The sequence below is a fragment of the Lygodium microphyllum genome, chromosome 7 (genome assembly GCF_053477565.2).
Source record: "Lygodium microphyllum isolate KBCC chromosome 7, Lygodium_microphyllum_v1.1.10, whole genome shotgun sequence".
NCBI classification, from domain to species: Eukaryota; Viridiplantae; Streptophyta; class Polypodiopsida; order Schizaeales; family Lygodiaceae; genus Lygodium; species Lygodium microphyllum.
The window spans coordinates 86,683,072-86,827,250 of record NC_141141.1 but is presented as its reverse complement, the minus strand read 5'-3'; the positions used below and the strand labels follow the sequence as shown (position 1 = coordinate 86,827,250).

Below are 144,179 nucleotides of genomic sequence, written 5' to 3'. Positions count from 1 at the left end.
TGTGTGTGTGTGTGTGTGTGTGTGTGTGTGTGTGTGTGTGTGTGTGTGTGTGTGTGTGTGTGTGTGTGTGTGTGTGTGTGTGTGTGCGTGCGTGTGCACGAGATGAACTTCATGATTACAAAATCCTGGGAATTTTCCCTCTTTTGATTTCTTGGAATTGTCTTAAAAGGATTTTTCAATTAATTTTTTATAATTTGATTATGATTGCCTTTAAATATGATAAAGTCCTACTAATTATGTCCATAGCTTGAGCAAATGGATGGGAATGAGGTATATTGCCATCCCCAAGGCCCCGCCTCAGTTACTCTTCTCCTAGAATATTATATATTGCATCTAATGCGACTAACAACCAATAGGTACATCTTCCATATAGGGAGGTTCACCCTTATGGTGGGTGAGAACCAGCAGGCTTTGGTTTGACTTTGTAATCTATGTGTCATAGGGTTGGAAACCTATATGAGCCCAACTTGGTTTGGCATTGGAAGGCCTGAGATAAACAAAACAAGGGTGGTAACCTAGTTTTGGGTTGGTTGGCTCTTGAAACAATTGTATATATGAGAATAAAAATCAAGAACATTTGTTTTCAAATGGATTGCTTAGTATTTGTAAATTAAGGGTGTGACAAGGCACCAAGTGCAAATATTAATTAGGGAAGTTGTTTTTATATGCTATAATAGTGTGGTAGCATACCTTATTGCACTTCTCAACCTTGCACTCCATGGATTATAACTACCCCACCACCTTCTTTATGATGTTGAGGTCCAAACATGTCCCCAATATCTTGATTTCTTTAACGATTGTTTGCTACAATTTTCTTTCCATAACCATCATCATCATTACTCTTATAAGCATCCATCTCAACTATAGCTTTTGATCTACCAGGACTTGTATTTACTAGACCTTACATCCTTACTTATGTAGACCTCTCTAGTGACAAGGTCATAGCATTTCTAACCTTTTTCCTCATCTCAGTAGCCAAGCAAAATGCATTTGATAGCCTTTGGTTCTATCTTTTTCCTCAAATCAATAGGGACATCAACATAGCATACACAACCAAACACCCTAAGATATGAAATTCTAGGTGTTCTTTCGTACATCTTTTCATACAAAAACATGTGATGAGTCAAACTTTTAGGTGTGCTATTCATAATACAATCCGACCAAGCCTTTTACGTGAATTGCGGTCCTGGTGAAGGTATCTTCACACAACATAAGATGAAAGTTAGAGCTTTGAGCTCTATCACTTAAGTAATCACACAAACAAATCCCTTTGCATAAGTAGGGCATGCACTTTGACAATATGTCTATGTGCTTCCTTCTCGCACAAGCAAGCCCCTGCTATCCCTCGGCTTCCAGCAATCGATACACGAGCCGATCTAAAACTAAAACCAATCAAGACCTTGCTATCATACATCCATCAACCTTCCATGGCTTCCAAAATGCATTCAGAGCGAGCTCAATAGCTTCGAAATTCGAGCCATAATAGCCCTTGCATTCATATACCTGCTTTCAATTAGATTAGATGAGGATTTGTACCTAATTTAATGGCAGAAAGCAAGCTTTCAATTTTATGTAAACCTCGATTTGTCGTGATCCTTGATCCCCGATGTTTTACTCATGCACTCCTGCTGCTCTAATATAAACTGAAAAGAATCAATATGGATGTGCAACAAAAGGGAGATGGCACAAGATATGGAAGCTCAACATAAGGAATATGGCACAGGATATGGAGGCTCAAGCAATCTTCTTCTTCTTCTTTATTTATCTCTTTCTTCCATTTAACAATCTACACACAAATATCTCATTGAAGTGATAGATACCTTTTAACTCTAAAGTCACTTTGCACACAGTCTCTCTTTTATTCATATATACATAGGATATAGACTTAACTTATGTCTTATTTCTCAATAAGCATCACTCTTTGATGTAGGCTTATCAGAGTGTAAGCAACCTTTGCTAGACCAATTCTCTTGCCCTAGATTTTTAGCATTAAACACCATCCCTCCTCTATTTCAACTTCTCATTGATCGTCCTAGCATTCCTTGATTGTGAGAGCAAGCTACCTTTGGCATGAGTGACATGGGATTAGCATTCACCTAGGAGAGGAACATAATATTATTTGCAAATAGGAAAGGCCCATAATCTTTTGGAAAAAAGATTTTTATATAAATAAGTTGGACATTTCATTGGGAGTCGAGCTCCCTCTCATGCAAATTATATCAAATTAAGCAATACCATGCAGTCATGATATATTTTGATTAATTTTTTTAAATTAGAGCTAAGGTCTAGGTGCATGCAATAGGAGAGAAGTCCAATCATAAAAAAAGGGTTGGATGCCCAAGGGGAATTAGAAGACCCTAATGTTGTATAAACTTTGCTTCCTAGTTATCTTGCTACTCTATTGTCTATGAGTGAGAGTAAAAGAGAGGGAGTACGAGTGTGTCTAGAATTAGGGACATATTGATGAGAAGCTCCATGTATTCTTTCCCCTTCTTCTCCATCCCATCCTATTGGTGAGTGGGAATGCATGAAAGAGTGTGTGAATTTGAAAGTGTGAGAGAGTGAAAGATGTGATACATAAAACTCTCATATTCTCTTTATCTCCTTAAGCTTGTTGTTAGCAACTCTTCTCATACATAGACAACAATGGAAGAGCAAGGTCATGAGTGAATGATGCGCATGTGGATTGTGGAGCATGGCTTGTTGATTCAATGACTACAACATGGTGAGTATTGGTAAGTGTGTTCTCTATTCATGTTGAGTCATTAGAATTGTATCAAGATGTTAGATAAATTTAAGCATGCCAGTAGGCTAGTTGAGGGATAGCTACATGCTTCATAATTTGAAATTGTTAAAACAATAAGATGTGTTGAATGGTCTTTATGTTGAGCTCATAGAGGATAACACTCCAATTTCAATGTTCTAACCTAAAATACATGAACACAAATTGGGAAACAAAAACTTGTACTATGATGCTACTATCAATTCATATGGAACAGTCTTAGGGGATTCATTATATGCAAATCCTCTATATCACATGCATTCAAGGCCTATTTATAAAAATACCATTGTTTTTGAATTTCTTAGAAACAAAGCATGCGCCTTTCTATTAAATTTGTCAATGACCCCTTTGTATGGCACAAATAGTATTTAAAAATCCCTTGTTTTGAACTAATGTGATAGACTTACATATTTGTGAGTGACACCCTTGAGGGGGCAATCCCATAGTCTCAATTAGAAAATGCAAAATTGTTGTTAATTGAGATTCAAACCCATGTGGGAGAGTCCAATGGTCTCAAACTAAAAAAATGTAAAATTATTGTCAATTGAGATTGAAAGCATCCCTCTTATGTTCTATGTGCTTCTAAACTATGAGATATAGGAATAGAAATTCTACGTAGAAGAACTTTCAAGTGTGAGGCTAAGTCTAATCTTTGATATGCAATGACTACACCTTATCTTTAATGTCAAAATCATAGTTTCTTTTAGCAAAGGAACAATGGCCTATCTAGCCTATCCTCAAAAGAGAGGTAGGACAGCTATATTATTGGGGTCAAGCACAAGCTCTAGTAATAAGAGTAAAAAAGTCCTAAAGTACTAATAGATCTACTTGAATCTTCAAAGGAAAAAGAGAAACCACTTACCAAGCTCTCCCTTAAAAAATGAAAGAAAATACCAAGTGGGTACCTAAGGTTATCAACAAGATCACATCTATCCTAAAATCCAATATCAAGAAACATCAAATAACCCCACCTTAGAAATCAAGAAAAGGAAGGACCTTCTGTTTTAGCTATTGATAGAGTTAGTTTGATGTTGCAATGGGTCCCCAAAGTCCTATTATATACCTAAGGTTATTGCTTTGGCAATTGAAGGATCTCATTGCCTAGACTATACAAACTGACTTCTCCTACTAGAGCCTATTATACTTCCAACTTTAATATAAGCTTTTACTTGACAAAAGAGTAGAAGAAAGTGATATATACACCGATTGATGCCACCAACAAAGCCTAAAGTGGAGACAAAAATGACTACAAAAAGGTTTGTGAATTTTTCTAGGAAAAAGGCATTGAGACCTTCTAAAGTAGAGCTGAAACTCCCATGGCCATCTGTAAAAATTACACAATGCAACAAATAGAATTTGAGTAAGGAGTAAAGAATACACAACAAATATGAGAAGAAAAAAAAATTATTTAATTCCAAAAAAACTAATACAAAGATGGCTCTTTCCACTCGTGCACTTCCACTATGAAGCTTGGATTGCAATCTAGACACATGATAGGTGAAAAGCTTAAGGTTATTTGGAAGAGCTTTGAGGTGAAAGATAGATTGATTATAGCTTGGGTCTTTTATAGTTAGAGAAGGTAGTCCATTCGATCTATGCAACCATAAGATGAATCTTTCCTAGTCAATAGGGGAATATTCCCTTTACCTTCAAATCAAGGGCTACCCCCAAACCTCGTCATGGGGGCTAGTGGCCCCCCTAAGACCCTCCATTCAAGGGATGCTTTAGTGGCCCCTACACCCCAAAATAGGTGTCCCTAATAACTCCCACACTTCACAAATTGATGCATTGTGCCTCAAGTTGCTACCAACATAACTACTCTATCTAACCCAAAGGCTAGATCCACAAAGGTCGTCTCTTTACCATTCAATCGCATAAATCTCAGAATCCAACCAATGTCATGGCTCTTAGATATGGCTTCTCCTCACCATTGGGCCTTACAACTTAGAGCACCATGGCTTATTGATGTCATTTTACAAGGGTGGAGTACTGACTTCTTAGAATCACTATCACTTGCCCAATTTGAGTCATAGTTCTCAACATAAGAACTTTTGAAACTATATGCGATACCGTAGTCAAGAGTTCCCTTTAAGAATTTGAGCACTTGCATCCTAACTTTTCACTGACTTTTTTTTAGTTTGCTTGAGAATCTTCTCAAACAACCAACAACAAAATTGATGTTTGGCCTAGTGTTGCATAAATAGATGAGACTTTTGACCAACCTCCTATACGTTCCAATGTTTGCTAGTGCTGATATATCCTTAATGGGGATAACTTTCCATTGACCCCCATAGATGTAGCTATCTCCTTGTCCTTGATCATGCCAAATGCTTTCAAGAACTCCCATGTGTACTTCTTTTGAGAGATGAAGATTTTTCTTAGACTTCAATCCCCAAAGAATAGTGCAAGAAGCCCAAGTTTTTTCATTTCAAACTCAAATCCCAAAGCCTTTCGAATCTAATGGATCATATCTTCATAGTTACCTATAATAAGAAGGTCGTCCACATTTAGGACAATCATTATAGACTTTTTACTATCCTTGTAAACATGTGAATTAGCATTTGAGGCACATATATTGAAGTTTAAGCCTTTGAAAAATTCATCTATCTACTGCCAATACCATGCTCTAGGGGCTTGCTTTAGACCATACAATGCTTTCATTAGTTTACAAACTTTCTTATTAGAATGGGGCGGCTCAAACCCTAATGGCTGAGCCACATACATCTCCTCCTTGTGATCACCATTCAAAAAGATTCATTTAACATCCATTTGGTAAGCTGGCTACTTTTTATGATTGGCCACTATAAGTACTATGCGACCAGTGATCATTCTAGACAAATGATTCTTAAAAATTAAATCCTACAACATCTGAAAATCCTTGTGCAACTAATTTGGCTTTGTACTTTTTTAAGTAGCAATTATCCTTGTACTTTACCTTCCAAATCCATTTGGTACCAATAATCTTTCTCATTTCTAGCTGATGCACTAGCTCCCAAGTGGCATTCTTCATTGTGCTATCATGCTCAACTTGCATAATGACTCTCCATGTTGGATTTTCAAGTCCTTTTTCCAAGTCTACTAGCTTATTTACTTCTTCCACTATCTTCATTATCAAGGCCATATTGACTATGTGAGCAAAAGCCTTTCTTTGTTCCTCTATTATTTGAGACCTTGTTGGCCCATTTGCCTTTTTTTCAACAATTGTAAGCACAGGATTATTGCGATCATAGAGTTGCTTCATCCATCGTAGCAATGGCTTTTATGGCACCATGATTATTGGTTAGTGAACTTTCTCCTTATCATCTAAAGATGATGCTTTCTCCTCCTTGCGGATAGGGATAGCTCTTGGGATAGGTTCATAGTGGACTACTTCTTTGCTAGATGATAAAGTGGATGAACTTGCATTCTCCTCCTTCATTCTATGTGGCTTCTCCTTGAACACTATGTCATAGCTCACCTATGATCTTCTTTGCCTCTTGGTCATACAATTTGTAAGCTTTTTTCTCATTATAACACAGGAATACACATTTGATGCTTTTTGGTTTTAATTTGTTCCTCTTATCCTTTGGAACATGTGCATGATAATCATATCCAAAAGTCATAAAGTGCGAGATAAATGGTTTTTTAAAACTAGTATAGACCTTTGAGGAGTTTTTACCTTAAAAGCCTTCATTAACTTTGATTGAGAATATAGACTATAGTATTAAAACTTCTACCCAAAATTGGTTAGGCAATCCCTTGGTCTTAAGCATGCATCTTATCATTTTCACAATGGTGTGATTTTGATGTTCAATAGTGTTATTTTGCTGAGGTGTATGAGGTGTTGTCAATTGACGTGTAGTCCCTTTGCTATTACAAAAGTCTTCAAATCCCTTTGAGTTGAACTTAGTACCTCGCCATTTGTCAATTGACGTGTAGTCCCTTTGCTATTACAAAAGTCTTCAAATCCCTTTGAGTTGAACTTAGTACCTCGCCATTTATTCTAAACTCCTTTACACTTTTTCCTATTTTATTCTCAATAAGTTTTAGACATTCTTTAAGCTTACCAAAAGCTTGAGCCTTGTCATAAATACATCCACATCTTCCTACTATAAACATTAACAATTAATATAAAATAAGAAGATCCCTCCAAGGCTTTGTAGGTATTTTACCACACAAGTTAGCATGCACCAACTCTAGAGGTACCTTTACTTTGTTTTTACTTTCATGTGGAAATTCTTTTCTCTATTGCTTGCCCATCATACAAGCTTCACATGGTTTCTTCATTTCAGTTATTGCAAGTAGGTGAGCAAACATACCCTTCTAATGCATCTCCTTTAACACTATGATTCCAATGTCCAAATCTTTTGTGCCAAAGTTTACTTGTGCCTACACTAGCAGTGACTATAAGAGCACTTAGCTCATATAAGTTGTTCTTTCTTTCTCCTTTGCTGATAACTTTTTCAGCACTCTCAAGAATTTCTACACCTATGTTAATGAACCTCAGTTTATGACTAAGATTAGCTATGGAAGCAACTAATAATAGATATATCTTAATCTCTGGAACATGGAACACATTTGAGAGCTTTTTGAGTTCACCATTTACAAAGGAAATAGTAGATCTATCCTCAATAGGGCATTTTGGATCAATCCCAACTGTCGTAGTGATGGATTCCTATAGAGACAACATGAAATAGGATAGATCTTTCTTGTTGGTCATGTGCCAGGAGGCACCACTATCCAAAACTCATGAGTAAGTGATAGGGACTTCTTCCATCAAGGAATATACTTCCTCAATGGTCATTACGAATAACTTCAACTTTGCTTCAATCATATTAGTTGTCTCGATTCCTTTAGTTTTGATTTAGTTTTGAGGATCCCATTCTTTCATGTGTTTTCTCACCATGACAATCTACAATTACATGTCCTTTCTTCTAGTAGTAGAAGTACTCTCCTTGAAACTTTTTCTTACCACTCTTCTTCTTTTTGTCACTGTTGGTAGAGAAACCACCTTTGCTAGTAGAGAAGGTAGCATCTCCACTACTACTATCTTCTCGGGCTTTAAGCCACAACTCCTCCTCCATTAGTAGTGTACAAATTTTCTCCGAAGTCAAAGCTTGGGATCTCATATGAGTGTTTAGGAAAGTTTCCAATCCATTAAACTTTGGTGGACAACTCCAAAGACACCTTTGAGCTAACTCCTCACTAGCCTTTTGTATCCTAGCACCAACCAACTGATCATGCAAATTTTTTATCCGAGTGATGAATACTTCATCAGTCTCTCCTTCAATAAAATTCTCTACTATTTATTTGATTCTCTAGGTTTTGAATCCTTGTCTAGTTTCATGTTCCTTACTAAATCCTTACTATATTTCAAGCCTTTGATACCTTGACATTCCTTTGCTTCCAAGCCCATAGAAGATCTACATTTGGAGGAATCATAAGGCTTAGATTTGATGGATCATAGGTGGGTTGTGATTCTAGGTCAATCCCTAGTACCATCTCCATAAGCTCATAAGAATCAAGAATAGTTGTAATTTTAAACTTTCACAAAGTGTAGTTTATACCATCTAACTTGCCTTCACGGAAGGTTGATGGAAAAATCCTCAATGTTTGAATTGTCGATACAGTAGTATTGCTACCTGATGTGCTAGTTGACAATTCTTCTCTTCGCTTCTTAGAGTCCCTTGGGCTTTGATACCATGTAAAAGATACACATGACACAATGAACAGGATTTAAACAAGGAGTAGAGAATATACAACAAATATGAGAAGAATAGAAGCTTATTTAATTCCAAACAAACTAATATAGAGATGGCTCTATTCACTTGTGTACTTACACTGTGAAGCTTTCATGGCGATCTCAACAAATGATAGAGGTAAAGAGCTTAAGACTAGTTGGAAGAACTCTTTGTAGGCGAAAGATAGAGGAGTTATAGCTTGGGAGGGGACTTTTGTTTATAGTTGGAGAAGTAAACTAGTCTTGGTCTCTGTTTTCCCATATTATGAACCTTACCTAGTTGGCCAAGAAATATTCCAAGGAATATTTACCTTATCATCCAAGTTAGGGGCACTACCCTTGGACCCTCATCAAGGGGCTCATTGAACCCCTTAAGAATCTCTAACTAGGGATCCCTTCTATGGCCCCCAAGCCCCAAAATAGGTGTCCTTGATAACTCCAATATCTTGCAACTTGATGCAGTGTGCCTTGAGTTACTACTAACATAACTATTCTATCTAACCTAAAGGCTAGATCCATCAAGTCACCTTTTGCTTCCTAGTCACATAGGTCTCATCTCACATATAAGTTAGAACCCAATCAATGTGGCTTCTCATCATAATGGGGACCTTACAACTTAGAGCACCATGGATCATTATTGGCACCTTACAAGGGTAGGGCATTCATTATATCTAACACCATCAATAGCAAATAACTAGAAAGGGTGTTAGAAAAAGAGAAACCACTTGAGAAGTAGAAAATAGAATGGTAACAACCATATTTCTACTCAATTTGATAAGTTCGATCCTAAAGTGGCACCAAGTGAAATCATGTTAGTCTCAAACAGATCTTGACTCTACTAAATAACTTACCTAGAAGCCCAGGGGGTCCAGTAGGGTTTGCTGTATGGTACCACGTGAGTACGTGAGTGTAAGGGAGGGGGTTTATTTAAGGGAAGGAAGGTACATTTTATAAGGTAAGGTCCCATAAATAGGGGGTAGATATTTTCATATATTTCTTGCATGCAGGTGACGTCTCCTTATTACTACTAGTGAATCCCCCTGTGCCTAGAAGTGTATTACTAATCAAGACTCCATGTCAACCACCATCACGGAACTACTAGTGCCTTAAATTCCACTGAACTTATACTTATTATTTCTTATGCAAGAGTGAAATCCAAATAGTCAAGCCTTGACTATGACCAAGTTTTCCCACTCAACCAAGAAGTAAGCTATTTACTCTTTAATGAAACTAGATGCACAACCCAAGTCAAAAAGCACAACCAACATTTCAATCTAAAATTTTATGACATGTGCTATTCTTGGATTATCATCATTAATAGGCTTAAAACCTAAGTTGACCAAGGGATCCCTTATGTAAATGGAAGAAGAGATAGCTCAAAAACATAGCCTTCCTCTAATTCCTCACAAAACTTGAGGGCACAATAATCAGCCTTGCTTATGATATTGAACAAGTTGATAGTGGTTACTACAATAAAAACAATAACTCTTCACAATAGCAATGGTGACATGGGAAGAATATGAACATATCCACAACATCCCCCATTGATTGTTGATAAACTCCATTGATTCATGTCAAAGGGCATTTTTGAAGCCATTTATTGTTGATAAACTCTAATGGCTCATCTTAGAAGGGATTATTGAGATGATGAGGTTCATTGTATCCTTCAACACAAAACTTTGCTAAAAGAGCTTGGAGGAGGTGCAAGAACTAGAGTGAAAAATAGAGGGATAAAGGCCACTAGAACAAGAATGTTATACCACTTATTCTTCAATCCACCAACTCAAAAGTTGCCTAATAAACAAGCTGATGACTAATGCTAAACAAAGGTGCATCATGAAAACCTTCAAGTCCAATGCCAAATATGTGACTTCCACCTTTCCTTAGAGTGTTGGAAATGGCGTGGAACTTTTCCTTGAATGAAAAACTCCAATAGCACCCCCTAGTTTATGAAGCATTAATATAGAGGAGCTACATATCAGTAGTCTATTGGGACCATGTGACATGATTTTAGACATACTTGTCTAAATCTCACCCTAATGTACACTAGACACATACTAGACATGTACGCTCCTCTCCATTATAACCTATATGTCTATGGATTTCTTCCATAGCTAAGCATGTTTATATCATCATGACCCCATTCTCTATGTATACAAATGAAAACCCATCATTTTACCTATACATAAATAAACTTCAAAGTTAGAAGAGTTTTGCACATTAGAAAACACATGGCTAAAACCTATAGTACCCCGCAATGCTACAAATTGTTTGCTTTGAATCTTCTATCTCCATGTCTTGTGTGTGTGGACTACTTTTTCCATGCTTAATAATGTGATTTTACCATGATTCAAGTTAACTAGATAGGGAGACTTTCATATTGCTTGATGGAAAATCAAACATCATTATATGAAATATGCTATGTAGGTAACCAACAATGAGAGTTAATTGAAAATCTCACATGAGTTAGTAAATGAAGAAACATAGCCATGTGATTTTCTTACCATACATTGAGTGAAGTGATAATTACCATAGGCTTTTGTCATTGCCTTTTTCAAAAGCTCTAAGTGGTCTTTGAACTCTTTGAGATCACCATTTGCCATATAGTTTATTGTAGTAAAAAGATATTTTGTGCTAATGTTTCCCAAACTTTAGTTGGTATGTTCTAAGTCAATCCATTATCAACATGCTCTTTAACTGTATTATGTTGAGATTTCCATTGCTTGTACTTATAGTAGTCATGCCACTTTTTTTAGAGTTTATCTTATCAAGTTTTCCATGAAAGCCTAAAAATCTCCTAGTCTTTACCCCGCTAGTAAATGGTTTTTTGGAGGCACAACTTATATCCTTAGATTTTTTAAGGGTCTGGTTCAATGAAAATATTGCCTCCATGTAAATCGATTGAAGATAAAACTTGCTCAATCCTGGTTATAGACCCTTTCTAGGTGAAAAGGGTTCAAACTTCCTAGATTAAAGAACAAGGCACAAGTTTTTTTTTTTTTTTAAACATTGGGAAAAGAGCATGATAAAATTGACTAACAAGAAGAAGTAGAACTAATTGAAATAGTGAAGAAATATAGAAAAGAGCTAGAAGCTGCCCAAGTCTACAGATCAAAAGAGAAGGGGGAGCAAAGAGCAAATGAGACTCCATGTAGCAAGCTTTCAAACAAAGGCTACAAAAGGCATAGGAGCAAGTGATAACATACACAAAAGGGAAAACAAAAAAATACTTGAGGGAATGCCATCCTCCAGGTCATAACATGCCTTATGAGATCTATTTTGACTTTCATGCAATAATGGGACTTTGGACAAATTCTTATTGTTTCAAGAGCTTCCTTAAATTGTGAAATGAGGCTATCTCTCACATAGTTGACTTGTTCTCTAGCTCCAATACATTTTTGCCTCCCTCTCTATTAATCCCATGAAAATGAGAAGATAAAGAGAACTGAAAGTTTGTACTAGGCTCACCTAGACTAACCCTTCTCATTGTGGTCCATAATTGAAGGAGAGCTTGATGGCCTCATGTTACAAATTTGCTTCTCTTACTCTCCAACCTTTGATTCATAGTAGCCGATCTACTCCTCCCCATGCAACCAAGAATAAGAGAATTGAAGGAGAGCTTGATGATCTCATGTTACTAATTTACTTCTCTTACTCTTCAACCTTTGATTCATAGTAGTCGATCTACTCCTCCCCATGCAACCAAGAAGAAGAGAAATGGAGGAAGAGAAGCATCTCTCTCTTGGTCCCTCAGTCTCTAACTCACTCCTTCATTGTCTTTTTCACTCTCAACTAGGCTACAGACTAAAGCACACCACATGGTATGCAAGAAGAGAAAACAATAAGAGAAAGAAGAGAATACAAGTAAGTAGAGTTTCCCTTGCTTGGTGCCTCACTTCCTTTCACTCTCACTCTCTCACACAAACAATAACCATGGTGGAAGCAACAAGGTAGAGAACATAGCTTTAGCTCAAAATTGCACATACAAGAATGTAGTTGGGATAAAAGCCAGTGGACAAAGGCTACATGAGTAACACTTGTACAACCATATATAAGTGAAGAGAATGAAGAATAAAGATAGTCATCTCTCTCTCTCTCTCTCTCTCTCTCTCTCTCTCTCTATATATATATATATATATATATATATATATATATATATATGTATATATATATATATATATGTATATATATATATATATATATATATGTATATATATATATATATATTCATTTCATTCGCTCTACATCCCACCATCTCTCCCTCTCAACCAATATCAATGTGGCATCCATGGAAGCTTATGGTTGGAGTGAGCAATATGAGAAGTCAAGCTTTTTCATGAGGTTGATTATTTGAGCTTCATTATGACATTTTTTTCTTTCTATTCAATTTGAAAGAGGTCCAAATCTCACTATGAGCTCTCTATTTAAGTTAAATAGGTGTTCTAATTAAGGAAGCGGTTTTGGTACATGTATTTGATGGATTCAAGCATGGGGGATGCTTAAGTTGCACCCCAAGGGGGGGTGTGGGGGGGGGAGCTTATTTTCAAGAAGCAAGGGGTTACCTTGTGCTGCTTATAAGTAGGGGGGCTACTTAAGCTTAGGATCTACTTGTCGAAAGTAGGAGGTTTGAGTTTTTAAGATAGAAGGGAAAGAAGAGATTAAAATTGGATTGCTTTGGCTTAGTATATATCATGTGGAGCCTAACAATTCAACAATGGAGTAATTGAGCATGTTCTTTATCAAATGGATTGCTATGGGTGCATGCTAGTGTCTTGCACATTTTCTTGCAACCTATTGATAAGCATCATCCCAAAAATCATAAACATAAAGGCTATATAGCCTCAACCTTATTCCTAAATCTTAACATCCCTTTACAATTTTTTTTCACACTAAGAAAGGGGTTGAACTAGTTCAACATCAGAATTGATTTCACACTAGAAAATTGTGTGAATTGGGTTTTTTGAAGGCTACTTTCACACACTTCAAGTACATAAACATGTTGGTTTTTGAATCATGTGGCAAAAAGACTATATTTGCAGTACAAAGGATTGGAACTAATTATGATTTGAACTAGTTGTATTGAAATTGTTTTTACACTATTTGGAGATCCAGATAGGTTATTTTACCAAATGGTTTAGTTGTATTGTATTGTTATTGCAATCTTCAAACTTGTTGTATTGGCGGAGGCATAAAGGGCTATTCGTATGCTATTGTTTTGGGGGCTATTTTATGCATTAAAAGTTGTCAAAGTCTTTCAAAAGATTTACAAAGATTTTGTATGCATTAGGGAGTGCATCATTTAGATTTGGGCTATTTTTTATGTTGCAATAGTTGCAATGGAACTGGGTTACAAACATTTTTGTCTTCTTAGACTTGTAGTTGACAATATATTGCTCATGATTATGCATTCTTTTTCTATTTCAAAGAATGTATTTTTAACATTGAGAAATTAGATGAGATAAATTTCTCGTATTGGAAAGAGCACATTTACAATGTATTGGTTAGTGATTTTTTTTCAAATACCTCTCTCAAAAAATAGCCATGATTTGGTAATAAATCCACAACTTAAGAGGTACTTTATTGCATGTCACTATATATATTTATATAGATGCCTATAGATACACATACTTTTCCTCTCTAAAAATAACAATTTTAGGCTATTAAAACTCAAAATTTTAACCAAAATTTATAATATAAGGTAATCATTATCATTTTGAAGGTTAAAAATGACCTAAACTTTAAGCATTTTTAGGACCTATATTTTTAGACTAAAAAGTGAAAATTCATCTAAAAGACAAATCATGATTTTGGTACAAAAGAAGTAGATTAAGTTAATCAAATTGGCTCATGGAAAGCTTGAGGACATGGAAATGTATATGTAGGATGATATGGATGAGGTTGCATGCTCTACCATTATGCTTACTCTCTTTAGGCTCTTAAAGTAAGAGGCTCAAGGTAAATATGTGTAATGTACTCTCCTTGTGTATTAGCTCTTAAGAACAATTCAAGGCCATCTAGCCTCAGACACTCTTCCAGGAAAATGTTCTAAGATTGAAAGACTAGGTCCACTAAGCTTAGGTGTCCAAGTGATGTGGATGGTTACTTACTGTTTGGCTGAAGTTATTCTTAGGGTAGAAGGCCCAAGGTGATGGGATAAAGGTTGATTTTGAAAAGAAAGAGGTCTCGTGGCAAGCACAAGACATGGAAGGAGTGCTGAAATCTACAAAGGATTATACATGAGATGTGAAAGATGTATCTATCAAGGTCTTGTTAAAATTGTAGAAGCTTTAGTACAAAGAGCTATGAATATACAACGAGTGTATTCACAATCATTCCTGCATTAAGGGTGTTATACAACTGACCTTGAGGTATTATCCTTCAAGGCAATCTTTTGCATGCAAGGGGTTTTGAGCATAACCATGTTCAAGCTAATGCCACTTAGCAAGCCTAAACAAGGACTAAGGTAGGGATGTGTAAGATGTATCCTTCAAATCTCATGTACCAAGCAATGAATCATATGGCTTGAAAGAATTAGATGGTCAGCTTAAGATAAATAACATGAGCACAACCACTTCCTTATGTGAAGAGGCTCATCCCATGTATGCGAAGGGAAAACAAGAATGTACATGTCGATGTGTGTCATAATGTCCAAATCTCACCTCATAGTTTATGTGCAGGAACAACTAGTCACGCGATGTGAAGGAATGACTGATAGGAGGTAGACTTTTGGTTTTTGATCTTATAAATTTCAACAAGCTCTTCTATGATTTTGTTGAGGAAGTGGGTACCTTGATCATTGACAAGCTCCAAGGGACTACCAAGGCTAATAATGTTCTCGTAAATGAATAGAGCCTTATTATTTTGTCATCTCTCTTTAGGGATTTGGATTCATACCACTTCATCACATAATCAATACAAACCATGATGTATTGGTTTTGCTTCATTTTGGTTGGAGGGTTGATGGGCCTGATGAAGTCAATGCCCCATTTCTAAAAAGATTTTAGGGAAAGGATGGGTTGTACTGGCATGGCACTAGTCTTGGTTCACATTCCCATCTGTTGGCATGCACAACAATGCTTGTTGTAATTGTAGACATCTTTATGTAGCATAGGCCATCATCTATAAGCAAAGCCTCCCTACTTGTCGCTTCTCCTACAAAATGTCCACCACATGGATTGTCATGATATGCTTTTAGAACAATCCTGATCTCATCTCTTGCGACACATCTCCACAGCAATTCATCTTAACCCTTCTTATACAACCCACTACCTAGAAGAGTATAGGGGGCTGATTCTAGTAGGAACTTTTTCTTTTCTTGGTTGGAGATTCCTAAATGATATTGCTATGTAGCCAAGAGATTGGTGACAGATGCATACCATGGGGTAACTATTTTGACTAAGAAGAGGGAAGTATCATAAAGGTTTAGATCATAATCACTGACAATGCCTTTAAATTAGAACTACCCCAACATTGAAAAATCCACGATACTTTTCATATATGTTTGCTACAACCTTTCAAAGGCCAATTACTTATCCACCGTGTCTATGAAAATCCTCCTTTGTTAGAAGAAGAAACTGAAATCCTTGAACCCAAAACCATTTTAGACACTGATTATATGACAACTACAATTGGCCATAGATATTCTACATATTTTGTGAAATTTAAAAATCTTTATGTTGAAGAAGCCCAATGGATACATGCTCGTGACCTAAGTGCTTACCCCTCACTGTTGGCCTTTAACACTTAAACCAAATGAACCCTATATGCAAAATGCAATGAATAAATCAAATTTAAAACCACGATCATCACTCATAAATCCCTCTCTCTCCCTATCGTTTAATGTTATGTTGCGATGGTAGGTGTAAAGAGTGTTTTCATGCGATTTTCTTATCCAAAAAACAATAAATCACGCACTATAACATGAAAATGGAGCTAAGCCGAGGTTAGATCTCATGCCTTAGACCCACCATACATCCATAGACACATTTGTAATTTTTCGTAATTTTTTGGTACATAAAATATATTTTTTCATTTTTTCTCTATTTATTTATTAATAATTACCATTTTTTCTAATTTCTATGTTGTAGATGTACCATTGGACTTGCATCGTTACACAAATGAAGATTACTCATGTAGCATTTTAAATAGGAGGTCCACTCGTGGGTTTATGTTTTCTTTAGGAGTGGTGATGGTACTTGGAGAAACAAGAAGTAGCCTAAGTTGCACTATTTAGTACTTATACATAGTACATGGGTGCTGTAATTATAACATGTGAGGTAGCTTGGTTATATAAGCTACTTGGTAATTTGGGACTATAGCTAGATATGGATGTTATCATCTACTGTGATAATCTTAGTAGCATTTAGCTAGCCAAGAATCCAATCATACATAGACTAAACACATAGAGATCCATTGCCATTTTATGTGAGGGTGGGTTCTAGCAAGCGATATGGACTTGGTTTATGTTAGTAAACATGATCATGTTGTAGATATTTTCACTAAGGCCTTGGGAGTTGAGAAGCTCTACTGCTTCAGGACTATGCTTAGAGTACATGAGCCCATGCTTAGCTCGAGGGGGAGTATTAAGATGTTGAACTCCACATGAACGGGCATCCACTACACGCCTTGGCAATGTGGCAAGACTTTGCTCACTTGCACATTAGGTGACTAACATGGAGGATACACTAGTGATTCTATAGCTAGACTACACCCATGTCACCCACTCTTGTTTATGGCACATTCATTGTATCACTTCATCTATCCTTAGTGGGTTCAATAGCCACATGTACATATGTTCTAGTGCTCTATCATGTAAACCAAGTTATTTTTTGTGAAAGAAGAAGATTTCAACCCTACTTCTCTGTATGCTCAAGTCTCCATTATGTGTGTGCACTCTTTGTTGTTTCCCCTCTTCCTCCTCTTATTTGTTTATACAAATGTGGTGAGGCTACTTCTAGATTCCTTGTGTTTGGGCGGATCTCAATACATGTGAGAAATGCCATACTCATTCCATCTTTAGTTAGCCTTATTTTCAAAGCAAGGTTACCAAATCTTTCAATAGTTGTTCAAGTTGACTACAAATCCAATACTCAAATCTTTCTCATGGTTGGCTCATGGTCCCTTTGTCATGTCCTAACTATGAATCAACCAACAGTCCATGAGGACTACATTATCCTCTTTGTCATACGTACTGTATGGACTCGTATACTCTTCAAATGGTTCTTGGATGAGGTGTATAGGGGTGTCACTAATAGGGTATGTTATGATTTGCCATGAGGTTCTTGATATGCTGAAAGAATTAATATTTGATCTTGAAGCCATTGATCCTTAGTTAGGTGGGGCTACGAAAGCCAATTGTGGGTTACTAGGGTACGAGGGTCTCTATTTGGTTGATGGGATCCAGCATCCACATGTGGAATAGGGTACAAGAGCCTTCTAGGAGTAGTAGGCAACCTCATGGCCAACATGATTGCAAGTCCTATACATTCAACTAAGCCTAAGATGCTCAATTGGTAGGTGGTCCCCACCGTAGTGTATGTAACAATGGTTTGGTTAATAAGTCCTTGGTTGTGTACTAACTTGCACGAGTTTGGTGAGCTCTTGGTACTCATAAAGCAATAAGAAGATCTTGTATTATACTAAGCTCTCTACTACTTTGACAAATTTGGGGTCCTTGGATTCCCATTCCCTTTTTATCTATGTTCCTCTCTTTGTTATTTTGATTGCCTCATTCAACATGTCATTGATATTGGATTGATCTATGGTTTAAGTTTTTTACCATAGACTATTTGGTCCTCTCATCTCATATGCCTTTATTGAAGGATTTGGATTTTATCACTAGACTCTTTGGTCCTCTCATCTCATATACCTTTATTGAAGGATTTTGATTTGATCACTACCTTCGTATTAGGTATTTTTATAAGTGGAATTCTTTTGCACAAGCTCCACACCTTGGCCATGTAATACTTCATATTCTCTTCTTTTTGTTGCCGTACATTCATTAGCCTACAATGATCTTGTCCCCATATTCAACTTCAATATGAAGAGGTCTTTAAGCATTGAGAATTGCAATTTTTCTACAAAATCCAAGCCTATAAATGATGTTTACCCTTTCTTGCCTAAGCATAATCTAAAGACTTGAGCTTTTTTTGAGTTTGATGTAATGTATACACCTACTTAAACTACTCTATGAAGTTATAAGCTCATCTCCCACTTTATACTTCTCTACTTGTTTGGCAATAAGAGGAATTTTGGTCAACTCTTTAGTGTTTTACCCTAGTCTTGTCATCAAGGTATTGGCTATGCATGTTCCTACTCGGAGAATGCTAGAGTTCCCAAGAAGGCAACATTGCACTACATTCGATAGGGAATCATTGAATGATCCCATTGATCCCAAGTTTAGAAATAACCTCTTGATACCCTTAATTTCCATTTGCATTTTAGATTGTTCTTTTTGTGTGGTTATGTTTAGTTCTGGCAACTAATTGAGGGTATATTTGCCTAGGGTTTAAAGAGTTTGTATCTTCTCAAGCACAAGTTCTTTTGTTGCTTAGGTAATGCCAAACTCCATGGCACTTTAGACATTTTGGATGAACACTTATAGATCTTGCATGACATCATTTCTAAATCTTTCTATCACCATCCTTTGGTTTGATTCTAGATTTGCTAGCTTTGTTATCCTATGAATGAGTTGCAAGATGGGGATATCCTTGATTCTCAATCAATCTTCTAACTAAGAGACCTCAAAGTTGGGACATATTGTCTATTCCTTAAGCACATCAACTAATGTGTTATGCTCTAACCAACTAAATAAGTTGCTTTTATTCTTCCTACAAGGTTAGGTTTACAATGCACTCTAGGGTCATGTTTGCTCTGGTAATGGTCTTGTGGTTCTTGAGAGCTTAATTTTGTTTGTGTTTTTCAACGTTTGTAAATTAATCTAACCTCTGTTCCATTTTTAGGTTTTGGAAGTACACTATGGCCTTTGATTCACATTTCAAGTTCATATGGATGCTTTTTCCTAAGCTCTTTATCACTTTATGAAGCTCCCTTTTTTGTTCTTTTTAAATGACTATTTGTTTAACTTTGCCGACTTTAAATTGAAATAACCATACATAAAATAATAATTTGCATTGATGTAAGTGTTTGTGCAAGTGCCTTTGTATATTATCAATTTTTTTGCTTTTTTCAAACAAGTGTTTCAATGCTTAAATAGGCTCTTCATGCATGTCATTAATGCATTAAATATTATGGAAGTCCATAATCCTTAACAAAAACATTATGGTTTCTATGAGTTGTCCTCATTACATCTAGTTGGGTTGCTTGAAAGTATGCAACTCAAATCGACAACTAAGTTTGGGATTGGTCCTTGGTTGTAAGTCACATCTAGCCATCCTCAAGCAATTTTGATGGACTTGTGAGTCAAGCATAAAGTGGTTTTGATTGTGAGTGTAAGTGGGTGAGCTTAGCCTCAACTAGGAAAGTAGCACTTGGCTTCCATAAAGGTTTTTAAACACTAAATTTGAGAAATCATGAATGTTTTTATGCTCACTTGGACATGAGTTATTACTTGCACGATGGGTTGTTGTTTGCTTTTCTATCCTCTACACTTGGCATATGAATATGATCCATCTTTGTCTTCTTTAACTTCTTCATGTATTTTCCATCTTCCTCATCTTTTTTGTGTATGCACAACTCCTACTCAATGCCTTATTCTCTCCTCCTAATTTCTTTTTTCCCCTTATTTTTCTCTCTCGTGTGTGTCAGTTCCTTCTTGATCTCTTTTCCACACTCTCCCTATCTTGGTTGGGCTAGGCCTTGTTTTGGATGCAATGGGTGGGAGACAATCTAAAAATTATGGGGGAGTAGATGGAGGACTCATGGAGGTGTGGAGAGAACCAAGCCATCAATGGTAAGAGGTGGGAGAAGGACTAAGAAAAAGGAGTGGGAGAGACAAAGAGGAGAAGTAGATAAGGATGGGGAGGGATAGTTGTGGTGGTGGAGGGCTTGCATGGAGGGAAGCAATGCTAGAGCATGGAGGAGGAGAAGATGATGGTTAAAGAGGGCATGTTAGTGGCAAGAAGGTGATAAAGATGGTGCCACAAGGGGTGCTAAAGATGATGAGGGTGTGAAGGGTAGCATTGCAAGCTATGATGGCAAGCATAATGCTATTGGAGGAGGAGAGTGAGGATTAGGAGGGTGCAGCTTGAAATAGTAATGTTCTCTTACCTTTTAGTTAAATGTTACATTGATGTTTTTTGTACCTTTACTTGTCCTCATGTTTATGCCAATTGGGAACAATTGTGATTATGTGGACCGGTGAAATTGTGAGGCTCATATGCCACAATGTCTTCATGAGCATGTAACTTCCTTTAGGCGATCGTTGAATGTTTGCTAGTCTGCATGATTGTTAGGCTGATCGCATGCACATCATTGCAATTACTAGTCATACATTGGTGAACTTGATAATTGAGTCAATGATACATTGGCTCATTCTTTGTGAGTTGGTGATTACCTAGTCATTAATCACATGGGGGAGTGAGTCAATTACATCACATGAGTTGCAAGTTACAATATTTTCATTCGGTTTCAAGGGATGTACTACATTGCATTACTGGCTAGTTGCATGTGCTATACCACTTAGATCAGCTCATTTAGTAGGCTTTGATTTAGCAAACGATGTCATAGTTATAACCCCCATGAGGATACTCTAGAGGGACTAAATATGGGCCCCATCCCTTCCTAGGTACTTGCAATATGTATAGTCAACCTTATCATATTTAGGCACAACTACTACATTGTTCTTCTTACATTCCTCCATGCACATAGCTCCTATGAAAGATGTCCATCTCGAGTCCCCCTATCACAATTATAGCCCGCTCTAATGTCACCTACATATGATCAGTTACCTTGGTCACAAGTGCTAAATGAGAAGAAGGCAAAGAAGAAACTAATTATTCCAATGTTTATAGTGTACAGCCATCACCTCATGATCACATGAAAGATCATGCTAGAATGGTGTCTGCTCGCATTTTCATGGATGTTTGGTTGTACAATGGTTGCTCACAACCATATCCTAATTGGTATAGTTGATCCAACCCAATAATCTTGTTATTTGTTTCAATAGATTGTTCGAGAAATATATCGTCCAAAATAGCCACATGCCATCAGACCCAAAAACCCTTACAACTGGTCTATTAATTTTTGGCCTCAAAACCAATGCAATGCCTTGAAGGTCAATTTGACATAATATTTTATCAGTGAATTCATTAACCATGATTGACACAACATTTCACTTAATGAATTAATTTACCAGATATCACATGTTGGGATCTTATTGCATTTATAATCATGCTCCATGGTCATATCCTAAGGTGGCTACTCGTACTTGAACAATGGTGTTGTAGCTTGAACCTTAGCATAATCACCATCAACTAACTTACTTATCTAGGTTGTGGTTGTTGCCTAATGCCTATAAACTGTAGTTTTCAATTGCAATGTGCATGATTTAGACTTTGGAGCTGCCTAACTACGATTTTGGGGGCAAGTATATGTTAACTTTTTATTATTGAAAGTGGCATTTAGAGTTAAAACTCATGTTAGAGTAGTCACAAACTCGCTACTCACTAGAGTCTAGAGCCTTTACTTTTTGCCTCATCCCTTCATTTTAATTTGCCAAAGGTTGAACTCTTCTCCCTAGATGCATCAAAGGAGGCATCTCTCATCAAGTTGGTGGCAAATGCTTGGGGTCATGCTAGCTAATGACCATTAGACAAGAGAATAGAGTACTACAATCTCAAGCAACGTAAGCAATGGTAGTGCATAGAGGTATCTTTTCTTTGAACTTGTAAATCTTCATTATAATGCACTTACTGGACAATTCAACTAGGTAGCATTGCAAAAAAAACTATCTCACAAATCGTTGTGCTATTGAGCTCTATCCAACTAGGTCCTATAGCTAATGATCTATCCAAGTATACAGATGTTGCATAATCACATCATGTGCATTGTATAGGGCCCTCATGATTACACAAAATCTTGAAATAGAGGAGGTTTGTGAGGATTGTGGTTGAAGGGAGTAGCTAGGGTAGTGAGGAGGTAAGGATAGTACAATGATAAGAAGGGTATGGATGGTGGGGTGAAAGGAGAGTAATCAAAGGGGTTGTACCGATAGGTGAGGATAGTGGGCACACTACATGGATTGTGTGGTGATATGAGATTGTACATATCACGATGGTGTGAGGCATGAGATTGGATGAGGGAAGTCACTCACAAGGATTATGTGATGTGGTGGCGAGAAGGAAGGTGCCCTCGAGTGCATGGTGAGCAACACCATCCATATGTGATGTGATAGGCCACATTCTAGTCGTACCTCTGCTATACTATGTCATCTAGAAATACCATGCTAGTTTGTCAACTTTCATATGCTCTCAAGTGCCTCAAATCCATGAAGCTCAAGTAGTCTTGTGTAAGCAAGTGATATATCAATGAGCCTTCAAGCACACATTGCTCCCCATGAGTTTGATAAAGTAATGTTTTTTTTTTTGGGAGTTTTTTTTTTCTTATTTGTTTTGCATATTGTACCATTGCCTCTCTCTACTCCACCCTAATCCTTCTCTCATCTACCTTCTATTACAAATTGGTTATTCATCAATTGGCTTCCTAGCTAGCTTCATGTGTTTTGAAGTAAGCAAGATGCACAAATAGAATATCAATTCCTCACCTTTCCATCGCACTCGTGCTTTCAAGTCTTCTCTTCCACCATGTGGTGAGAATGTGAGTACCATGAGCATATCAATTGTGTCCTTGTCTAGGATGTGGAATGAAAATGTTAAACTCTATGAGAACTCGATATTGGGACATTGGACATAGATTCTTACTATTTCAAAATCTCAATGCACTTGCAGCTCAACTATCTCTCACTTAGTTCCAACTCCAAACTTCATGTGATCTTATCCTCTTTGTACACTCCTAATGTAAGCAAGAAAACCAAATAACTCAAGAGGGTGTACAAGAATCACCTACTTACCTTTGCCACATTGTAGTTTAAATGACATCAAAGGCTCAATAGTGGCCTTATGATCCATGTGGTGCCCTCCAATCTACTTTCTCCACTCCTTCACATCTAATAAGATCCATAATGGCTCCAATGATGAGAGGAAAAAATAGACAACTACAACATCAAATGTGTGAAAAATAGATTCTCTTAGCGGTTCTTTGCTTTCTCTCTCTCTCAAACTCCCACTCTATCTCTCACACCCTCCAAGCTATACAAGCTAAGGTTAGAAGAGAAGGAAAGCAAGAAGAGAAAAAGAGCTTATCTCTCCAAGTCCCTCACTCAAGCTCTTACTCTCACTCTCACACACACCCATATGCATGCACACACACAATCTCTCTCTCTCTCTCTCTCTCTCTCTCTCTCTCTCTCTCTCTCTCTCTCTCTCTCTCTCTCTCTCTCTCTCTCTCTCTCTCTCTCTCTCTCTCTCTCTCTCTCTCTCTCTCTCTCTCTCTCTCTCTCTCTCCAACAATGGTGCACAAAGGTTAGACTAGAAGTAAGAAGACTGGCTACCCTCAAAAGTTACACACACAAGAATGAGAGCTCTTTCTTCATATGTTCACCTTTTATGCACAGAATTTGACTTTAGGGTTTTTCACTTAAACTTGACACTCTCTACCCTTTTCCACTTATGTTGTTATTGGTCTTTTCTCTTTTTGCACGTGGTTGACTTTCTATGGATGGTCTAGGAAAAATGAAAGATTGTTTGTAACAATTCTCATCCATTGCAAGTCTTCTAAGTGTAACTTTGGATGGTATTACCATCTACATGCTAGCGAGCCTAGTTCTCACTAAATATTACAAAAATATAATAGATAGGATTAATTTACAACTACACTTTATGGATGAGTGATGCCCAAATTGACACTATGAAATGCAAAACTATAGTCTCTTCCCAATATAATTTCTAGAACTTGGACTTCATATCCTTCATTACTCCTTGAGGTCAATAATGAATCCCTACGTGCAAAGTGTATTGGATGGTAACCTCCCAATGGATACCATGTTGGCTCCTCACAAAACCACGATGGCTAGCCTAAATGGAAGCTCCAACTTAGACTTGATGGAATACCTTGGGACACTTGGACAACAATACTTTGAAGCCACAAATACAGCAGTAGTCACTATTAAAAATGCCATCCAAAAATCAAGAGAGTTAAATGGAATAATTAGAAACTAATTACCAATGTTAGAATACCTAGAATTTTAGAATGACTCCATCACAACCTCATCCAAAGCTATTGAATAGTGATTATTTGGAAAAGTATAGATAGAAGCAATTTGAACAACTCTTCAAGGTATACAACCTCATCACAAAAGATCAATAAGTGTAAGCCTTTGGTCTATATCGAGGCAAAAAGTTTAGAACTCAATTGATTGATTTGAATGTAATTGAGAAAGGTTATCAACACTTGTTCTCTAATATTGGCTATGGAAAAGATCTCATAATTATTTTGATAAATGCAAATCAATTAGGCAATGAATCAAGACATGGCTATGTCTCAAGGATTCAAGGTTGGTTTAAGTGAATACCTTCTAAAGAGTAATCTATGGAGGTACAAAGGCTCAATGTTAAGCACTTTATGCACCACTTGTTCTTTTAGGGGTTCTCCATACTCAAAGGCTCACCTATCTCTCTTTCTCCATCTTCATCTTTTTCTATCTCTTTTCTTCTACTTCACTCCTACTCTAAGAATGAAAGAAATAAATAAAAAGAAAGCTTGAAAGCACGATGCAATCAACCTCTACCATTATTGTTTAAATGGTGGGGAGAGAATCTCAAATGGACTCTCCATTCCATAGAGCAAGCTCTATTATCTCCCTCTCATGCAACCTCACTATATGGAAGATAAAGAAGAGAAGGAGGTAGGGAAGAGAAGAAGATATAGAAGATAGAAATAGGAGTTCCACATAAGATCAAAACATTCATTATGTGATTTTTGAAATTTTTATACAAGATTGGACTAGAGTTTCCACCTTTGTGCTTAGCCCTTTGGCCTATCTCTTATGTTTAAAATACCCCAGTTTTGGTGTTACTCTTTGAAAATTCTCATCAAACTATACCATTCATAGAATTTTCTCATGAGACTTTAATTCATAGAAAATTCTCATGAGACTTTACAATTTGCACGAGAGAGAACATGATGCTTGAAGATAGTGAACATTCATGACATTTTCACTATTAAAAAATAAGGAGGTATAATAGTCAAAATAATGGCAATATTTGTGTTTTTTGTTTCATGCATTGGAAAATGCGCTTCTTCATCAACTTGATTTACATGTCTAGCTTTTCTTTCACCTTTTCAATTCTTTTCTTCAAGCAACTTCACTTGACTAGCTTCTCTTGCCTTTCTATTTTTCACCTTACATTAAAGATTTGTAGCATTACCCCTTTCAAGAATGTGTCATTTCCTTGACACTACGTAATGTGTGAAAGGGGTCTTTGAGGATTATTAATAATATTGTGGCAACAAGGATATGGGTGATAATGGATGGTTTGACTATTGTACAAGTTTTTAGGTTAAGTGCATTCTTTATAAGGGGTGCTCCATGTTTCAATGGTTGGCACTCATGCTTATTTTCTAGCTTGGTTACATGTCCAACTTCTCTACCATGTTTTGACAATCCTTATTAACATCTCTTTGGGGTGATAAAGGCATTGCTTTGTGTGACCAGCCAAAGACCAAGCCATTTTTAACCATGTCGTCAAGCCAACTCTTAGGAGTTGTTGCACTAAATAGGCGATATTGATAACTAATTTCTATGATTTATCTTAGCCTTCCTCAATAGTTATGACACTCGTTTGTAGTAGTCCAACTAATTTAATATCGAAAACTCAGTAAGTTTGCTTAATCTTGCTCTTCATCTCTATTTCTATACTAGACACTTAAATACTAACCCTAGGATTTTAATCCCTTCGGGAATTAACTTCAAAGCATAAACCCTATACTTTGTTCTAATTCCTTTTATTATCAAATCAACTAACATTCCTCAATCCCATAAACTCTAATTTTATTTATTTTTATTATTTTTCCAATGTTGGTATAACTTAATACCTCATCAAAACTTTTAATTTACATAAAGTTAGACACACCATATTTTATATTAATAATATTCAAACAAATAACATCAATTTTTTTTCTCTAACCCTAAAAACTTTTCATAAAACAGTCAAAACTATATTCTTAGGTTTTTTATAGAAGATCCTAATTTTTGGTTGAATGAAAAACATGCTTTTTATAAAAAATAATGTAATGTTCATCCAAAATAACTATTTTTTAATTTTTAAAATATAGTAAAAAAATTCCAAAAATTTTGGAAAAATTTCAAAATACTTCTAATATACATAATTTATCACAAAAAAAAATCACATTCTATAATTTTTTAACCAAATATTTTATAAAAAATTATCTATATCATTTTTAAGCCATTTTAAAGCATTTTTAACATTTTTTGTTTTTTTAAAATAAAAATAAAACCTACATAAATTCTAAAAACTATCTAGAGTTGAAATTGAGGTTTAAATTTTTTTAATAAAAATTCTAAATAAATAAATATTTATGTAAAAATATTATTTTTATGTTAAACAAGTTAAGGCACTTACATGAAGTACGAGATTCATAATTGTGTCTTTGGGAGCCATGTCCTTTGTAGTCCAGCCAAGGAGAGTCTATCCAATCGTTCCCAACAGTGAGCTCATCATTTTCCCTCTCCCAAGAGATCAATTGGCCAATTGCATTGTTGCCATGGAAATAGCCACTTGTAACTCTTTTAAGACTTAATCTTGATTTAGTCCAAGCTTACGAGCTTAGCTTCCATGGTTTTATGTAGATGACTAAGAGAGAAGAGAAGAGAAAAGCTCCAAAATGGAAGTAGAAGGAGAAGACATGGTAATGGCTATGGGATAGGCATGGGCTTCAATTCTCTCTTCTTGCTCTCTCCAACTTCAATTGTTTCTTCAAATCCTCTTGTTTGGATGGCTTGAATTGATGGCACTTTTTTCAGGATGATAGTGTCCCCTTCTTGATGATAGCGCCCTCCTTCTTTAGTTTGCTCTCTCTCCCTCTTTATAGGATGGTACCCCCTCCTCTCTTTCTCATGACTCTTTAACTTCCACTAACTCCTCCCCTTCCTCTTCTCCAATTGGCTTTTGGACTTCCTCCCCCTTTCTTCTTCCTCTTCCACTTAGTATTTTCCCCTTCTCCCTCTCTTCATCTCCCACTATGATGTGCCCCCTAGGATGAGGGTGCCCTCTCCTTGGTCATAACCTCTTCAAATCCACATGCAACATTTTTTCTTTTAGTTATGGTTTTTTTGAAAAGTCATTTCCTAACCTTTAGAACCATAACACATAGAAGAACACCGTCCCTTCTCTTTCAACTAGCATCCTCTCTTTACAGAATATTTTTTTGTTAAGCTAAAATGTTAGCTACTTTTCCACCTTCGTTATATGACTACCCTCTCTTGCATTTTTTCCTATGAGGTTGCCATTATCAAAATGTTTCCCCTCCTTTGCTCATATTAACTCAAATACTCATGGTTCCACTAATCTAAAATAATCCCTTCTGATTAGATAAAACTATCAAATTCTACTCCGTATTTTCCTAAGTCCACCCTCTAGCACAAAACTCCTTCGAACTAGGATTTTCGACTTGTCGGACTACAGAGACACATCCTCCAAAGACGAAATTACGATTGCATCTGCATTAAATTAATGTGAAAAGTTGGTAACAATGTGCCAATTGTATACAATGTTGCTAAAAAGTTTTGCAATGTTAGGCATTGTTTCTAGGTGTTGTCATTGTGCTAAACAAAGTATGTTGAGACATTGTTGTAGAGATTTAGTCATGAGGGCTACAAGACTATTGTTGCTTCTATGGATGCAAATTTAAAGTCGAGCCTTCACAATGCTAGAGACTATTTTGATACAATTCTTTGTGGATGCTTGATTTACGTAATGCATTAAGAGACTTGAGATTCAATTTCTAGTCTCATAAATGAGTAGGTTTATGCAGAGCCATGTATCCTGCATTGGTATGCATTGAAGCATAACTTTTGTTATTTGACTACTACTTGGCATGTTGGCCTATTTTATTCCAAGGGGGGATCATTCCCACTAAATTTACATGCTTTTTCACATTCTAACTATTACTATACTTGTGTATCCACAAGTGGTTGTTGCTTCATGCTTGGCAACTCATGTATACCGTGGTTGATTAAGAAGTAAACCACTATGGTCACAACTAATTGTGAAGCCAGATATGGACTAGCTTTTATAGATATGTTGAGGGCATTTAACTTATAGACACCTTTTGGTTGATTTGGGTGTTAAATAGCCATTTGTTGTCACCATCTTTGCTAACAGTTAGAGTACATTGGTAGTTGCATGGAACATAGAGTTCCATGCTCACATTGAGCATATTGAGGTGCATTATAATTATGTCATGGAGAGGCTCTTTATAAGAGAGATTTGTTGTGAAGTGGGTCATATGGCAAATCTAGCATTTGAAATCTTAGATATAGACAACTTTATTAAACATAAAAGAATTTGAATAAGCTAACAATTCACAAAGAATAAGAGAAAAATGCAAAATAGGGCCTAACCTTGCCATGATAAAAGCCATGATTTGCCATTTTGAATTATGTAATACTAATTTACATAGTTATTTATATTTATATCATTATTTTATTACAAATAAAATACAAATATTAATCAAGTACAAAATTTTGTGTTAAGAGGTTTCTTGTGAGTTGCTTAAGAAAGTTCTATGTGCCAAAATAATGATTGCCTGAGATCACCATTATGTCACACACATGCTAAAACCCCCAAAACGACTCCAAAAGCTTTGAATTTTGACTTCCAATAGGGAAGAAGCAACAAAAGTACATTTTTAGTTCTCCTATTTTACTCGTGATCCTATTGCTTTTATAAAAAAAATTTAGAAAAGCATTTTGAAAATGGATCATGGAAAGAAAACAATCAAGCATTTAATTAAGAAAGCTTAGTTTGATAAAACTATATCTTAAATCTAATACTTTACTACTATTTATATTTTAAATATTAAATTGAATAAATTAATAATGCTAAAGATCAATGATTTAGTTAAAATTACCACTAAAGAAGCTTACACTTATAATTCACAAATAGAATAATTGTACCATACACAGGGGGGAGAGAGAGAGAGAGAGAGAGAGAGAGAGAGAGAGAGAGAGAGAGAGAGAGAGAGAGAGAGAGAGAGAGAGAGAGAGAGAGAGAGAGAGAGAGAGAGAGGGAGGGAGGGAGGGAGGGAGGGAGGGAGGGAGAGATAAAGTTTTCAACAAAGCTGATGTACTGATGATGAGAGAATCAATAACCCATGCTCATGCAAGAGTCGACTATACACGGGGGAGGGAGAGAGAGAGAGAGAGAGAGTGTGTGTGTGTGTGTGTGTACCTTGCAACCGAAATGGATCATACTAGGCGTTGATGACAGTGATGATGGCTCATGTGTCGCACACAGCACACAAGAAACATGAATAGATCATCAACGAGTGGGAGTAGGAGATCGATCTCGACTTGCATATGAAGAGAGGGGAAAATGGTCAGTGTAATGAGAAAACGGTGTCGAGCTTACCTATGAACGGAGCAGGGCGGGGGAGCTCCCCCACACCGTTCAAGGCCGAAATAGGGTGAGGAAGGCATTGAATGCTCCCCAAGGCAAGGCTGCTTGGGCGCACGAAGTGTGTAAAGGGTAGGTGTCCCTTTTTTGGTATCCTGGCCTATGATTGGCCTGTGTTGCACACATTGGGCGTCCAGGGCCTGGTGTGTAACAAGCCTAAGTTTTAGCAATCTCGAGGAGATTTACCATTGTTATTCACACTAGCAGTGGAAGTGCATGGAAATATATTTTGTATTCTTTAATAACAATTAATCAAAAAAAATTATGCAAACTTTTATTGAATTAAAATTTGCCATGCGTAAAATCAAACATCTTTCACCATCCAATCTTTCTTCTAAGTATATGAGATTGGTAGAAGTTGTGGTGAAACCACCATTTTTCTTTCAAATGAAAAGTACACACATTGGATGACACCCTTTCCTTTCTTTCTTCCACCACTAACTATGAACCCACCTAAGTTAGAGTCATGTCTAATGATTAGGGGGTGGAAAAAATTAGCCCATCCCTAGGATCATTCTCCTGGACTTGGACCTCTAAAAGGCCCTTCAATATAGACCTTATCAAAGTGTATGAGGTCGGTAGAAGTTGTGGTGGGTCTAGAAGAAAACCACCTTTTTTCTTTCAAATGAAAAGTATAGATGTTGGATGACACCCCTTCCTTTCTTGATTCCACCACTAACTATGAACCCACCTAAGTTAGAGTTACGTCTAATGATTTGGGGGTGTATCATGGACTTGGCCCTCTAAAGGGCCTTCATTATAGACCTTATTTTATTCCTAACAAAATGATGTCATTGAGGATAAGATAAGAAGATGTTATTTCTTGTTAATTTTAAAAATATTGTTTAGATTAATAAAGTGGAAGAGCTTAGGAAGGCATTCTAGGCCATCTTTTCAAAATTTCCCATTAGTCTATGATGGAGATGATGAACTCGCTTGAAGCTTCTTACTTCTAATTATTGTCCATATTCTTCTTTTGTTTATCAAATTAAGAGTCACAATGATGCACACACAACTTGGAGAGGAAGAAACTTGAGAGGCCAAAGCACACAACACAAGTGTATTGCACCAATTTACAAGATATATATTTTTTAACACCCAAGAATGAATGGGCATATATACAAAGACACATGACGAAAATCTCCTAGTGAAGAAAAAAGTGTCTCAACTATCCTAACTTATTTACACACATCACTACCAAAATATGATAGCAAAATTTCCCCTAAGAGTGATGCAATGAACAAGAGCTAGCACTCGTGTATGGGGAAATGCCAAGCCTAGTGGACTATGATCAATCCACAATGGAGAGTGAGCCCAGGCTTTATGAAAAGCTTCAAACTTCTTGCGAGGTGATCTTTTGTGAAAAGATTTGCAAGATTGTCCTATCTTCACACAGAGAATGAGTTTATCTTATTTTATATTTATTTGTGTGCATTTTCATTGTCTATTTACTATATAATCATGACTTTTAATTCGTAAGTGCTACATGTGACATTGTTTGCATTGTGCTTAGTACATAGATGGTAGGGGACTAAAGGGTTTTGTGTTATGATGAGCTAACTATTAAATGAAATCAGACAAATTAATATTTTCTAAAAAATTATTGAGTATAAATAATGTTTGGGCAAATCTATATAATAGGCATAATGTATAATAGTAGGTGTTTACATGATATTGTGTATTATTTAAACTCTCCCCCCCTACATGAGCTCCTTCCCCTTCCCTCAAGCAATGGTCTCTCCCGTGCATGGACTCGTTTGAGGGTTCCATGATCAAGCCAGTGATGTATAAAGGCCATTTTATCCGATTGGAGATTTGGTCTCCCCCCTTGCATGAACTGGTTGGCTTTGATTGGAGGTTGGAGATTGATCAAGGATTGGATTTTGATCATTCTAATCATTGATCACACGGATTGGAGTTTGATCGTTCTAATCATTCTAATCCAAGCTTTGATCATGGAACTAGTTGATCAGTCTAATCATTGATTAAGGATTGGAGATTGATCATCATTCTAATCATTGATTAGCGATTGGAGATTGATCATTCAATTTGAGATTGGTTGGCTGTAATAGCAATTTGAACGATTTTTTTTTGCCAAATCAAGTCATATTAATGGGTGGCCCTCATGCAACGCTAACATATGATTATGCATGCATCATTTCCCTTTCTATTGGTCTCTTTGAATTGCTGTTCATATCATAAATTGAATGGTTGTGTTGATCACAATTTTTTGACGATATCACGAGGAATATAGGGCCATTTCTATCATTAGGCTAAAAGGACAATCACATGAAAGGAAGGAAGATCAATTAGTAGGTGCTCTCTCTCTCTCTCTCTCTCTCTCTCTCTCTCTCTCTCTCTCTCTCTCTCTCTCTCTCTCTCTCTCTTCTCTCTCTCTCTCTCTCGGGGTATGTCTATGAGTCTTGCATTATGTTTTAAATTACTACATGCTTTATGGTTCGTGCTTTGTGTTTAGTGCTTTGAGTAAGCTTTATGTCAAATTCAAGAAATGATTCGATAAGAAATTTTTTGGGTCTCATACATGTGATTATAAATCGTTGTGTATGCATTGCATCATCATGATATCTATCATGTATGGATGCAAAAATCTTTTATATTCTCGGCTCTTTTACATAAGAGTTCATAGGTCATAAGAATCATGTATTTGCAATTATGTTTTGCATATGAAAGTTTATGGTCTTCTATGGTTTGGGCTTGTGTATCATTTATGCATTTGCATTGTCATTATAAGAATCATCTATCCATGCAAACTCATCATCATAAGTTTGTGCTTTATGATTCATGCTTTGTGTTTAGTGCTTTAAGCTTTATGTCAGATTCAAGAAATGATTCGATAAGAAATTTTTAAATCTTTTATATTCTAGGCTCTTTTACATGAGAGTTCATAGGTCATAAGAATCGTGTATTTGCAATTATAAGTCATTGTGTATGCATTGTGTCATCATGATAACTACCATGTATGGATGCAAAAATCATTTGTATTATCGGCTCTTTTACATGAAAGTTCATAGGTCATAAGAATCGTGTATTTGCAATTATGTTTTGCCTATGAAAGTTTATGGTCTTCTATGGTTTGGGTTCGTGTATCATTTATGCATTTGCATTGTCATTATTGCCAACTACCCTTTTTAGGTATCTAGGCTTGTGATTGGCCCGTGTTGCACATACTTGGCATTTAGGGCCTGGTGTGTAATGGGCCTAAGAATCATCTATCCATGCAAACTCATCATCATAAGTTTGTAATTCATTCATGGTCTTGTACGATATGGGGTTGAAATCATTTATGCATTGCATGATCATCCCAAGTATCATATATTGATGCAAGATCATCATCATAAGTTCATAAATAATTTATGATCTTGTATGATATATGCTTCTGTGATGTATTCATGCAAAATCATCAATATAAGTATCATGTATTCATGCAAAATCATTATCAGAAGTTCTTAAGTCATTGTGGTCTTGCAAGGTTTGGCCCTGTGATATTGGTCATGTAAAACAATAAAGTTATGCATAAAATGTAAAGAACAACAATGGATCAATTATGTAAAGAACAATAAACATGTCGGTCCATTCACATATTGTAAATAATGGATCAATTTTCACACGTAAGGTGGAGTACCATCATGGAGGAGTTTCAATAGTTTGTGTTTCAAATGAGCCAAGATGCAATATGGATTAATGACTTTATGTTCTTTTTTCGAGCCAAAGTGTGGGTGTTCCAAGCCACATTCCAAGCCATAGTGTGGTTGGTGGTATTCCTGTAAATATGTTTCCAAATCGCGCTCCTTTGGAGAATCCTCGTCCTCCTCAAATTGCACCATTCCAATGACCAAGATAATTAGGTATAGATGGATCCATAACAATACACAATAATGTAGTTCTTTGTCCAATTTCACATAGTCCTCAACATGGCCCCTTAGCACCGCCACAACAAGAATCCCAAGCAATAAGTTATTGTGATGCAATCCAAGACACATGTGATGAGGTTGACATGGTTCAGACCCAAGTACCAATGGTGCCACATTCCAAGAATGCTAACAAGCAGCATCCACCACAACAAACTTCATTGGAGTTTGACGCACCAAAAACCTCCTAAACCAAAGAGGGCACGGAAAGGAAAGAATCAAGATGATGTACTCGAGACACAAGATCATTCAACAAACACAAAAAAACCATTTGCTCAGTGGAAGGATGCATGGACAATATAGCTCATTCACATTTGAGGATCCATGAGTGTGGAGTTCTCAAAGCCACCGAAGAAGCAAGGAGTGGATATATGGTCCAAGGTAGCCACACAACTAGCATCGCTATTTTCGGAGTTCGACAAAGATGGTGAGGCATGCAGAAAACGTTGGGGACGTGTCTATGAGTCATATAGAAAGGATAAGGCCCACAATGCCATATTAGGTAATGATCGTAAGATCACTTGTCAATGATATGATCTTGTGGATGAATATATGTGGAATTGGGCCAATGTTGTCAGCGATGCATATGCCTCGTCTGTTGGTGGGTTGTCCTCTCCAAAAGACAACACTGCATCAATCTCCAATGATCCAGGTGAGCACACCAAGGAAGACATTAAGGCCCACAATGCCATATTAGGCAATGATCGCAAGATCACTTGTCAATGATATGATCTTGTGAATTAACATATGTGGGATTGGGTCAATGTTGTTAGCGATGCATATGCCTTGTTTGTTGGTGGGTTGTCCTCTCCAGAAGACAACACTGCATCAATCTCCAATGATCTAGGTGAGCACACCTAGGAAGACATTAGCTCCAATGAGCCTTCGAAGATTGGGCAAGATCAAATGACCAGCCAAGGAGTATGCAATAAGAAGGGTAGAAAGATAGAGGAGTCTCTCACTAACATGGTTAGCACCATCCGATCAATGTTAGCCAACCAAAAAGTAAACTTAGAGAAAAAGAAAACATTTGAAGAGCGCAAGCTCGTTATCATGGATACACTTGCCTCCTCAGTATCTAATATGTTAGATGTAATTGAAAGTCTTAAAAAGGAATGATGGTTTCAACAATAGATGAATCTGGAACTTAAAAAAAAAATGTTTTTAAGTGTACTTATATAACTCTCTTCAATTGTCTCATAAAGTTTCATCAAATCTTTTGACAGGCGAATGGACGATGAAAGTCTTCTGATAATGTGTGTCATCGATATTGTAGTTGCTATCATGGCAATGTTTCAGCTATTGCTAATCTATTGGAAGACGGGGACAATGACAGTATGCAATTGCATACTTTGATGGAGTACATGGCTCGAGGTTATGTTGCACGTCAAGCTAGAATAGGTCAACGAAGGCACGATCAACGGTCATGTTGGGCCTATCCAAGACCACAAACTTTTATGGAGTAGGGGCTTCTGGGGAGTTATTCAAACCGAATGTGCAAAAGCACGTTACGAGTTAGCAAGTGTATATTTGAATATCTTGTCACGTGAAGTAAGCACCACAAATGCAACGCAAGAACATGAACTATAGGAGAGCAATACCTATCGAGAAGCGGGTTTGTGTGGCCCTGCATTGCTTGGTGAGCAGCTCAAATTTGGGACTTATAGCTCATTTGTATGGTATTTCGACTTTGTTAACATAGTTGGTTGTTTTGGACTTTTGCAATGCACTAGCCACATTTGGATTGCATGGTATGTACATAAAGTGGCCAACATCACAATAAATGTGAAAATATGCAGATAAATTTCAGGCCCTTCGAGGTATATCGTATCTTGTTGGTGTAGTAGATGGTAGTCATATACCCATAATTGCCCTAAGAGAGAACTAGGAAAATTATTTTAATAGAAAGGGCTTCCACTCAGTTATGCTACAAATTAGTGTCGCAATCAATTGTGTTGTTTAGGACTATGATGTTGGCTGCACAGGTTCTATGCACGATTAGAATATTTTTCAATGTTCAAATCTAGGAAAATGATGTACAAACAAAGCTCCGTGAGAATACTATCTACTAGGCGATTGTGCTTATCTTGCACACTTTTGGATGCTTCCTTCTTTCAAGGGTAGTAAGGATGGACTATCTCCGAAACATTATTTTTGGAATTACATGTAATCAAGTACTCGAATGCCGTTTGAAAGAGCATTTGACATCCTTAAAGTGCGATTTCATATATTGTTGAAGAGATGTGACATGCTTTTACAAAATGTCCCGAAGATAGTGGCAGCATGCCTTATTCTACATAATATATGCATTGTGCATGGAGATAGTTTTGATGATGCATGGATATGTGAAGCAACCGCAGAACTTGAGAGAGAAAGTAATGCACCTCGTCAAGACATGGACCAACAAAATAGTTTGAGGAATGGATTAGCAGAGATTGCTATGCTAACAAACACAAGTACCACACAAGCAATACAAAGAGCTCAATTACCAGACCCAACATTGGGGGCAAGTCATATTGGGGGAGCATCTTGAAGAGACCATGTTGCTCGAGCCATGTTTCGAGAGAGGGAGAACGCATATGTGAGAACAGTCTTTGGTAATTCTAACTTTGTAGAGAAGATCACGATGAAGACAATGGTGAGTAAACTTCTGTTGCATTTGCATTATAGGTGGAAAGGTGGAAGGATGAGTGGTGTGCTTATAAATTTTCCCTTTTTCCACCTTTCCGCAAAGAGCTTGGTAGAGCCATGCCTCAACAACATGGTGAAGGGGTTCAACTCCCTTGCTTTCTTTTTCATTACTAATTTTATTAATCGGGTTTTTAAAGTGTTATAATGCTTTTAGTTTTATTAGTCGTTTAAAAGTGTTTAATCATGTATTCAAATAATAATTATTATGTGAATAATGATCAACATCTGTAGCATCCCTTCATTCACATACAATTCAGGAAGTGTTTGATGGATAGGTGGTGGCCAGTATGTGGACACTTATTGGCAAAACGAAGAGCATCCGCCGCCCCATGTGTAAGCAAGTGGTGGACTATGCCCACCAACTGGGCGCACATTGGGCGTGCAATGGCGGTGTGTAACAAGCCTTATGCTGACGCTGAACTGGCCTAAAATATGATGATAATCCGGGCCCATTCGATGTAGTGAAATATAAACGGAATAAAATCGGAAGGTGAGTTTCTGCGCGGGGGAGCGTGTGCGGGCCGGAGGCGGGGGTTCGATGTGGAGACTGCAGCACCACCACCATCATCGGTAGAAGAAGAGGAAGAAGAAGAAGAAGAGGAGCTACTGGGAAGAAGGCGGTGTGGAGGGAGACAATGGGGCGGGCTCACGACGTGCCCGTCTCATTCGACAACGTGAGGGACAAGAATCTGATGCTGCTGAAGAAGCTCAACGTGGCCATCTTCCCTGTCAAGTACGAGGACCGATACTACAACGATGCCCTCTCCTCCGGAGATTTCACGAAACTAGGTATCCTTCTCTCTTTCCTTGATTGTTTTTCCTTGTCATGCTTCAATGCAAAGGCCCTGTTGATGCTGTGGCTTTCTATTGCTTTGTACGACAACCTTATATACCTCAACTTTAGTTCTGAGACATACTTCCAAATTCGAGAATTTCGTCTTGTTTGGCCTAGCAAGAGTTGGTAGCCATCGCATTCGTTTGTCTCTTGTGCCAATAATTCAATTCGTAACTGCCAGGAATGATGGCACGTATATTCCGGGGCAAAATTATACCTTGTTGCTCTATACTTAATGCGTTTGTGTTAGAGCACGGATCAAATGAGTGACACTGCATGTGTTAGCTAAATGTGAGTGAACGAGGTGCAAATTTTATGGTAGACCTTTTGGGCCACAAATCAGATGCAACTTTGCATTCGTGTGACCTTCTCTCCTCTAAATCAATGATGTATGTCACTGTCTGCAATATTTGTTGGAATGCTATCTTCTCTGTAACTGGAGTTTCTAGTGTAGTATTCACGCCCAGACTATGTAAAAGCCAACTGTGAGCTGCATATCAGCATGGCACTCTTTGAACATTCTTGACATTGATCAGCAAGACACAACCTGCAATACTTGAGCAACATTCCTTAGAGGAAAGGAAACTGTTTTTAATACTCTGTTTTAAAACAATCAATACCCTACTGTAGAATGTGTGCTGAAGGCTGACAGCCACAAACTGTGTTTCAGGCAGTGCGTTATAGGAATTCAATGTTTGTTTAAAATTCTGAGAATCCAGGGAGGCTTCTTTAGGGACATCTTGCCAGTCATTCAAACTGGTTGACTTGGCCCTGCTGGGCCACCAACCTGCTGCAGCAAGTTGTCAGTTGCATTTTTTGTCAAGCTGATTGCAGCTATCAACTGTTACATTCAAAAGGTTTGGATAAAGATCCCTTTTACCATGTGAAAGGGCTAGTGCAAATCAATCCACATCAAGGAAAAAAGTGCTGTTACTGTATCTGTCAGAATAGTAGTGGAAGAAGCAGCATGTAAATAGAAGACAAGAACACTGAAGAGCAATGATGAAGACGATATAGAACTTAAGACTGATGATGAAGAAGGATGATATAGGAAAGCCCTTGTATGCACGATAGTGTGTTGCTTTAGTGAGGGCAGTGGGGGTGAGAAGCTGGGAGATGGAAGAAATGTATGGAGAAAAGGAGAAGTTGCACAACTGATAGGCAATAGGTGCACACAACAAGCAGACACAAAATGTGTCCTAGGCCCAAAGACATGGGTGTTCTTGAGCCACCAAAAGTAAGAATGGATTAAATTTTTTTTTTCATCCATTAATGCCTGATTTTACTCCATTAAAACAGCTCTTAAAAGAGTCATTTATGGAAAAAGGCATTATTTATTTATCAATAGCACAAATGCCCAAAAATCACCTATAAAAGGACACATTATGGGCATCCAGTCTTTATCCCTTGAGTGTCCATCATCCATGGATACTGGTAATCAACCATTGCCCTTTTCTTTGTTGTCCATACCCCATCCAAGAGCAATTGCTCAGCTTGAGGATGTGCCACGCCGCTGTCCAGCCTGCACTCTACTGTCCGCCTGGAGGACATTGCCAGCACCTAGAGACCTGAGTTTTACTTCTGCCTAGCTTGTTGCCATCATCTGGAGGCTGCCACCTGCTGTTTGCCATTAATGCCACCTGGTGCAGCCTGCATTTTGTTAGAAAAGTGTGTAGCAATGGAAGCAAAGAGACACTGCTCATATAGACTGCAATGAACACACAGAACACTGCAGAATAGAAGAACTCAAAGAGAATAGACTCGGGAAATGGAACATGTATGAAGGATTAACTTTTGAGAACTATACAATGGCATGGGTAGCGAGTCACTCGTAGTGTGCACTAGTCTCCTTGTCTCCACTTGGAAGCGATTGTGTTGTAGGATGTGTATCTCATACTGATAGTGGGAGGGGGGCATCCTATAAACAGGCTGAAATAATTCTACAAAATGACCAATTAGCCAGCTCCAAATTGGCACTGAGAATCAGCCAGCAGTAAAGCTTTGGCATAAAAAACGAAATGCACAGATTCAAGACACGTATGAGATGTACTCTGCTAACACCCTCTCGATCATGGATGATCAATATACTATGAAATGATAATGAGTCATCATAGTACATACAACAATTTCTCATTATAGTACATACAACAATGACCATTAGATAGGACCATGGATACTTAAGCAGTGGGTGATCAAGCCATCACCTAAGTGCATTGGAAAGATATTGACGTCAATGTCAACCACACCAATTCTTGAGCACAAAAAGCAGAAATAGGTAAATCTCGATACCCATCATGAACTAGCACATCATGACCATGGTTCTCTGCCTTTGGCCAAACTGCCAAAGGATCCCCTCATGTGAGCTTAGAATAGGAGCAAAGATTGCTTTGCCTTTGCTTTGTCACAAAAACAATCCATCATTAACCTAGAAGCCAATCCTACTCTAGGATTTCAAAACCCTCATTATTGTGTGTGGGGAAGTTGCAATCTAGGTCCACTTTACTTGCATGTAGATGAGGCTTGGGTGCTACACCACTACCACCACCTTCTCACACTTCCTTTGTAGAATTGGAGAGTTGTGGGGGACACCATGCCTTGGTACACTATGCAAGAAGTTGGAAGTGGGACAGACATCCCCTTGAAGTCCTTGCAATCACCCTCGATTGCATTGCAATGTGTCAAAAGCATCCGTTGCCATTATTGGAAATACATGCCTACATCATATTCAAACGTGTGTAATTGTTTAACCATGTTCATGTCCTTTGCATGGCCGAAATTTCAATCACTTGAACTAGTTACAATCCACACATATGAATCATAAGCACTGTGAGAATCATAAGGGATACATCCATATGTCAAAACACAACATCGTTTGGATCACTAAGGCATTGTAATGCATAGACTAAGCATAAACAACACCTCATAGAAATGTACCACATGATAGTTATGCAAAGCATACATCAACTGCAAACCATATGTAACTTATGCAATTGTACTTCTATTGCATCACGTGCAAATGTACATTGCATGTCATTCATGTATCCCGTACATGCCTTGCAAATGTACATCACATCCAAATGTACATTCCATGTATTCCATACATGCTAGCAATCTTGCAAATGTATAGTTTCAGAGCCTAGGTGCAAACCATATACATTAGCATACCGACTCATAGTGACTAGTACATTGAATAGTGATCCCAATGGCAGAAATATTGTTAGCACATAGTACTTTGGATGCAAACCAAGTACATTCGAGATCCACTATGTAATTGAGCCATCCATCGCTAGGGGAGTGAAGGTGCAACCTCCCCCTTGAGCACAAGCAATGCGACCTTCTATGCTTTGCTAACGCTGAAAGAGCCCAATTCAAAGTTGGCTCTAACTGAAACACATTAAGGTAACGTGCAACACTAAGGACAATCGGCAAGGTCATCCTCCTCCATCCATTTGAATCCATCATAGGTGAAATTGTTAGTGTGCCTATGTTAGTTATGTTAGTATGTCATTTCTTGGTTGTGAGCTCTTGTTAGAGTTTGATGGAGACATAGGAGCTTTGGTAGTTTAGGTGCATTTTTTTAATTTGTCGACTTCCTATGTGCATTTCTATGCCATTTTCTACTTTTCATAGTCTACCTACATTTTTGGATATTGTCATTGTCATTGAAGATTTTTTCGGGGTCTTCCCTATTTTTTGGCATTTTTCTCTTTAGTGACCAGCATTTATTGCTTGTCTGCCAGCATTTATGGCCCCTATAGGAGCTTGTTGACCAATTTTTTGGTGTTTTGGCTATTTATAGTTGCACCCTCCACTTGGTAGACACACACACTCTTCAGTCTTCAATCTTCCGTTTGCAAGTGCACACTCCAACACTTCAACTCTTAATGCTTGGTGTTGCCATCGTCATCAGTCTGATTTGGTGCCCTCACTGATGCTTTGGGCTGCGTGCAAGGAGTGATCAATCCATCTCCAGTGTATTAGTATTCTTTTTCAGTCATTGTGTTGGAAATGCAATCCATACTTGCTAGAGAAAACTAGCTCACTATTGGTGCAACGGTGATGTGTTAAGACTAGGTTTGAATCCTAGGCCAAATGGAGGAAGATTTCCATAATTGGATAGACCGGAGGTGCGAATGCAAGAAGGTGGAGCCACCAGAAGGGTGGAGGATGATGCCAGATAGGGTGGATGTTGAGATGCCAAGAGAGTGTGGACTCCAAATGCAAGGTGTAGGAGCACAGAAGATGCTATTGCCAACAATGGAGGATGGATGCTAGCTGAAGAGGAGCATACTGCCACCATAAACGCAGCCAACTAGAGATGAAAGGCTAGCGCTAGGAGAGTGTGGAGATGGTGGTAGGAGAGGAGAGAGAGAGATGATGGAAGAGAGAGATGATGAAAGAGAGAGTGTTCGAAGATTGACGAAGAGAGAGTGGGAGTGACGGACTGAAGAATCAGCCGTAAGGAATAAATGAGACTGGCCTATAAATAGGCACAGTTTGTCTAGGGTGGCATCTCTTTTTGGGGCTACAAACCCTAAATGCAAAATGCATAAACGCAAAAACGCAAATTGTGGGTGAAGGGTTTATCAACATTGTTCCTGTGTAACATGGAGCAAAAAGGACTGAATGGTGTCATTCAGCTCAAACTTCATTTGCTGAAGCTGTACATAAAGGGTCACAGCATGCATGGGGAAAGGTGCCTCGTACAGTGTCTAAATCTTCGGTCATATTTTTGGTGATACCTTGTAAGAGATAACTGCTGGTAAAACTTCTTTAGAAATGCACCAAAACAGTCATAGCAGCCAGAAACGTTTAGAAACAAAACGTTAGAAACGTGTTTCACAAGTTTCTTTCAAGAGGTGGTAAAATAAGAAATGCGGGTTTTTTAATATAGGGATTTTTAATAGTTTTGACGAGGAAAAGAGGTTCTAAACCTCTATGGAACTCTCTCTTAAACAAAGAATGGCCAATTGAGCCCGAGTGATAATAGAATGAATTGAGAGTAATATGTTATATATCCATGATTCATTATTGGCTTGTCACTTATGTCAAAGTTATTCTTTAAATGAGCTATACTATGGTTTAGAACTCAAACATTACGATTCATATATATCATATAAAGAAAATTGAAATAAACATGTAAATACCCTATCTACAATATGGACTGAGTCAAGTTGCAACATCATGATTCTCATTTCAAAATAAACAGACAAAATGTCAAAATCAAGAATGAATCATAATATATCATAAATAACTCATAAATGAGACTAAAGTGGTATAATAATCAGCTCTAAAGACAAGAATAGATACTAGATTGACAAAGTCCAGTAACTAAACAAAATCACAAAAAAATTAGTCTCTCATTCAAAATCTTGAGCCCTCACGAGTCATTACACATCATTATCATCACGTTTAACATTGCCCAACTATTTTTGTCAAAAAAACCATGTTTTGGGTTCCAACTCACAAAAAAAAAACCCCATGTTTTTTAGTCTTAGAAACGTTTTGTAAGTTTCAAACTAAAAGAATCGCATTTCTTAGCTGCTATGGAAGCAGTGCAGAATACGCACGTGCATTGTCCAAATCCCATGTAAACATAGCTTCCTCATGGTTTTCCTCATCAAAATCTTCGAGAAGAGGAAAAGAACGTCGAGGCCAAGAAATAGCTCCACTAACAATGTACCAAATCCGCTTCTGCACAAACCAAGCTTTCATCACATCACAACATGTAAGATAGAGGATAGAAAGTATACTGAGAAGAAATATAGCCAACCAACAGCAAAGACTTCACAAAATGAGAGTTGACATGCAGTATAACAAAAATTCCAATCAGAAACGAAGGCCGATTGCTGCAAAATAAAGAAAAACCAATAAAAAACTGCTAGAAATGGCAAAAACGGCATGTACAAACAATCATCCAGCCACAGCTAGGGGTAGAAAACCAAAAACGCAAGCTGGTTGAGCATTGAATGCAGCAAATGGACGATTGCAAGCTAGAATCTAGGCACAAGTTGAAAATACAGGTTCTTGGTTTGAAAAACACGGGCCTAATTAGTAGGGAAAAGAAAGACTTGTAATCAACAGAAAAATTGTAGTAGGAACCTAGATCTTGCTATCTAATACCATGTCAAAAGTGGTACAGCAATGGAATCATAGACAAGTGCTAAAATAAACTGCTGAACACATGACAGAAGAGAGAGAAAAAGAACATTGCAAAGGAAGAGAACTCAGAGATGTGCTTAGGAAATGGAATCCATATACCAAACACAAGAATGCCATGTACAACAATGAGTCACTAGCTACGTGGGCACTGACACCGGCTCCTCTCTCCAACAGAAAGACCACCTAAAGAATGATGATAATTGAATGCAAGGAGGAGGAGCCACAGAATAAATAGGCCCAAAATATACCAAATATGGCAGCTGGTCGACCAATATTTAATGCTAGCCGACTAGCATAAAATGCCACACAAAAATCACTAATATAATGCCTAAAATACGAACTAAAATGCCCAACTCATCTAGCATGCATAGACTCACACAAGAGTTGATAATCCTGCTAACACCCAAGATTTGCCATGTCAAACTCCTGTTGCAAAATCTCCCGAGTACAATCAACCTCTTGAGTAGAGCTTCCTATAATGATAAGGTCATCCACATACAAGATGAGCAAAACACGCCTGTCACCCTCAACCTTGAAGTATAGGTTGGGGTCATGAGCGATCAATGGAAGCCACTTTGTAGAAAGAATCGATCAATCCTTTGGTACCAAGCACCAAGAGCCTGCTTCAAGCCATAGAGGGCCTTCCACAATTTGTAGGCATGGTCCTCCTTCCCTTGCATAAGAAAACCCGAAGGCTGTGAAACATAAATCTCCTCCTCAAGGACACCATTCAAGAAGGCAAACTTGCGTCCATTTGATAAACAGGCCAGCAATGGTGGATTGCAAGAGCCAAGATAACCCGAATAGTAGACATCTGGATCATAGGTGTAGCCTAGTCTTCTGGAGAAGTCACTTGGCTGCTAGGAAGGTCAAACAAGCAATGGATCACCTGTACGGGCTGTAAACGCAGTAAACACATATTGAAAATCTATGTTTAATAAATCTAGGCTGCTCCTCTGCAATGAAAACCTGCTCTTCTACAAGACATCTCTAAATTGTGTCCTCACTTAGGCAATGATACCATGTGAGGGTGCACAACGGAAGAGAAGCACCCCTCGCCCTTCGATGACAGTCTCCTTACTCTAGGCGAAACCTCCTCATCCATGTGTTTGCAGATTTAGAGGCTTCTCAACCTTCGATGACAATCTCCTTGCTCCAGGCGACACCTCCTAATCTTGCGTTTGGAGACTCAGAGGCTTCTTCGGAGGTCTTCTTGCACTCCAGGGCTTCCTTTGTGCTACGACACCCTTGTATCAGATTCACTTCATCAGCATGATTCATCTTTCATCATCTTCTGTGTTTCTTTTCTCTCTTAGTGTTTGCTGTACACTGTGTTTTCCCTCGCAAGTCCTACTGTCTCTTTGGTCACTTAGTCATTTTGACATGGTATAAGAGCCGGAGGTGCTCATAGAACCGCAAAGATCCTTCTCATCAGAGAAGACAAAGACCGGTGGCGGATTTGGCATCAACATTTGATTTCTCTATCATTTCTGCTGCGCATTGGGAGATATCTTATTTCTCCCTCCCACCCTCCCTTCTCCAGTTTGACACCCTGGTACCATGGCGTCTCCATCAACAGATTGCCCTTCTACTGGGTGCTACTACTATGGCACGAACAGTCATCCCATCGAAGACTGTCGACTTCGACCTTTGCTCCCCAGCCCCCCGGAGTATATGCGTTTTCCACCAGGAACTCGTGCCACCTCTCCTTTCTAGGCCACAGAGATCGTTTTGCATTGGTTATCAAAGTATTATGCTCAAGGAAATAAGCGGCAACCGACGTGCACTAAGTCCTTTCGAGCACAGGGAGGCTCTAAGACCTTACGAGGCGATAAGCTCTCCTTGAGACCACCCCATTGTGCGGAGGTTTCCCCTTCCCCACCTTCGGGTATAGTGGCTTCCACGGCCCACATCTCCTCCATAGTCCACTCTCTTGAGAGCCCGTGTAACTGTTCCCCACCCTCTTCCACTCAGGTTTGAGAGGCGACTTTGGGTGCTTTCCGGCTTCTTCTTTCGAGCCCTAGATATCTTCTTCGGCACGACCGGTGGCACTTTCTTTGCTATCAGATGCTTTGTAGTCTGTAAGCCATGAGTGGTTGGATTCCCTTTCTCTCTTAGACTGGGATTCAGGGGGGGATTTTCTTACTTCACCCTCAGAGGGGGCTTCTAGTTCTTCTTTGGCTTCAAAGGGGGCTCCTACTTCTACTCCTTCCGATTCAGAGAGGGACCCTATGTGCCATGAAGTTCTTCACACACCATCACCTTTCACTTTTGAGGAGTGGCTCTCCTTTGAGGAGTCATTCCCTCTACTTATACCTAGGATCTAGAGGATCTACCTAGATCGGTGGGCCCTTGGGGTCTTTACCAGCAACTTGGTGGCTAGGCCTTCATATTCTTTCCAGCACGGAGTCACGGAGCTAGTGGCTTCTCTCCCGAGGTTGCGTTTCGGGTTCTATAGCTTATCCAGTCTTGTGACTATCTTCAAAGGTCTCCTTTCAAGTGATATTCTCAGCTTACAGGGTGGATCTTCTTCGTCCCTTGGTCAATATGGAGCCACCTTCCGAGATTGAGTACGGGCATATCCTTATGGTTCTTGGTACCACACAAAGTTCGATATTCCTCCTATGCATTGCATGTTTTCATCATCTTTGTACTAGGGCTCTTGGGCAAGTGAACAATTTTCCCATGAGGTACACTGTCCAAGCGGCACCTGTTGCATGAGCATTCTTTAGCATGTAGCATTGCATCTCCACCTCACTCTTCTCATTTCCCTTTTTCGGCCTGAGAGGGGGTGTTGAGAAACCCTTCACCCTTTACTCATAGTTTGCGTTTTGTGTTTTGCGTTTAGGGTTTGCAACCCCAAAAAGGAGTGCCACCCTAGACTGACTGTGCCTATTTATAGGCCACTCTCTCATTCATTCCTTACGGCTGATTCTTCAGTCTCTCTCCCACTCTCTCTTCGTTAGTCTTCTGACACTCTTCCGTCATCTCTTTCTCCTCTTCTACCACCATCTCCACACTCTCTTGACGCCAGCCTTTCATCTCTAGTTGGCTGTGTTTATGGTGGCAGTGTGCTACTCTTTAGCTGGCGTCCATCCTTCATTGTTGGCGATAGCATCTTCTGTGCTTCTATACCTTGCTTTTGGAGTCCACACTCTCTTGGCGTTAGCATCCATCCTATCTCGTGTCATCCTCCACCCTTTTGGCGGCTCCACCTTCTTGTGGTCGGTTGCCGGGGAGGTTCCTCACCATCTGGCGTCTCTCTCTAGCAAGCATCACCTTTCATCAGAGGCAATTGCACCTTGCATTTGGTTCCTGACTGCTTTCCACCCTTTTGATGTCACTCGAGCTGGTATCACCTCATTAGGCTTGCGTTTGCAGACGGAGGCTTCATCGGTTCTCCCTGCTCGTAGGTACCACTCTTTATCCCTGCGTCTGTAGATTCTGGGGCTCCTCACTCTTCGACGGTAGTCTCTTTGCTCTCGGCGACACCTCCTCATCTTGTGTTTGCAGATTCAGAGGCTTCTTCATCAGTCTTCTTGCACTCCAGGACTTCCTTTGTGCTATGACACCCTTGTATTAGATTCACTTCATTAGCATGATTAATCTTTCATCATCTTTTGTGTTTCTTTTCTCTCTCAGTGTTTGCTGTACACATCGTGTTTTCCCTCGCAAACCCTACTGTCTCTTTGGTCACTTAGCCATTTTAACAAACAGGACCTGCTTTGACACATTCAATTTGCCCTTCTTGGGGCACATCTAGTGGGAACAGTACTCTACAAGCTCCCCCCAAAGTTTGATGGAGTGGCGAATGCTTTGAGAGCGTAGACATCCTCTACACTTGTGAGCTTTACACATGTCCTCGATGCTCCTTGAGCATGAGGCACCTTTGCATTTATAGGAGGGGCTTTCGTCTCATTATGGAGGTTCCAATGAGGCCTTTACAGCTTTAGAGAGGGGTGTCAGGAAGAAGTTGAAAACCCAGTGTTATCATTGTGGTAAAAAGGGCCACTTAAGGAAGGATTGCAAGGAGTTAGTAGCCTCACGGAAGAAGAAGGAGAAGCAGAAGAAGCGGGATGTGGACTCCTCCAACGAGTCATCCTCTTGCTTAGACTCCCAACTCTAATCTTTCAGCTCAAGCAAAGTCCAAGGCTTGGTAGGGATCTACTTCTTTAGACCAAGAAAAGGGCTTGACTGTGCCTTTCTTTGTTGCTTTCTAGTCCAAGTGATGCAGTCATTCCTCATGACTCTCTAGTACTAGAGAGAGAGTATGAGAGGGTGGTGAGATAGGGTACCCGAGCCTCAGCTATACAGGTATATAGATGCACAGATTCCAAAGAGGAACGTTCTTGACGTATCAATTGAAATTTAGCAAGTCTAAATCTTGGAGCTGGGATTGACATCCAAGTTCATGATGGGCTGTTTCTTTGACAGAGAGTGGGATTGGCTCTTGTACGGAGCTCACATGAAGGGACACTTTGGCGGTCTTGGCCAAAGGTGGGGAATCCATGGTCACATATGTTCAAAGGCATTTTTGATAAGAAGGTCTTGTGTGCTACTATGAGACATTGTTGATGGGCATAGAGATCTGTTATGACTCGTCTATTTTTAGGAACTTGTATGATCATCTTCGACATTAGGTTCTCTTCGAGGCACCTTGGTGATGGCTTGATCATCCACTACTTGGGTATCCATGGTTCTACTCCAGTGGTTCTATGTTGTATGGCCTTTGATGGTTAGCAGGATTGTTAGCTCATGTGTGAGTCTGTGCATGCCAGATGGGCTAGGTATTGTAGTTTGTATTTTAGGCATTATTTTAGTGATTTTTGTGTGGCATTTGTGGCATTTTATGCGAGTCGACCAGCATTTGCCGACCAGCTGTCATATTTTGGGCCTATTTATTTTGTGGCTTCTCCTTTTCCCATTCAATTATCATCATTTTTTAGGTGGTCTTCTTGTTGGAGAGAGAAGCCGGTGCCAATGCCCACGTAGCTAGTGACTCATTGTTGTACGCGTCATTCTTGTGTTTGGTATTTGGATTTCATTTCGCGAACACATCTCTTAGTTCTCTCCCTTTGTAGTGTTTTTTAGTTTTTCTTTCTCTTTTGTCTTGTGTTTAACAGTTTGCCTTGGAGAGAATCTAATGTTGAACTCACACATGAACTGTGTGAACTGCTAATAGCCTATCTTAGATCATAGGTGATTTGATACAATACAAGGATACAATGATAATAATACATTGTAGTCCATACAACAAAGAACCATAAGATCGGACCATAGATACAGAAGCAGTGGGTGATCAAGCCACCACCAAGGTGCCTTGGAGAGAATCTAATGTTGATGTCGATTGTACCGGTGCTTGAAAAATAGAGAGGAGTTATAACAGATCTCTGTGTTTGTCAACAATGTCTCACATGAGCATACAAGGCCATCCTATAAAAAATACCTCTGAACATACATGACCATGGATTCCCTGCCTTTGGCCAAGGCTGCTATAGTGTTCCCTCATGTGAGCTTAAATTAGGAGCTAAGCCCACTCTTTGTCAACTAACAGCCCATCATGAACGTGGATATCAAGCCCAGCTCTAGGATTTCAAAACATGCCAAACTTCAATTGATGTGCCAAGCGAGTTCCTCTTTGGAACCTGCATACTTGTATAGATGGGGTGTGTTTGCCCCATCTCACCACCCTCTCACACTCCCTGTGTGGCATTGGAGAGACATGAGGGATGACCGCATCACCTATACTAGAAAGTAGCAAAGGAAGGGGCAACCAAGCCCTTCCCTTGGTCTGAAGAAGAGGATCCTTGGCCTTGGCCTTGGGTGGAGGATTGGAGTTAGAGTTTGAGGAAGAGGATGACTTAGCGGAGCCAGATCCAGTGTCTTCTTCTTCGCCTTCTTCTTCCTCGAAGTTGCTAACTCTTTGCAATCCTTGCACAAATGTCCCTTCTTACCACAGTGATAATACTAAGCCTTGGACTTTTACTTCCTATCGTCTCTCTCTAAAGCTATAATGGCCTCACTAGAACCATTGGTTTGCGATGGAAGCCTCCCTTGTAACCGCAAAGATGTCTCATGCTCAAGCAACATTTTATAGAAAATTGATGGGTGTCGATGATGTTTGAGCCCACAAAGCATTGGTCACTCATCAAACTTCGGAGGGAGCTTGTAGAACACAATCCCCACAAGATGGGCCTTTGGAAGGTGGATTGCATGTATTGAAGTTGGTCTTGTGTTTGTGTGACACAAAGTAAGAAAGACTAAATAGTATCCTTCGGCTCGAACTTCATTTGTTGGAGTTGTCCATAAAGAGCGACGGCACACAAAGATGAAGGAGTCTCATACAACATCTGAAGCTTTACTCAAATTGTGGGAGAAGTGTTGTAGGCAATGAATGTTGGAAGAACTTCTTTGGAGATGCAACGAAGAAGGGTAGAATATGTATGGGCATTATCAGTGTTCCATGTGAGCATAGCCTCTTCATAGTTTTCCTCAAAATCAGCTAGAAGAGGATTAGGACGCTCACAAGCTCTAGATACAACGTACTGTAACTACTTCTACACAAACCAAACTTTCATAACAGCACTCCATGTGAGATAATCAGGGCCATGTAATTTGTCATCAATGGAACAACAGGGGGAACCATCTGGAGGAGATAGGAATAGAAAATAAAGGAAAGAAGAGGAGGAGAGAGAGAGTACAACCAACCAACAGCAGAGATTACACAAAACAGAGTTCGCATGTAGTATTAAATCACAAAATTTGCAAGAAAACGAGAAGAATCATCTAGAAGAAGACAAACAGGTGAAGATGCTGTTGCCCAGCTTGTAGGAGCCCAAGAGGCAAAATATGTAGGAGTTGTAGGTCAAAACGTAAGTAGAAGAGGCATTAAATGCAGCGCCAGCTGTTAAATGAGTCAGCAAATAAAAAATGCAGGCAATAGAGCATTAAATGTAGTTAACATAGCTTGTAGGAGGAGCGCAACAGCAAAACATAGATGTCTGATGGTTGAATTTGCCTGGAAGCTAGTCGCCCAATAGTAATAGACAATTGCTTGATCAGGAGATGGAATTTTCAGATTTGTAATGAGCAGAAAGCAGCACGCAAAACAGAGATCTTGAAATTTGGTAACATGTCAAAAGTGGATGCAGCGATGGAAGCATAAACAAATGCTGTAATAAACTGCTGAACACAAGGACATAAGAGAAAAATACAAAATAACATTGCAAAGAAGAGAACTGAGAAGAATGCTCAAGAAATGGAATTCATATACCAAACACCAGAATGATGTGTACAACAATGAGTCATTGGCTCATAGGCACTGGCACCAGCTCCCTCTCTCCATAGAACTTGTAGGTGATGATGTGAGAGTGTGGAGGGAGCGGTAGAATAAATAGGACAAAAATATGACATAAATGGTAGCAAGTCGGTCACCATTTAATATTGGTCGGCCAGCATAAAATGTCCAAACAAACACCATAATGACCATAAGAAAATGCCTACAACATCTCCATTGTTGAAGCATTATCAACCACTGCTTGGAAAACTGAACCACTACCAAAGTATCCCGGTTGATGCCTTGTCGCCCAAAAAGCATTGGATTGGTACTTCCAAGTTGGCCTTGCATGTTCATCAATTGCCCGACTGGCACATCATTTTCTTATGCTCATTGCCCACATTTGGAACATCATGATGTTGCATTAGCTCTTCCTTTGGTGCATCTACTATCCCAAAGCTCTTGAAGGTGATATCCTCTTATTGCCTTTACTGCCCTCTTTTAAGAGGTTCAAAAATTGCATAAATTGAGGATCTTTTGCCAATCGCACAAACATTTCAACTGCTATCCTTAGCTGATCTTTATGTTGGTCATCAAATTCCTCTCCCTCTTGCCGATCATCAGCTTCTAAAGGCCTAGAAGGACTCACATTTTGGTCTAAACCAACATTATTAGCTTGTTGCCCAAGTTGCGTGCCTTTTGCAAGATTAGGCATTGCATTTTCCCCTTCATCATGTGAATTTTCAGATTGAGAGGCATCATCATTGCCCGATCCCATCTCACTATTTGAAGACACTCTTGCTGTAATGCTCAGTTGATTACAATTTTAGCACTAGAGCAAAGCTTTTGACTTTCAATTAGGTGATTGGGGCTCACCAAGTCAAGGGATTTGGTGGTATCCTTGCAATGGAACCATGAAACCGGCCTTCCTTCTTCAAAAGAGTTGTAATAACCTGAATAATTAACAATTACAGCAAGCATAAAATTCACATAAACTGAAAATGCAAATGTCACCACTTGATCTTGGATAGTAAACACTGGATTGCCCCCAAAGCTGGCACCCCTTGTAGTATTTCTTTAACTTGTATTGCTAAAGGTTTAAGGACACTGAGATCTAGCATGTTCTTCTTTAATCTTCAATACATCTTGCTGTCCATAGCAACCAACAGGCCTTCAAACCAATTTGCCCCTTGGTTTGTTTGGGGATTGACCTTCAATTTTGCTTCTTGGATAACAAATCCTAGCCCAAACTTAATGTTCCTTGGTTGGCCTCTTGGAAGGCTTTGAAATCTCCATATTTTAGTTGCTGATTTTCAAGTACAAGGCCTTGAATTTTGAGCACTCTTCCCAAGGTGGCTTGTAAACCTTAATTTCTGTTGTAAATTAGTAGCAAAAACTCTTCAATTGCACAACTCTTGGGACTGAATTTGGCTGAGATCTCTTGAGGGAAGCCATGAATATGTTGAGAGAATGGAGGGGAAACTAGAGAGAGACAAATTTCAGAGTTTCATCGTCAAAATTGGCTGAAATTTGATGCTGCCCTATTGTGAATTTACTGCAGCCCACCATCCGTAGGGGTCCACATGTAGTCATCTCCTCTTGTGGGCCCCAAACTTGCCGTCATGCATCTAATGGCCTCTTGACCAATTAGGGGCAGCTCTTTGACACTCTCCAATGGTTGAGCTGATCACCAATGACTGGAAAATTATAGTAGCAACCCTTTCTTTTCCTCTCCCAATCCCCACCATGCTAGAATGAGGCTCCAACAACCGCATATAGCCTTTCCCACACTTGCATGAGAATGTTTTGCTAAGTGGCAGTCTTGTAATTGTATTTCTTAGCAATTTTTAGTCTAGTTAAATTAGTTTTTAGAAGATCAATTCTAAAAAATTAATTTAATTATTAAATTTTTCCTCAAAAAAGTAACTATACCAATCAAGAATTAAATTGGCTATCCAATTTGTCATCAAAGTATTCTTGAGCATTTATTAGCCCCTAAACTTGCATTAATTAATTAATTAATGCCTAGTTTCTAATGTTATGTTCCAAGCCAAGGTTTGACTCTAGGACCACCCAGTACTTGACTAATGTAACTTATTATAACTTTTGCCTTTGATATCTATCAACATCTTGAGGTCCTTGGCTTATCATTGTGAAAATAGTGGCATAACAGAGATGTGGAGACTCATTCCTTGATGCATTATTTGTTAAATGCATCATGAGATTGTACATTTGCTTGTATAAGAGAGCTAGACTTAGGATATCCTTCCATGCTTGTGTCAAGGAAGAAATGGACTCATATTGCTTGTGTAAGGAATAAGAGTGTGAACATGTGGATGAAGGTGACTCTATGGATAGTTTTATAATAAATATAAAAGATATTAAGAAGTAGTTGATTGTTGAATATGAGATTTTGCTAGATAGTTTACTTGTGCAAATTGTTTTTAATGGTCTTTCTAATTCTTATGAGAGTGTTTTGTAGAGATCGAGAGGCACGAAGATCAAAACAGTCAGTGTTCGTTACGCGCAGCGAGACAAAGAGTGAGAGAGAGCAAAGTAGAGAGTGTGCACGATTAGTGGGTATAGTGACGAGTGTACCTCTTTAGGTTTTTTAGATAGATATATATGTGTAAGTACAAGTGCTAAGGGTGTGTTCACACTTGAGTACATTAAAGGCCCAACAACCTCCCGCTTAAAGGAAATGTGCCTTAAGAGGAGAAAGGAAGCAGCTAGGTCTAGATATGTACAAAGCTGAAATACATATATCAATCCAACTTCCATTAATTGTCGGCAATGAGCAAACCGCTTTGTTGGAAGACCTTTCGTGAGAAGGTGTGCAGGATTATCATCTGTATGCACTTTGACAAGCTCAATGCTCTTGCTGTCAAGTACATCTCTAATGAAGTGGTACTTCACCTGTATTTGCTTCGTCTTCGTATGAAAGACAAGATTCCGTGCTAGCATGATAGCACTCTGATTGTCACAATGGGGAACATGTAACTCTGTAATGCCAAGCTCTCCCACCAGACGTGAAAGCCATAAAGCCTCCTTGCATGCCTCAGTGGCAGCCACATACTCTGCCTCTATAGTAGACAATGCAACACACTTTTGTAGCCTGGAGATCCAAGAGATTGCTCCTCTTGTGAAAGTAAACACATACCCAAAAGTGGACTTTCTGCAATCAGCATGACTAGCATAGTCAGCATCCGTAAAGCCAACAACAGATGCCTTCTGCTTTCCAAAGCAGATGCAAAACTCCTTTGTGCCTTTGAGGTATCTCATAATACCTTTCATTGCTTCCCAATGCTTTTTGCTAGGGTTTGCCATGTAAACACATACCCAAAAGTGGACTTTCTGCAATCCCCATGACTAGCATAGTCAGCATCCGTAAAGCCAACAACAGATGCCTTCTGCTTTCCAAAGCAGATGCACGACTCCTTTGTTCCTTTGAGGTATCTCATAATATCTTTCATTGCTTCCCAATGCTTTTTGCTAGGGTTTGCCATGTATGTGCTAACCACTCCCATTGCAAAGGCAATGTTAGGACGTGTAGCAACCATAGTAATAAGTATACATCAAACTGCTAATAGCTGAAGCATATGTTATCTTGGCCATTTTAGCCTTCTCATCATCAGATGTAGGGCTGTTCTCTGCATTGAGTTTCACATATGGAGGCAATGGAACCCCAATTGTTTTCCCCCCCTCCATATTGAAACACTGCAAAACCTTGGAGATATACTCTTGTTGAGATAAATAGAGCAATCCTTTTGACCTATCTCTGAGTATTCGCATGCCAAGAATGTGATTTGCATCACCAAGATCCTTCATGTCAAAGCTACCATGAAGACTTTGTTTCAGTGAGTCCAAGGCATGAGTATCCCTGCCAGCAATCAGCATGCCATCAACATACAGAACCAAGATAATCAGGCTGCCATTTGCTGCCTTCTTAGTGTACAAGCAGTGATCCACTTGACTTCTATGGAATGCATAAATGTATCAAATTTATGATACCATTCTCTTGGTGCTTGTTTCAGCCCATACAAACTCCTTTTGAGTTTACATACCATCTTTTCTTTCCCTTTTTCAACAAACCCTTCAGGCTGCTGCATATATATGTCTTCATGGAGATCACCATGTAAGAATGCAGTCTTTATATCCATCTGTATGAGCTCCATATCTTCAGCTGCAACCCAGCCTAAAATGGTTCTCAAGGTAGTTATCTTGATTACAAGAGAGAAGATCTCATCAAAGTCAATTCCATGTTCTTGCTTGTATCCCTTCGCAACCAATCTTGCTTTGTACTTTGGTGAGGAACCAGAAGTGACCTTCATCTTGTAAACCCATTTGCATGGAAGTGTTTTCTGCCCTTTAGGCAATTGCACAAGTCCCAAGTGTCATTTTTCTCAAGAGATTCCATCTCTGACAACATGGCTTTATACCATTTCTTACTGTCCTGTCAGTCCATTGCTTCCTTGAAGCAAGATGATTCACCACAGTCTGTCAATATGACATAATCAGCCACATTGTTTGCACCAGGAACAAATCTATCAGGTTGTCTAGTAGCCCTAGACGATCTCTCCTAACCCAATGATCATTGTTTGCTGGTTTGTTCCTGCAAGTTTCCATTTTCAGCATGCTGTCCTAGCATTTCAGCCTGCAAATCAACATTAACAGCTTGCTGTCCTGGCTGTTCTTGCACATGTAGTGGCTCATTATTGTGGGCAATAGCTGGCTGATCATTTCTAGCATTATCTTCTGCATTTACAGGTTCATTTATAGCAGGTATTTGCTGTTGTACAGCGGGCACATTTTGCTGTCCAAAAGGTATTTCTTTCCGGAATACAACCCTATGGACCTCCTCAGTTGTTTCGGGCTGTTTATGCATGCGATCTTCCCGGAAGATAACATCATTGATGCGTACTACTTTCCTTTTCTTGGGATCCCACAATCTATACCCCATTTCACCCTCGTCATCATATCCTAGGAAAATGCATTTACAGGACTTTGGGTCAAGTTGGCTGCATTTTTCTTTATGAATCTGTAGAAAAGCCTCGCAGCCAAACACTTTTAGGTGAGTATATAAGGGTGGCTTGCCTGACCACGCTTCTTGGAAACTCCCCCTTCCTCCCCAAAGACTTGTTTGGTGACCGATTAATTAAGTATATGGCTGTCATAACAGCCTCTGCCCAAAAAGCATGGGGTAATGTAGCATGAGACAGCATCGTACGAACGTTATCCTATATGGTCCAATTCATATGGTTTGCAACTCCATTTTGGGGTGGATTATGCGGAGCAGTGAGCTCCCTCTTTATCCCTTTGTTGTCACAAAATGCCTGAAAGACCTTGGACACATATTCCCCACCATTGTTAGAGCGAAGACACTTAAGTATCTTATCAGTCTGATTTTCAGTCAATGCCAAGAAATTTTTTAAACTTGTCAAGCACTTCATTCTTGCTACGAATAGGATAAACCCATACCTTTCGTGTAGTATCATCGATAAATGTGACAAAATATTTATTTTCCCCTAAAGATACTCCTGGCATCTGACATACATTAGAATGTACTAACTCTATAGGAGATGATTTCAGCGAAAGAGACTTTTTATGAGACGTCTGTACATGTTTACCATAAACACAATGATCACAATGCTCAAAATTAGCATAACGAAGACAAGGCAAGTAACCCAAACGAGAAAGCACTTTCATTCCTGTTTGACTCATGTGTCCCAACCGGCCATGCCATAAAGAAACACTTGGCTACTCGGTCATGGCAACAACATGATCACTCACACTAGATACATGGAGAAGATACAAAGTATCACTTTTACAACCTTTGGCAATCGCTCTAGATCCCTTACATTCTTCCATTTTCCAACACCAAAGGTGGTATGAAAACCATCATCATCTAGTTGCCCTGTGCGAATCAAGCTCTTCTTGAGCTGAGATACATGCCGTACATGCCGAAGTGTGAAGACAGAGCCATGCTAAAACTGCAATTGCACATTGCTAATACCTGCAATGTCACATGCATAATTGTCCCCAAGATGGACAACACCATGTCGACCCCGTGTATAGGCAGAGAATCACTCACGATGAGGGGTGACATGAAAGGAAGCACCTGAATCGAGAATCCGGGTATGCATGTCATCATCTGTATCTGCAAGTAAAGCATGTGCACCAAAGTGTGAAGAGACCAAAAGGATGTCGTTTCCACTGTCACTGTCATAAGTGACTACATCCACCTCTTCAATTTTGACATTGCTCTTCTTGGGTTGATTCTCTTTCTTCTCTTCCTTACTATCATCTGTCTTCTTGTTCTTTCCTTTCTGTTTCTTCCATTTGTAGTAGTCACGTTTAAAGTGACCCTTCTTGCCACAATGATGACATTCAATATCTTTGCCACATGATTTACTGCGTCCCTTGCTATCAGATTTGCCTTTCCTGCCCCTAGTATGCAAAGCACTAGAAGACTTACTGGATGCATTGTTCTGCCGATTCATTTCTTCCATGACTAGAGCACTCTCTACATCAGCATATAAAAGAATGGCATTGGAATTGCTCATAGTAGTCCTGAATGTATCCCAACTCTCTGGAAGAGTGCAAAGCAAGAACGTAGCCTTAAATTCTTCATCAATCAAGAACTTTAAGGCAACGAATTGGGGGAAAATGGAGTTAACTCACTCAAGTGAGTAGACATTGCTGTACCCTCTTTCATACGCAAATCCATAAGCGTTTTCAGCCAATACACTTTGCTTGCAGCACTCTTCTGTGCATACAGTTCTTCCATTCGAGTCCAAATAGCATATGCAGAATCCAAACCTTCAATGTTAAACAACAAGGCATCAGAAATCGATAGCTTGATGGTTGAGCGTGCAAGCTCATTTAACTCATGCCAATCATCCTGTTCCATGTTTGCGGGCTTTGCCCCTTTGGTTTTGATCGGCTTTGCGTGTATCGGACAAGTTGCATGCCTCGAAGAGATTGTGAAGAGGTGTCGTGTGGAGGGCAAACCCACCTACGTCGCCTTCATAAATTTCAAAAAGGCATACGACACTGTGCCGCACCAAGCCTTGTTTTGTAAGCTGCGAGCTTGCGGGGTAGAAGGGCGTTGCATACGGTTCATAGAGGGGCTGTACCAAGCTTCAAAGATAAGGGTGAGGGTAGGAAACCTTTTGTTCGAAGCCATTTCGGTGAAGCGAGGAGTACGCCAAGGATGCCCCGGGTCCCCCACCCTCTTTAATATATTTATTAACGATATCATAAACGAGGATGACGAATTCAGAGTTAGTGTTCCCGGTCTTCGTGAGAGAATTTAGGGGCTACTTTTTGCAGATAATTTGATTCTTCTTGTAGAGTCCGTCGAGGAGCTGCAAGAAGCATTAAACCGGTTGAATGAGTGGGCTACCAAGTGGGGAATGAGTTTTGGCCTTTCAAAGCGTAACACCATGGTTTTCTTTGGCGACTTGCAAGCTCTGAGGGATCGACCACTCCACTCGGGGACCGAACGGATCGAAGTCTGTGAAAGATACATCTATCTAGGCATCGTATTGGATAGTGAGTTCTCTATTGAAACAGTAATTCGGGAGAGGATTGAGAAGGGCCGTAAGACTCTTCATGTATACTAGGCATGCCTCTCTTTCCACTCGACCCCCATGTGGACAAGGCTCAATGCCTTCAAGGCGTGCGTGCTTCCGGTCCTTACGTACGGAGCCGAAATTATGGGAGGACATCGTCAGACACTCCTTCAGCCGCTGGAGACAATGGCTATCACGGGGATAAAGTGGATCCTGGGTAAAGGGGCTTAGTCGACAGCGGTCGGCGCAAGCACCCTGCATAAGGAATTCAATGTCCCCCCCATTCCAGCATTTTGCGGTGGGTGGGCAACGTGCATGTGCCTTCCAAAAGTACCCAAGGTTTAGGACGTGGATTCGAGAGCTCTCAAAACCCTCGTCATGTACTAAGAAAGTCCACAAGTGGACTTGGGCTTCCAGGACCATGCGTTGGCTGGAGAAGTACGTCCCTGAAGAACCTCTACTCGCTGTAAGGTATCATGTCTGGAAGAAATGGGAACGGCAACACGAGAGTGTGAGACTCGCCTCTTATAATGAGAACAAGTTCGAATGCTCAAGGAATTACCTCTTTTGCACCAACCTATCGGAGAATGTCAAGGGTTCAGAGGAAAGGTTTCTGTGCTTAGCACGAGTTGGCGGGGTGAAGATGGCAGATAGCTATCGACATTCCCGGCGACAAACTTGCCCTCTGTGCAGCTCTCGCGAAGTAGGAATCTCTTATGCACACATCCTGCTTTCTTGTCCTACGTTGACCGATGAATGCGACAGGCACATCTCGGGTATTATAAGTGAAACTCATGACCTTTTGTCCCGAGGGTGTACCTTAGAGGATGAAGCTATGCTACTCCTTGGTGGGGAGATCTGCGGGGTGTGTTTACCCAATTGGGTGAGCACTCGTCCGCACTCGAGGAATGTGGTCTCGGGGCACCGCCTTGTGGCAGCATTCCTCGGCGAGGCGATGCCGAGGTACCTGGGAGCATTATATGCGTGATCCCTGCTCTTCACGGGTAGGGAGATGACGATATCCTCCCTTTGCGATCTTGTGCGCAACCTCGTACTCGTACCAATGATGGCACCGCCTCGCTCAAGCAAGTGAATGCTGTCGGGAGGCAGTGTTTGCTTGAGTGCGACGGGACACTATCTTCGAGCCGATGCCTGACCTTGGGGTATGGCATCCCTTTGAGGGAACCCGCTGGGATCTGCAGTTTTAGCTGGTGAGAGTCCAGCACTACGTGGACCCTTGAACCGGGGTGCTAGGTGCCTACCCATGCTCCGTCCATTGGGAGGAGTCTTCCAAGGACCTTGGTTCTGAAGGAAGTAGCGAAATCATAAACTAGTGGCACAAGGTTCCGCCTTTCAGTCCGATTAGGCACCCGGCTCAAAAAACAAAAACAAAAACAACAGGATATTGTAGCACTATTTTTGCCAAACTGCAAAGTTATGTACTCCTTCAAGCTTCTTTATGTGCATGAGATTATTGCTGTCACTGCTGCCAACCATGATTTTCAGGCCAAATGTGACAAAAAATTTCAGCAAAATGCAGGCCTGTCACACAAGTGACCAAGGTACAAACAAGTACCAACCAGCAATAAATGACCACGTAGAAGCAGAGATTTCAGATCTGTAATTAAATTTTCAGAAGCACCAAACCATGTGCTATAGCATTTCACAATTGATTACAGCTGTTCCAAGGGCATATACATCACATTACATGAGAAATCCCAAATTTTAGCTGCAATTTCTTTTGTACATGTACCCACGGGCATAAAATTTGACACACATGGTCAAAAGCCCCAAAATTTTTGTGCTCAAAGCATCAACCACACATCTGCATTTTCTCTGTCATGCATAAAACAAGCCAATTTTGCCAAAATAGAGCAAATTCAGCAAAACCTCCAAATTCTTCCAAGTGTTGGATGTCCAAATTGCATGGAATTGAACTTGCATGTACATAAAATGACCAAATGGCGCACAAATTTTACCCAAACTGCAAAAGCCCCAAATTGCACGAGGTCCAATGTGCATCCATGTCGAGAAATTGGGTAAATTTCAGCCCAATTTTGCATGTACATGAAGAGCCCCAAATGTTGGAGACAAAATGTCACAAATTCTTGCAATTTTTGAGACAAATTATCTTGTCCTGCATCACAATCCCCAAATCCGGGAAAAGTCCCAAATTTTTGAGCCAAGATTGCATAGATTTTAGTGAAATTGACTCATCCAAGAAAAAGTTTCACTTGCATTTAAGAATCCCTAAAAAAATTTATGAGGCCTGTACATTCAATGTTTGCAATTTTTGGTCCAAAGAACACTGCAATGTGTGTCAGGCACCAAATTTGGGAAAACCCCCAAATTTCAAGACACATATTTGCACTCTGTGCTTGTAGGTGTGAACACTCGGTAAAGGGAAGGGAGCAAAGGAGTTTCAAGAAAAAAAAATTGATTAAAGAAAAAGTGTCGGGGTCCATTGACTCGCTCGACCGTGATGTGCTTGTCTTTAGTGCCGTGCAGCTCGCCTCCAGTCTTGTCAGTCGTCCGTGCAGCCCGACATCAGTTGTAGTCGCCGTCCGTCAGCAAAGCCTGCTCGTCCACTGGTCGCCCGTCAGCTGCTACACCAGTCGACTGCCTCATGCTTGTTGTCGTCGTGGTCCATGCTGGATCCCTGACCAGTCGCCTGCCCTGTCACCTGTCATAGAGACCGTTTGGCGTCGCGTTCAGGTCGCCTCGTCACTTGTCACTCAACGCAACCTCGTCAACCGTCATGCAGCGCGACCTCGTCACTTGTCACGCAGCTCGTCTGTTCGTCTACTCGCCTCGAGTCACCTGCACCTCAACAGTCCACAAGACTATTACATGAGACTATTATGCCTGTTGGTCTACCCCTCAACAGCTTGCGTGAGCCATTTGCTCTGATACCAGTTTGTAGAGATCTGGAGGCACGAAGATCGAGACAGTCAGTGTTCGTTATGCGCAGCGAGATAGAGAGTGAGAGAGAGCAGAGTAGAGAGTGTGCACGATTAGTGGGTACAATGACGAGTGTACCTCTTTAGGTTTTTTAGATAGATATATATGTGTAAGTACAAGTGCTAAGGGTGTGTTCACACCTGAGCACATTAAAAGGCACGAGGGTCTTTATTCCCAACAGTTTTTATCCCCTCTCCGTTTGATAATGAAAGGCAATCCCAATGCTTTGTCATTTGATGAGTTGGTTGACAATCTTGACAAAACAAGTCCTTTATGTGTACCTGTAAATTAAGCTTTTGTGGCTAGTAAAAAAAAGCTTCCTTTTTTGCTAGTAAATAAAAATCTATAAATGTTGTTCAAACAACCAAGGATAATAAGGATGAGAAGAAAAATGATTGTAAAAGCTATTGCCGGTATTGTAAGGCAAGAGATAATCTCACTCAGGATTGTTTTGAACTGGCTATAAAAGAGGCTAAGAAGAAAGAGACTAGCATGGCTATTGTAGATGCCTCTCCTTCTAATTCAAAATTTACAAATGATGTGCAAGATAAAGAGTAGGCATTTAGTATGCAATGTAGCTATGACCCTTTACTACATCCTTTTAACATGTTTGCCGTGGATTCAGATGTGTAGTACTTTTGTTCCACTAAGCATATTACTTTATAACACAGTTTGTTCACTTCTCTTGAGTGCGTCCTTAAGGATAATATTGTCACCTATACCAATAACACCTCTTATCTTGTTAAAAGAGTTGGCAAAATTATGTTGACTATTGCTAATGGCAATACTTTTACACTTTTAGATGCTTTGTATGTGCTAGAGAGAAAAAAATTTGATGTCAATTTTTGCATTTGCTAGGATTGGTTGATTATGAAATTTGTAGATAACAACAAAGGTTAATAAGGATGAGAAGAAAAATGATAGTAAAAGGTATTGCATGTATTGTAAGTTAAGAGGTCATCTTATTCACGAGCGTTCTAAATTGGCTATGAAAGAGGCTAAGAAGAAAGAAACTAGTATGATTGTTGTAACTGCTTCTCTATCTAATTCGGAATTTGCAATTGTTGTGCTGGATAAAGAGTAAACATTTAGTGCGCAATGCAATTATGATCCTTTACTATATGATTCTTGTATCTTTGTTGTGGATTCAAATGTGTGATACTTTAATAGTGGTGCCCCAAAGCATATTACTTTGTAACATAGTTTGTTCATTTCTTTTAAGTTTGCCTTTAAGTGTAGTATTTGCAAATGTGTCTATAACACCTCTTATCTTAGGAGTTGGCAAAAGTATGTCAATTATTGCTAATGGCAATACTTTCACACTTTTAGATACTTTCTATGGACCAGAGAATTTTTTTTGCTATAGCTTCTGCACTTGCTAGGATTGGCTTATTGTAAAATTTGTCGAGGATAGATATACTGTTTATGATCTCTTATGTGGTGATACGATAATTATATCTGATTCACTTTGTGTGGGATGTACAAGCTTAATAATTATGGTTAATATGTGAAAGATATAGTATATGCAATCTCAAATTCATGGGCTGTTTCTTATGCAAAACTTTGGCATGCACGATTTGGTTATTTGAATTTTGCTACTTTGTTGTATTTGGAGAAATTTGACATGGTCTCTTCATTGCCGACACTTGAGGTACTTGTAAAACACATTTGTGAGGGTTGCATATTGGGTAGAATGCAATGTGCTCTCTCTCCCAAAGATGATGTAGTGATAGCTATTTGCAAATTGTAGCTTGGTGATGTTTGTGGTCCAATGTAAACATTGTCTTTTGGCAATTACCTATTATTGATAATTACTTCTTGACTTTTATTAATGGGTTACATAGTGATGTTTGTGGTCCAATGCAAATACTGTCTTTTGGCAATTACTTCTTAACTTTTATTGAGGATGTATCCTTTGATAACTATATTTAAAGAGTATTTGTGCTTTAGAGAGTTCGTAGCTATAGCTGGAAATTTGTTAGGATTTAAAGTAGGTACTTTTCGTTCTAATCGAGGGAGTAGTATAGACACTTTTCGCTCTGATCGAGGGAGTAGTATATATTTGAAGAGTTTAATGGATTTTTGGTAGAATGTGGGATAAAAGACTGATGTTCAGTATTGTATATATCACAACAAAATCGTATAGTTGAGAGAAAAATAAATCTCTCATCGAGATGGCACAAATTATGATGAAAAGTCAAGGTTTGCCACATGATTTCTGGCTTGGAGTTGTTATGTGCGCAATATATGTACTAAGTATGTGTCCCATGAAAAGCATCGTAGTCTCTCACTCCATATGAGGCTTGGTATAGCAAAAAACCATTTGTTACTCACTTGCATGTTTTTGGTTGCGTGGGTTATGTATTAGTACTTGTGCAATAACACGAAACATTGAATGATAAGATTGAAATGTATCTTTGCTGGTTACAAGCTTGAAAGCAAAGGTTAGAGGTATTTCGCTTAGTTATGATGTTATCTTTGTGAAAGATGTTGTGTAGCCTTTACTTTGATATACAAAAGAGACAAATGTACGTGTGCAGGATATATATGATACTTCGTTGTCTCTTTTCATTAGTGGGCAGTCAAGTGTAGCACCAAATGAGGTAGTCGTTCTGTCTATACAAGTTTCTAATGTATCCACAAATCAGTCTATTTTTAATGTAAACGTGAATGACACTTCTTGATGAGAGAGCAAAGATTGAGTAGTCTAGGACTATGCCAAAATGGCTAGTGCAAACATTACATGACAATAAATTGGATACACCTTTGTCTAGTCGTACTCGTTCTGGCTCTTGTAGTGCCTCTCATATATTAGATTGTTATGCATTGATTGTTTCATATATGTGTGATGAAGACGAGTCTATTTCCTTCAAAGATGTACAAAATTTAGAAAATTGGATGGTAGCTATGCAATATGAGTATGAAGTTACTGTCAAAAACTGCACTTGGTGCTTGTGTGACTTGTCTCATGGCAAAAAGGCCATTGATACTAAGTGGGTTTACAAGTTGAAACTTAAGCAAGATGGTAGTGCTGACTAATAGCCTTGCAGTTTTGATGGGAAGGGGTAGGAAAACAAAGTGCAAATTGAGAAAGACATTGTATGGTTTGAAATAAGCACCTTGGGCGTGGTACGAGGAAAATGCATGCATACTTACTTGAATGTGGTTTTTAGAATAGTCCAATTGAGAGCACTTTAAATATTAGACGTAAGGGTAATGTGCCTCTAATCATTGTGGTTTATGTCGATGATATATTGCTCACTACTCATAATGAGATATATATTGTTGATTTTAAGAGTCAAATTTTGATATTTCACAAGTCAGATTTTGGCCTATTGCATCAATATTTGGGCATGCAATTCAAACAATGTGATGGGCATATTGCCTTGTGCTAGAGAAAGTATATTGAGATACTATTGCAGGGATTTGATCTCAGGGATTGCAAGCATATTGCTACTCCTACGAAGACATGTTTGAAGTTAAGCCTTCATGATAGGGGAGACTGCTTTTTGATGTCTTTCTCTGTCAGTAGGCTGTTGGATGCTTGATTTATGTACGCATAATGAGGCTCGACATTTAATTGCAGTTTCACAATGAGCAAGTTTATGCATAGCCCAAGTACCAAGCATTGACAGGTAGTGAAGTGTAGCTTTTGCTATTTGAGTGGTGCTCAGAACCTTGGGCTGTTTTATCCCAAAGGGGGATAATTATCGCCAGCTTTATGTGCTTGTTTGGATTTTGACTAGGTTGTTTGTTATAACACTTGTGTATCCACAACTGGTTTTCACTTCGTGCTTGACAAGTCATGCAGATAATGGTTGAGCAAAAAGCAGTCCAGTACAGCTACTTCTAGTTGTGAAGTTGAGTACATGGCAGCTTTTATAGCTATGGTTGAGTGTGTGTGGCTCAGGTGCCTTCTGAATGATTTGGATATTGGACAATCATTTGTTGTTACCATTTTCACTGACAATTAGAGTGCATTGGCAGTTACAAGGAACCTTGTGTGAAGTATAAGTATCTAAATCTTTGAAGTATGTTGTTTTAAGTTCCAACATTGAGTATATACCATAAACTATATGTATAATTTTTTTGCATCAGACAGCATCTGGCTCTGCTTAAATCACGAAACTTATATCACACATAAGAATTCTCAGATGGCATAGAACAAGCAATATTCAAGCTCTCATAGATTTGTAGCTCTCATTCTTGAACTTAGGAGTCCTTATAAAGGCAATAGTCTTGGAGTCTTTAGAGCAAATATAACCACATTGCTAATAGATAGCATAACTGAGAAGCTAGGAATGCATCTTAGTTATAATGAAAAACTGGCAGTCATGTGAAAGTGTTTCATAAAGTTTCTGTGTATCAAAAACAAGCTGCTACTTTAGTCTTTGAACCATGTTATGAAATAAGATCTGATCTATGCTGCGAAATAAGGCTTTACATAAAATAGTTGTCTTGCTACATGGTTTAGTTTTGATCTAGTTTTGACATGTCGATGCATTTCCCTTCTTCTTTACTGAATATGAAATAAGTTTATGGCAGAAAAGATGAAGTTTAGTGCTTTAAAATCACAGCAACTTATTCTTGTGTTACATTATGCCAGCATACTATGGTGACATTTGTGTTGGCTCTATTGCTTGCCGTCTTGAGAGAAAGGATGCCAGCAGCACACGGTTGTACATAATGACATTAGGAGTTTTGGCTCCTTACAGAAGGTTGGGAATCGGTATGTCTCCAACTATTCCTCTACAATGCTATGTAAGAGACGAGAGTAAGAGCAAAGCAGAAAGTGGTAGGTGTAAAAGAAAAACTCAATTGGACCTTAAACATTTCATACCAAGGGATATTGCACTCAGGAAAAAGGCTTCATGTCTTCTTTCTTGCTTTTTGTGCTTGACTGTTGCACGAGTTTCCATGATTTCAGGACCAGAGACTCTACTTCTTGGGTCAGATGATTGATATGATGAGCATAGACCAGCTTGCTTAGTGATTCTAGATCCTCCGGATGATAAGCAGCCATGTCTTCAGCTTTCTGTGTGCTAGCATTTTTGTTGCAGAAGACAATTATTATGCAGCAGTTTGTCAGTACTATAGTTGCCATGGCTAGTAGGACAGCACCAACCAGTTGCTCGCCATTTTGATGCGTGTGCCAAGTCAGTCTCTCGGTTGATCGGACAAGCAGACAGTTTGCCAGAATTGCATATATGCAAGCATGCTATCATTTCAATGCAGTTTCAGGACTTGTGAATGCCTGCAGTAGCCCAGCAGTATGTGACTATTTACCTTTCAAGCACATTATAAGGCACCACTCAAGCCTATTAAACTTAGTAGTAGTCTTGCTTGAAGATTCTTACTGAGTAGTTGCAGTAGGAGTCTTTGTAGTAGATTCTTAGTTGAGTAGTTACCTTTGTAGGAGACGAAGCTGTTGTTTCTGAGGATATGCTGCTTTTCCAGTCTGTTTCTCCACTGTTCCTTGGTCTCCACACTAGAATCTTTGTCAAGAAGTTGAAGGTCTAGGCTCATACTTATCCACAGTTGTCTATGAACTAGATGAGCTTTCGGTTGTTTGTATGGTGACCAAATTGCAAGCACTCTCAATCCTTTTTCCTTGACATACTTTTAAATATTGTAGGTTTCTTTTTTGCATTTCTGGGTTTTGCATACATAGTTAATATGTAACTTAATGAAAAGTTATGCAACTTTATTTACTCTTGTTCAGACTCACAAATTTGTTATAGTTGAATTTGTTGGACAGTCTTTTTCTGTGTAGATTTCACGACTTAGCAGCTCCTAAGTTGCGATCCAAAACGTTGAAATCATGTAATGAGCTAGGTTCTGCTCATAAGAGGTGCTGTATCCACTATTAAGCTATCAAACTGTTGAAAATTTGACTCTACTGGCCCTAATGGTCACTCCATTGAGCACTACTCAGGTGCTTGGTGAATTATTTTCATTTGAATTCTTTCATGTGAAGTAGAGCTTTCTAGTGGTCCCATGCTATGATGTTTGCTAATGACTGTTTGATATGAAGTGGGTAGTTTCCTTTAGATAAACTCACCTGAAGTATGACACCTAGGGCCTACTTGCTCGCATTCGTAATCAGCATGAAAAAGGTCATGTAAGGAAGCCAGCTGATGGATGGAGCTTGCTAACTATTGTCTTTAAGGCTTATTATGGCTACAATGCCTTCCCCCACCATCACCTTCTTTTGCATGTTTCTCTCTCTCTTCAACCTGAGTGTGAGTTGGGACTGAATGTGGGTCTTGTATGCAAGAGGAGGACAAGCTCTCATTTGCAAGCCTACCTCATGGGGATGCAGCGTCCAGGAGGATATATTCTACCTTTACCTTCCAACAGTTTGTGCACATTTGCAGCAACTAGTCCCACATTGCACCCAAAACTGCATTATGGCTACAAAAACAGCCTTCTGTTGCCACCCCACCCATCTGCCCTAATTCAGATCAAGCTTCTTTACCCATCCAGCAATAGTGTATCAGTGCTGGGAAAAACAGCACAGCAACCTGAAAATTGAGATATGACTTATGACTTTCAAGGGGTCATACCCCAATGAAACCCTAAGCCTGTAAGCAGCCAAACATTCACATAGCAGCAAAAACACTTGGGTGGGGTGCAGGCATGACTCACAACAAATCGAGCCTGCTAGAAGGTGCTTCGCAGAGCTGAAGATGATTACCTACCTAGCATGCACAATGGCAAGTTCATGTCTACACTAGATCTTGCTACTCTAGTGCACTTGTTAACTTGTGAGTCTTTGCTTGTGCACAAAGCCAGGCTCGTTAATCTCCTACCTAGCTCCAAGTCTCAAGCCTTTGGGCTCTAAGCTAGACTTGTGTGATAGCCTAAACTTAATTTAGGGTTTGCAATACACACACTAGAATGTGGCATAGCTACTAGGGTTTGTGTCGAGGTAACGTAGAGTGTACAACCATGACAGAAAAACAATGATACAAACATTGACGTGTAAAACTCAAACCCTAAATGCAAAACTCAAAACACAAATGTAGACACCGCAACAGAAACAAGTACTATGACCAAAAATTGGAGTGTTGGAGTGAAAAAACTGTCAAACATAGATCCTAGTGGAGGTTGGAGAACTTGGCATAGTAGAGTAGATGCTGGAGGAGGCAAGCGGCAGCCAGAAGGTGCAAACGCAAGCTGTGGAAGGGCTGAAGATGATAAGTGGCAGCCAAAAGCTGCAAATGCAGCAGTGGAGCAGCTTTGTGATGAAGGAGAACTTGTCGCTTGGCTGATGGAGATCAAATGCAAGCTGCTAGAGACCTTGTGGAAATTGGCGATGGCTGTGGAGTGTCAAATGCAACAGCGGGTGTGACGCCGGGCAGGAGATGGCAGCAAGAGAAGTAGTCGCCAGAAGCTAGAGCACCTGGAGAGGTGATGGCAGTAGTTGCAAAGGTTGGATGGCCATGTGGAGAAAGACTGATGGTTGAATATTTGCACAAGAGATGAAAACTGAATGGGGGCAGCTTGTCTATTCATAGATGCGGACGGACCTTCCCAAATTGGGGTTTCATTGAAACTCTCTTGAATCGTGCATTGTTTTTGCATTTATCCTTAAATAAGCATGTTTTGGGATTGTTTAAGAGGCTAATCAGCATGTAATGCATTTCTTAGCTCAACACCCCCTCTCAGGCCCAAAATAGGGGTAGAAAGAAAGGCCAACTCAGTTTTTCCCAAGACATGCCACTCAAAAGCAACCAGGGCATTGGACAAAGGTTGCACGAGAGTCCAAGTAGTCACCCTAGAGAGAATTATCAAGGGAGGCGACAATTATCTTACCAAGGGAGTCTGAGTAGTCACCCCTAGAGAGAATAGGGCATTGGACAAAGGGTGTTCGTCGGTTGTCAAATGGCCTACCATGTCACGAGGACATGAAAATTTGATGCTTTGCTTATGTTTAATTGACATTTGATTAAATGATTAATTAAATGTGCAATTAAAAGATGCACATGTGTTGCACATGTGAGGTGCAAGCTACTTTTTTACAGTTGAAAGGCCCAAGGACCCTGTGAAAAAGATGGGTGTCAAAGGCAAAAGTTGTAACAAGTTACACTTGTTAGATTCTAGGTGAATTTTGGTGTCAGTTTGCCCCTAGGACCATTAATTGGCCATTAAGTGTCAGTGGTGACACTAGGGACTAGGCGTTAATTAATGGATTAATGCTTGTCCAAGGGTCAATTAATGCATGGGATCACTTTGGGTTCCAAATGGCCTAGCGAATTAATTTTTGGATGGGCAAGGTCAATTTTCTGGACATGGATTAAGGGCTGAATTAATTTCCAGAATTAATTAGTTCTGAAAATTAATTAAATGGCTGGAAATTGCTGAAAATGGATTAAGAAAGCTGCCACTTGGCAAAACTTTCCCATGCAAGTGGGGGAAAGGCTAAGTAGGGTTAAAGGGAGAGAGAAATCTCGTTTTTTCATTTTGGAGCTATTGGAAAGAGGTGTTGGACTGTTACTGCCAACTTTTGGGGCCAATTCCCAGCCATTGGAGACCATTTTGTGATGGAGATTGCATATTCTTGACCTTGGGAAGCTGACAATTGCTGTTGATGCACTTTCTCCTGAAGATCATAGTCTCTGATGCTCCTATTGTTGTTAGTGCATCCGTTTGGGGCTGGTACAACAGGGCAGCAGCTGATTTTGATCAGTTCTTCATGACAAATCTCAGAATTTTCTCTCTCTACAGCATTCTCTCATCTCGTTCAGCCTATGCTTAGCCATTCTCAGCAATTCTTAGCCATTCAGAGGAGATTTCAGCCATTTTTGGTGGGCTGATCTGTAATTTCTGCAGTAAACCCTAATTTAAAGCAGATATTAGGGTTTAGCAGCCACCTTGGGATCGGTGCCAGAGATTGAAGGCCCAAGGGACTGAAATCAGCAGCTGATAATTGAAGATTATCAAGGGATTTCGGGAGCCAGCCCATTCCGAATTGATTTGGGGCATCATTTGGCCAGCCAAGGGTCAAATTGGAGAAGAAGTCTTGGGTGAATCAAGGGGCAAATGACCCAAAAGGCTTGCTGGTCATTTATGACAGCAAGAGCAATTGGTTAGCAGGAGGAGATTGAAGAATCTCAAGTTGTACTCCTTCCAATTGAATGAAAGCTAAAGAAATACCGCAAGGGGGCGCCAATTTTGGGGCCAACAGGGTGTCTACTGTCCAAGAATGTTATGGTGAAGTGTGTATTTCATTTTATGTGCATTTATTTATTGTTGTAATTAACTCTTAAATCAGGTTATCACTACCCATTCCAAGAATAAAGGCTGGTTTCATACCAAGTCTTGCAAAGGCGGATGGAATCACAATGAACTTTTATTTGGGTTTGGTTTTTTTAAAGAAATATAAATAAGTGTTTGAAGAGATGATTTGTGGTAACAGTTCCATATAGGAGAATGAGAAGGGATGTTTAGCTCCAACTCATCACCAAACATATAAGCTACCCATCCACTTGAGGGTATTGATGAGGAGGGAAGGATGATGAAGTAATGGTGGAGTGGTGTACAAACTGCCGGTGAAAACAACTTAGGATCTGTCTAGTGGTGTTGTGTACAATGAGTATGCTACATGCTATAAAATGCTCATGGACAGTGTTCCTCGTGGTGAAATTGTTTACTTGCCCAAGTGCCCTTTACAAAGATGATGAAATCATGCAATGCAAAAGGAGGTACAATAGGGGGGGAAAGGCCAATGTCGAAGACAAGTACCAAAACATGTAGAATACCATGAAAGGGTAGGAAAGGCCAATGTCGAAGACAAGTGCCAGAACATGTAGAATACCATGAAAGGGTAGGAATCCCCTCTCAACCTTGAATGTTGAAGCCAAAGGAGAAACAAGAGCTAGATGTCGGTCTTTGTGTGGTGTCGAGAACCATGATGTGAGGAAGCATCCCAACTAGAAGAACAAGACAGAAGTCATCGCCATGATAGCATCAAGAGAGATGCTGCATGATCCGCCTTGAGAGGGAAAGCCTCCATGTTGGTAGAAGAGCAAAAATTTTAGGATGATGAAACCGTGAATGGAATGTTGCGCATCCCAAGTCTCTAGCCTAGGTAGGCCTAGTACAAACTTGCATGTTAGCTTGACACTAAAACCAAAACCCTACAAAAGAGATAGAGTTGCAAGCACAAAGGTTAGTAGTGAGATGCTTCAAAAACAAAACAAAATTGAAATGAAAAGCTAAGTGAATGAATAATGTAATGATGTATGTGTATGAGTAAATGTAACAGAAAATCTAAGAATGAAATTCTATGGGCCCGACTCAATAGCCTAAAGTCCTAAGAGTGCAAAGGTGGAGATAATCTAAGGATGTGGCTACTATCATGTATGCCCACTAGCAAGGCTCTACGAATGAAATGCCTGGCAAGGTGGTGAGGAGGTCCTAGATGGGGGTGAATGTGAACTGGATATATAAAGTGCAATGGGATCAGAACTTGTAGACTAATTAGCTAGTTCCTCAGGGTTAGTGAAAGAGACTATTTGCCAAGGCTGTTTGGGTGCCGCATGTTTGGTAGCTGCAGGGGCCATAGGAGTAGATGGAGCAACAACGGAAGTTATAGCTCCATTGGATTGGCTAGTCGGAGTGGAGGCAATTGTAGTGGTCTGCCATGGTTTTCTAGGTGGAAGACCCTGGGCTTTGGTACGACACTCCTTATCCATATGGCTCAATCTCTGGCAGTGTGTGCAAAATCTACTTTTCTTAGGGAGTTGTTGCCAGATGGGTTTTGTTTCTTTGGTTCCGTTTGAAGAAGGAGAGTCACCCTTGGTTTGGCTTGGTTCGCATCTTGCGAGGTCTTGCAACTATTGATTTTCTCTCCCAAAGAAGACATAACCATTCCCATCTGCTCTGAGTAAGGTTGGATGGAGGCTTTATTGTGGACTTGATCGTGCAGCCTTGCATAATGCAAGAATTGACACTCAAACTGGTAGAAGGTTGATAATCTACATAGTGAGATAATGTGCTGGATAAAGTAGAAGTATTTGTCAAGCAACTTGCTCAAGGAGAACGTTGTTGAGTTAATAATTGCATTCCATGCTGATTAGCCTCTTAAATAGCCTCGAAACATGCTTATTTATTGAAAAACGCAAAATTGGTACATGTTCAAGAGAGTTTTTGTGAAATCCTAATTTAGGAGGGTCCATCCACGTCTATAATAGATATGTTGTCGCCATTTAGTTTTCATTCCTTCTATGTAAGTTTTTTGCATTTACGTGAAGATCTTTGCTATCAGCCTTCCTCCACGTGGCTGTCTAATCTTTGTGATTGCTGCCACCACTCTATGCGTTGCTCTAGCCCTTGACAATTGCCCTTCCACTTGTTGCTTGTTGCCTAACAATTCTTACACTATTGTGTTTGGCCCTAGATAGCTATCGCCAGGCCCATTTGACACCTCTTTTGCTATGATTGGTAGTTTCAGCCATTACCGGCATCATCGTGCATTTCCACTATTGTTGCCAGATATCCTATTGCTTTCGATGATCTACGTTTTGGTCTTTTACACCCTCCAACACACTCCAATTGGTGGTGATAATACTCAAGATTTGTCTTCGGTGGATGTCATACTCTGACACTTATCGCTGTGCCCTTGAGCATTTTGTACACTCTTACATTCATTTACTACATTGATTCATTCACTTCAAGAGTTCTCCTCTCTCTATTTGTATTTGTGTTTTTGCGTTTTGTATTTTGTGTTTAGGGTTTGAGTTTTGCACGTCACTGTCTGTGTCTTTGTGTTTTTGTCGTGGTCGTATACTTTGTGTTTCCTTGGTGCAAACCCTAGCAATTTTTTCACATGGTATTAGAGCCAATGCTCTTGTAAAGAGTATCCTGTGGATATTATGGATTACTAGTTTTTGTGTAAGGCACATGAACAATTGGTAGCTGAATCACAATGTCTTAGTCACCTTCTTCTTGGGACACCATGATGCCTTATTAGGCTTCTCCATCACTAGAGGCCCTGAGAAGGCATTATAGACTTAGTGAGGAAGATGACACCCCATCTTCACCTTCACCTTCACCTTCGTTGGTTTCTCTTGTTCTAGATTTTAGTCTCATGACAAAGGAGTTTGAAGAGTACTTACGCATCACGTATAGGCGATCTTACACCCCTCCTACCAGTATTGCTATACCATCCGGACCGGTTGGTGAGGCTAGCCACCTCTCCGATCATTGTGGACTTACGATATTTGGGATGATTGGCAACCCATCTTCTTCATTTTAGCCAGGCCAAATGTCAGGTTCGTACAATCCCTTTGAGTTGTATGAATCAAAACCCTCTCTTGTTTCTCTTTTTGGTGTGTAGGATTCAGATGATTTTATGTATATAAACATTAATAGAGGGGGCTCTCGAAGTAGACATCCTTCATCAAGTATATCTCCGTCTTTTGTTTCATTTGAGCATATAAGCCACTCTTCTCAAATCCCACCCATCCCACCCACCTCTTCTAGCTCACACCTCGATTTTCTTGTTTCTTCATTTCAAAACCTTGGATTACACTCCACATCCCCATCTTCCATGTTGGGAGTTTACGTCTTTTGTTTCATTTGAGCATATAAGCCACTCTTCTCAAATCCCAGGGAGTTTAAACCTCTGTTTCCACTCCTAGCATTCTCATTCTCTGTTCCAAACTCATACTTTTCTACCCCTTTACATCACGGTATATTGTCAAGGGAAATGCCACCCTCTAACATTGTACCCTGCACTTTTAAAGGCTCTTTGCACCATGGGGCCTTATTATTGGGCATTCCACCCCTTACCACAGTGTCCTCCACCTTTCTGTCAGTGAGCACATCATTTCCATTGGGACGGCTGTGATGGGCATCTCTCTCACTACCCCCTGTCACCCACCTCCTTTGACCTCTCAGACTCAAGGATTTCCATCCTTTGCTTATGATGTGATATCTCACATCCCTTGATTCACTCCTACGCAAGGATTCCCATCCTCTACTCCACCTGTCTCTATCCCTCCACTATGGGCTCCTCATGCAGTCACCATGTCCATACCTAGTCAACCCATGTCTACACTTGGATCCCTTGTGCACACTTCTTGTATGCATGGTGGACAATTTGGGATTACTTTCCAAGTGTACTCTACTCCCCCATCCCATTTCCCCTATCCATCCTGATTCCTACCCCCATTATAGACCTTATTCATCTCCTAGCACTATCACTTTTGTTGCGATGGCCAAGAACGCCTTCATGGATAAGACTTGTTTTATCGAGTTAAATTTGACCACTTGGTTGAACTTTATGTAATAACTGTTTGAATCTTAGGACAAATGCTTCCATTTTATCGAGAACATTATCTCACTGTCTAGATTGCTGACGTTCTACGAGTTTGAGTATTAGTTCTTGTGTTATATATGGCTATACGATCAAGTCCACAAGAAAGACTCCACACAACGTTACTTTGAGCAAAGGGATTTGATTGCCTCTTCTTCAGGAGGAAAAACCAATAGTGGCAAGAACTTGTAATATGTGAAGGCAAGCCAATCAAAGGGTGATGTCTCTTCCTTAGATAGGACCAAAGAAACACAATTCATTTGCCAACAACTCCCTAAGAAAAATAGTTTTTGTACACATTGTTAGAGGTTGGGTCATGTGGACGAGGAGTGTTGTACCAAGGCCTAGGGTCTTCTACCTAGAAAACTACAGTAGATTGTTGTAATTGCCTCCACTCCGGCTAGCTAGTCTAGTGGGGCTATGTCGCCTCCTGCTATTGCACCATCTGCTTCATTTGCCCTAATGGCTACTGGATCTGTGGCACACGAATAGCCTCAACAGCCTATATCTTTCACTACTCCTGAAGGATTGACTGATTGGTCTGCTAGTACTGATTCCATTGCACTTTACGAATCCACTTTACATTCACCTCCATCTAGGACTATCTTACCACCTTGTCAGGTGTTTCATTGGTAGAGCCTTGCTAGCGGGCATACGTGATGGTGGCCACATCCTTAGTTTCACTCCATCTTCGTGCTCTTAGGTTTTTAGGCTATTGAGTCATTGTCTTTAGATTTTCATTCCTAAGTTTTCCATTGTATTTATCACACACACACACACACATTTGCATCATTGCATTGTTCATTCCATTAGCATTTTCTTTTAGTTTTGTTGTGTTTTTTGGAGCATCTCACTACCGATCTCTGTACTTGTAGGTCTTTCTCTCTTTTACAAGGTTCTATTTTCAGTGTAGGGCTACCATGCAGGTTTGCACTGGGCCTACCTGGGCTAGAGACTTGATGCGTGGTGTTTCATTCATGGTTTCATCATCCTAGGAGTTTTGCTTTTCTATCATCATGGAGGTTTCTCCTCTCGAGGCGGATCATGCAACATCTCTCCAAATGCTATCATGGTAGTGATATCTATCTTGCTCTTCGAGTTGGGATGCTTTGTCACATCATGGTTCTCGGTACCACATGAAGATCGACATGCGGCTCCTCTTTCTTCTTCAGCATCGACATTCACAGTTGAGAGGGGGTTGCTACCCTTCTTGTTATTCTCTAGGTTTCGGCACTTGTCTTCGATATCGGCCTTTTCTCCCTTATTGTACCTTCTCCTTTGCATTGCATGATTTCATCATCTTTGTAAAGGGCACTTGGGAAAGTGAACAATTTTCCCACGAGGGACAGTGTCGAAGTGGCACGTGTTGCACGAGCATTCTTAGCATGTAGCATTCTTTGCATCTCATTGTGTAGAGCACCCTTGGGCGGATCTTGAGTTGTCTCCATTGGAGGTTCTTATACAACACCACCACTCCTTTATTACCCCTTTCCTCATCATCGATGCCCTTTAGTGGATGGATAGCTTGTTTGTTTTGTGATGGGTTGGACCTAATCATCCCTTCTCATTTTCCCGTATCATACAGTTACTTAATCGACCACCAATCATCTCTCCAAATACCTTTATATTTATTTGTAAAAAAAACCCACATAGCTCATTGTGGTTCCATCCGCCTTTGCAAGACTTGGTAGGCCACTGGATGATTGATGAGCATCCTTTGCCCGATGCCTTGTCTTCTCTGGGGTGACTACCTGTACTCCCTCGGTAAGATATCCATCGCTTGTGTAGTCTTGGTAGGCCACTAGGCAGTCACCGTACACCCTTTGTCTGATGCCTTGGTTGCTTTGCAATGGGATGCCTTAGGTAAACTTGGGTTGGCCTTCTTTTCTAGCCTTGTTTTGGGCGTGAGAGGGGTGTTGAGCTAAGAAATGCATTCCATGTTGATTAGCCTCTTAAATAGTCCCAAAACATGCTTATTTAATGCGAAACACAAAATTAGTGTGCGGTTCAAGAGAGTTTATGTGAAACCCTAGTTTGAGAGGGTCCATCCATTTTGCGTTCATGTGAAGATCTTTGCCATTAGCCTTCCTCCACATGGTTGTTCAGCCTTTGTGACTACAGCCATCACTTTGTTTGTTGCTCTAGCCCCTTGCGATTGTCCTTCCACTTGCTACCTACTGCATCACATTTCTTGCATTACTGCCTTTGGCTCCAGACAACTATCGCCAGCCCTAGGCGACACCTCTTCTGTTGCATTAGGCAGTTTTAGCCATTGCCGGTATCCTTGTGTATCTCCACTGTTGGGGGCAGGCATCGTATTGTTTTCGGTGATTTGTGTTTTGATATTTCACACCCTCTGACACACTCCGATTGGTGGTTACAACACTTGGAACCGTCTTCGGTGGACGTCAGACTCCAACACATCGCTTTGCCCTTGAGCATTTTGTACACCCTCACATTCATGCACTGCATTCATTAATTCACTTCAAAGTTCTCCTTCCCTCTCTATTTGTGTTTGTATTTTTGCATTTTTGAGTTTTACATTTTGTGTTTAGTGTTTGAGTTTACACGCCATCGTCTATGTTTGTGTGTTTTTGTCGTGGTTGTACACTTTATGTTTCCTCAGTGCAAACCCTAGTAGTTTATGCGCAAACATGACTTGATCATCATTTGTTTGACTTTAGGGAGCTAGGAGTGGCAAACTCCATGAGTAATTGTTGATATTCTGTCACTTGACTTTCAGATCATCCCCTTAATGGAAAACTCTTGAAGCTCAAAATTAAGATTAATATGCTGAGTACGATCTGTTGGGATGTAAAGGTCCTTTATTCACCTTCGTGTATTGTACATGCTTATTATTATGTTGTACATGTGAATGCACCCTTACGAGCCTTAAGTATAAATACATATTATTTTTTGTGTACCAACACATTTTTGGTACACCCAAATCATATCGTACTCTCTCTGTGTCGCTCTCACTCACCTGCACACTTCTCCCCCCCAAACACACACACACACACACACACACACACACACATTTTAAAATCAGAAATTTCAGCTCATTTTTACTTCTCCCCTTTTGGGCATTCACATGCATAAGCACATATTATAAATATGTGCAAATCTGGTTCAGGAAATTTGGGGCTTTTCCCAGATCTGATGCTGTTTATGCTTGATAGTGACATTTGTGTCAGAAATTGCAGACATTGTGCATGTTGACCTTAGTTAAATTGGGGATTTTGTCAAATTTGTTGGAATTTTGCTCATCTGAGGAAAATTTCTTGACATTTCTAGAAAAATTGGGGCTTTTCATGTATTGATAAAATTTTGCAGTTGGGTCAGATTGGCTGACATTTATGCATTGTTGGACTTGGAAATTTGGGATTTTGTGTGCAGATTTTGGTAAATTTCTACAGTATTTGCCCATGTGGTGGCTGGTTTATGTAAAAACAGCAGAGGTTTATTGCTGGTTGGGCAAGAACAACAGTGTATTTGCTGGTTTAGCTTGTGCTCTTGCAATTTAGTGCATTTACACTTGCGTTTGTGATAAAAATGGCTGCAACTTTTTCCAGTCCCGACATTAAGAGTTTGATGAAAATCAACCGGTTTGATGGTCATGGTTTTGATCTTTGGAAAGACCATATGCAAGGCATATTGTTCTTAAAGGATTGTGAGGATGCTTTGCAAGAAGATAAAACCCGCACAAATGTCTGATACAGATTGGGCCAGAGTCAACAAAAAGGCTATGGCTTATATAAAGGTGGGTGTCATTGATGACATTTTGACAGACATTAAGGACTTAGATACTGGTCATGCAATATGGGAGAAGCTGAAACTCCCTATGAGATCACCACACCTGTTAATCGAGTGCATTTAATGCGCAAGTTGGTGAATATGCGGTTGGATGAGTCCAAGCCTACAACTGAGCACTTGAGTGCATTTATTGGTATTTTAAATCAGCTCAAGGATGCTAATTTGGATTTTGATAATAAGTTGAGGGTGATCTTTCTGATCACGACTTTGCCTGATTTCTGGGAGACCTTGCTAGTTTCTCTCAGTAATAACCCCAATCTCTCATATGATGGTGTGAGGGGTTCAATCTTGAGTGAATAAATTAGATGTAAGTCAAGTGGAGAAGGTAGCAACTCAGCTTACAATGTTAGAGGCAGGGCTGAAAAGAAAAATGCAAATGCTGGACAGAGAAGTAGAAGCAAGAGCGAAGGAAAGGAAAAGAGTGATGTTACTTGCTATCAGTGTGGTTGGAAGGGCCACAAGAAGCTTGATTGCAGGTACTACAAGAAGGAACAAGAGAGAAAGAAGAATGCAGGAGAGAAAAAGAAGAAAGAGGATAAGACAGATGCATCTGAGGCAGCCAAAGACAAGGAAGAGACCAATGTTGCCTCCAATGTAGTCATAGAAGAGCTCTTGGATTCAGAGGGTGATGTACTATTTGCAGTAGATTATGATACCCTTGTATGCCACATGTAGGATATGCAGATTACCAAGGCTGATGTGATTGATGCACTTTTGTCAATCAATGATGGTATCACTCAGACTTGGATTGTAGAACCTGGTGCCTCTTTCCATGTAGCTTCTTGCTTGGAGTGTTTTGCTATGTTCAATGTAGGCAGTTATGGAAATAACTATGGTTGCAGCATTGATGGGATAGGCATTGTACACTTGTCCTTGGATAATGGGCAAGAGTTTGTGTTGAAAGATGTTAGATATGTGCTTGGCATCAAGAAGAGTTTACTATTTGTTGGTCAGCTTGACTTGCATGTTTACACTACACTATTTGGTGGTGGTTTGTGGAAATTGAAAAAGGGTTCCATGCTAATTGCAAAAGGAACCAAGAAGGGCACTTTACACTGAAAAGCTTTGAATAGCAAGTTTTTGCAGTTGCTGAAATTGGCTGTTATTTGGAGTTGTGGCACAAGAGATTAGGCCGTATGAGCCAGAAAGAACTTGATGTCCTTACCTCTTTGAAGAGGGTTGATGGAAAAGGCTCTAGACTTGATTTTTGTAATGATTGTCAGTTTGGAAAGAAAATGAAAAATTCCTTTTACTCTGGTGTCTCCCGTAAGTTTAATGTCCTGGACTTAGTGCATTTTGATGTATGTAGTATGCTCGTGAAATCGTTGGGTAGTGTTGCATATTTTGTCTCTTTTATTGATGATTGTTCCAAGAAGATTTGGGTTTATCTGTTGAAAAAGAAAAGAAAAGTGTTTGCTGTTTTTAAAACTTTTCATGCATTTGTGACCACTCAAACAGGTAGAAAGCTGAAATGCTTGAGAACTAATAATGGGGGTGAGTTCACATCTATTGAGTTTAAGTCTTTTTGTGACTTGCATAGAATCAAGAGGGAGCTTACAGCTTCTTATAGCCCTTCTTCAAATGGTGTGGCTGAAAGATACAATAGGACTTTCTGTGAGAGAGTGCGGTGCATGCTGTCCACTGCTAATCTCCCCTATGAATTTTGGGGAGAGGCACTTAAAACCACGGTTTACATTTGCAATCGCTCTCCAAACAGGTCTTTAAATGATGGCATCCTTGAGAAGGTTTGGTCTAGCAAATCGGCCTCATATGACCATTTTACGGATATTCGGTTGTGATGCTTTTGTGCGTGTTAGAGATGAGTTGAGGAGTAAACTTGACCCGAAATCCACCAAAGGCATTTTCATGGGCTATGGTGATGAGGGTGAATTTGTCTATAGAGTGTGGTTACCACAGTCCAAGGAAATTGTTCGTAGCCGTAATGTTGTGTTTAATGAGGCAAAGTTGCTGAAAAGCACTTTAGTCTTTGATGAAGATATGAAAAAGGTCAAATTCCAGAATTTGCAGCCACCTATTACTTAATGAGCCTCATGATGCTATACCATAGCCTGAAATTGATGATCAGCCGGTTATTTTTGAGTGAGATGATGATGGACAGCAAATAGAAGCACAAGGAGGTCATGGACAACAAGATAGACTTGCTGATTGTGAAAAGGTGCTGGAAATGAAAATGAAGGTGCTGTACAATATGAACAACATGCTGAAGATGGCTTATAGCAGCCAATAAATGCTGAAAATAACATGCCTTCAGATGTAGGCCCGATTCTTGAGAATGTAGATCATTGGGTATGTAGGTCTACACGCTTAAGAAGGCAGCCACATAGGTATGACCCCTCTTTGCACTATGTAATGCTTATAGATTAGGGTGAGCCTCGTACATATAAAGAGGCCAAGTCATGCAAATTCAGTAGTAAGTGGGAGCTAGCTATGCAGGAAGAGATTAAATCTCTGTATGCTACTGATACTTGGGATCTTGTGTCGTTGCTCAAGGGAAGAAAGTCTCTTTCAAACAATTGGTTTACAAAGTAAAGACAGTTGTTGGGAAACCCAAGTACAAGGCAAGACTGGTTGCCAAAGGGTATGCATAGAAGGAAGGGATTGACTTCCAAGAGGTCTTCTCACCTGCCAAACCATATAGATGTGCAATATCACTTTATCAGAAATGAGGGGGATGCCCATCACAGCCGTCCCAGTGGGAAGTGATGTACTCACTTCCGAAATGTGGAGAAAACAGTGCTAAAGGGTAGCATGTCTTGTAACGAAGCCCCATGGTACAAAGTGACTTAAGGGTAAGTGGATGGTACAATGTTAAAGGGTGGCTTTTTGTGTAACAATGCAACATGATGTGAAGCGGTAGAAAGGTGTGAGTGTGAAATGGAGAATGAGAATGTGTTAGGAGCAGAAATGGAGGTTTCAACTCCCAATGTGGGGGATGTGGAGTGTAATCCAAGGTTTTGGAATGAAGAAGAAGAGGAAATCAAGGTGTGGGCTAGAGGAGGGTGGGATGGGGGGGATTTGAGAAGAGTGGCTCACATGCTCAAATGAGACAAAAGATATAGATATAGATGATGAAGAATGTCTACTTCGAGAGCCTTCTCTATTGAAGCTTACAGACAGAAATATCATCGAGATCTTGTACCTGCACACCAAAAGGAGAAACAAGAGAGGGTTTTGATTCATATGACTCAAAGGGGTTGTATGAGCTTGACACTAGGCTTGGCTGAGATGAAGAAGATGGGTTGCTAGTCCTCCCAAGTGTCATATGTCCTTCGTGATTGGAGATGTGGCCAATCTTACCAATTGGTCCGGATGGAGTAGCAAAGTTGATAGGAGGGGTGTAAGTTCAATTATATGTGATACGTAAGTAGTCTTGGAACTCCTTCTCTAACATGAAAGTGATATCTGGAACAAGAGAAACCAAAGAAGGTGAAGGTGAAGGTGGGATGTCATCTTCCTTGGAGTCCATAATGTCTCCTTAGGGCCCCCAATGATAGAAAGGCCTGATAAGACATCATGGGGTCTCGAGAAGAAGGTGGTTGGGTCATTGTGATTGGTTAGGAGTCGTTTGTGTGCCTCGCACAAAACCTAGCACTCCACAATATTCAGAGGATACTCTTTACAAGAGCATCGGCTCTGATACTATATGAAGAAAATTGTGGAGTAGCTACTAGGGTTTGCGTTGAGGAAACACAAAGTGTATGACCATGATAGAAGCACAATGATACATACACAGACGTGTAAAACTCAAACCCTAAATGCAAAACTTAAAACTCAATGATAGAAAGAAACACAAGCAAAAGGAGAGAGAAAGAGAACAACTCTAAAGTGAATGAATACTATAAATGAATGAAGAGTGTATAGAGTGCCCAAGGGCAGAGCAGTAGTGTCAAAGAGTGATGTCCATTGGAGATGGATCCCAAGTATTGTGACCACTAGGTGGAGTGTCGGAGTGAAGAAACTGTCAACACAGATCTCAATGAAGGCTATAGAACTTGGCGACAACAGAGTAGATGTTGGAGATTATAGGTGGCGGCTAGAAGTTGCAAACGCAAGCTGTGGAAGAGGTGAAGATGACAAGTGGCAGCTAGAAGCTGCAAAGGCAGCAGTGGAGTGTGTCAAATGTAGCAATGGGAGGGACGCCAGGCAAGAGATGGTAGCAACTGAAGCAATTGCTAGAAGCTAGAGCACTTGGAGGAGTGATGGCAGCAGTCGTGAAGGTTGGACAGCTACGTGGAGGAAGATTGATGGTTGAAACTCTGCACAAGAGATGAAATAGGGGACAGCCTTTCTATTTATAGATGTGGATGGACCCTCCCAATTTAGGGATTCATTGAAACTCTCTCGAATGATGCATTGTTTTTGTGCCTTTCCTTAAATAAGCATATTTTGGGGCTGTTTAAGAGGCTAATCAGTGTGTAATGCATTTCTTAGCTCAAATCATTGTTCCAAGTATTGCTAATCTCATTCATTGGTTTGAAACTTTTCTTTATGGCTACAATGCCTTGAATAAATTGTGCAAGATTTGTGATCAACGGTTCAACGAGATGATCCATAGAAGGAGAGTGCAAGAGCCAAGAGGATAAGTGTGAGTGAGATATGGCAGTAGTCAGAGACTATGAACCTAGCTGTTTTGGTGGGAAAACAAAAGATGATTGCTATGGCTCAGCTTCTTCTTAGATAAGCAAAGCTGTTAAAAAAAATTGGCCTGACTTGGGTTTTCCTTTTTCCGTATTTTTTAATTAGAAAACCAGTGTTGTTTCCGCTTGAAAAGGAAAATTGATGAAAAATAATATAATAGAAAAGCTATCACATGGCTGATTTGGCAACCCACTTTTTGGATCTAGCTTCTTTTTTTGGTTTTTGGTTTTCCTTTTGGTTTCTGTTTTTCTTTATCTTTTTTTGGGCTGGGGGCCCGGGGGGGGGGGGGGGGGGGGGGAAAGGTACAAAGATATGTTTGTTGAGCTAAAACACACTTTACAACTGATGAGCATTTTTAAACAGCCCCAAAACACGCTTGATTAACGAAAAACACAAATTTGATGTGCGGTTTGAGAGAGTTTCGTTGGTTCTCTAAAAACGTTCAACATGTGTAAATAGACAGGCTGCCCACCATTTAGTCTTATCCTTTTGTGCATGTTTCTCACTCTACTGTGCAGATTTCAGCCATCAGCCACCTACCATTTGGTGCCCAGTCATCACCGACTACAGCCCATCACTATCTAGCCCTAGGCAGCTTGTTTTCAGCCATCACCCTGTTGTTTGGAGGTCTCCATCTACTGTGTCATCATAGCACGTGATCAACATGCGTTTTTAGCATCTGGTGCCAGGCGACAGGCTGTTGCTATCTCTCCCACTACATGACTGCTGCAATACCTGCGCTTTTGCTGTCCTGTAGGCCATCTACATCAGCAAACCCCTCTCTTATTGTCGCCTGACAGTTCTCTGCCTTGGATGATCAATTTTCAGCCTTCCTCTAGTGGTATATTGCTGCGTTTACTAGATATCAATCTTTGACTGTTGTGTTTTGGTGACCAGCTTGTTGTCCTTCATTATTCAGCGCACTCTCATCTCCAATTGGTGGTTTCTGCACTTGGGATCCGTCTCCAGTGGACGGCACTCTCCGACATTGCATTGCTCTGCCCTGGGGCATTTTGTACACTGTTACATTCATTTACAGCATTCATTCACTTCAGAGTTTCTTTTCTTTGTGTTTGAGTTTTGAGTTTTTGAGTTTTTTGTGTTTCGCATTTTGTGTTTTGTGTTTAGGGTTTGAGTGTTGTTTGTCTCTGTCTGAGTCTTTGTGTTTCAGTCTTGGTTGTACATGGTGTGTTTCCTCAGTGCAAACCCTAGCATATCTTCACATGTAGGGTTTGTGTTGAGAAAATACAACTAAAACACTAACTCATAAAAGAACACAAAGTGCAAAATAAGGAAGAACGAAGATGAAATTTAATGAATAATGTATATTGAATGAAAGAACGAATGTACATGATGCTCCAAGGTAGAGCTATCCAACAGTAGATGACTCTTGTGGGAGTGGGTTGAGGAAGATGTTGAAGTGCATTATCCACTAGAGACAAATCCTAAGTGCAATAACCACCAGTTAGAGCTGAGGATGGTGTAGGAAAGTGCTAAAAACTCAAAGACATTTTGTTGTAGATGCAAACACAGAAGGCTGATGTAGAAAAGTGTTGAAAAATGCAAATTGCAGCAGTTGAGTGCATGAGTGATAACATTGCAATCAGGGTGGCTTGATCAACAGTCATAGAGAGCAGACTAGGAACTAGGCAATTATGAGGGAGTGTTTTATATAGTGAAATGCAGCCATGAAAGGTGATGCCAACAGTGTGGACGATCTTCAGGTGTTGAACAGTAGCAGGGTGACTTGTGATGATGTGAACACAGCAGTCCACTAGGTTGTGATGAAGAGGGTGGTAGTTAGAAACTCTTTGATAGGGACTGGAGCAGTCGCAAAGGAAGCTGGAGTGATGGGTACAACAGCCAGAATCAAAATGCAGGTGTGGGCAGCTTTTACATGGCCATGATAGTGGCCGGTGATGTTGGGCAGATTTGAGAGACTAGGATGGCAAAAGGGATACAACTGACCTAGCACCCTTCCCATTTATAGATTCAACCAACCAAAGTGTAGGGTTTTACTTATGGGATATTGAAGGACACTAGTGCATTTGAGTTGGCGTTGTTTAATGGGCTTATTGAGTAATGAAAGGTTTAATGCTATTGCATCTTTTTTACCTTAAGATTGTCTCTTAGGCCCAAAATGGGAACCAAGAGGGAGTGCCAAGTGCTCACCTCTTTTTTCTAAAGAGGTCCATCCTAAAACAACCAAGGCATTGGTCAATGGCTTATTAGCTGCCCAAGAACCCACCAAGACTACAAAGGCATTGGTTATCTCCCTTGGGAGCCCAAAGGGTTGTGCTTGGACTTTTTTCAAATCTCTTTAAAAAATGTGTCCATTGGGGAAGGGATGGTTAGCTCGCAAGTTGCAAAATAGAGAGCATGTACATAGGCACTTGCAAGGATGTTGATGATAAAGTGAGGTTGAAGAGGCACGTGGTAACGGAACCATAGGTGGAGATTGCTCGGGATCCAAAGTTAGTAGGATGCTTGTGGGTGTTTTGCATTGAGATGTATAGAAGAATGATGCACAATATAAAAGTGAGTGCTCATGTAGCAAGGTGCCATGTGGACAGTGTTCCTCGTGGGAAAACCGTTCACTTGCGTGAGCGCCCTTTTACAAGGGTAAAGATCATGCAATACTAAGTGTAGGCACAACAAGGGATGCCAATGGTGAGGACAAGAAGACAATGTTGAAACTTGAAGATATCAAATGAAGGGTAGGAACCCCCCTCTCAACCATAGATGTTGATGTCGAAGGAGGAGGAGCCGAATGTCGGTCTTTGTGTGGTGCCATGAACCATGTGAAGAAGGGTGACAAAGAAGCACATTAGTTAGAAGAGCTAGGGAGAGGTAGCTGTTGTGGTAGCAATAAGAGATGCATGAAGATATACCTTGAGAGATAAAGCCTCCGTATTGGTAGAATAATAAGGCTTAAAAGAAAACAAAAACCTTAAAGGGAACAACTAATAATCCATGTTTTTAGCCTAGTAAGGACCTGCGCACACTTCTCATGTTAATCATTTATTGAAATATAAAACCTAATATGTAAGTACAAGGAAAGATTAGAATCTACATACTAGAGCTTCATGTTTAGATGCCATGGTGCTAAGATAATAAAAAAAACAAAGCGAAGTTAATGTAAGAGTAAGATCTAGTGAAATATTAAAGATGAATGAGTAAATGAGTAAATGAATGTATGTAGTGGAAGGTAAATGAAAATCCTAAAGATAAGTAGCCTAATGGATACTTGGGCCTATGGTCCGGACTGACGGCTTAAGGAGCTAAGAGTAGAAGTAATGCTAGACTAGGTGAGGGATGTACTTGTGGAGATATGCTAGGGTTTGCAAAAGAAAACACTGAGTGTACAACCAGGTCTAAAATATAGAGAACTCCAACACAAACACATAATGCAAAACACTAAAACACAAACACAAATAGAGAAGAAAGAGAACTCTGAAGTGAATGAATGACTACTAAAAATCTTAGGAAAGAGTGTACAACATACTCAAGGATAGAGCTATCCAATAGTTGGTGGCTCTTGTGGGAGCGGGTTAGGGAGGTGTAAATGTGTGCGTCGTGACGTTTGTTGGAGATGGATCGCAACTGTTGTAACCACTATTTGGAGTTGAGATGAGGCTGAAAGTGGAAGGGCAATGAGCTAGAAACCAAAATGTAGCAGTCTCTGGGGCTAGAATTGGCAAATGCAGCAAGGTAACTACGTAAAGATGATGGTAGCTGATCATTGGCAGCAGTGGGAGGCTGGATGATAGTAGCTGTAGGAGGAAAATCTGATGTAGAGTGAGCTTGTACTACAGTAAATGCAAGTTGTATGATGCTCGGGAAGTGGATAGTAGGATGGCAGCAATGGATAGGGTGTCAAGAGCTGGTGATGATGTGGCAGCAATCATGAGGGGCTGGATAACCACTAGAGGGAAGAGTTGATGGTTGAAACCTGCAAGACTAAGGGATTTAGATTGAATGGTGGGCAGCTTGTCTATTTATAGAGGAGTGGATCCTTCCAAATTAGGGTTTGTCTTATGGGACACAAACACTTTCTAGGACCGTGAGAACCGTTTAATGAAACTTTGGATAATTTACATGTTTTGGGGCTGTTTTAAAGAGCTAATTAGTTTATAATGTATTTTTAAGCTCAATAGTACTAGCCTAGAACACCCTAATAGACCTTGAAGGTGCTAGCCTAAGGGTGTGGCCAACATTGTACACATCTTTTGGAAGGTCTTTGCAAAGAAAAACCATGATGGTGGGAACAATTGATTTGTGGTACCAAAATGAATAGGAGCAGAAGGTGTAGGTGTTAAAGGAGGACCCCCTCTCGGTTGCTTAAAGGGGAGTATCGCTTGTGGGTACGGTTGTGGTTTGTTGTGGTAATGATCTAAAAGGAAGACCTTTGGCTTTGGTTTGAAACTCCTTGTCTATGTGGCCCAAGCTTTGGGACTTAGTGCAAAACACATTCTTTTAGGGAGTTGTTGCTAGTCAGGTCCACATTCTTTGTTTTTGTTTGAGGAAGAGTGGCACCCTTATAAGGACTTGCCTTCTCTTCTTGAGAGGTCATTCCATATCTATTTTTTCCTTTGGAAGAAGAGGATACAAGAGCCTTGTTTGAAGTGGACAATATGGGGGCATTCTTCTTGTGGACTCAGCCATACAATCATGTAATGCAAGAGCTGGCATTTGAACTCATAAAATATTGGTAATCAAGGCAATAAAATTACTTCTTGCATGAAGTGAAAATATTTAGGAGGTAGCTTGTTTAAGAACAATGTGACCTAATTGTCATTTGACTTCACTGAGCTAGTGGAGGCGAAATTGCAAGTATTCGCCTATACTTGTTTATCTTGACTTTCAAATCATCCCCTTTCTTAATGAAATACTCCTATACTTGGTGATTGTCACGAGGACGTGAAATTTTATTACTTTGCTTAGCATTTGATTTAAAGTCTATCAAATATGCTTAATGTGACTTACGCATGTTGTTGGGAATAAAGGCCCTCGTGCCTTTTAATGTGCGCGGGTGTGAACATACCCTCAGCACTTGTACTTACACATATATATCTATCTAAAAACCTAAAATGGTACGCTCGTCATTGCACCCAAAAGAATCGTGACCACTCTCTACTCTCTACTCTGCTCTCTCACTCTCTTTCTCTCTCTCTCTCTTTGTTGCTAACGAATACTGGCTGTCTCGATCTCCGTGCCTCCCGGTCACTACAAACTGGTATCAGAGCGGGCAAGAGAGAGCTCAGGCATGCATGCCTCTCAAGATAGTCGACAGGCGTGCGTAGGCTTAGCAGCAGGCGCACGTCAATGTCCAGCAGGTGTAGGAGAGGCAGTCGACGGACCAGTAGGCAGCATTTTAGGAGTCGCATGAGTGGCGCATAGTCTCGATGGGTAGCAGACTGTAGGCGACAGTCAGGGTGTGTGACAGTGAGGGCGATTTGAGATGCTGATGATAGACGCGGCATGGTCCAACAGGCGTGACGGGCAGCAGCACAGGCACGACGGACCAGCGGGGCTCTTGAGACGGACGGGACCAGTTGATGAGACGGTGCCTACGAACAACCACGCGACTGCCAGCACGCGACGTGGCGAGCAGGTGACCAAGCGGCGACCTACACGGTGGGTCAACGGACCTGTCGTTCAACACTTTTTTTCTCTTCAAAATCCTTTTTTTTTGAAATTCCCCTATCGAGGGTCCACGTGTGGAGGCACACCTTCAAATTTTTGTGCAATCTGAGCCCAGAAATTTGGGGCTTCTCCAGATTGAGTGCTGTTCATGCAAAATTGAGGCATCTGCGTCAGAAATTGCAGACATTGTGCGCAATTCAATTGGGGATTTCGCCAAAATTATTGAAATTTTACTCATCTGAGTGAAAGTTCTCAACATTGGACTCGAGAAATTTTGGGCTTTTGCAAAATTTTGTGAAATTTTGCTAATTTTGCCCGTTTTATCCTTTCGGGAACATGTATTAATGCAATTGGGATAGATTGGTCAGTGAAATTTGGGGGTTTTGCCGAAATTGCTCTATTTTGGCAAAATTGGCCTATTTTATGCATGTTAGAGATAGTTCAGATGTATGGTTAATGCTTTGAGCACAAAATTCTGGGGCTTTTGACCGTGCGTGTCAAATTTTATGCCCGTGGTTACATGTACAACAGAAATTGCAGCTAACATTTGGGACTTCTCATGTAATGTGATGCATTTGCCCTTGGAACAGCTGTAATCAGTTGTGGAATGCTGTAGCACATGGTTTGGTGCTTCTGAAAATTTAATTACAGATCTGAAATCTTTGCTTTTACATGGTCATTTATTGCTGGTTGGTACTTGTTTGTACCTTGGTCACTTGTGTGATAGTTTGGGCTTGCATTTGCTGATTTTTTGGTCACATTTGGGCTGAAAATCATGGTTGGCAGCAGTGACAGCAATAATCTCATGCACATAAAGAAGCTTGAAGGAGTACATAACTTTGCAGTCTAGCAAAAACAATGCTATAATATCTTGTTGCAAAAGAAGCAGGCAAAGCCGATTAAGATAAAAGGGGCAAAACTTGCAGATATGGAATAGGACGATTGGGATAAGTTAAATGAGCTTGCACGCTCAACCATGGAGCTATCGATTTCTGATGTCTAGCTGCTTAATATTGAAGGTTTGGATTTTGCATATGCTATTTGGACTCGACTGGAAGAACTGTATGCAAAGAAGAGTGCTGTGCTGCAAGCAAAGTGTATTGGTTGAAAAAGCTTATGGATTTGCGTATGAAAGAGGGTACAACAATGCCTACTCACTTGAGTGAGTTTAACTCCATTTTCAACTAGCTGGTTACCTTGAAGTTCTTGATTGATGAAGAATTTAAGGCTATGTTCTTGCTTTGCACTCTTCTAGAGAGTTGGGATACATTTAGGACTGCTATGAGCAATTCTAATGCGATTCTTTTGTATGCTGATGTAGAGAGTACTCTACTCATGGAAGAAATGAATCAGCAGAACAATGCATCCAGTAACTCTTCCAGTGCTTTGCATACTTGGGGCAGATCATAGCAGAAAGGCAAATCTGATAGCAAGGGACATAGTAAATCACGTGGCAAAGATGTTGAATGCCATCATTGTGGTAAGAAGGGTCACTTCAAACGTGACTGCTATAAATGGAAGAAAGAGAAAGGAAAGGGCAAGAAGATAGATGATAGCAAGAAAGAGAAGAAAGAGGGTCAACCTAAGAAGAGCAGTGTCAAAATTGAAGAGGTGAATGTAGTCACTCATGACAGTGACAGTGGGAATGACGTACTCTTGGTCCCTTTACACTTTGGTGCACATGCTTTACTTGCAGATACAGATGATGCCATGCATACTTGGATTCTCGATTCATGTACTTCCTTTCATGTCACCTCTCATCGTAAGTGGTTCTCTGCCTATACGGGGGTCAACATGGTGTTGTCCATCTTGGGGACAACTATGCATGTAACATTGCAGGTATTGGCAGTGTGCAGTTCCAGTTTCAGCATGGCTCTGTCTTCACACTTCAGCATGTACGGCATGCACCTCAGCTCAAGAAGAGCTTGATTAGTATAGGGCAGCTAGGTAATGATGTATTTCATACCACCTTTGGTGATGGGAAGTGGAAAAACTGTAAGGGATCTAGAGTGATTGCTAGAGGTTGTAAAAGTGATACCTTGTATCCTCTCCATGTATCTAGTGTGAGTGAGTATGTTGTTGCCGTGACCGAGTAGCCAAGTGTTTCTTTGTGGCATGGCTGGTTGGGACACATGAGCCAAACAAGAATGAAAGTGCTTTCTCGTTTGGGTTACTTGCCGTTTTCATTATGCTGATTTTGAGCATTGTGATGATTGTGTTTATTGTAAGCATGCACATATGTCTCACAAAAAGTCTCTTTCTTTGAAATCTTCTCCTCTAGAGTTAGTACATTCAGATGTATGCCAAATGCCAGGATTATCTTTAGGGGGAAAGAAATATTTTGTTACCTTTGTCGATGATGCTCTACAAAAGGTATGGGTTTATCGTATTCGTAGCAAGGATGAAGTGCTTAACAAGTTTAAAAAATTCTTGGCATTGGCTGAAAATCAGACACAAAAAGTCTCTTTCTTTGAAATCTTCTCCTCTAGAGTTAGTACATTCAGATGTATGCCAAATGCCAGGATTATCTTTAGGGGGAAAGAAATATTTTGTTACCTTTGTCGATGATGCTATACAAAAGGTATGGGTTTATCGTATTCGTAGCAAGGATGAAGTGCTTAACAAGTTTAAAAAATTCTTGGCATTGGCTGAAAATCAGACAGATAAGACACTTAAGTGTCTTTACTCTGACAATGGTGGGAAATACGCGTCCAAGGCCTTTCAGGCATTTTGTGACATCAAAGGGATAAAGAGGGAGCTCATTGCCCCTCATAATCCACCCCAAAATGGAGTTGTAGAGTGTATGAATCAGACCATACAAGATAAGGTCTGTACGATGTTGTCTCATGCTGCATTACCCTATGGTTTTTGGGCAAAGGTTGTTATGATAGCCATACACTTAATTAATCGGTCACCAAACAAGTCTTTGGGGGGGAAGTTCCCCAAGAAGCATGGTTAGGCAAGTCACCTTCATATGCTCACCTGAAAGTGTTTGGCTGCGAGGCTTTTATGCACATTCGTAAAGAAAAATGCAACAAACTTGACCCAAAGTCCTATAAATGCATTTTCCTAGGATATGGTGATGAGGATGAAATGGGGTATAGATTATGGAATCTCGAGAAAAGAAAAGTAGTATATAGCAATGATGTTATCTTCCGGGAAGATCGTATGCATAAACAGCCCGAAAAGACTGAGGAGGTTCATAGGGTTGTATTCCGGGAAAAAATACATATTGGACAGCAAAATGTGCCCGCTGTACAACAGCAAATACCTGCTGTAAATGAACTTGTGAATGCAGAAAATAATGCTAGAAATCATCAGCCAGCTATTGCCCATGATAATGAGCCACTACGTGTGCAGGAACAGCCAGGACAACAAGCTGTTAATGCTGATTTGTATGCTGAAATGCCAGGACAACAGCTGAAAATGCTCAACAACTAGCAAACAATGATCATTGGGTTAAGAGATCATCTAAGGCTACTAGAAAACCTGATAGATTCATTCCTGGTGCAAACAATGTGGCTGATTATGTCATGTTGACAAACTGTGGTGTACCGTCTTGCTTCAAGGAAGCAATGGACAGATAGGACAACAAAAAAGGGTATAAAGCCATGTTATAAAAAATGGAATCTCTTGAGAAAAATGGCACTTGGGACTTGGTGCAGTTGCCTAAAGGGCAGAAAACACTTTCATGTAAATGGGTTTACAAGATGAAGGTTACTTTTGGTTCCTCACCAAAGTACAAAGCAAGATTGGTTGTGAAGGGGTATAAGTAGGAATATAGAATTGACTTTGATGAAATTTTCTCTCCTGTAGTCAAGATGACTACCTTGAGAACCATTTTTGGCCTGGTTGTAGCTGAAGATATGGAGCTCATACAGATGGATGCAAAGACTGCATTCTTACATGGTGATCTACATAAAGACATATATATGCAGCAGCCTGAAGGGTTTGTTGAAAAAGAGAAAGAGAAGATGCTATGTAAACTCAAAAGGAGTTTGTATGGGCTGAAACAAGCACCAAGAGAATGGTATCATAAGTTTGATACATTCATGCAGTCTCAAGGTTTCCATAGAAGTCTAGTGGATCACTGCTTGTACACTAAGAAGGCAATAGATGGCAGCCTGATTATCTTGGTTCTGTATGTTGATGATATGCTGATTACTGGCAGGGATACTCATGCCTTGGATTCACTGAAGCAAAGTCTTCATGGCAGCTTTGACATGAAGAATCTTGGTGATGCAAATCATATTCTTGGCATGCGAATACTCAGAGATAGGCCAAAAGGCTTGCTCTATCTCAACAGGAGTATATCTCTAAGGTTTTGCAGTGTTTCAATATGGAGGGGGGGGGGGAACAATTAGCGTTCCATTGCCTCCATATGTGAAACTCAGTGCAGAGGACAGCCCTACATGTGATGATGAGAAGGCTGAAATGGCCACGATACCATATGGTTTAGCTGTTGGCAGTTTGATGTATACTATGGTTGCTACATGTGACATTGCCTTTGTAGTGGGAGTGGTTAGCAGATATATGGCAAACCCTGGTAAAAAGCATTAGGAAGTAGTGAAAGGTATTATGAGATATCTCAAAGGCACAAAGGAGTTGTGCGTCTACTTTGGAAAGCAGAAGGCATCTGTTGTTGGCTTTATGGATGGTGACTATGCTGGTCATGCGGATTGCAAAAAGTCCACTTTTGGGTACGTGTTTACCTTCACACGAGGAGTTGTCTCTTGGATCTCCAGGCTACAAAAGTGTGTTGCATTGTCTACTAGAGAGGCAGAGTATGTGGCTGCCACTGAGACATACAAGGAGGCTTTATGGCTTTCACGTCTGGTAGGAGAGCTTGGCATTATAGAGTTATCTATTCTCCACTGTGACAGTCAAAGTTGTCACAAGACTGTGACAACTATTACCTTTTTGTTCAGAGGGTATTTCAGAGCCCAATTGATGTCAGAATCAAGGGGCACTTGGCACAGATGATGCAAGACAGTGCAAGGAACAATATGAGCTGAAAACAGGTGTCAGAACAGGTCTGAACCAGTAATTACAGTGGGCTGAATAGTATAGGGAACAGTAAGAGTTGTAAACAGGTTTCAGAACAGGTCTGAACCAGTAGATACAGCAAGCTGAAATTGTCAACTCTGCACTCCAACCAGAAGATTCAGACTTGGGCAGAGTTTCCCCTCCTGGTCAACTTGATTTGGGTCAGTAATTGCACTGTTATGTTGTCAAATTTCACCCAGAATAGGTGAAAGACAGCCCATTGTACTTTCTCTCTTTTTAAAAATAAAGAAATACCGCAAGGGGCGCCTGACTTAGGGGCCAACAGGGTGTCTGTGTGGCAACAGGAGCATTCTAGCTTCCTGTTTTTCTTCTTGATTCTGTGTTTTTAAGTTCAGGTAAAGTGGGCGACTGTTAAATTGGGTGAAAGCATTTATATATTTTGGTTGTACACTACCGCCCTTCCCTGTGAACAGGCCGGTTACACAGAGTGCTATCTTGCTAGCACGGAATTCCGTCTTTTATGTGAAGACGAAGCACATCAGGTGAAGTACCACTTCATTAGAGATGTACTTGACAGCAAGAGCATTGAGCTTGTTAAAGTGCATACAAATGATAATCGTGCAGATCTTCTTAGAAAGGGTCTTCCAGCAGAGCGGTTTGCTCATTGCCGACAGATGATGGGAGTTGGATAGATATATGTATTTCAGCTTTGTACATACCTAGACTTAGTTGATTCTTTTCTCCTCATAAGACACATTGCCTTTAGGTGGGAGGTTATTGGAAATAAAGGCCCTCATGTCTTGTAATGTGCTCGGGTGTGAACACACCCTTAGCACTTCTACTTACACATATATATCTATCTAAAAACCTAAAGTGGTACACTTGTTATTATACCCCAAAGAATCGCGCATACTCTCTACTCTCCACTCTGCTCTCTCTTACTCTTTGTCTCTCTCTACTGCTAACGAACATTGACTGTCTCGATCTCCGTACCTCCTGGTTACTACACATGTGAGATGTAAGTTAATTATTTCATAGTGTGGGACTTAGGATCCCAAATAATTAGTTGGTGCCAAAGGCAAAAGTTACAAAAAGATATGTTTAACAGGTACTAGGTGGTGCCTGATGTCACATTTTGACCTAGATCAATTTATTAGCCACTAATGTCAGTGGTGACATTAGAGACCAGGTATTAAGTAATTAATTAATGCTGGCCTAAAGGTCAATAACTACTTAGGGACACTTGGGAGACAAATTGGTCTAGCCAATTTAATTATTGGCCGGTGGAATTATTTCACTAGAATAATTGTTAAATTAATTTTCAAAATTAATATTTTGAAAATTAATTTAATAAGCTAGATAAGTCTGGAAAATAGGATTAAAAAGCAGCCACTTGGCAAAACTTGCCCATGCAAGTGCGAAAAACGTTTTTGGAGATTGATGGAAGTCTATTCTAGCCATTGTGAGACAGAAGGAGCCTATTAGAGAGCAAGGAAAAACTGTTGATGTGATTTGCAGCCACTAGGGATCATTCAATTAGCAGACAATAACAATTTTGGAGTCTTTCAGGAGCAAGTGACAATTGCCCAAGGTCCTTCTGGTGTAGATGACAGCATATAGGAGGGGACATTTTTTAGTAGTCCTAAGTTGTAGCTTACAGCATTCATGGTTGTTTGAGCAGAGCAGCAACAAATTTTTAACATTTGTGATGAAACCTTGAGATTTTTCTCTCTACGGCATTCTCTCTCATCTCCCAACCATCTCTTAAATTATCTCAACAAAATCTGGTCTTTTGAGTCATTAGAGGTGGAAAGATTGGAAATTCTCTGTTGTAAACCCTAATCTACAGTAGAAATTAGGGTTTGACAGCCACCTTGGGCTGTGTGCTCAGAATTGAGGGCCTAGGATTGGAATTTCAGTTCTTGAAATTAAGGAATTTCAAAGAGATTCAAGAGGCCAGCTAGCCAATATCACATTTGGGGCCGAATTTGTCTTTCAAGGAGTAGGGTAAAGGCCAATCCCCAAGCAAACCAAGGGGCAAATTGGTTTGAAGTCTTGTTGGTAAGTTTTTACAACAAGAGGTATTTGGATAAGTGGAGGAGATCAAAGAATCTCAATTGTACTCTATCCATTTGCAATAACAACTAAAGAAATATCGCAAGGAGCGCCAATTTTGGGGCCAATAGGCTGTCTATTGAACAAGATTATAGTGGTAAAGTGTGCATTTTAATTTATGTGAATTAATTACTTGTTGTAATTAGTGCTAAATTAGGTTGTTTACTACCCTCTTTGAGGAGAAAGGCTGGTTTCAGTGATTGAGATTGAAATGTTCACTTCAATGTCTCGTTGGATAGCAATTGGTGCAATGACTCCAATGATTGGATCCTAGGGGAAAGTTTTGTAATTGGGAGTGAAATTGAGGAACTAACTAGTATATCAACTCAACATTTGCTGTAGGATTGTGAGCCTTCCATAGACGGATGATATAGGGTAGGCTAGTTGAGGATCCAACATAGACTCTAGACCAATTTCTAGGTCCCAAAGACCCTGAGACTCAAACACTTGGCATCATGTTTGGCCAAGTCATGGAATTCAATCTATTACAATGAGAGTCATCATTAAAATCATTCTTGGCTGTAGCAATTGAGGTGTGAGTGTTGAATGGTGGGTAGATGGGTAGGTTGGGTGATTGGAGTATACTTGGGGTTTGCTCCGAAGTGCCCACCATGCATTTGATATGTGGGGCCTAGGGAGGCTGGATGAATGCACTAGGAGAGGATGGAAATCCTTACATTTGAGTGGCCTGTGGAAGGAGTGAGATGGCATTATAAGCAGAGAATGAGATCCTTGCGTTTTAGTGGCCTTGGGTAAATGTCAGGGGAAGTGGGGGGGATATCCAACACAAGCATCCCCAAGATAGATAGGTATGCTCACTTATGGATAGGTGTAAGGTACGATGTCTACAAGTGGCAATCCCAATAATGGAGTACTAGAGTGCAAAGTGGCATGCACTAATGAATAGCTAACATGTGGAACTGAAAAGAAAAATGAATTGGGAGTGGAAACAGAAGATCCTAATCTTATTGTACTTGACATTGAAGGAAGGAACATGATGTGAGTGATGCCGGTGTTGAATCTAATCCTTAGCTATTGAAAGTGAAAGAAAAGGGATCTAAGTTATTATGAGAAGTGGGAGGGACAAGAGGGAATTATGATTGAGTTAGCACCAACAACTTGCTCAAACAAAGTAGAAGATAATGTAAGATTTATACTTGAATACATGTTTGCCTCTAGGGCCTCCTATATGCATACCAATCATGGTCTCCATGGTAACTTACAACCCGATCTTGTACAATAGGAGGAGCAATAGAGCAGGGTTTTGGTTCATATGAATCAAAAGAAGTATACGAACCTAACACTGCTTGACGGTGATAAAGATGAGGATTCATGAGGTGTCTTGAATGTGGTATGTCTTCCTTGAGTGGAAAGGTAGCCAACCTCGCTGTTAAGACATTGGCTGACGTGACTCCTAAAGGAGTGTTGAGTAAGACAAGGAGTGTAGTTAGGCCATCTGCTATGCCATATATTCTATGAACTCTGTGTTTGTCATCCACACAACATATGGTAGGGTGGATGAAATTGAGGGAGAGGATGTGTCATCCTCTTTGAGAGCATAATGTTGCCTCAAGGCCTCCAATGAAAGAGAAGCCTGAGAAGACATGATGGCTTCCTAAGGAGTAAGGTGTCTTGGCTATTGTGAGTTGGTTTTGTGTCACTTGTATATCTTGCACACTCTAATACCTTGTGAAGATATGCTAGGTTTGCATTGAAAAAACACAGAATGTAGGAACAAAACTAAAACACAATAACTGAAACAAAAGTGCAAAATGTAAAATATGGAAGAATAAAGGTGAAACTGAATGAATAATGTATGCTGAATGAAGGAATGAATACACACAATGCTCCAAGGCAGAGCTGTCCATCAGCCAATGACTCTTGTAGGAGTGAGCTGAGGGAGGTATCAGAGTCTATTGTTCACCAAAGATGGATCTTGAGTGCAGTAACCACAAGTCAATGTAGAGGGTGGTTTAGAAAAGTGCTGAAACTCAAAATGGCCTGCTGTAGGTGCAAACACAGATCAGGCTGGTGCAGAAAAGTGCTGAAAAACTCAAAACACAGCAGTTGACTGTATGAATGATGATGGTGTGGCAGTAAGGGCAGATTGATCAGCAGTCACAGGGAGCAGACAGGCAAGTAGCTGATAATGAGGGAGTGCTTTAAACAGTGAACACAGCTGTGAAAGATGACATTAGCGGTGTGGATGACCTCCAGGTGACGAGACAACAGCAGGGCGGCCTGTTTTGATGTAAACGCAGCAGTCCACCAGGTTGTGATGAGCAAGTTGGCAGTTGGAAACTCTTTGACAGGGGCATCGCAGCACTTGCCCACACCAGGTTGTGATGAGCTTGCCACTAGTTCCCTTGTTTCCTTGTGGAAAGAGTTGAGAGGCATCCCCAGGACTTGGGACAAGCTTGCTACTTACATTCTGAACTGAAAGACTACCACATTGTAGGTAAATTCTCAGGATATGAGCATTCAAATGCCTCACTTTTGAGGTGTATCTTCACGAATCAAAGACTTGCATATGAAGGCACCAAAGATGGATCGGTTACACTTACAGATAATTGTTGTTGGTTTACCTGATCCATATGAGCTACAAATGAAGAACAACAGCAAGACTTTAGGGGAAGCAATTAGTTTTACTCGTGTTTATGATGGTATGAGGGGTTTCAGCAAGTTGGAGCATTCCACCAGTCAGGGAATTAATTCTTAATGCAAATTTCCACTCTATTCTGCTAGCTGATACCCCTTGAAGAAGTGCAAGTTCATTGAAAAAAAGGCTGTTGAGTTCATCTTGAAGTGCCAAAAAGCCTAATGGAGAATAAGCAAGGGAATCATTTGTCTTTGACAAGTATGCTGTGTTGTTTCTTGCCCTAGAACTTATGATTGCAATTTGAAGTGCAGTGTGTCTAGTTGGTTGTAAAAGGTTATGATTGGACATGTTAACATTTTAACCTTCACACTTCTCATGTCCTTACTTATATCTGGATCTGGAAACGAATGGTGTTTTTTTAGCATCAAGGGCTGGCCCAAAAGTTCATTCTTACAACTTTCTTGAAGGGAAACTTTTATCGGAACACATCAGGCCTTATGAGGGCTGATGTGTTTTTGGTTTCCTTTTCGATTATGAAAATGAGTTGTATATCCAATTATAATAGTAGCAGACTAAGAAGTTGGTTGATTATGTCCTGGGTGCGTCTTGATTTCTTATTTCACATGCAGGATCCAAGCTGCTGAAAAATATTTTGGACCTTTGTGGACATGACCGATCCATTGTTGAGATCTATCTACATGTTCAGACTAACAACGAAGAAGCTATTTCTTTTTATCAGAAATTTGGTTTTGAAGTACGTGAGAAGATAGAGAAGTATTACAGTGACATTGAGCCACCAGATTGTTTCCTGTTGTCTAAGAGCTTAGCTCCTGCCACAAAGGGGAAACGTTCATCTTAATTCATGATACGAAATTGGATTCAAATGGTCCATGGAAAAATTTTTGAGTGTTACTTTTAAAAACTTTTGAGGCTTGTAAAGAAATCTGGAACTTGCAGTCTTAGGCTGTGAACGTCTTTGTTGGCTACTGATCTTTCTTTTACCATTTTTATCTATTTGTATCCTTTGGATGGATGTTATGCGCCACATTGTAATCCATCCAACAAAACTTAAGGTCTCTAAACAGCTGTCTATGATTGTTTTTGTTACATTACAACCTCTTTCATTTTGTTCCTATTATATCCCTGTGATAGATGTGCCAGTTATGCGAGCTGTGGTATGATGAATCCCTTCTGGACTATCAAATTAACCTTGCCCTCCGACCTCAAGCAAACAGATATACCCACTCACCTGACTGCTCAACTGATGCATAGTTAACAAACTTGTTATACCTTAACTTGCATCCTTAAGAGCAGTCTTTAAATAAACTCTCTAGCTTTAAATACAGAGTTGAAAGATCACAGCCATGGATTTAACTTGCATCCTTAAGAGCAGTCTTTAAATAAAGTCTCTAACTTCAAATACAAAGGTGAAAGATCAACACATCCATGGGATTGATCATGAATGGTTCTGTCAGAGTAATCTAGTACTTTAATAGGACCGAGTGTTGTGTTTTGATGCTTCACCTCTTCTGGGTGTTCCCTTGCATGTCCATTTGACCTTTTTCTTACAGTAGTGGTTTGCATCTGGAGTAAAGGGAAGTACTAGCAAAAGTTGTGGTCAGATCTTATAGCAATGTGTAATGGTATTTTGGCCCAATATATATGTTCTACAGTCTCCATGCTTCACTTGTGGGCTTGTTTCCTTTGTCGAATGTTATGCATATCATGCTCATGGTTTTGCTTTTTATATATGTTCTACAGGTTCCCATGCCTCACGCATGGGCTTGTTTCCTTTGATGACTGTTTTGCATATCATGCTCGTGGATCTTGAGAGCAATATATACAATGAATAAATTAAGGAGTCAAACTAATGGTCTAATTTGTATAGATGAGTTTGTGCACATTGTTAGGTAGTTATAGACTAACTAAACAGACTTTCTTCAGGAAGGCAATGCCAGCATATGAAGCCTCAATGTTCTTGTATGGTGGGTGTCTAAACATCTCATTGGAAGTAATTTTATGAGATGCCTACTAGTTTCTGACGCATCATTTATTTATTGACACTTCGGTGCCTTGTTAGCCAATGATTGAACTCCAATTGGACTACAGTTCTTATAATTGGTTGGTGCTATAATGACAAATGCCTGTGATATACACAATACTTACTCTATATGTAGGAGTCAAGGAATGCTTGGAGAGTAGATATAATTGGTAAAAACAAATTTTGTAAACTATCAAAGTCTTCAACGCTTGACATATTCAATGCATTGGCATGTGGAACAAAATGGGTTTCTCATGTGAAAATGCATAATTGATTCTCACACTAACAATTACAAGGTTTGGGGCTGATCCAACTATCAAGATAAGACATGTACATATACAACTACCCTATCGATTTGGGCCTTCCTACATAGTCTCATCATGCATACAACAATGAAACAAGTTTGATGAGTGTGTAAGCATAATAATACATTGTGAAGGATTGCCCATGGTAAGAAATCAAGTGGCCGTGAATGCAGCCTAATTTGACTCGCCCAAGAATGGTGCACTCAAGGTCAAGGCAATTTTCCTTGCCCTGGACCAAGTTAAAGTATGTGCTCACCACATATGTTTAAAGATGTTACATTTGACTCTATTAATAGCCAAGCCAACCTATTGATGACCTTATTATCTTACCTGATGAGTCGTTATGATTGCAAGCCCACTTTTTAATGATTGGTAATGTGGCAAAACACCACTTTTGGGGAAGGAGGTACAAGTATATTTGAATAGGAAGGAGACGAGGAAAGAAAAAAAGTAAAAAGAAGAAAAGATTGGTCTAGAAAAGCGAACTAGACGAAGAGACTAGGCTTGCAAAAGATAGGAAGGAGTAGAGTTAGAAGGAAAGGAATAACAAAGTAAACCTATGCTATTAGGAGCAGTTATAAGAAGTGGAGTATAGGGTTGCATTAAAGCAATCATGAAAGGAATTTGAGGCTAGAGAGGTGGCCCATGCCAAGGAGCATGAAGACACCTTAATAGCACTAAGAATGTTTTTCAAAGAGAGCATGAGGAGATAGGAGTCCTTGGAGCTATGCTTGCAAGGACTGTCCAAGGCAAGTTTAGTTGGTCCTAGCAAAGAAAATGAAAAGATTGTGGAAGATACCTAAGCTTCTTCATAAGTTGTACCTATTGGTTTTCTAGGATTATTTGCAACCGTACAAGAGCTAAATAAAGAAATGACTCAAATGAGGAAGAAGATGGTTGAGGAGACCAATGCAACATTCCTAATCAAGTAGTCCTTAGAGTCACCTTGTTGACTCTTTGGATCAACCCCCTACATTCCTAATCAAGTAGTCCTTAGAGTCATTTGTTGACTCCTTGGACCAACCCACTAAAGTAAGTTGTGCTCTTGGAATTGTGTCTACCTTAGAGAGCCTTTGTGATGACTCAAGTAAGACGAGGGTAGGGAAATCAAGGAGAAGCAAGAGATTTAGCCCTAGTTGCATGAAGAGAAGGCTACACATCAAGAATATATCCAAGCTTCAACTCGAGAACTCTTGGAAAGACATGCAAATATAAAAACAATGAAACATGAATGCTATTATAGGGACAATGAAGGTCACCACACAGGAGATAAAGGAGCTATAGGCTTGTAATGAAGATGTAAAAAACATAGTGGTTGAACTCACCACCTTGTTGGAATAAGTGGTGGTTAAATCAACCACTCTAAGCAATGAACTAGAACATATCAAATAGGCACAAGAGCAACTAAAGGAAGCCTTCATTGGGCTGCAAAGAGCTGTGGATAAAACCTTGACAAGAGTAGCTAAGAGCATAGAAAATGAAGCTTGGAAAGGGGTAGAGGTCATGGATGATTTAATAAGAAGAATGGCCTCTAATATAACAAGTGCCTTGTCAATATATCAAATGCTGCCCTCTAAACAAGCAAAAGGCATTAGAAGTAGCAAACTAAGGTGTATAAGCACATTATAGTAATGTAGTAGAAACTCTAGAGAAAAGAATCTTTACTGCCACCACATTGCCATAAAAGATGCGGAGAAGCTAAACCTATATTCTACATGACTTTGGTTGAGAGATTGAAAATACTTACATACTTTCATGCCAAAGAGAATTTAGTGGAGCAATTGAAATTTATAGGCTATGGCAATGGGACCTTAAGGAAATGAGATTTTGGATGACCATATCCTCACAAACACCTTCAACATCAAGCATCCAACCCAATCCACATGAGAAGGTTACCATGGAGCCATTGGAATCACCAAGAGTGGCATCATCATCACCTACTGCAACAAAGACCATGGGGAATCAAGTGACCCAAGGAAGGGAATGATGAGAAGTCTCATGAACACCACAACAAAGAGCTACATGAAGAACTTGAGACATCAGTGTATACTCAAGAATAGTATGATATGTGATTAAGATTATTAAGGCTTGGGTATAGAGGGTGTAGGATGTTTCACTACTAGCAGACCTTCTAGCATTGTAAGAGAGAGGGAGGGCCTTGAAGAGGTACTACAAAAATTTTAAGATCCTACAAAAATGGTGTTTGACTTTATTGTCTCCAAAGAACGTAGGCTTAGGAGAATCAAGCAAATATGCACCATAGATATCCTCATTAAGACTACTCTAGCAAGGTTGATCTTAGTTGAGCCCCTAGGATGCATGGAAGTTGCAACTAAAGCGGCGCTACACTATCTTAGAGGAAAATGAGCAAGCTTGGTTTGCCTTTTGTTACATCACTTCATTGTCATCAACCTTGCAACTCTTCTTAAGAAATAATATTTACTCTATTCATGTAAAAAAGGGAAAAAGGAAAAAAAGACCAAAAGAGAGAAAAAGCTCCAACCTAGAATGGGTGCACCCACAACCACTATACCTAAGGATCCTCAAGTTAGAGACGCTTGATGTCTTACCAATTGGATCCATCTCTAACCCCTCTAGACCCTTTTCCCCCACAATACAAATGCAAGGCATATCAAGGGTAGGACATCCTAAGCTTGCTCACCAGACCTATCACCCTAAGTTATGCTGCATCATTGATTCCTTCAACCAATTGGGTCTTGAAGTTTGGGACATGTCCAAGGAGCTTTGGCCTCTTAGTGTTGGACACATCTCTCCATTGCACTTGCAATTTCACCATCTCTACTACATGTTTAGGTAGGCACATTCGTGAGAGTAGCACACTGTGTGTGTAGCAACATATGAAGATTGGGAGCGAATACTATGACATTAGTATCATCTATATTCCTCATCAACATTCACTCTCCTACACATCACCCTTTCATCCATTGAGTCTATTAACCTCCATGATCTAGATCTTCCAAAGATTACCACACTACACCAAGAGAGCTTGCCATGGAACTCACACTTGGCTAACAAGGGGGTAAATGCTAACCCTTAGAGAAGGCAAGTTGCACAAGGTAGGTCAGTAGCTCGATTTGAAGAGCAAGAAGGCCAATCAAGTGTCAAAAATTATTTTGCAAAGCTTTGCATGATTTGAAGGACTTAACGTGCTATATTAGACACCATTCATCTATGAGGTGCACTTGTCATTTTTCCACTTATTAAAGAGACATTATATTATTGAAAAAATTAATTTAGATCTAGGATCACTCTTGTACAAATCATTTATATCAGCCATGTCTACATTGAAAACCCCACAATGGATGTGAAAAGAATATGGGCATGTCTATTTGGTTTTACTCAAACCATCTCCACCATATTGAAAGTGGAATGTAAAAAGGAAAAGGACTAGTCATAAGTGGAAAAAGGGTATAGGGTATTCAACTAAAACCATAACACTAATGTACATAATATGTAAAAGTAAATAGAGAGCTTATTCTTTTATGTCCATAGTTTGATTTTACCATTTCTTGTTTATATGCATTGTACTTCCATAGAGAGAGAGAGAGAGAGAGAGAGAGAGAGAGAGAGAGAGAGAGAGAGAGAGAGAGAGAGAGGACTAATGAGGGCGAAGCTTTATCTTCACTCTTGTTTTTATCTCTTTGTCCCATCTTACTTCCATGGCTTGAGAGGATAAGAGGTTTAGTGAGAGGGATTGTGCAAGGGAGAGAGTGCAAGAGAGCAAGGGACTAGCTCAAGAGAAGTTATTCTCCATCGTCTTCATCTCCTTGTTCTCTATCTTCTTCTCTTGGTATTGGAGCAGTAATAGTGCAAATTGGAAGAAGATGAGGCAATGGCTTGAGTGCATCACTTGGATCAAGCGACCACCAACGAGCAACTCATGCGTTTTGGATTAGAATGTGGGAGAAGGTAAATAGGGGGGTCGATTGCACCCTCTTGGGCTTCTTTGTTCTCTTTCTTTCATAGGGAGTGAGAGAGGAGAGTATAGATGGTTAAGAGTAAGATTAAAAGCCAACTAGGTGAGAGATAATTGAGTTATTCATGTTTTGAGCTCTTGAATAATTAAGTGTTTTGTCTATGTCCATTTGTCGAGTTGCAAGTTAACTCTAACAACAGTCATAGCCCATCAACCCTTTGAAAAATAGAAAATTGACATTATTAGACCCATACTTTGCACTTAGTATTGTCAAGGTTACATCAGAGTCATGATTGACTACCTAATGAAATGGGTTCAGGCTAGGGCCAAAAGGAAGAATGACACATGTACCATGACAAAGCTTGCATGGAAAAGAGTAATCTCTAAATTTGGTTGCTCTATTGAAAAATCCCTTATGGAAGAAAGTCATCTCCAATTTGACCAAAGAACCTACTTCTTGAACAAAATGTATCTAACACCTCCTATCTACATTCATGGTCATTAAAAAGTCATCTCCATATAAGCAAAACTAATGGTTAAGTTGAGTCCACAAATAAAATATTTATTAATGTAACCACAAAAACGGTTTCGGACTCTAGAAGCGACTAAGATAAAAAGCTCATGGCAGCTCTTTGGGCCTATTGTTATGTGACTTACCTATGACATGGATGCCATTATGCTTGCAAAGTTTATAATTAATAAAAGAATGCTAGAAGGGAAATGCAACTTGGACCAAGCATCTCAAAGAGCTCGAATACTTCTAAAAAACCCACATGTTAGCCATGCACACTCTAAAATGCAAAAAGGTATACATGTAAACTTGGCTCGATGACAAAAAGCAATATATGAAGCAAAGGTTACTTTTTAATATATTAAAGCTAAGGTCTAGGTGCATGCAATAGGAGGACCTCTCATGTAGCCACAAAAAGGGATGGATGCCCAAGGGGGATGTGGAAACCCTAACCCTATAACCTGAATTGTATCAAATTAAGTAGTACCATGTGATTGTGATATGCATTAGTTAATGTTTTTGACTAAAGCTAAGGTCTAAGTGCATGCAATAGGAGGGATACCAATCATGTAGCCACAAAAAGGGTTGGATTCCCAAGGGGGATGGGGAAACCTTAACCTTAAAAGTACGGTGCTCGAGTATCTCCATCGCCACCATCATGTGCTGCTAGTCATTGCAGTATGAAAGGGCCGTTGTGGACAACATACTGATCATCGGCCTATAGATCTTCATTTGTTACGTCTTTAGGCTGCCTGCTCTCTTCTTTATCATTGCTGGCTATTCATCATCACCCTGGTCATGTTGAACTTTCATGCCCACCCCACTGCACATCATCATTGTGATACTTTGACTTCACCATCACGCTACAGGGAATCAACTGCAGCCCATTGCCTTCAACACCTTGCTGCTGCTCAGCATCTCTGTAATCTTCACCATGCTGTTGCCCACTTGTGGATGTCTGCAACCATTGCGGGCAATGAGGCTGCAATCCTCCATCAGCATGTTTTTCATCATAATCCACGCTATGCCCACATCCGGGTACTGAGAGAAAGAGGAATCAGAGCTCCTGGTGATCAACATTACCCCTGTCCACAGCCGCGTGATCAGCAGACATTAGGAAACGCACGCAAACAATGCTGATTTCAGCACTGATCTTTGTCACACTGGGAACATCGCTCGAGCTAATCCTCCCCATGACTGCCTGGACTGATTGATTGTCATCTTAATCGTGATCAACAAATCGTCAGACAAGGATGATCGCTGCATCTGCATGCTGGGGCTGATCGCGGGTCAATTTGCTGATGACTGATAGAGGCACCCCCTGCTCTATATTTCCATGCCTCTTTCTTACACCTCCTTTGAACCATAGCGTTCCCCCACATTCCCCACCATCCGCCTCTAACCCACCACACATTACTTCCTCCCCAACAGAAATCTCTCCTTTTCCCCCATCCTCCACACCCCCTTCGGCACAACCATAACCTTTAGCCCCCGAACCCACTTGCCACCATCTCCCCCACAACATTCCTTTCCCACCTCCGTCTTCATCGGCCTTTCCCTTCCCACCATCTCCTCCAGACCCCAAACCTCCAATCCTTTTACCATCCTGCCACTGTTGCACAAAGAGGAGCCATCAATCCCAAGAGGAAGAGCAAAGAACAGGAGGAGCGGCAGGGATTAGAAGCCAAAGAGGAGTGGCAATTGCCACATCATCACAAGGTCTCTATTTATTTCTGCTTCTCTCTCTCAAGCATCGCCTTTAACCTGCTTGTCATCATTGATTGAGCGAGGATTGTTGCATGAGAGAGAGAGAGAGAGAGAGCGTGTGGAGAAGAGAGGAGATTTAAATGGGTGGAGGGCGGCCAGTTCAAGCACATCCAATTACTTGACGATAACTAATAAGTCAATATTCCTTGGTTGATTGTACACTACACTATCGCACACCGTACATGTCCTAGTTCACACCACCATGCATTGACCCTATCCTACTACATATGCACGTGAAAAAGCCTTGTTGCATTTAGGATAATAATGCACTTGTGCACTCATTGTATCTCCTTGTTCTCTCCCCACCTAACACCCACCTTGTTTGCGTGGGCGGCAGGGAGGGGGCGGGGGGTCACAGGGAAGAAGGAAGGAAGGTCACACCCCAATGTCCTACACCTAGTGCACTTACCCCATCCTTCAATACCAGCCCTAACCCATTGGATTACTGCACATACACATGCATGGGTACATTACACACTACACATGTAATAGCTCAGTGTACATGCATAGTGCACTAGTTCCCTGCAAAATCACACACAATCTTTTCATACCCCTCTTGCACACAACCCCTAGTGCATACTTGGTGTGTATTGATGTACCTAACCACCACATCCTTACACCCTAGTGCATGCCCATTGAACTAGTGCACTAGCACAGACCTGAGTGCACTACCCTAATGCACAACAATCCCCACACATGTAATCACCCATAACTTCAATACACTAACTTGTGCAAACCACCCCTACATCCACATTTACGTTTACATCCACTACACTTAGGCTAACACACATATATTAATGCACACTACACGTGTATATGTGCATGTGCACTAGTATGCCAATGCTTCACTTTAGCAAATCACAATCGGGGCGTAAAAAGCCTTGCCTATAAACTATCTAGCACTGGCATTAGCGTAGTATACCCACATCCATGCATTTAGTGCATCTTAGACCCCATATTCACGCATAGCCTCATGTACTTATGCACCTTCTAGTGCACCTACTAGGTACACAATCCACATCACTAGGATATTGAAAGCAACACATCGCACATAGGTACATGCAAGACAAAACATCACATAGCCAAGAAAAGAATGACACCCAACAAATAAACGGGAAGGGCATGGATAGAAACAAGAAGGAAAAACATCCTTGGAAATCAACATTTTTGAATAGAACGAACAATACAAAACCAAACAAACCAAGAAGGGTGAAGAACACAATCAAGAAATCCCAATTGAAAATCCACCACTCAAACCATTGAAGCTTGAAGCTAAAAATGTTTTGCTTGTGAATTAGTCATCTTTAAGATGTTGTGAAATAAGGTGCTATCATCACACCCACATTGATTGGGAAAAAAAGGAAAAACATGTTTGTGCACAGTACACACAAATGTACTTGAACATAAGCTAAATTAATATTAGGAAACCTTTGCTTTCTGAGATAGTCGAAAACCATAGGGATGAACCTTTAAGAGACGGGATAGGGTGACAAGGCAAACAATAACAAAAATAACAATCTGGAAAAACATGAACTAACTAGAGTAAACCTAGGACTTGTACCCATAAGCAACAAGAGGAAGAAAGCATGTGGGACTATGCCTTGAAAGTGAGGAGGTTCTTTAAGTATATTCTAGTTGCCAAAAGACCCTTTGCCAAGGCTATAATAAAAGCTTTCATCAATGCTATCCGAGATAAAATGGTTATGAATCTATGGAGGGGGAACTTGGGTCTTAATCACTCTGGGATCAAGGATTGTTTGGGCTTGCATAATTGAATTCGAATAGAAAATTAAAACTAAACTATGATAACCTATGATGAACTTGTGGGGAAAACAAGCAAGGCAAGATCACACATATTGGGATAAGAAAAACACTTGCCAAAAACTCAAGGAAAAAATCAAGGACAGACAAGGGAACAAAGACCAAACATAACCTAGACACACACAAACAAGAGCTTGTCTATATTAAAGCCTAGTACAAGGAATAAGCAAAACCCTAACAACAAGCAATGAATGATGTTCCTAGAACAAAAATGACTTATTAGGCTAGTTAAGAGCCAAGAATTGTAGGTCCATGTGCTTGTGAAGTGACTTATAGATACTAATCTTAACAAAGGATAGGACTCCTATCCTTGACTAAACTCTAGAGGAACTTGAAATCAAAGCCACTCTAGTTTGTATCCTAATTAACATAGCCATCCAATTCATTGATGATATCATGTAAACATTGATCTTACATAAATGATACAAGAAGGAATAAATCAAAGACTCTCAAGGGAAGAGTCGCACAACATTAAAAAGTAGAGTTGCAAAAAGAGATTGCTGACATTAGGAGACTTGTCTTGAACATGGGTCTAGCTAGATCTTTTGATTATTCTTTGTGACTTGTTTATACAAACTTACTTGTGATAACTCGAGTATACTCTTGGTAGGTTCATATATGGCCAACACATTACCATGGCTAGGCATGACACTAGGAACCAAAGAGTAGTCAAAGATTCCCCTCATTGCCAAGCAACTAGATAAGTATAAGGTGGGAGATGAGAGCAATTTAAGTGTGTGAGGTGAACAACCTCACCTCTTAGTCAAACAAAGCACAAGCCTCCATGGAAGTTGAGCTTAAGTGAAAAGGAAAAAATGTGGTATATATGCCTAGACACCACTGAGAAGTTATCATTTGCCATTCTCAAGGACCTCTTCATTATTTGGTTTGTTGAAGCTAAATAAAAAGATAATCTAATTGTATGGATGATGAATGTAGAGTAATAAGAGGGGGAAAACATGAGAGATTATGTCTCTAAGGTTAGGAAAGAATTCCAACTATGAAGTGGTCAAATGACAAGGTTGTAACTAAAGATTTCATCAAGAGAATCCAAGGCGAAGAAATTTACAAGAACATGGTAGCAATTCAATCTTCGATTGCTCTCCAACATTAATGGTGCTCTAGATGAAGCAATTTGGATTGATGATGATGCAAGAATTTGAAGTAGAGGAAAGCTCATGGTCCGTGGCCCTTTTTTTAGGTGCTTTTATGTATCTTCGTTATGTTTCCAATGCTCACACAAACTATGGGATGTTCTATTTTAGTGTTTCGTAAATAGTGGGTTTTTCCAAGGTAGCACACATTTTGGTTATGTCCAATGATCTATTTGGATTCATGAACTTGATGTGTGTGACAAGTTGTTTCACAAAAGATTTAGATTTCCTTATAGTGTCTTCCAAAAACTTCTTCAACAATTGCTTCATGATTGGCCAAAGAAAGGAGATGGAGACAAGGTCTACACACCCATCAAGCTCAAAGGATTTTCGATTTGTGCATTACTTCGACTCACTCACTCAGACTCTGCCCACCACATAGCTAACACTTTTTGCATTGGTAAGTCCATTTGCACAAGTATTGTCACATTGTTGTTGATATATTGGCCATTGAGCTCAAGATCACTTGCATCCTAGTTCCTTCATGGGAGTGTCTATATAGATGCTTCAAATAGAAGCTTATGCTACAAGAAATTGTACTTATCCTTTAAGGCATGCGAGTGATCCCTTATTTGATTCCAAATTTAGGCTATGGAGCTTGCGGCCATCTTATAAAACCCTTCATAGAGGGGCATCCCCAATTATAGGAGATTGGAAATTGTTCAATTGGCACTTGTCAAGGGAAGAGCAACCATCTTATAAAACCCTTCATAGAGTGGCACCCCCAGCTATAGGAGATTGCAAATTATTCAATCAACATTTTCCAAGGGAAGAGTACGCATGGGATGCATCTTTGGAATGTTAATAATGTTTACAAGATGCGAATGTTGATCTCCATGGAGTATCCAAGTATGTTGTCACCTATTGTATTCTACACAATATCCTTGTTGAAAATACACATGGAGAGCATTGCAACAATGATGCACTATTGTTTGCAACATCACTTGATTTGAGTGCATGGAGGGCCAAGCCCTCCATTAAGCGAAGTTTGAGGAGTGGTTCCACCACATGTAGATAGCCTAAATTCTTTGTACTTTGCATTCAAGTCCATCTCTTTGATAATAATCTTAGATAACATGTTTTACCCCTAAACTCATTAATTTTTTACTTCAACATATCCAAATTTCTATCACTATTTCCTCAATTTGTGAGCAACCAATATGTGTGTGCATGTGCAACATCACATGTTCACATTAAATTTGGTTAATTTATCTTTTCAATGTTTGTATATTTGATATATGCAAGGGAAAAGCAAGTGTATTTGTATCATCTTCCATATCTTTTTCACTGAGGATGCCACATTAGTCAACTCCTCATCAATGAAGGGGTAGTAAAAAAGATATGCATTCTCCCAACTCAATAAAGAAGACAAGGGATCCAAAAACTCAGTAGCACTTTGAGAATAAACTTCATCTATCTAAAGATCGGAGTGAACTATCCTAGCCAAAAAAACATACAAGTCACTGATTTGAAGAGGATGAATGAAGAAAAGTTGCTCACTTGCAAACAATGAAGTCTAGATCAAATTCTTCCACCTTCCATCTTGAATCCTTCTCACTTTTGCAAAAAAAAATCATGTTAGAACAATGGAGAACATGTGATAAGGTAGGAGAATATGGGAAACTATATAAGATGGAGCTAGAATATGAACTTGGTGATATGGTGGCTATGGATGCGAGGAAAACAACTTTAAAAATGGTTTTTTGAGGTGTGCCACTTATCACTGTGGTAGGTCATGTGTATCAATGGCAAAGCAAGATCATCTCTTCTTTATCAATGCTCACAAAAAAACCAATGTTTAATATGAAATACATTACAAAATTTCCAAAATGACCTTTTAAAACTTATAGAAAAGTTTAAAACGTTGAACTTTACAAAATTTCTAGTTTTAATAATGGCCATAAAATTTTGAGATACAGGTTATTATCTACTACTAAGAATATTTTTCATGAATAGTGGTCTCTACTTCATGGGGAGGTCCAATCAAATCATGATCATCCCTAACTCATGCATTAGTTTGTCCTAACCATGAATGACAAAGCCTACGATCATCTTGTGCTTTGCAAGGGCAGTGATGTGTAGTACCTCCACAAGCCAAGGGTGCCACAACCAAACCATGATCCCTGAGAAGGTTTGGTCTCATATCAATATAAGTTGAATCACTCATTTTTAAGATAAGCAGAATATCTACCTTGAGAATGTAATAAATTCAATGAATCATCATAGGGCACACAAGTCACCTTGATCTTTATCATTTATTAGAAATCCCAAAGTTGCTACTTTATTTAATATTAAAAATATACATAGCATGGTAGAATGTAAGTCATGGTGTTGTTTACTAGATTAGTGCTATATTTTGTGTATATACTTGGCCATCATGTGGATAGTTATCATTTTATGGTTGGAGTGGATGCTACTACATGATTCATTTGCATATATTGTATCCTCCATTATTAGTTTGTGGGCTAGTGTTGACACTCTAAGTTGTTCATTCTAGGCATGTGAGTTCATGGTTGGTGTATGTGTATGTGGCATTGCCATGGATAATGATACATGTTTCTTCCAAATATTGTCTTACCAATTAGACACATATGAACATACATGCTTTAGAATTTTAGGTGTATATGACATTTCCAAGTTTTTAAAAAAAAGCAAGCCATCACCCAAAATGCATTCTTGAGCATACAACATTTATCAATACTAAGAACATTAGGTTCACAATTTGGTATTGTTTAATAAAGCATGCAATGTGGAATACCATGCACATTGGGTAATGAGGAATAGGACAAGACTCATCTTTTTGCCCACTTGGAGGGGTTTATGCAACTTCTTCACCATGCTTTTAGTATGGCACTCATGTAGACAAGCACATCATACATTCATATCTTGTTTTATGTTAAGTTTATTATTTCAATTACACCAACAATTTTTCTTATTTCTATAGGGGAGGTGATGTGGATCTATACTAGTGTACTATTCAAGCTTGTTGTGATTGCACTATGATAAAGGTTAGTTTGTTGTGTTGGAAACATACCATTGCATTTGTTTATCTTACCGATCATGTACAGACTTAAGATAAAGATAACCAAGCAAGACTAATTTCAAAAAATTCATTTCCTATTATTTGGCACGAGTTTTTGAAATTATTTTTATTGTAATCTTTTCTTTTTTACTTATGCCCCTTGATAATACATAAATATACTCCAAAATATGGTAGTCCTATCAATATTTGGGTTATATTTCATTTCTAATATTATTATTGGCTTTTGCAAGACAAGGCTTGTATCCTAATGGGCGAGCCTTTGAATTTCTTATTCCCATCCTTTGAAATGTTGGTTAAAGTCCTTCAAAAAACATGCGTTTCTCTAAAGTGTAGTAGGTTCTAATACTATGAGCATAATGCATGAGTCAACTATTTTTTGCAATGTGCTAAGAAGGTGGGAAATAGGTCTTATGAATGATAATTTTAAAAAAACCAAATTTTCATTGAATTAGGACATATGTTGTCTATTATAGCCATTAAGCCTTGAATCACTTTCTAGTATATGAGTAACTTCCTTTTGATGTGAAAGTTTCAACAATAATCTTTGATAGAAGTCCATGTTTGAATGTTATATGCCTTAAAAAGATCTATCTTTATAGATAAAACTTTATCAAGATCATATATGCTTTAGTAGCTTAATAATACAAAAGTTGCATGGACACATACATGTAATTTTATATGTATAAGCTAAAGAGATTGAAATGAAAATTAGGATTTGAATTTGACAATGAGATCTTAATACTTACATGCATTATTGTACTCTCCTTCTATATGATTCTTTGCTTACTAACTTAGAAGTACTCTCTTTTGTATAATTTTTAATATGTAAACTAAATCTTTGAACATTAGAAACTCATTGAAGGGATTGATAGTGGGACTAACAATCATGAAAGCAAATGCTTCATATAGAAAAATCGAGTATATCAATTGATAGTATAACTATTATAGCCCCTATAACTTTCTACTTTGTCTTTGATACACATAAAATAGATGATTAGGTAGGTTTACTAGCTAGCTCTTAACATCAATTGCTTACTTTTATTAAGGATATAAATAACATTTACTTAGCATACCTTATTTGGTATGTTGTTGTAAAATAACTATGTAATCTTATAGTGGTTTTGATTGTCTAATTTCTTAGCCCAAGTCTAGAAATGTGTGACTTTACTACTCTTATCTTGCTTTGTGTTACTAGATTTTAAAAACTTGTAATTATATTATATTAATATGACTTACTTTTAGATCAATGGTTAATATGTTAACTCTTTTCTTTCAGAAGGAATTTGTTGTTTTTGTGGAAAGGTAAATCGTCACATATGCAAAAACTTAATCAAGCTCTAAGAGGGCTTTCCAGCTCACAAGACAAAATCTTGTAGACCTTTAAAGTTCATTTTTCAATAAGAATGAGGATCTTAAACAATCTACAAGATCAACCATGTTAGAGCTAACAATATTGAAAGCTAGTAGGTTCCTAGCTTTCCATACCTTGTGAACTACATCATTCCTAATAATGTACCAAACTTCAAATAGACATGGATTCATCCTCCCTTTTTGACCATGTAGGACTAACTACTTCCAAGTAGTACAACCTCAAAGACATGCTTTGATTAACCAATCCTTTATTTTCTTCCAAAAATTCCTGAAACAACAATAAGCCTAAAAAAGATGAAAGAAAACTTTATCACACATTTCACACAAAGAATGGTGAGTAGAAATGGGAAGCCATTCGATTAGGCGATTGCTAGCTAGTAGGGAGATTCACAATAATATCATCCATTATATAATATTAATATTGGAAAAGGGAGAATCATGTTGATCACCCTCTAATGCCGAAGATCGATCCTAAAAAAGGGTTTACCTTTGCAAACATTGAACATCAATATCTTACACTTCCTCTCTACCATCATGTTATTATTTTGATCCCAAAATGCATGTGCCTTAACAACATACAGTCTCAGCACTAGCTAGAAGTTTATTCAACTTGGCTATGGGTACACCTTTAGGAAAAATATTATTAAGCTTGAACATAGACTTAAATCGTAGAGATGTCAGTTATCATCTTTAGCCTTTGGAAAGACCCAATTTAGTTATTCTACTTCTTTATGAGAAAGATAAAACCTCAATCTCAACTCATCAATAAAAAGCTGATCGAGCCTTTGTTTTTCCCATTCATCTTCCCACCCAAATATGCTTTTGGATGAGCTTGAAAGCTAGTTTTGCATTTTATAAAGTTATAGAAGCACCACCACTACAAGAAAATGGGATGATGAGATGCAAACCTTAAGAGATGCATAACGTCTATTATCAAAGTGGATTCATTTTGCTTGTTTTAAACCTCCCTCCATGTACCTCTAAATATTTGATCTTCAAATTGGTACTAGTAGATGATTCCAAAACCTTGGAAAAATAACCCAAGACTAAACATACTTAACTCTTTAAAACAACCTTAAGCCTTCTTATGCTAAACCTTTAGCTCTGTCAAATATAATAGAGATATCCAACCCACTAGCTTGAATGTTAGCTATAACTTGTTTTCAAATTTGTGCATGCCAATAATATGGATCATGCTTGCTCCATAAACAATATCCAATAATCTTCTATATTAATTCCCAAGAATATTTGAATTAGGGGAATATATTGGAAATAAATATTATGAAGGATTTAAGAACATGCTCAATGCCCACCATCTTACCAATGAAGGTGAGTTTAACTCCATGTCAATGATGAATCTTCCTTTTAATCATGTAAAACAACCAATGGGACCTCTATATCATGGAGATAACAACTCTCATTGGGCACCCAAAATTTTTCACAACATTACAAAAGCTAACACCCTTTAGAGTGGCATATATCCAACTTGATTTAATACAAAACACTCAAAAATCTTTGTTTTTTCCCTATTGACCATTCAACCTAAGACATCATAAAATCTTTCATAAGACTAGCCTTAACCTCCTCAATAGCATTCGCACTATCATCAATGAGACATTAATTTAATAATAAAAAATAGGTAAATTATGCTAATTACTTTCCATTTTGAGCCTCATTCAGAATTTTACATAGGTCACTCCCAATATCCCCCACATATCCTTCGAGAACTTAATTGGGAGACCATAAAAACTAGAAGACTTGCTCTTTTTCATTGAGGATGCCACATTCATCATCACCTTGAAGATGGATGAAAAATGATCACTCACTTGCAAAAAAAGAAGTTTAGACCAAACTCTTGCACCTTCCATCTTGAATTCTTCTTACTTTTGCAAAAAACTTTAATGACATGAAAATGTAACAAATATTGTAGTAGTAGGACTAGGAAGCAAAACAAAAAATAAAGAATTAGGAGCAACCAGAGCATGAGACTTGGAAAATCATTTTCTTTGACATGCCTTCTTCCATATTCCTTAGTAGCCATTTTTAGATCCCACTATTTTGCAACATTGTTTGAGAATAATCAACATGTGTTTCAAAGATCAACTTTGTGCATTGGTCATGTTTCAAAAATGAAAGATTAAGCTTAAAAGATGGTAGGCCATCACACCTAATCAAACCATTTTTCATAGAAATACTAGCTCCAATTAGAGAGTGATGAGAGATACATTAATGAATAACCGTAACATAGCTAGAAGAAGGGTGAACCCACCATTGAGCTTGCCATGAACCACTGCTAAAGTGTAGCTAGTCAAGCCTCACCATTGTCCAAGGGAAACTTGAGTGCTTATTACTCCATGAGATATTTTTGAAAGAAAAATATAAATGAACTTCTATCCATCATCGGCTTCTCCAATTCATTTAATATGAGCAATTAGATGTTTCAATCACACACAATGATTGTGAAAGTATTGATATTTAACTCTACTAGTCTTCCCCATAATAACTTCTTTTCAACAACAATATTTGGGGCATACACAAAAACCACTATGACAAGAAGCCCTTGAAAGAAAACGTGAACCACAATAGAGGTACCATCTTTACCAATTAACATCTTGTAAGGAGAGAGAATTTATGTACCGTAATAGACCACTAGTATCCTAAATAGGGGTGTCCAAGAATGCACTCTTAGTCTTTCATGCATAGATTAACATTGATCCCACACTCCATCATCTCTTGCACACAACAATATCAACATGATATTTCTCACTAAATCAATAAAAAATTTTCTCTTTGATTGGGCATATAGCCCTGTATAATTTTGAGGTAGGATATTAAGATGTCATTTGGAAAATCCATAATTCAAACATTAGCATCAAAACATTCCAACAACACATAACGTTGGTAAAACCTTGCCCATGCTTTACAAAATTTTTAAGCTAACCTTTATGATTGGGTACAATTTGTTGTTTCCTTCACTCAAAGTGTTTGTTTGAATCACATTTTTTCCCTTTTCAGGAGGAAGATTCTCCTTGTTAGAATAGTTATCCTTTTGTTGCTCCACATTCAATTTGTCTTGTAGAGGTGTAGCCTACTTGTTATTTAGCTTCCCTTTAACATGCACTTGAACCATGTCCATATTATTTGAAGGTGAAATCATTTTTCCTTGACCTTCATATGTAGATTTTGTTGCTTGAACAAGAGACTCCTTTTCTTCAAGCTTGCCTTCCCCATCTTTCTTCTTCCTCTTAGGACAATGTGTACCACCATTGCACACATTCAAAAAGGGGGAGAACCTAATAGCACAAACCACCTCAATCCCACTTCTTTCAACCAATTCCAATATTTATGGGAACTCCACCTTGTGATCCCACAATATGCCTATTTCCTTTCACTCCTTTATTAGCTAATGGTGGAGGTACATATAAGACTTTTTGAAGAGTAAAGGAAATAGTCTTGGCTTCATTTAAATTATGAAGCCTCAAGAATGAGAACCAAATGGGGCATTGAAATAGAAGAACATACTCATTGATGGATTGAGAAGGACAGCAAACCATGTTGCCCTTGATTATAATTGATTATGATAACATCTAATGCTTTTCATTCTGTAAACCCACAAGCACTTGATAAACTTGATGAACAATATTACAACTACCTTGAAATTACAAGAACCCCTACCATAAGCACTTTGCAAAACCATTTCCCAATTAACTTAAATTGGGGTTTTACCTAGCTTTAAAAGCCACAAAAAATTGCATTTGGATGTCATCCTTAGTTGAAGATAAACATGATATATGTTGTGTAATCAAAGTATCTAGAGCATAAAGATAAAGATTTTGTTGCTTTATGAATCTACTTTGGCATGGAGCCACTTGGGCTCTATAAATAGAGCTACTTAGTCAATATTTGGTAGATAAAAAACCCTTGCATTGTAGTGAGAAAATGTAGCTTGAGATGCATATGAGTTCACCTCCATGGTAACATCTTCACACTCTTTCAAGGCCTTCAAGTTCTTACCAGGATTTGCACCCTCATCACTTGTAGGGATTTTCCCTTATATGTAGATGCATGCATTGATGATGCATGTTGAAAGAAAGGCTTGAAACTTGCAAGTTAAGAATACAATTGACTCACTTGGAGAGGGCTTGCATAAGGTCATGTAATTGACTAAGATCTCTAGATAGGTTGGGAGAATTTGTTCTAGAATTTCTTCTTAAGGGTATGTACCACTTCTTTTTGGAATTAATCTTGGAGAAACATTTAAGTTTGAAGGTTTCCTACTTTTGACACAAGTGCTAGGTGAGATTTTGTGCATCTTGGATCAATGTACTCAAGGTTTGAGGTTGACTCTAGGCCTTAAGTGCTAGGCCAACCATTGATGTAGTTTTTGTAGGACCCCACACATCTGAATGTACAACACTAAGTAAATGCTTGCTTGTATGTTTATCATGAGGAAATGCATGCCTAGTTTGTTTTCCACATTGACATGCTTCACACGCTTCCTACATATCAGCCACTTTGAACTTAGGCAAGCTCATCAAAATTTCATGTAACTGCATATTCTTTAACTGTTGCACATTTACATGGCCAACATGTTTATGCCAAATGTCAATATTAGCCACAACACCTATGCCTTGTGCAAACTTAGTAGCCTTCATCTTGGGTACATTATGATGAAGATGCAACAAGACCCAAGTTTTTCTCTTCTAATATCAACATATATATTAGATCTGCAAAACCAGAGATGGTGTCTCTTGTGTTGGTGGAGGTTCAAAATTGCTTGTACTCCTCACCTAAACCATCAAAACTTGTAGCTATTATATCATCATCCTTAACTTGCATATTAATAGATCCAACAGCTTCAACAATGCTCTTAATCTTCAATACATAGTCATTCATGGATAGATTGCGACTCTTGACATTATTTAACTCTCTTCAATTATAACTTTCTATCTTTGGTGTTTGTACCAAATAGCTTGACCAGGTTATTTCATGTTTTTGTAGGATTATTTGTATCTTGTCTATACCCAATAATATTTTTTGAAATACGAATAAAAAGGCAAAATATAAATTTTTGAGCACCCTCATTCCACTCGTTAAATATCTTGGGCTACTCAAGCATAGCATTTGCCTCCGGTAATTCTTGAGCCTCAACATTATCTCTTTCAATGTAGTCTCAATAACCTTTACCCACAAGGAAATTGGTCAATCAAGCTTGTCTCACTGATAATCTGATTAAACCCCTTACATATTGCATGATAGAATCCAAAAATATGCTTTGATTAGTAATATTTTAATTTAAGGAAATTATCACTTGTATTGAACTCACTACATAAGCATACCCTGAGCAACACGTATAATGTTTAAAAGTATCCCAATATTGTCTGTCACACCCAATACTTGCAACCTATTTGAGAAATGAGGCTTGCAGAGTTTAATTCACACATAAACAGTATATAACTCCCAAATGGAGGCTAAAATGACTAAAATGCAATGGGAATGCGAATCCAACTGTAGAGGCATAGATTGGAGGCCTATAACACCCTCAAGCAATCCAAGCTCACAAAGATGGCTCATCGATCAAAGATCGTATGAGAGAGATCTCCACAAGTGTACTTCATAAGAAGGCTTCTTTACAGGCTCTTGTGTTTAGAGCTCATAGTTCCTTCTTGAATGCTGCTTTTATCCATGAAAAGATGGGGTGAGAGAGAGAGAGCTTGAGCTCTTGTAAGACACACAACAGACAGAGAATGGACATAAGGTAGGAAGTTGAAAGCCCTAGTCTTTATTTTTCTTCTTCTTCGCCACTATAATAGTCTACCAAGAACAAAAGAGAGTACAAAATACATAATATACAAGCGATCCATAGTGTAAATACACTAACTAAAAAGATGACTAGATAGATATCTTGTAACTTGAGTAGGTGGACTAGTTGTAAAATATCACTATAATGATATGTCGATGCAGGTACCAACCATATCAATGATATGAATGCCAAAACAGTCATCCAAGTATGTGAGAATGAGCTCATGCTGAGTTTGACATCTCACCAATAGAGTCAAGTATGCATGTATCTTCTCATAACAAGCCCGAGGTGCTTCTTTAAGACCATACAATGCCTTTTTCGATCTGTATACATTGTTTTCCTATTCTTTCTACACAAAACCATGAGGCTTAAAAGCATACACTTCCTCATGTAAATCACCATTTAGAAATGCAATTTTGTGTCGAGTTGATATACATTCCAACCATTATGAGCTGCCAATGCACAAATGCTATGAATAGTTGTTATGTAGAAAGTGGGAGCAAAGATCCCATCAAAGTCAAAGCCCTTTTGCTAAGCATAACCCTTTGCCACAAAGTTGAGCTTTGTAGTGATCAAAACTACCATCTCATTCACACTTTTACTTGTAAACCTTTTTGTGCCAACAGCCTTCTTACTAAGGTGCAAATCACATAAGAACTAAGTACCATTTTTGACAATAGCATCATACTCAGATTGCATAGTAGCTATCTAATTTTAAGATCAGAGGGTCATCCTCACCACATAGACTAGAAACAACCAATACATAAGAGAAACTATGAGAACCTAAATGAGTATCACTAGCCAACATTACATCCAACTTATTGTCACGTAATGTTTGCACTAGCCGCTTTGGCATACTCTTGGACTTCTCAATCTCTTTCTCTTGTCAAGTAGTGCATCATCCACATTTTGCATCAAAAATAGGCTGATCTATGTTATCATGAGAAACTTGCATATTTTGAAAAAATGTCTCATTTGGTATTGCATATTGTTGAGAAAACCTGGTCATTAAGTTCATAACATTACCTTAATTTCTATTTTGATGTCCAATTGTTGCTAAAAAAAGGATTTTTATATCGTTAGTTAGTGTCTGGGCATCGCTCGAGAGGGCCATGGTACCACACTTGACACTTTAGTAGGTTCCACTCGAGAGAGTTGGGGTGCCACCACCAAAGAGAGTTCAAGGGTCCATGTGCCTATAAATAGGGCATGGGCATTCATGAATTCTTCACTCCACTCCCTCCACACTTACTCTCTCATTCATTCTCTCATCACACCTTTAGCCTTAGCCATGTAACACTACTGTCCACATCCCTATCTTGGAAAATATCTTAGTTCATGGTGTATCTAGTTGATCATGATGCCATACCAATAGGTGATTTCATTCTACAAGTCTCCTTCACATTGCCATCAGACACTCTAGATTATTGGGTTTTAGCTTGGTAGTTTATTTGCCATCATCCCTACTACTACATTTGTTGGTTTTGGTCCTCCTTGGAGTGGTACAATAGATTATCTTCATAATAATTATTGTGTATTTTCAACTCTTGTTGCCACCCCAGCATCAAAGCAATAGTTCCCAACCATCGATCACTTTATGTGAAGACTTTGTTTGTAGTAGATTTAGGTCTGTTTATAGTAAATTACCTTTAGGTGTGCTACTGTCTTATCAACTAGGATAGTGTAGTCATATTAGAGCATGTAAAGAATGGGATTAGAGGGTCTTACACGGGGTTAACACGGGGTTAGCACATGCGAATACTCGGTTACATGGATGGGGTATTTAAGGTGTACAAGGACTTGATTAGGGCACTAGTTTGATAAATACAAATCTATCTCTTCACCTTCACCTTCAACTCCCATGGCTTCCCCTCCCTCTCTCACCTCTTTCTCTCTCTTTCTCTCTCTTTTCCTATCTTTCTCTCTCTTCTCCTAGTCTTTCTCTCTCCTCTACTCTCTTCCTCTCTCTCTTCTGCAGTCTTCTTCCTTCTCTCTCTCTCTCTCTCTTTGGTCTCCTTCATGACAGTTGGTATCAGAGTTTACTTTTTAGATCCTTCCTTTCTCTCTCCTTCTTTTAGATTTAGTTCTCTTTTTAGTCTCAGGAAACCCTACTTTTCTTAGGTACACCAGGACAAGTACACCATTCAAGACAACATGAGTCAGGGAGTACTATAGAGATGGCAGCTTTCTTAGTAGTTTACAATAACTGGCTGCATTCCAGGCATATCCATTGACACAGAGGGAGCAATTGCTTTTGCATTCAACTACAGCTCATACAACCTGTCTCCTAATGTATATGTTGTGATTGAACCCAATAGACCAAGTTCATCATAAAAAATTGTCATCTGGTAGTCGAAATGCAATTTCAGACTGTGCTCTGTGGTGGCCTCTTTGACGAAAGGGCATATCAAATGACTTGCTGAGGGTAGAGCTATGGTTGGGTGGCACAGGCATTAGTCCTGACGAGTATCTGTTTGTCTCAACACGAACAATTCTCGAAATGTCATTGGGAGAGTGCCCAGACCTTTGAAGAAGAGCTCTACCTGCTTCACTTTGTTCAACGGCAAACCTTAAATTGCCATTCATATAATCGTCAAGTACAAAGTTCACACCCCATTGCATAGATTGCAAAGGCCATCAAACAGGATGATAGGGCGAGTGTCTGTTGAGAAGTAGGACTCGACTCTCTGGATGTGATTCGAGGAGGCGGTGAGAGAAGAACATCCTGGTGGGAGTGTGCCTAAGACGAGAGGAAGGGCCTTCACCAGGTGCAGGCATGGTCCACTTGCTTTCTGAGCTAAGGGACAAAGGATTCTTGTTTGCTTCGAGAATCCTTGCAGTCAGATTGTGATCTTGGTCTACATGACTCTGAAATCCTGCCACAAATGCTGAGAATGTAAAGATCTGCTTTGCCAAACAAAGTCTTTCAGCTTTGCCCATGCCTAGTCTAGTCAACTCTCTCAAGGAGGAAGCAAAGCTCTTTACAAGACACCGACGGGCCTCCATGCTTTCACAAACAAAGGCGCCTGAGCTGTAGTCATGCCGAATCTTGTGGTCTCCATTTGATAGATGGTGCACTTTTGGTGTTCTCTGTCGAACATGTCTCGCGTGTTTTGTGCCTCTACAAAGTCTCCTGCGCTTTCTCCATGAAAAGTGGGAGCTACCCAGTTCCCACAGAGGAAACTGCTCTACAATTTCATGACCGTGTTGCTATGGCAACTATGGCAGTCAGTATACAGCCTACGTTACTAGCTGGTCCATGAGCACTTGAGGGTCCCCCTCCGCTTGTTGGAAAACCTGGGATAGCAGAAAATGAGCTTGCAAGGTCTTGCTTTGTAAGATTAGAAAGGCCTTTGCCACACATACTTCTCTACATGGCAAACAACCTACTATCTACTATCGAGTGACTCTCACCACTATCTTTCTCCGAGGGCCCTCCAAAATTTTGAGCCGAAGATCTTATACGGTTGTGATGCTGTTGCTGCTGAGAGCTGAATGGTGATCATGGTAACATTGTGTATCCCACTCACTTGGAAATTTACCGGAGCTGCAACTATTGGAGCAGCAGGCATTGGAGCTAGTTAATCACGAATTTTGGGATGAGAGCACCAGAGCTCATTGCTTGGAAGATGCCAAGGGCAATCGCATTGCACACACTGACGCTGATAATAGTAGTGGCAATTACAGTGGTGGAAACAGTAATGCATTCAAAGCTGAAGGATATTGCCGCCTCCTACATGACATCCTACACATGAGCATTGGAAAAGGCTTACTTCTGCAGCAACTTAGACCTGGAGCACGATCATTCTTCTACGGTTTAACAAGGAACTAGCCTTTGCAAACATTGTTGGCACCTTTGTTGGACCGCCTTTCCTTGTTAGAGGATACTTCAGCTTGCATGTGGACACAAGGATACTCTTTGTCTTTGTTGTACCAGCTCTCCAGATCGGGTGGATTGTTGGGAAGTGCTGAATTGGTCTAGGAATTTGGCTACTCAACAAGGTTATGAAATTGAGGTTCACATCAAGCTCAAGGATGGATTGATAATGGTAGGGTCTTGCTATTTGACACTCATGTTGACATTCAAGGTGGACCGCTGCGTATATGCAACCTGCAAAATCTTTAGGATGATTTTGACATTCTTCTACGATTTAACAAGGAACTAGCCTTTGCAAACATTGTTGGCACCTTTGGTTCGACCGCCTTTCCTTGTTAGAGGATACTTCAGCTTGCATGTGGACACAAGGATACTCTCTGTCTTTGTTGTACCAGCTCTCCAGATCAGGTGGATTGTTGGGAAGTGCTAAATTGGTCTAGGAATTTGGCTACTCAACAAGGTTATGAAATTGAGGTTCACATCAAGCTCAAGGATGGATTGATAATGGTAGGGTCTTGCTAATTGACACTCATATTGACATTCAAGGTGGACCACTGCGTATATGCAACCAGCAAAATCTTTAGGATGATTTTGACAAGCTTTAGAATGGATCCAACATCATAGTAGAGGACTTGCTTATTAATGAGGCATTTCTGGTCCCTTGGAAGAGGGCTTATCAAGTTGGTAAAAGTTCCCTATCAGAGAAACAAGGTTACACTACAAGACTGCATGCAGTAGGAGGCATTGACAAAGAAGCTGTTGAAAATTTATGAGTTCTTTGTGCTATTTAGCTCATAGGTCAATAGACTGAAATGCAAACTTAAATCAGCAAACTATATCAAAAATTCTTACTCCAAGCTATACAAGAAGAACCTCAAATGCATGCCACTCAGAGATTATAGGATCAGTTATAAAATGTGGGCATCTTACTCAGATGGTATACTAGATGAGCAGCTGCCATGTCAAGATACATAGAAATTAGCTATTGATTCTGAGAGGGAATTTCCAAGTCTGGAAAATTCAACTATGTTCAAAATGTCAACTTGAGAAAGCCTTTGCTGCTGCCCACCATCCATCATCATTTCAGGGAGAAGCTTGCAAGTGGTCAGATTGACAGGGTCTTCAGGAGACCAACATCTCCTTGTTTTCCTTGCAGGCTGGCTGGTGTTCAATCCGTCAATTACATTTCCATTACCCTTAGAAGTGGCAAAACCCCAAAGATGCAGATGAGGTCATTGTCGAATTCTTTGCCAAACTGGAAATGGAACCATTGTCTTCACTACCCCTGAGGAGGGAGTGCAGTTTTATGTGAAAGATGGGTACTTCTGTCCCGCCACCCATCAGCAAGGCATCTGTGAAGAGGAGAGTCCATATATGTGGTTATAAGTGTGTGCAAGCACTTCATCGGTTTTCTTGGTGGCTACATAAAGGCTTGCAAGGTGATTAGTCTTGTCATCTTCAGAAAATGGCACCTTTGAATTCAGGCCATACACACTGCTTTGATGATGCATATACTATAGCTGGATGTGGTTTGGCATTCTTGCTTCATACTATAGCTGGATGTGGTTTGGCATTCTTGCTTCAGAAAGTGGCACCTTCAAATTCAAGCCATACACACTACTTGATGATGCATATACTATAGCTAGTTGTGGTTTGGCATTCTTACTTCAAAAAATGGCACCTTCAAATTCAGGCCATACACACTACTTAATGATGCATACACTATAGCTGGCTCCGGTTGTTGCTGGAAGCCTATGTAGATTTCTGCAGCACCCTGAAACCAGTTGGGGTTCTCTGGGCCTACTTCTTTTCATGGCATTCGTTTCATAGAACGCTCTTTGCTTGGAGTATTCATGACATAATTTGGATCTGCTCTCCCATAATCAGGACTAGTTCCAGAACAGTGCTTCAGATACACAAGCTTGGAATTGTATGGTTTTCTGTGCTAGCTATGGCACTTTTGCAGGCTACTCTTCTTGTTTGAGCAAGTGACCAAATATCGCATGTGCTTCAGATGTTGCTTGTGAGATAGATGAAAATACAGGAGCAAAAATTCTGTCAAAGGCAGGTTGAGTAACTGGCTGAACCAAACTGGTTGCAGGGAAGAGCAGTTGACATTGGCACATGGAATGAAGTGGATTTGACTGTGGATGATGAATTTATTGTATTGGCATATGCAATGGAGTTTCAAATGTCATGACAAGAAAGTGTAATGCCTATTGCATTTCAGAATTGAGGCTGCTTATTGATGTGTGTAAAAGCAGCTGGTAGACACTGCTACTGAGATCTTTGAGAGCTCGATAAAGAAGCAGCTGCTGTGTGTCAGACAGTGACCATCGTGACTTCCTTGTTGATCAACTGGTGGTGCAACTTTTGCAGTCATCTACAATAGAATTAATGCCACAGGGAGGTCCATTCTGGAGTCTATAACCCCATTGGTAGGTTTACTTAATTGAACACTTTGATGGAACTGCAGTTACTTAGAGATGCGCTGTGCCGGTGCTAAGTTAAATCACATATGGGAAATTTTGATAACCAAAGTATTGTACAATATGACTTTGAGCAACACCTAGGCTACGTACCTTGTCATGAGGGTGGATCATACTCCAATGGATTTGATCAGCAGTATGGCTATCATGGACAACATGATTATGCTTACAAGCATTCCTTTATGCAACAACATAGTTCTTATGCAAATCATGATCATGGACACGTAAGTGGTAGCTCATACAACATTGGTCAACAACATGCATATGGAGATTCTTATGCAATGTAGGAGCAACAAGCTAGTGATTATGACCAGCATCATGCTGTTACCTATGCTCATGGACTTGCCACTTATCATACTTATGGTCAGCCTAGGATGCAAGGACACCATTGTAGTAATGTTGGACAGTCATCATGCAATCTTGGGCAGCATGTTTATGGGAAAAAATATGGCCAAAGTTTTGGTAATAGTCAGCAGCAAATAGATGTATATGAGCGCGGGGCTATTATCACCGTATGTAGGATGGACAACATGAATATCATTATGAGCAGCAGCCACATTGGTATGACCATCCATATGGACAGCATGACCATTATGGTCATGAGCATGGACAACCATCTATTGTACATGAGCAGCAAGATGACTACGAGCAGCATGTCAGAACTATTACTAAGTTGACCGATGGTGATGAGCATGTGTGTAGATTGCTATCTAAGGCTAAATGTATTAGACACCTTAATAGTGATACGATATGAGAACTACATGTTGCGGGCCTATGCTATTGATGTGCCAAACCAATATCTTGTGATCATCAAGCCACATGCAAGGCCAAGCTTGCAAAAATACTCTTGGTATTAGAGTATTATGATCCAAAGGATGGAGAAGATCTTTCTAAAGACCATTTTGTGTGGGTCAAAAACAAGACCTTCAGTTCAAGAATGAAGATCATGGGCAGCATGTGGATTTGGATGATCATGACCCCATGCGAGAGCCCCTTCAGTCTACAGACATGCAGTTTGAATGCTTAGACATCACTAAGAAATCAGGGTCCATGAATATGTAGCACTTAGGGGCTGATGCAGTAAACTTTTTAGCTTATGCAACCCTGTGTGTTATTGACAACATCCAAGTGCAGACCGAGCTTAATCATATGATGCTTATGGTAGACTCGATGCAACAACTAGTGGTTGTGACCATTCTAGCTTTACTTGTGGATGGTAACCCAATGCATGGAAAGGATAACCACTTTCCATTTGACCCCGGTGGCAGTGCAGAGACCCACGCTTGCATGGATGACCTGTATGCCGGTGATGCTTAGCATGCATGTTATCCATTTGATCTCGGGGGATGAAAAAAAGCTCTATCTACATCAGCACTCCCCCGGTGCAGTCCCCTCTCCTTGAGGCGGCAACCTGGCTGAAGGACAACTCGATTTGGGCCTGTTTTGCATTAGACAACCATATATTTTCGAACAGTTTTGGGCCTGCATTAATTGCATCCATGCATGACCTACTGGGCTGAAAGGACGTTCAACGAGCTTCGTTTTGACATGCGAAACGTCTCGTTTGGAGTTGCCCATGGCAAGTTATGATTAGTTTTCCACTACAGGCCTGTTCGGGACAACATGCTGTCCGATGTTGTCCAGCCCTTCTTGTTTGGAATTGGTATCTATCTTTGTACCAAGTTACCTTCTTCCCTCATGCTCACACTGCATACATGCTCATAGGCCACCGTTCCACAAGATTCCCCCCACCCCCTTCCCCCCCACCCATCCATACCAATACGTCCTCTTTTTGTTTTTGAGGGCAAAAAGCTTCCGGGTTGGGATGGAATGTAAAGAATAGGATTAGAGGGTCTTACACGGGGTTAGCACATGTGAATACTCGATTACATGGATGGGGTATTTAAGGTGTACAAGGACCTGATTAGGGCACCAGTTTGATAAATACAAATCTGTCTCTTCACCTTCACCTTCAGCTCCCATGGCTTCCCCTCCATCTCTCACCTCTTTCTCTCTCTTTCTCTCTCTTTTCCTATCTTTCTCTCTCTTCTCCTAGTATTTCTCTCTCCTCTGATCCCTTCCTCTCTCTCTTCTGCAGTCTTCTTCCTTCTCTCACTCTCTCTTAGGTCTACTTCATTGCTCCATTGCATCATCTTGATTAACTTAGCATGATTTACTGATTTATCATTCATCATCTTCTTCACTCTTCTTCTTTTGAGTTTCTTATTTTTTTTTCTCTTAGTGTTTGCCATCCACTCTATGTTTCCCCCCACAAACCATATTGTCTCTCTGATATGGTGTGAGTGCATACCATCTGGTCACTTTCCTTGAGATGGTATCTAAGTAGAGGTGCTCAAAGAGCTAAGATCCTCTTTATCAGAGAACATAAACAAAGGTTTAGGTTTAGCAACACCTCTAAATTTTTCCTATTTTTGTTGCATCATCATCAGGCTTATCTTCTTCTCCCTCTTACCCTCCCATTACAACTTTGCCACTCCGGTGCAATGGCGGCCTCTACACATAGATGGATTGATCACTGGGTGCACCTCCTATAGTAGCAAGAACAATTATACCATCAAAGATTGTCATTGTTGACCTTTGTTCCCTAGCCCACCATAGTATATGCATCTTTCCCTTGGCACTCCTTCTGACACCTTACCATTTTGGGCCATAGAGATCATTCTACATCAACAATTAGATTTTAATGCCTAAGAAAATAAGATGCACGAAATGCGCATTAAGCCCTTGCAAGCAAAAGGAGGCTCTAAGACCCCACAAGGCAATAAGGCCTCTTGGAGACAAATGTGCTATGGAGGTTTCCTCCACACATTTTTTGGTGTAGTGGCTTTCATGGCCCATGGTTCTACAGTTTGCTCAACTAAGAGACATCGATGTTGGGATTGCCTCCTAATTAGTCTTCTCCTTCAAGAGATAGTGGCTATTTGACTCCAAGAGAGACAGTGGTTTGTTGGGTATCGTCTCCTCGTTAGTTTGCTCCTTTGAGAGACCCTCCACTCCTTCAATGTCTGACTGAGAGACAAAGGATGTTGCCCACTTGTGGCTCCATAGGAACTACCTATTTCCTCACCTCCATAGTATTGCTCCATAAATACCATTTCTTATGCGGGCATCGAGGAGCTTGTATGTAATACCCCTCCCTCCAGTCCTTCCTTTACTCAAGTTTGAGAGGCCACCTCTGGGAGGTGTCGAGCTTTTGTTCCATTGAAGCTCCAAATACCTTCTTTGACATTGTTGGTGCCATTTCCTTCATCATTAGACTTTGTGGAGGTTGTGATCCATGAGTTTCTAGATTCCCTATTGCTCTCAAAGGGGGATTGAGAGAGGGACCATCTTTCTTCTCCATTCAAGGGGGATCCCATTCCTTCACCTTTATAGGGGCTCCCTACCCGTCACAAGGTTCTTCACACACCATGTTGACAACCCTTTACCTTCTTGGGGTGGCTGACATCTCCATGCCAAGTCACGCATTAATACCTAGGATCTCTAGGTTCTTTGTAGTTTAGGGCCTTGGATGTTTCAACTGTGACTTGATGGGGCTAGGCCTTTGTATTCTTACTAGTAGCGAGACTCAGAGCAAGTGGCTTCTCTCCTGAGGTCGAGTTTTGGGATCAGCTCATCTTGTTACTACTTTTTACTATAGGTCTCCTTTCTTCAGATGAAACACTTGGATTACAAGATAGATTTTCTCTCTCTGACACACATCTATGGCACCCTTTTGGTGAGAGGGGGTGTTGAGAGACCCTAGTCACTAAGTTCATTACCTTACCTTAATTTCTATTTTGGTTTTCATTTCAAACCCAAAAAAAATGTTTTTTTACATCATTAGTTAGTGTGTGGGCACCACCTAAGGGAACTAGGGCACCATACTAGACACTTCAGTAGGTGCCACATGAGAGAGTTCAATGGCTCATGTGCTTATAAATTGGTCATGGGCATCAATCCATTCTTCACTCCACTCCACTCCACTCCACACTTACTCTCTCATTCATTCTTTGTCATTTCCTCATCACACCTTTATTTAGCCTTGGCCCTTTACCACAATTGTCTACACCCCTACCTTGGTAGATATCTTAGTTTGTGATGCTATCTAGCTTATTGTAATGCCACACCAATAGGTGATTTCATTCTAGAGGCCTTTTTCACATTGCTGTTAGACACACCTAATTGCTACATTTTTAATAAGGCAGCCTGTTCTTCATCATAATGCTATGTTTGTTGGTTTCACTGCTCCTTGGACTGGTATAGTAGATTATCTTCATCATTATTGTGTGTTTTCAACTCCTAGTGCCACCCCAATGCCTAGATGATAGTTCCCAACCATTAGCAACTTTATGAAGGCTTTGTTTGTAGCAAATTTAGGCCGTTTATAGGCATACTGCCTTCAAGTGATGTCGCCCGATTGACTAGGATAGTGTAGTCATCTTTGAGCATTGTGCCATTATATCAGCTTGATTCAATTAGTATGATTAAGTTATTCATCATTTATAATCTTCTTCATTCTTCTTCTTTTAGATTTTTGATTTTTTCTTCTCTCAATGCTTGCTATACACTCTATGTTTCTCCTTGCAACCCTATTGTCTCTCTGACATGGTATGAGTGCATGCGTCCTGTTTACCTAATGTTTACCGTAGCACAGAGGAGCGGGAAATGGAAAAAAGAAAATAGCAAAAGGCGCAAGGCAAAAGGAAGAAAAAGGCGCCTTAACCGGTAACCAGACCTTGAAAAAATCAAAAGCACGGGCACGACCCTTAGGAAGTCTTAGAGTCGCCTAAGAAAAGTAAAAGAGTAAAAAGCGCACCATTAAGTGTGAAAACGCTCTCGAATCCTTGTAAAAGAGTGCCAGACTCACTCCTGTGCAAATTGTATGCATTAGTTGGGAATAGGATAGATTAGAATGGTGGAAAATGAGAAATGGGCCTAGGCTAATGGCTGGCCATGTAAAAAAGGGGATAACCGCCCATGAAAAGTAGGGCATGTATATAAAGTTCAAAAAGTGAATAAGAAGATCATTCTTGTGTGTGACCAAAGCTTCTTCTTCTTCTTCTCTTGTTTCTTGCCTTCTTGCTTGTGCTTGAGAGAGGGATTGAGAGAGTGTGAGGGAGTGAGGGAGTGATTGTGTGAGAGTGAGGGATCTTGGAGAAGAAGCTCTCCATCTTCTCTCTTCATCTTCCCCTCCTCTCTTCTCTTCTCTTGTCTCGCGCGTGGCTATGGAGGATGAAGCTCATGGGAGAGGGATTGAGGTTGGTTGAGCTTGCCTCAAGGATCGTGGAGCTACCGATGTGCAAGAAAGAGGAGGGTACTCGATCGAGCATCAAGGTAAGCTCACTACACCCGTAAGGTAGGCATTGTGCGTCGACTATGTGAGAGGTAGCCATGGCCGCTCGGTTCGAAACACTTGAGCAATAAGTGGTCCGTAGGTCTCGAGGTAGAGCTTGTAGCTCCCCTTCACGTCCCATCAGTTTTGTTGACATGTGTGATAGCACACTATTAAAAAAAGAGGCAACAAAGTGTCATAGCAGACATCTGTCTCTTTCGTACATGAAAGTAAAGGTGAATAGCAGTAGACAATATCATCACTAACCAAAATGGCTACTTTGTGGATGGTATAATTTATAGCCTTTGCTTTCATTGTTGTATCCAAAAAAAATGCATTTCATAGACTTATTATCCAACTTCTTGTATTGTTGCATTGGTACCAAAGCATAAGCCAAGCAACCAAAAACATTCAAGTGAGCCACATATGGCTTTGTGGTATGCCAAGCCTTAGTGATAGACTACAAAGCCTTAGTGGGGCACCTATTAAGTACATAGGCTACAAATAAAATAGCCTCAAGCCAGATGCTATGTGACAAAGCTTGACTCTTAATCATACATCGTGCCATCTCCATGAGTGATCTATTTTTTCCCTGAGCTATACCATTTTCTTGTGATGTATATAGTACTCTGCATTTATGTTTTATTCCAAATTTAGCTAAATTTAAAACTACCCCCTTGATATGAATGGAGAGTGCCCATTTTGCATCCTGATAAAATTTCAGCCACGTTGACAAACTATTTAAATTATAAAAAACTTTGAACTTAGTTTTCAAACCATAGACCCATGCATGCTCGGAATGATCATCAACAAAAGTCATAAAGTACAAGTAGTTTTCCAAAAGATGTTTCTTGTATTGGACCATAAACATAATTATGTACAATTGTGATTTGCAAATAGTTCTCATTGAACCATCTTTTGGAAATGAACAACATTGCATTTTGTCCAATATGTAGCCTTCACAAATGTATCTTTTGGGTACCTCAAGAGAGCAGGCAATGAAGGCATCATATTAGATTTTTGCAAGTGCACCAAACTAGCAAAATTTAGATGTCCAAAACATGCATGCTAAACTCTCGCATGTGAAATAGTTGGCGAATCTACAACTGTGCATGCCACATATTCCACACATTTACCATAACGATTGAGAATTGTAAAGTCCATGTCAAATTGAACCAAATGTAATAATTGTATCACAATAAGAGAGATCATGAACTATACATCTTTCATCAACAAACTCGACAACCATGCCAATCTTAGCAAGTGCAAAAATTGACAACAAAATCTTCTTTATCTCTAGTACATACAAAGCATCTATAAATGTGAAAGTATTGCTATTTATAGCAATCAACATGATTTTTCCAACTCTATTAATAGGAGAAGAGGAGTTATTGGTACATGCCACTATATTGCTCCTAGGAACATGCTCAAGAGAAGGGAATAGTCTATGTAAAGAGGCAATGTGCTTCATGGCACAATTGTCAAAGTACCATATATCAGAATCCACAATAAACATGTAGAAATCATGTAAAGAGGGTCATAACTACATTGTGCACTAAATGCCTACTCTATATCTTGCACAACATTTGTAGATTTTAACTTAGAAGGAGAGCATACTAGCCTGTTTCTTCTCAGCCTCTTTTGAAGCCAATTTAGGATAGTTCTTAATGACACAATAGTACCTGTAACATGTTTGACTCTCTTTGTTCTTCTCATCCTTGTCAACCTTATTTGTTTGAAGAACATTTTTGTAAATTTCTTCTTGGTAGTACAAAATGAAGCTTTTCCTTTATATTTTTGACTAGCTATAAATGCTTGATATACAACATATATGATGGAATTGTTTTGCCTAGATTGTTCTTCTTGTAGTAAAACAAAAACCAACTCATCAAATGATAAAGCATTTGGATTGCATTTCATCATCAAATGAAGAGTAAACACAAAACTCTAATAAGATCCATTGAGAACAGTGTGCACAAGCGAAATTTTTGACAAATATAATCTACATCAATCAATTGCTCCTTAAGATATTTAATCTTTGTTAAAAAACTATCGATGGATTCACCTTCATCCATATGTTTGCTCTCTAATTTCTTGTGCAAGTAAGCAAGCACAAGCCTAATTTCTTCCTGGATAAAAATATGCAAGTATATCCTAAGCATCCTTAGTTTACTTACATGAGTGAATATGTGGGATCATGGTATGTTTAACAAGTGATGCAATCAAAGCAAGCCTCTACATCTCTATCATCTCAAGAAATCTCCTCATGAGTAGGTGGTGGTAGTGCTCTGGTAGTAACTAGAGTACAACATTTTTGCACTTTGAACTTTCCAAAGTATAGCACGATGTCTTTCAATTCCATGTACAATGTTCCAAAGCCTCTTTTGCAACCAATACATGACATATCATATAAGCTCACAATGGATATTTGGTTCCATCCACCTTGTTCTCAATAGCCACAATGGATAGTTGGTTCCATCCACCTTGTTCTCAATAGCCAATATATGGAATACATAATTGTTGCCAGCCATGGCTATTGACTATAGTTAATGAAAAAGTTGCATGTATAGAGGAAAATTTACAAAAAACCAACCTATGCTATGTAGCATAGTATGAAGGAGACTATAAGGGCTCTTACATATATAATTGATTGATATAGAAAATTTTGCACAAAAGGACAAGATAGCCTATGCAATACTGACAATAGTGCACAACATATTGAGAGATGTGTAAGGAGAAGACTTACAAGACTAAGTATGCCTAAATTGAATAGGCATATATACAAGGCTAGGGGGGAAAAACCTCCTAAAGAGGGGAAGAAGTGACTAATAATCTTAAGTGTGTTCACACACATCATTACTAAAATATGATAACAAAACATACATTGCATACATTGTGGAGGAGATCATCTCCCATCAAAGTGCTCTAGACCTAGTCCAATATGTGAAAAATATGTATGCTTTGGCCATGAGACACACTATTCTAGAGCTCCAAGACGGCTTGCTTATCTCACCCTATATGACTATCAATAGCCCAATAGAGAACCTCTTTACCCAAGATAACAATAGTTGTCCTTAGCTACCCCGCCTAATCAAAGGTTGAACTAAGAAAAAGAGTAGTACTCTACCACACAATAGTGCATCACATGTCAAGGAGAAAAATCAAGTATTGAAGGGAAAAGTCTAGAAAAGGATGATAGTGACCTAGAGGAAATGGAGAAAGGAAAGAGGAAGGAAAAGAAGAGATCTTGATGGAGCAAGTAAAAAAGGGAAGACTTTAACTAAGCCATTAGATAATCCTTAAAGGATTTGTAGAAAGAGCAAATAGAGAATCTTAAGGACTAGAAAGACTTATTACAACTAGCCTATGGGAATCCTTCCTAGAGAACATGCGTAGAAGGGAAGAGGAGTTGATATGAAGGATAGAAGTAGAGTGGGAAAAAAGGTAGAGAGCTCTAAAAAAGGGAAGGAGAAAGTTGTGGAAGTCCCAATTATATTAGAACTAACAGCCCTCCTTTAGGCCTTGCAAGCCAACATAAAAGATCTCAAGAAAAAAAGATATGTAGGATGGACCTCCTTAAGTGGAGAGAAACAACAATAGTTGGAATGGCTCTTGAGCTTGCATGGGCATAGTACCTACAAAAAGAGGGTAGGTTGCATTAGAACAATTGTGCAAGGGGCTACACAAAGAGAAGGCACAAGCGATCAAATTAAGATAGGAACTCCAAACCCAATTAGATGAGACCAAACACGTTTACAAAGGATTCCTGATCGTGAAGTGCTTAAAAGAAAAAGGGCCACTTCAAAGGCTTGGGTAGAGAGTGGGCACCATCAAAAAGGGGGCAACCCTAAAAAGAATGCCATGTGTAAAATGTAGATATATTGAGAAAAATCTCATTCTTAGGTGTGTCCATATTTCTCTCAAGTACTCTCTCGCTCACATTTCTTTCATACTTCCTTGCTTATTCTTTTGAGAGAGAGAGAGAGAGAGAGAGAGAGAGAGAGAGAGAGAGAGAGAGAGTGTGTGTGTGTGTGTGTGTGTGTGTATGCATGCTCATGCATGCACGCACATATGTGCACATGTGTGTGTGGGATAAGAGGTGAAGCAATCCTTGGCTCCACCATTTCCATCTCCATTATCATCATCATCTTCTCCATGCAATAGCAGTTTGAGTTTGGAGTGGACTATGCATAGATCAAGTGCTTGGAGCAAGAAGATTGCACAAGGATCATTAGACTATATCCAACTCCAAACCAAATCGACTACAATAAGAGAGAGAATGAGGTGTGTCTACTATTAAGATCTTAGAATCGTTGGTTTTCTTAAATGCATCTAGGAGTGAACTCAATGGTTTGGAGAGAGTAGAGAATGACTAGGTGGGAGCTAGTCAGCCAAGTTAGGTTGGACTCTTGAAAGAATAAAAGCTCCACTCGTGTCCCATTGTTGAGTGCATGATAGCCTCAACAAAGTACATGTAGCATATGAATATAGCCCCATGCCAATTTCTATGTGTCACCATGGCTTGTCATATACCCCCATATAGACTAGCACTCTACCATCTCGCTATATTGTTCAATATCCCTCCTTCTATGCCTCCAACACTCATAGCATATGTTCCATTCCAATGTGCCACCTAGGCAGGTGATATGTCATGGTCCAAGTAAAAGTTATCATCCATAAGAGCACCTTTCTAAGAGAGGAAGGCCTTCTATCCTTCCATATTTGAGAATTTAAGTACTTGCATCGGCAATGTCCTTACCTACTCTCCATGTGTCTACAATTGAGACCTTAGTTGCTATAATTTTTGTGCTTGGTGATTTAGGCATTTTCTTATGGTCACTTGTTTTTCCCCTAGCCTACAATATGGACATGCAAAGCTCTAGCATGCCTCTTAGCCTCATGCTTGAGGGTTACATTCTTTCCTCCCACTTTATCGTCTAGTATTCCTTTGTGTCTTTTAATCCCCTTTAACCAAACCTATCCATTTCACATGCACCCACCTTAGGTTGCAATAACTTTTCAATAGCTCACCAAATGATCTTGTCTTCTTTTCTCTTGTATATTCAACTCTTTCATCTCTTCTTTCATTTGACGTGGGGATCATGCCTCCCTTTCTATTCCTACAATTAGCCATTGCATGCATTGAACTCTTCCCTTGATCATGAAATCTTCTTATATCTCTTTATGGGCATCTATTTCTTGTTGCATCTCATTCTTGATTTCAACATTCAACAATGACTTGGAAAATTGTACCTCAATTTGTACTTGAGCTTGCATTTTATCTTCATCATTGAATACCATTTTGGCTATAGTTATTCAATGGTTTAATCCATTAACACATGTTTTTCCCAACCATTTTGTTTACAATCTCCTCAATGGATTATACAGGTTTCTACCTTGATCAATTTATATATGTTATCGTATATGGCTACATTGATCATCTTCGTTGTTCTCCACATCTCTTTGGCCTTTGTTTTGGGGGGATGTATATGAGCACACACTGACATGTTTAACTGGACTTTAGTAAAATTGGAGTAATTCAATTGCCATTATCTAAAAGTTCACATCAACCATGACGATGATATAACAAATTACATTTCTCATGGTTTCATGATATATTGTTTGACTTTTTAAGATGCCAATGTTCTCGAGTAGTGCCATGGGAGGGACTTGCCAAGTAGAGTCAACCTCATTTAGCACCTTTTTCAACATTCATCCCTTATATAAATCTAAGATTTAATTTACTTTCTATAGTTCAAGAAAGTCTATCAAGAGTAAACATACGTGCAAGTAGCCAGAGTGTGGTGGTAATGGTACTTATGGGAGTGCAAGTGTGGATGGCTTCATGGACTTGAACTTTTCTTTTCTTAGAAGCTACTTGGAGTTGACCAAGCAACACTTGAGAAGGCAGTATTCCATCAACTTGGCCAAGTGAATGAGACATGTCCAAAAACAGTCGATGGACCTTGCGCTTTCTCTTCTTCTCAAACTTGTCCTCATAGGCTCCATGGTCTCTCAAAACTCATATGTGGATGGTGCAAGGGTAGAGCCATGCCACATATCGACTTGACTTTCATGATGTGAGCAAGCAAAGTCAACCTCATATGCCATATTTTGTAACTTTCATTCCTTTTAAAATGCCAAGCTCACATTACTTATTACTAGGCATAAATAAAGGTCTCATCAAGTCCAAGTGTTGCACTATCCTCAGCTTATAAATTCTCAAACCACTTGTGCAAGTCATGGACATGTGCGAGGAGGGATTCCAAAGTCTTAGGGTAACGATGCCGATGAGGTTGCACTGCCCGAAAGCATTCCCTTCTACCCCTTGATAGAGTTTCATTTATGAAGTAAATCTTGCTATAGATATTGCACCTTAAAGCTCAAGAATGGATCGGGTTGATTAATAAGCTCTTTTTGAACTATTTCTTCACTCATCCCTGACTGAAACCTAAATTTTTTCCATAAAGACCCTGTAATTCCCTATAGTTCTTCAATATATTTTATTTCTAAGCACTCTCCTAGGTCAAGCAAGTGGCTTTTCATAGTTTCATTCATCATCCGTCACTCATCACGAAAGATCGAAGAGCATCCATTTTGATGAGAGTCTATTGGCACCATTACCCTAGTGAAAGACCACCCTTAGAAGGAAGGGCCGATGAGAGGTTTTGGAATTTAGAGGTGTAGAAAGGTTCTGTTGAGTGCGGGGAGAATAAAATGGATAGGAAATGACAAATGGGAAAAGCATAAAAACATAGAGAGAGAGAGAGAGAGAGACAGAGACACAGAGAGAGAGAGAGAGAGGCCATGGCTACGCTCAGCTCTGTTGCATTCCCTGCTTCGGGCTGCGGAACAGGCGGAAGCCATGTCGGAGCATGCAACAAGAGGCTATGGCGGTACAGAGCGGGTATGGCACGCTGCATGAGCACCACATCATCGTTCAAGGTGACCCTGCTCACGCCGGCCGGGGAGCGTACCCTGGAGGTGCCTGCAGACATGTACATCGCCGACGCCGCAGAGGCGGCCGGCATTGCCATCCCGCTGTCGTGCCGCTCGGGTGCTTGCTCCTCCTGCGCAGCGCGCCTAAAGGCCGGCTCCGTGGACCAGGGTGACCAGACCTACCTCGACCATTCCCAGATCCAGCAAGGGTTTGTGCTCACCTGTGTTGCCTACCCCCTCGCTGACGCAGTCCTCGAGACGCACCAGGAGCATCTGCTGTATTAGATCCTTTCTGTCAGGTATCCCGTTTGCTTGTTCTCCACCATGTCTCGCAAACATCTACACAGGCAAGTCCTCCACCATGTCTCGCAAACATCTACACAAATATCCTGTTTGCTTGTTCTCCACCATGTCTCACAAACATCTACACAGGCAAGTCCTCCACCATGTCTCGCAAACATCTACACAGGCAAGTCCTCCACCATGTCTCACAAATATCTACACAGGTAAGTCCTGATAGAAATTTTATTGTTACACATAGGATTACACCAAACATAAGGAGTTTCTCCATCTCTCTTTGTAAGCATTAGGTGCTCTGCCCCTACATTCTGTCGGCGCTTCTACATATTCACCTTTTGCAGGTTTCCAAAAGCTTAGGCCTGCATGGGGGAATCCCATTATCTTAACTCACCCTTTGTGCTGCCTAACCACACACATACTCATCATTTCTCATATGAGTAGCTTGATAAACATGTGAACTTTCGCCAAAATCTGCGAAGGCTTTTACATCTGATTGTTTCCTTGGTGCTCCTTCCCGACCTCCAAAAATGTTTGGATGACTGTCAGTTTTCTAATCGTCAATGGTAAGTTCAATGCCCGGGACATAAGTCTAGTGCTGGCATATAATAGAGCTACAAAGCACAAATCTTAAAATGCCAGACACCTTTGAATGTGGGTGCGGAATTGTAGTGCGACTTTAGAGTGATACTTGGTGAAGGCCCAAGGTATAGGGTAAAGGGGCCATTAAGTTGATGCCTGACAAAAGTAAAACACTATCCAGCTGAGTATAGTGAAAATATTACATTTTGAGATGCATCAATTTTAGCCACACTAATTGTGACACAATTTGTTATGTATATATGTGTGTAAAATTTTAAAGTGGCACTCATGGTGCATCGCGGGTTTTTCTTGTAATGTTAATATGTATAGGAGAAGGTAGCTCTTTAAGTAGATTGTTATTTTTGTTTATGGCCAACTTGACATGCAAATAGGGTAGTAGAGGGTAGAAACGTGGTGGGGGCAATGGTCTTAAAATTTCATTGCAATGTTGTGCGCAATGCTACTTTGTGATAACATATTTAGTGATGTAAATAAATGTGAAAGGCTTTCTATAATGCTTGAACAAGTTGGTCTAAATGCTTGGAGTTCACCTGTCATGATATAATCCATCTTGTCTTGGTTAATGGAAATTCCAAGGGATTCATGATAAATTATATACAAACGTAATGATAAATTGGATGCTAAAAAGCTTGATAAGGATGTTTAAGCAATACATTGAGCAACATTGAGGAAGGTAGAAACATGGTGTTGGGGGGTCTAAAAATATACAACTTCCACATGGCACGGAGGTAAATATTTTTACTCCCCAACCAATATGTATCTATCCCCATCTCTTAGACTAAAGATAGAGCACAATGAGTCCACCATGTTCCAAAGTTTCATTACCTACTAGAAATCAAATACATGGCTTTTATATTGTCTATTTAGAAACAAAATTCCCCATCTCCTCCTCCCTTTCTCACCCTTACTTTTTTTATTTTTCTTCCCTCTTTTTCTCTTCACCTTGTTCTTTTCCAAGCAACATTTTTATTGCCATCCACTAGTTAGGCCTTGGAATTTATTGCACAAATAGTATTTTCTTAAACCTCCTCCCACACACTTCAACCAATTGTGCTTTGTAAACAATAGTCCAAACAACACTTTTATCAATATAAACTAGGCGCTCCGTGCTAGACTCAGCCTGGCGCTTCGCGTCGGGGTCAACGCTACGTGCCAGCTTTCTCCCGGCGCTTTGCGTCGAAATGTGAAGCATCAATGTTTTAATTTGTTCACACATTCTTTCACTTATTAATGAATCAAATAGTCTTGCAATTTTTAATCTTCATTATAAAATCTAACAATTCAATACAATAACATTGATTATCTCAATCATAATAATTGAAAAAGATAACCGAATCAAAAGTGATTTTTAAATATCACTGAAAGAATTCCAACTATAACAACATGTAAATGGAAAAGAAAGTATATAATGTTTTCAAAAAGATAGTTGTATTGTTGAAAATCAACAATCGAAAAGAAAGCTTTCTCTTCTTAGATGAATTATCAACAGTGGATCTAGCATAGGGAACATGTGTGGGCTAAGCTATGACGTGCCCCATCCCAGATTGTGCTGCAACATCTAAAAATGAAAAAGAAAGACATTAGAAATAACAATATTAAATTTATAAAGCAAAACATTAATGAAAATGGTGAGTAAGTATTACTTGGGGATGCGATATGATTGGCTCTAACATTAGTAGAGCAATCGGCAGAAATTGGATGAAACTGATGCAAAGTTACAAAACATGATAAATCTTGAAACTCCCATTTACTCTAGTCATTCGGTATGTGTCTAGTGTGGGACCGAGATATTGAGTACTCAACATTTGTTTGTCCAACATAGTAGCATTGGATCTATCCAAAATGTAAAATTTCTACATATAAAGGAGTGTTTCCATTAGTAAATCCATCATTGGGTAATCTTTCGATTACCCTAGCCAAAGTTCTATGGATAATATCATCTGTAGCAATAGTTCGTAATGCTTCTTGAAGTCTCACTTGATAAGGAGAGGCACGATAATATTCGAACACTGTTTGGGTCATCTATTAATAAAATTTAAAAAACATAAAAATTAGTAATATTGATCAAATTTTAAAAAAGAGAAAAAAATAACTTTACAATATTGAATTAGAAGACTAATTTAGAAGAGAAAAAGAGTTTGTAATGTATATTGTATAAAAGAACTTTATACATGATAAATTCTCAAAATTTACTTTTGTATAAATGTAAACAAAATTTCATAGAAAATAAGTTAAACATGGTTTTATTCAAGGAATATAATATTTCAAAAGAGTATGAGAGATTAAAACATTTCATTTTTTGTTAAAGGAAAAAAAGTTAAACTTACTTTTCTTTTAAGATCTTAATACTTAAAAAGAACAGGAGACAGTAAAATAGTTCATTTCTTGAAAATATCTGTTAAAAAAAGAATAAGTAAACTTTGATGGTATTGCACCAAAAATATTATGCAAATATAATATGAGAAAAAAAACATTACACTTATGATAGAAAGTTCAAATAACTTTTTATGATAGAAATAATTTAAATACTATGTTCTCATATAGTAAAACAAACATACGTTTAACTTTACATAAAATCATGAATATCTATCCATACATGAGAGATATGATTAAAACATTAAAGTATTAAATGAGAGAAAATAAGTCAAATTTGCTTTTCATCGATGAAGAACTTAAAACTGAAAAAGAGCATAAGAAAGTACAACACTACATTTTATAGATATGTGAACAAAGAAGAAAAAAAGGCTTTGATTGTATTGAAATAAAAATATTATGCAAATATAATATGAGAGAACAAAGACTACACTTTTGAAAAAACAGAGGTTACAATACTTTCTGTAAAACTTCTTTATATACAATATTGATGGTACCATTTACCATGTCCTCTTTCTCATCAATCAAGACTTTCAATCTGTCCGGAGACTTTACTCTCGAGAAAGCAACATAGAGTTGACCATGAGTAAAGATTGGGGTTTTTAGATATATCCTCAAACATGATAACTTTTGGCCTTGAGATTTGTTGATTGTCATTGCAAACGCCAAACGGATTGGGAATTGCAAGCGTTTCATTGAGAAAGGAAGTTCCAGTGTAGTTGGGATGAAAGTTATCCTCCAAATAAAAACTCTGTCACTAATATTGGTCCCTGTAATTATCTCTGCATCAATGACCTTGTTATTGAAAGCCTTGCATACCAGCCTAGTACCATTGCATAAACCTTTAGAAGGATTCAAGTTCCTGAGTAATATTATTGGAGCATTTACTTTGAATAGCAAGATATGAGGATGAATACCTCCACCGAGGTCAAGGGAATTTAGATATTCCACAGAATAGAGGAATGAGTTCTCCTCAGTTCTATCCACAGAATCAGCACTGTAGTATTGTTTAACCTCTCCCGACATCAGCTGCAATGCATGATTGTTTATCATTTCCACATCATTGTTTCGAGATGCAAGAATGGCACGTTCACTAAAGAACATTTTGTAATCAATTACACAATTCATTTCACGATAGACAAAATTGATCAAGTCTTGCATCGATCCTCCCTTTAACAACAATGCAGGTGGAATTTGCAATATATTATTAGTATGTGTCAAATCTTTTCCATCTCCAATGTCTTGCAACCATGCAACAAACTGATCCTGATCTGATGCGACTCGCATATTCTGTGTAAGTTTCAAAACATTGAAATATTGCCACAAATTGGAACAACATATAGTAGCACCGACAATATCCTCACGGGTACCCTTTGGTACAACAGGTAATATTTGCCTAAAATCTCCACCTAGTAGAATAACTTTACCACCAAATGGTATATCACACTGCATTATATCCTTTAAAGTTCTGTCCAGTGCCTCGAAGGTATTACGATGCAACATAGGAGCTTCATCCCACAAAATAAGATTTGCCTCTTTTAACTGTGCTGCAATGTGACTTTGAACATGTATATTGCATGTAGAATTATTATCTGCTTGCAATGGAATTTTGAACTTTGAATGGGCAGTACGACCATGTGGCAAAAGCAATGCAGCAATACCAGAGGATGTTGTAGCTATGGCAATGCGACCTTGACTGCGAAGCTTT

General features: G+C 39.5%; 1 protein-coding gene and 1 pseudogene across 1 annotated transcript; both read left to right on the top strand.

Moving 5' to 3' along the window:
* Nucleotides 1-37,319: 37,319 nt before the first annotated feature.
* LOC148033656 (Acyl-CoA N-acyltransferases (NAT) superfamily protein) lies at nucleotides 37,320-99,918 on the top strand. Its single transcript, XM_087681574.1, has 3 exons — nucleotides 37,320-37,623; nucleotides 66,249-66,371; nucleotides 99,435-99,918. Exons 1-3 carry the CDS (start codon nucleotides 37,470-37,472, stop codon nucleotides 99,662-99,664), a joined length of 507 nt encoding a protein of 168 aa, XP_087537700.1. The 5' UTR covers nucleotides 37,320-37,469; the 3' UTR covers nucleotides 99,665-99,918.
* A 39,032-nt stretch (nucleotides 99,919-138,950) lies between these two features.
* LOC148033655 (ferredoxin pseudogene) lies at nucleotides 138,951-139,968 on the top strand (annotated as a pseudogene).
* The last annotated feature ends 4,211 nt before the right edge of the window (nucleotides 139,969-144,179 follow it).

Coding starts and splice junctions, on each gene's coding strand:
- LOC148033656 (XM_087681574.1), top strand. CDS start 37,470: ATGGGGCGGGCTCACGACGTGCCCGTCTCATTCGACAACGTGAGGGAC. Junction 37,624..66,248: donor CGGAGATTTCACGAAACTAG/GTATCCTTCTCT, acceptor ACATTATGCCAG/CATACTATGGTGACATTTGT. Junction 66,372..99,434: donor TTACAGAAGGTTGGGAATCG/GTATGTCTCCAA, acceptor TTTCACATGCAG/GATCCAAGCTGCTGAAAAAT.